Below are 143874 nucleotides of genomic sequence, written 5' to 3'. Positions count from 1 at the left end.
AGAGTCCCATGTTACGAGGAGCCTCTCGTGTAGAAAAAAACGGGGTCAGAACCTCCGTGTTAATGTTCATTTTTAAGACCAAATCCCTCTTTGTAGTTTCTAGTGTTTTATATATATATATATAAACTCTCAATTTTTGTCCACAAAAATGCTTTTAAAAATGAATAAAATGAGCGTTACACACTTGAAGCTGTGTGGTTTTAGCATGTGCTAGCTTTAGCGCTAAATAAATCAAGTAAGCACTGCTTTTCATGTCTTCGAAAGCTGGAGAGAAAAAAAAAAATTTGGTTCAAGTTCCAGTCGTGACAAAGCCCCGACCTCTGTGATCCTAAACTAGAACAACAGTGTCTGCTGCTGGATGAACTTGCGATAGTTCAAATAGTACAATCAACGCACAACAATATCAACAAGGAGGAAAACCATAGATAGAGATTTATATTTAAGTTTTTTTTAATAACAGAGCATTAGTTTAGTATTATATATATATATTTAGTCAAATTTAGTATGGTCGATTAAATGTAATATTCAGCAATCCTGCGTTCATTCATTTATTCAACTTTACATTTGCAGACAGTGTTTGCTGATGTTCTTATTCATGTTTTACTCCTTTGACTGATCAGATTCACTCAATGTGACTTTTATTGCTTTTAACCAAATATATTGTATCAAAGGTTTTTATTTGTGAATGAATGAAATACAATAAAAAATAAATAAGAGATGACTTTATATAAATTAACATATAAGTACATAATCAAACCCATTCCTTGTATAAGCAACCATTTATTTGTGTTGATTGTAACTTGTTTCAATCACATATTGAATAAAATAAAATTAAATGAGATAAAAAATAGATTAAAGATGATTGTGTTATAAATTAACAAGTATATTTTTATCAAACCCACTTCTTATCTTAGCTAAAAAAAACGTAAATATATTTCTTTAGGTTAATTTGTGCTTATTGACACTTGTGTCAATCGTATTCTTGAATAAAATAATAAGAAATTATATAAAATAAAATACATACGAGAAGACTATACATTACATTGAAATTCTACAACTATATCATCATAATCAGATATTTTTACTGTTTTTTGTGCTTATGGTCACTTGTTATAATCGCATTTTAAAATAAGATCTATTAAATTAACATCCAACAATAGTCTAATATAACAAACTCACTCCCTATTTTAGCTTAAAAGGATTTAAGCTTTAAAGAATAAACATATTTAACCATTAATTTTTGCTGATTGTCACTTGATTTAATCATATTTTTGAATAAAACACTTAAGATTAAATAAATGAGAAACGACTAACTAATCAAATAACATCAAGTATACACTCCTTATCTTAGCTGAAAAACATTTTATTATATTATTATTAATAAACGAATAAATATAGTTTATTTGTGCTTATTTCAATTTGTTAAAATCCTAATATTCGTACCTTCATTGTGTCTATTGTTATCTATATTTACTATTATTGTGTTTGATATAACGTTATTATTACAAATATTAACATTTCCCCCCTTGACACATACAGTCACCAGATGAAGTCACTAAATTAAGTTAATTATTTACCTTTCTAATGTTTAGGATGGTGTGAGCGAGGAAGTAAAGAGGAAGTTCATCCTTCACCGTGATTGACTTTTTTTAAATGAAGCTCTTCAATGAATGGAAGAAGGTGATAAAGTGTATAGTCGGTGGTTTGATGAGAATCAATCACCAGTAACTTCTGTCTGTCATCCACTGATAACGGCGCTCGCCTGAATCCACGTGAAGACGTCGATATCTTTACGGTATGCAGATTACGTGATGGCACTCCAGTGTCAACAATGAGACGGTTATCAGCCGGGAATCAATAATTAAAGGATGAGTTTGTGAAAGTATGTGGGCAAAGTCTGAGGGGAGATTCTCTGTGACACATTAACTCAAACTCTTCTTACCTATACAGTTCAGGCGGCAGAGAAAGTTGTATTAGATCAACAAAGTTGCTTCAGGTTGACTTGAAAAACAGCTTCTTTTGTCAGACATGTAGGATTTTTTTTGGAGCAAATGATCAAGTCTTTCCATGTTGCCTAATAAACCATCACATGGTTTTTATACATCCTGTAAGTATGTCGTCACTTTTCTCAATACAGTCCAATAAAACTGATAAAGAAAACCTTTGGAACCTACTATAGGTTTTTTAAAACATGTGGCAGAATTACATCTCAAAGTATAATATATGTATATTTAATGTAGATTATTTTAGAATATTGTTCGTGTCGTTAAATATTTCAGTTAAATTATCTGCATTATACTCAACACAGTTATGTCAGCATCACCTCTGCGTAGATGCAGAGCAAGGTTAACATTCCGAGCTGCTTAATCTGGTGAGAAGGAACAAAAGTGCATGTGGTCAGATTAGGGCCTTTTTCTCAGAAGAGTGTGGGAGACGAGGGTCAGATCTTCAGCTGCAGCTTCAAAGGTTTCTTTTCCTCATTAGAGATTTATTATTGTGAAAAAAAAAAAAAAGGTATGACAGGAAAGCCAATTATTATCTTTGAATTGTTGTTGAATCAACATAATCTAGTTGAATTTCTAAGTTAAATATACAGTTACAGTCATTGATATATATAAATAAAATAAAGAGGGCATGAATTCTGCTCACAATGATACAAACTATTCACAATGATTTAAAAACAATCAATAGTAGTCGGCGAAAATGATTAAAGCACATTTAATGCTCAGTTCAATCCAGATTAATTCAGTGTAGTTGGATTTAAATCGATCTTTTTTGTGGTTTCAATTCCCCTCCTGCTCTCCAACCACCAGCATCCTTGTGGGATCAGAGTACTCGTGGTGGGGCGTCAGGATGAAGACCAGCTTGACCGAAACCTGGAGGACTAATAAACTTCTGAACCAAGTAGGATGACTCAGGCCTTTTATACAAAGTACACAACAGGAAATACACGATAGATTTTATTTTAAAACTGTCAAGGTTGCTTTACAACTACCAAATAAAACAATAAAATTACAAAACAAAACACAGAATAAAAGACCCAACATTAAATCTACACAATAACTAAAACTAAAAAACTATCCTTTAAAATTCAGTATTTTCTTTATAAATGTTTGTATTTAATTGAAACAGTTTTAACTTAAAAATATTAAATTTTGGAATATATTTTGGAATGATTGAAAACACAATATCAAACTGTATTTCAAAAGACTGTTCAAAATATTTAAAAATACATTTTTAATGACAAATTTACAATATAGAAAGTATTACATTCATTTATAAAAAATAAATTAAAAACAACATTTTTGGTGGGTTGTGTTGACCCAGTAATCCTAGTTGTTCCTCTGGCAACAAATGAGTGATACGTGTCATATTCCAAACAATCTGTGTGTGTTCATGAGTTGTACTGTGTGTTGTACTAGTGTGTGTGTTTGTGTGTGTGTGTGTGTGTGTGTGTCCTCCAACCATCTGTCTCACTGGCTTTGTTCCTGGGATTTTCAACTTGCTGAGAGCAGTGGTAAGCACATGGGCACGGGGTCAAAGGTCATTCGCTAGTAAACGGATTCACCTTTGCCAGCATAGATAGAGGAGGGGGGGGGGGCACAAAGTCAAATGATTTTTTACAGAGTTTAGTTTTTTCTTAAATCTTTTTCCTCATCATAAAGCAATCTGATGGAATAAGTCGTCCATTATTTTCATTGCAAACCCGTGTAAACAAAAGAGTTTTCATGTGTTCCTGGGCAAGAGGCCTAACCCCGGATTGCTCCTGATGTGTCACAGCCTTCTGCCGTCTTCGAGTGACTGGAGTCGTTGACAGGCACGCGCTCGTGAGTCGCAGATAAAGCATCATTTGAATAAATGCTTAAGCTATCGTGAGTCAGCAGGAACTCTCCGGTCGGTTTAGCAAGAGTTCAGACGTCACACAGAGCAACATTCATCAAGCTGCAGCGTATATCCAGCGACGCGCTCGGCAACTTCCTGCGTCGGGTCAATAATCCCGGCCTACAGTGCAGACCCGCCGGAGACAAACGTTGACGAAGAGACGAGTAAACAAAAGGAGATTAAAGCCGAGTTTCAGGTCTTTAATCCCTTCCAAGTTAACAAGGGTTACAGACAGTTCAGAGTAAGTATGGAAGTTTCTCTGTGAGATTTCTCAATGGAGATCAATAAAGTATAGATTGATATTGATTGATTGATATCAGTGGCATTTGAATATTGAACGGGTTCATATTTTGAATCTTAGAATTTTGTTTGTTTTAAGAAAGCCAATCAAATTATTATTATGTTTTTAATTGAAAGGTAACATTTTGATTGAATTCAATAATTATTATTTGGAAATGTTGAATTATTATTATTATTTTGAACAATTAAATTAAGAAACGTCAATTTTCTTTTTAAATTAATGACTTTTTCTACATGTGAAGATGTAGATTTCAATTCAAACATATCCCAATTTAAATTTCTTTTCTGATTTGTAGCCTTTAAAATCAATATAAAACAGGTGCTTTAATAGTGACTCCCTGATTGGCTGGAAGTTCAATCAAGTAGTACTCTTTTGGTATATTACTATGGTACCTACATTTTGATATTGAATTCAAAATATATTTAATTTATTTTGGAATGATTCTAATTAGAATAGTAAACTATGTGTAAAAACATTCATTTTGAAAATATACTTAAAAAAAACAACTAAAAAACACATTTGAAATGTTAACTTCAATATTGGGATATTGTGTTATACTTCCATTGAAACATGTGATCATACATGAAGGTGTTCATCAAAGCAGGACCAGCAGCATGTGTTCCCCCTCAGGGGTAGACAGTCATTTGTTCAGTCAACAGTAGAACTGAGTCTATTTGAGCAGATCCATTTCACTAATACTCTTGTGAATGAGATGATCACTGTTTACCCTTTTGTTCAGGTTTGGTCGCGACAGAGACTTAATGTTTGTTGCTCAATAGCCTTGTTGGTGTGATTTATGATCATCGCTCGCAGGAGACTTGATGGAACGTCGTGAGGCTTTTATCGCGTGTGAACAAATGTCCGACATGTCTGTACTTGACTCGTAATCGCTCATAATTCATGTCATTAACATGATTGTTTATGCTATTAAGACACACACCTGCTGTATATCATAACTCCCGCCATCAATGGAACATTTTTACCACCGGCAGTGGTCAGTACCTATCGTTGGAAATTAAAGGTGCTGCTCAAGGTCGGAACAAGAAAGAATGGAAGCAGCAATTCCAATTGAATTTTTTTTTTTTAATGTTTACTTGCTTTTATAAAAGGGTGTGAAATTAGCTCCTTGGCAGAGATATGGGCTGTTTTGGTGATTTCATTTTAACCCAAATTCTGTAGTTAAAGTTGACGTTATTCTTTACCATCTACTCTTAAGACTTGTGTTACAACTCCGAGCTGAGTCTCATCCAGAAGCGAGGACGAGTACAGGAGTCTGATGCGTGACTTTGTGGACTGGAGCGAGAGGAACCCCTTGCAGCTGAAGACCTTAAAGACCAAGGAGCAGGTCTTGGACTTTGGGGGGTCAAGGACAAAGCCACGTCCAGTGTCAGAGGTGACAAGATGTCCATCTATTTTTCTGTGATATTCACTTTTTCAACCGTTGTTTACCTGAACCACATATATTTGAAAGTATTCTATTTCCAGTGTTTAATAGTTGAATTTCAATGTTTGAAACTTTTAATATTTTCAAGTAAATATATTTTTCTACTTTGAAAGGTTAATTTTCTATTGGTTTTATGGAATAATTCAAAATTAATTTGAATTTTGCTTCTAATATTTACAAAGTTATTAAATGTTGTTACACAGTTTAATATATGAAATCCAATAATTAAAAATAAAATGTCCTAAAGTAGTAAAGATAGTTTTGAATGAACAGCCTTTATAGTATATTACCACTTGACAATACAAGAGCTACTTCATCAAACTTTCAGCCAATCACAGAGACACAATTTTATGAGTATTTGGAAGTAGAATATTAATATAAACATTGTTGTTTTACTTGTTATTATTAACAAATATAAATAAAAATATACACATTATTTAATTAAATTAATGAAAAATAAAAATCAATGCTTAAAAAGAATTACATTTTAAAAACTTCCAACATTGTAGATGTTCAAACTGATGTTCTCTCCCTCTGGTGCATCTGAGTGAAGTGAAAATATAGAAGTATATATAAATATAAATATATAAATATAAGTGGACGATAGAAGATAGAACTCATAAATGAAATAAACCAATGGCCTGGTTTGTCATCAACTGTAGCAAACAGTTTATTTCACAATCGGACACATTGGACAGGGACATTTCAAATATCAAAACACATCAGCAGAAATGTAATATCTAAAAGAAAACAATAAAAAAAAACAACGTTTTTTTCTTTTAAATCCAGATATCACATTGAAATCAAGTCTCAAGCAGACGTGGAATAAAAGTGACTCTAGGTGCGCCAGAGACGTCCAGCACATGGATCTACATTGCATACAGTTAAACGTCAGGAGTGGAAATCTTCATCCTGAAGAGTGAGGGGGAATTATCACGAGTAAAAAGGCCACCTTATGGACTTCAAAATAAACCGCTCGACCGCCCCGAACCGCGGGCGGAGGAGAAACTTCTCGGACACCAGTGGGTTCTGGTGAAGCAGCAGCTGAAGCGCTCGAGTCAAGCTCCTGGTGATTTTTTTTGTTGAGAAAAGAACATTACTTTTTAAAAATGAGCAAAACCCCGGCTTCGATTTTGGTCATGCAAACGTCTCACTGTGCGGGCCGGTTTCCAGAGGTGCTGTACACATTCATGAGCTCTACTAGCTTGTTCCAGTTAGCGATTCACATTGACGACACTGATGCTAGACAGTGATTCTACAGCGACGCGCATTCCTGGTTCACGTCGCATCGGCGAGACTCCTGGTTAACACTCATGGTGCTGGAATACAGCAGGTTCATCTTCAAGAAGGCAGTGAGAGAGAGAGAGAGAGAGAGAGAGAGAGAGAGAGAGGAAAAGGCCAAGGAAGTACAGAAACCACCACAGCATAGACGATCTCGCCAACACAACCTTCGGATAATTGCAACGTTAAAAAAAAACAAAAAAACACATGCTCTACAAAGATCAGTTCTAATAACTTAAATACTTAAATTATGTCCCGTGTGGACACGTCAGAGGAGGTTACAGAACGTTAAGGTCCAAACGTTAGAATGACATGTGTTTTCTCAGGACACATCGGTCCTGCAGAGAGAGAAAGAGAAAGAGAAAGAGAGAGAGAGGGCTTTGGCACAGACTCTCCCGAGACTATGAGGAGAGGTCGGAGGACTTGCACCAACAACCTTCGAAAAAGGTTTTTGAAATAAACTGTGATCAATCATTTTTTACACACATCAACTGTCCACGAGTGGTTAAATGTGAAGGCAGACTCTGATGGAAGTCAGAATATTGAATTGAACATTTCAGATGTTAAAACATTGACAGTTTTTATTTCAAATGAAGTTGATTTTTTTTTTTAATGGTTTAACTAAAAAGTTATTATTTTAGAAAATGAATTATTCTCTTTATTAAAACTAAATCCAAATTCCTATAATTCAAAAACGGATGTATAAATAAGTGAATTCAATTTTTGAATGAAAAATGTCACTCACTTTTATACCAACATTCTTATATTGAATTTAAAAGGCTACAAATAAAATGACTTTATAACATTTTTGAATTATTGGAATTAGAACGTTAAAAAATATGAAAGATTTATTCATTTTGAAAACGTTCAAATAATTTTTTATTCAAAACTTTCAATAAAGAAATAATTAAATTAAAAAAAGTTCAACCTTCAATTAGACATTACTGAATTATTAAATAAACAAGTCAATGCTTTAAAGAACAGGTGAAATGGTCAATATTCTGGTGTCACTGTCACACATATGTACATGTATGTGATGTACTCACTACCTGCTTCAAAACTGCATTCTCAACCATTATTCTTAGTGAACGGGACTCGAACCCTCAACTCTACCTGAAACATCTCGAGCTTGGAAAACAGTAAATCGGGGTTTGAATCCAAGCCCTCCGTGACCAGAAGATGATGATTGCTTATTTGTGGGAATGGTGGAGACGTTTGCATCCTTCTGACACCAGCTATGGTTTCTGGAACACCCCCCGCCCCCTTCACAGAGATGACTCCGCCTCCCGGGCGATTTTGTCCTGAGCAGCCACAGCCAGGTTTGAAGGGTCCACCACCACCTCGAGAGCCGAGGCGACGCCGGGCCTGTAGTCGCCCTTCTTGTCGGGCTTGTCGCCGGTGCCGCAGCACTGCTTGGGAGCGCACTGTTCCTCGCAGGGGAGCTCGCACTGGGAGTCCCTGGACTCGGCGCTGAAGGTGACGAACTCCGGCTGGATGGTGGTGGCGTGGATGCCCTCGTTGTGGAAGAAGTCCTTGATGCGCTTGGCCACCTCCATGTAGGACGTGGGGTCTTGGCACTTGATGTGCGCCGTGGCGATGATGCGGCTGCCGGCCAGCTGCCACACGTGCAGCTCGTGGAGGGCCAGGACTCCATCCAGTTTCAGCAGCCGGTCGTTCAGCTGGTGGATGTTGATCTGCTTGGGCACGGTCTGCAGCAGGATGAGCGCCGACTCCTTGAGCAGGGGGAACGTGGTGTACAGCAGGATGCAGACCATGATGATGCACAGCGTGGGGTCCATGTAGAGGACCCAGCAGGGTCCCGCCATCCTGATGGGCAAGCTGGTGGGGCTGAAGGCGACGTCCACCAGGGTGTTGTTGACGTGATGGTGGTCGGTCTCGTGGGAGTCCACGCACGGGTTGATGCACAGCTCGTCGTCGTTGCACGGCTGCCACACGAAGATGAAGATGAGGGCGTTGATGACCACGATGACGGAGCCCAGGGCGTCGCCCAGCACGTGGAGGAAGACGCCGCGCATGTTGAGCTGGGACGAGGTGTCCAGCTCCTGCTCCTCGTACTGGAGGTTCCCGTTGGCCTGAACCACGACTCCTTTGTCTGGCGGAGGAGAGAGCGAAGGGTTAGTTCCTCTTCCTCACACAGTTTCAAACTCTACGATTCTTTTCTACTTTCTCCTCAGGACGGAGCAACTGTACTGTGTTTTCTCGATCACTCAGATAACTGAGGGGGACGAACCAAAGTGGTCAATGACAAGTGGATTTTAACTCCCCATCCTCATCGACAGTTGGTGCTAAACCGCAACTTCACTTTTTTCGCCTGCTTAAAGCAACAGGCATGACCGGTTGTGTGTAGTCTGTGTGTGAAGGGTTGTAACAAAATATCCATACAGTTGATCACCTCATTATCTTCTCTTCCATCACACATCAATATTTGATGGGTTTTTATTAAGTACTTTTTTTCAGATCTTTTAATCTTACTCCTTTCATGGTTTCCATTTCCGATTACGTGAGTAAATTACCTTATTTCTGTGAATTACTTTATGATGTTTTGGTTTCTACAGGCTCTTTATTTTGAGGACAAGGCCAGGCTGAGCCGCAACACCATTGATAACAAACATACATTGTTAAAGCATCCCCCGAAACTGGAACAAGGTCTGTATACGTTTGGTTTTTACGTGCTTCTAATTTACATTTTCAGTCATTCAAGTTGGAAGTCACTCTTACGGGTAAATCAAGTTTGTGTTTTTTGTGATTTTGACGTAGCAATTCAACATTCCTGCTGATCCAACTTGTTTGACCATCCGACAGTGGGATGACAACAAAAAAAATTATATTCATAATTAACATGTAAATGTGCATGGAGTTTGTTCATTTTTGTGCTATATTTAAACATCCAGTCATTAAATCATTCGCAGCTAAAGGAACAAAGTAATCCCGCAAATCATGACGGCAACTGAGGACAAGAGGATACAGTCGACTACAGCAACTTGTAAAGCTGATGTTCGGACATGTATTGGTTTTAAAATGATTTAAGCAGTTACGACTTCGTCAAGAGTCATGTGGTCTGTAAATTCTGCAACACCAGAGTCAAGTACTCGACAATACTACAAATATATCCTTTGTCCTACAGTATTACAATCGCACTGTATCATGATTAATATCGTTCCTGCCGGCTTCTTACCAACACACACTCCTTGTCTTGTACAGTAAATGTACATTCGGAGTCATTAACTTGCAATTATCACATGTCAGGGAGATAAAAAAGGGAGAGTTTTGCCGCCGGTGTCCTAACCTGGACCATCCATCAGGGTCTAATGGTGCAGTTGTGGTCGTCGCTTCCATGGTTACACTGATGTATGACCCACTGGCTGAGGCTACCGTATGGAGGAGGGGTGTGTGCAGACCGTTTATTGAAACTAGCAAAGCCTCGCGCTGTGGGGGAGAAACTGCCTGCTGTATGGCTTCAACCCTTCAGGGGAGGAGGGGAGGATGGGCCAGAATGGCCGAGGACACACCCAACGGAGGAAGTCATTGGGGTATGGGTCACATTTTTTTTTTCTTCCATTTTAGCCACATTAACAATGAAAGAAAATACATTTGCGATAGCATGGTTTCTCTTTTCCCATTTAAATTTGAGTTTAAAATAATTAACTCTAAAATTGAAGATTTTATTTAGAATGTAAAAACAGTTGTTGTCTGTGTAGAACTGGGAATTTCAAGGTTAATAAAGTTTGCTCTAACTGGTCATCTTTGTAACCCAACACACTGTAATGGCGATGAAAGCCGTTGACCATGTTGAAAACATATGGTTCTGGGACTTAAAGGAGTCAAAGGCTGTCTTGTTGACATCAAGAACTGAAAGTAATACCAGTGTACTTTCATATCTATGAACACGTTCGAACACGCAGACAAGATGATATGACTCAGCTTAGAGACGTCGAGGACTTTAATCAGACAGCTGTCTCACCGGCGGCACGAAAGCCGACCCCTTCTCGGGTTTGACGGACCAGCGACGGAGGATAGAGGGTCCCGGTATGTGGCACAGGGGGGCATTTTTGAGGGAACGCCAGCGTTCCAGGAGGAGGAAAGAAAAACACTGACCATTGTGCTATTATGCAACTCAGACCCGATGACAATGGAGTATAAATGTGTCAAGGGTTGACACATTTGACAAGTCACTGGGTGACAGTTGCAGAGAGGAGACCTCTGGACAAACTACTGTCCATCATGGACGACGACAGTCATCCTCTGAACACTGTCATTAATGAAAAGAGGGAGAGCGTGAATGCTCCTCCCATGATGCATCACTAATAGACTCACTATTAGACGGTTTCATTCTGAGTTTGGGGGCAGTAGTGGAAATGAAAGCTATCTATGATCCATGTTGATTATTTTGATCTATGTTCTTTATTTTTGATCCATGTTTTTTAAACTTACACTTAGTTCTTTGGTTTGCACTTTGTTCTCGTTCTGTTTTTTTTATGAAACTTGCAAACTAACTGTCCAACAGAAGAATCTCCAGAGGGATTCATAAAGTCCATCTATGGACTTAAAGGTTCAAATATTATGCTCAAGAAAGGCTGAATAAATATTTAACATTTCTTGCTTTAGTATGATTTTGGTCAAATGAATGTGTTTGTTTTTTCATTTTCACTCCAAGCTTTCAACTGTACGGTGGTAACAGTTCAAATGTAAAGGAATAGATTTGCTTCATGTAGGATTAGGAGTAAAGAAAGATCAACTCAAGGGACCAGATGAATGAAGGACTTCTTCATTCTGGCGAAGGAAAATCTGAGGACAGTCGTGACAATGTGGATTTGCTGTGGAATACTAGAGTGTCTTACTGTTAGATGAGTAGATGAAGATACTTTCTACTGGAGTGATAGAAACATTTAATGGAAATATCATGCATTTCATTGACATCAATACACATAAATAAAGACGGATCATTCGTTTACTTTACTTTTATCAGAGTCTGGTTCCTCCTTCAAGTCACTACATGTTCACTAGACCATTACACAGTTTCATTTCAAGGTATAGATTTGCTTCATGTAGGATTAGGAGTAAAGAAAGATCAACTCAAGGGACCAAATGAATGAAGGACTTATTCATTCTGGCGAAGGAACATCTGACAGTCGTGACAATGTGGATTTGCTATGAAATACCAGTGTCTTACTACTGTAAACCATTTCCCGAAGTAGACCTCCTGAGGGATCAATAAAGTTCTACCTTACCTTACCTTAGACGAGTAGATGAAGATGTTCATTATACTTTCTACTGGAGTATTAGAATATAATGTATTTCATAGACAACAATACACATAAATAAAGACGGATCAGACTTTTATCAGAGTCTGGTTCCTCCTTCAAGTCACTACATGTTCTCTACCTCATTGTTTGGGGAAGTGTGACTTGTTTCAAGGAGAAAAAACACTCACCATGTTTAGTGTCACCGTGGCTGCAGTGGTTCCCCACCAAATGGTTGAACTCATCTCCATTGGTTCCGTTCCCCGCCTTCTCGATGTCTTTGCTCTTCTTCCCGCCGTGGGAATGTCCGTGTCCACCGCCGGCGTGTCCGTGGAAGAGACAGAGTCCGAGCAGGTTGATGACCAGACCCGCGGCGCCCACCCCGACCAGCACCAGCGGCCGCTCGATCTCGTGGGCCACCGTGAAGCGCTCGATCGCCTCCAGCACGATGGTGAAGCACAGCGCCGTGAGGAACACGGCGTTGACCAGAGCCCCCATCACCTCCGCCCGGATCCATCCGAACGTGTTCTTGTTGGTGGCTTGGGTCTTCTCGGCGAACCGAACCGCCACCAGAGCCACGATCAGCGCGATGACGTCCGACAACATGTGGAAGGAGTCCGAGAGCATCGAGAGGGACGAGGTGATCCGGCTCACCACCACCTCCACGATGAAGAACCCGAACGTCAGCGACAGCATACATAGCAGCCGAGCTCGGTTGGGCTCACAAGCCATTTTTTTTTCTTCTTCCCCTTCGGATTCTCACGGGCGACGGAGCGACGAGCTAGCTTAGAGGCGAACGTATCCGAGCTAAACCAGCGGGTCCTGAAACTAAAACAAAACCCCCCAAAAAAACACCGTCTCTCTCTCCCTCTCTATCTCTTCGTCTAGTTACGTTTATAAAATAGAAAATAAAACATCCGAATTCCGAACAAAGACGTCACCGAGCATCCATTCCTCCGACGGTTTGCAGACGGCTGAAACTTTGCACCCGAGCCGGTAAACTTTCCACACGGAACACGACGACGAGAGCCACGCCCACACGGACGCGCGATTGGTCCGCGGGGCAATCGCCCACAGGTGATTGGTGGGATTGTAACGAAGGCGGAACTATTTCGCCAAGCGACGGTGGTTGCTACGCACGCTCATAACATGTGAAATCTCGCGATACTGTCGATGAAAGTTGAGCCGAGTCGGAGATTTTTCCTCGGATCCCTTATAATAACACCTTTACCTTTGTTCTACCAACTTTAATTTATTTTTCTTTTTGACGCGATGCAGCACAAAGAATGTCATTAAAAATAAAGCAAATCATAGCAAAGATAGCCTCCCTTTAGATTACATTAATGTTATCAAATTGATGATAGCGTTATGTTTTTATTGACCAGACGTGACAACAATTACTTTAATAGCCAATATAATGGTTTATATCCACAAGTTAAATGTCAAGATCATTAACCTTTATCGCGGTTGTAAAGTTATTCTTTCAAATACCAGCTCACTCGCGACCTCTAGTGGAGAAATAGATACAGCTCGAAAAATACAGCATTTTGGGTTTCGTTACAGATTGTGTCTCACATCTCATGTCTGGCCAAATGTTAAGCATAATAGAATTATTAAATACACGTCAGCTAGTGGACTGTGATCAGGCAACTGAAAATGAAAGAATTTCCTGTTTCGAGCTTCTTTTTCCACTTTAACATAAACAAAATATAAATCCTTTCTTGTTTTTTTAATTACAGGCACTACACATGATTTTTATGAATCAAACATCACAGCAGGGCCGTGTCTAGACAGGCATGTATGAGGCCAGGCCCCCTCTTGCCCCTGCCTAGACCCGGCCCTGGTTTGAGGGGGCACAACATTTATTTGAGGGGGCCAGGCCCCCTCTTGCCCCTGCCTAGACCCGGCCCTGCATCACAGTCTCTTCTGTATCAATAAAATCATAAGATATGATTTCAGTTAAAAAAAAACAACAACAAAAAAAAGCAAGGTTTGGGGTACAAACAAAAATTTTAACAAATTGTTGGTCATGTAACAGAAGCAAATAAGAAAAAAAAATTCTATGTATACATTTAGTTTATTATGAAACATTTATTTGGATGTATACATTTAATTTATTACTATACATTTATTCAGATGTATATGTCTATTCTACTATATATACTATATACTATATAATTTTAGACTTAGATTGTGTCATCTTGTTCTTTCTCTTTATGTTCTTCTTCTTATTTTATTTTTTATTTATTATTTTGTATTGTTTTTGAAAAATTGCGTGCTATTTGAAAAAAACAATTTCATCAATCATTCATAAATCAATAAAGTGTTACCTTACCTTACCTTACCTTATATACATTTAACTGGATGTATACATTTACTTTATTATTATACATGTATTTCTCCCCCGATGGAACACTAATAGACTCAGGGACTCATTCATTCCTCGTGTTATTAGGCTGTTTATTTCTGAGTTTGGGGCCAGGAGTGAAGTGAAAAGATGATATTCTATGTCAATCTTTGTATCCTTTTCTTCTGTATTTTTCTTCTTTGATCAATTTTCATTATATTAGAAAGTTTGTTTATCCTTTACTTCATCCCTTTACCTTAGAACCTTAGACCTTAGAAGTTAGGTGTCCGAGGCCTGTTATTTCAACCGATACTGCAGACAGTTTTTCTACTATGTTGGACCCTCTTTACTTCAGTGATTGATTAACTGTTTCACTAATCATTGTGTTAAAATACTGGATCCAGTGGCGCCTGTTAAATCTTGTTAAAACTTGACAATTCAGAAAAAAACGTTGCCCTTGAACAAACGAAGATCTCCTGAGTCTGAAGAGACTTTTTCAACTTTGCTTTTTCATGATTTTCTGGGACTCCTGTTTGTCTTATATGTCCTTTTAAATTATATGTATTTTAACTGTATTTTGCTGTTGATTGTTTAAGCGTTTGTGACCCTGGTCTAGAAAGACGCTTTACAAATAACCTTTACCTACTTACTTAAAATGTCCTTCTATTTTCATGCCATTTTCTCTGTTTAAATTGTTTACCTTGTCTCGTGGTACGTATGATTGTTGGACATAAAGTTTGTTACACATGTTACACATAGAGTTTGATATTGGAATTCTAGTAATTACGAAATAAATGTTCTGAATTATATATTTTTTATATTTGTAGCCTTTTGAATTAAACACAGAAATTTTGTACTTTTAAAAAAACATGTTTATATTCAATAATAAAGGATATAAATTAAATTATTACTTAAAAAAATTAAGTAATAAAAAGGAATTCTACTAATTACAAAATAAATGTTTAATTAATTATTACTTAAAAAAAACAAAAAACTTTGAATATACAAATAATTGAATCAGTTTATTAAAAACATATTCAAGACTTTAAAAAAAGCAACCTTCCGGTAAAAGAACAAAAGTTTCAACATGTAAAATGTTAAATTTAATCTTTCAATATTCTGTCGCCCTTTTAAGAGTCTCTGGATCCTTTTAAAACATCCCTTTGGTTTCCCTGATGTTAAGATTCAACTGAACTTTTAATGATATCTCAGGGTTTATTTGTGCATTAAAAGCACCACAACCTTTGAGAATCCTCCTCTCACTGAACCGTGCACATCAGTCTCTTGGCGTCTTTGGGGCACAGACACTGCTTGGCCCGGTAGTTCTGCAGGAACAGCAGCTGCCTGGAGCTGAAGGCTCCGCGCCGCCTCTGCCTGATGTGTTGGACCGCGTCCTCGTACTTCATCCCGCGCTCCATGAGGGCCAGGGCCACCATCACGGGGGCCCGGCCCAGTCCGGCCACGCAGTGGACGGCGACGCAACATCCCCCGCCGCGGACCTTCTCCTGCAGGAGGTCCAGCCAAGCGTTGACCACCTGGTCGGGGGGTGCGGCGCCGTCGTTGAAGGGCAGGTCCAGCACCGCGATGCCTTGGTCCTCCACGGGCTTCTTGTCGTAGGTGGCGGCGCACACCCTCACCAGGGTGGTGACGGCGGAACCCTTCAGGGCCTCTATGAAGTCGGGCAGCTGGGCCTTGCCGGGGTTGTGGGTGATGAGGAACTTCATGGACTTGTACGTGATCTCGACGGGCGCCGAGTGATTGGTTTTCATTTTGGGACTCTGGGTCTAGAGGGTTGGGTAGAAGGGAGGACTAGTGCAGGAATCTTGGTGGAAGACCAAAGTGCTTCCATGGACGACAGGATTGTTACCCCGTCTTCATGTGGAAGCGTGAGCGCCCCCCTCTGGCTGTTGTCTATCGCCGGCGAGCCTGTGCTGTGCTCGGCAGAACTCCCGCCTCACCCACACCAACGCCATACATGTGCCACTGAGACGAGAGCCGAGGCGGTTCATTGATGTCTGCGAGGAACGAACAGGAAGGGCTTCTCCGATGCGTACAATCTTTACGTTTTGAGTCGAAGGTGACGATTGGCCAGTGCAGGAGGAGAGTCCTAATAAATAAGAATCAACCGTCTCCAGTGTGTGACGCAACAAAGGTTGATAAAGGCCAAGAGTGTGTGATGTCATGAATTTGTGATGACAGTAGAGGAGCAGACGTTCTGCTCTGAGCCTCTCCTGGATGACCTCGCTTCTTTACCTCTATCTCTGCCTTCAGTCTTCACACTGATAAACTACATTTGATTCATTGATTCAAATACTGACACTATTATTGCTGTGTCTCAAATCGCATACTTCTCTTAGTGTACTAGAAGTTAGTATGCATCAGGATAGTGTACTAACTAGTACGCAAATTCTCAACAGATAGTTTGAGTACGCAAGTATGCATCTCAAATCGCATACTTGCTCAAAGTTAGTATTGTTAGTGCGTAAGTGCGTCTCAATTCTTAGTATGCGAAATTTAGTGCACCATGCACAGTAACTTTGGCGTACTAAAACGCCCAAAAAACTGAGTATGGTTCGATGGACCCTACCTACCCTAAACAACTCCATCTTAGTGACGTTTTAAAAGGAAGTTACGTTGTATATTTATATATGCATAATCTTCCAAGTGTACATACTAACTAGTACGCAAATTATCAAACACTGCTGCTACACACTAACCGGAAATCACATGACAGCTTCTTCTTCTACTACTATTTAACGATGATTCAACCAGCTGTTTGAACGCTATCGCCACCTGCTGGCAGCACGTTTTGCAAGTTTGGAAAAAGAAATTAAAAAAAAATATGAGAATTGAAATATTCACGAGATAGAAGTGTTTATCCTCCTACTGCTGCTGAAAATGCACCTGTAAGTATATGAATATATATGCATATATATGACGTAACTTCCGTTTAAAACGTCATTAAGATGGCGGCTGTTTAGTGTGTTTAGTGTCAATCGAACCATACTCAGTTTTGTGGGCGTGTTAGTACGCCAATTTAGTGTGCATGGCGCACTAAATTTCGCATAATAATAATTGAGACACACTAACGCACTTAAAATACTAACTTGTAGTACGCTAGTATGCGATTTGAGACACAGCATTAGTGTACTAGAAGTCAGTATGCATCAGGATAGTGTATGCACTTCCGCTTCCGGTGAGCCTTTGATCGGCTGCTTGAACTTAAGCTCCTGCAATAATTGCCAAAAACAGTCGTTTTAACGACTACTTGTCCGGATATTATGCTCATATCACTTAAGATATGTACCAAGCATCTATGATCTATGATCGTGATGCTCTTTTCAACATCAGAGAGTCGATGGAGGACTTCACTCGCGACAGTTACCAACGTCCGGTGAACGTGTTTCCGGCTCCGCTTCTCATCGACTCGGACTCTGTGGAATATCGTTTGATCTCTCGGGTACCGGGCGATTTCCACAAGCGATCGAGTCGGGCTGGAGTACAGGTCAGGATGAGACGCGCAGTCGCGATCGCTCGGAACAACTCTGACGTCATCGAACGTCATCGATGTTTGATCGACATTCCTCTCACTGAAGAGTATTGCGAAACATCAGCGCTGCCATCTGTCCAGACCTCAACGAAAGGTGGTAAGATTTTTTCATTTCCTCTCTTTAATTCGGCTTTTACTACGGAGCTGAACTTCAGTGACAGCTGGTACCCACGTGATCGCTGTTCGCTTCAAAAGATCCTGCTCTGCGCGCCTGTCAGTGACGAGGCGTCATCAGTGACGTCATCGGTGCTGAATGTGGGACTTCTTAATGTTCGCTCCATTACTAATAAATCCTTTATTCTTAATGATCTTTTCACAAGAGTTAATTTGGATTTATTATGTCTTTCTGAGACTTGGCAGAGAGAGGAAGAGTTTATTCATCTGAACGAACTCTGTCCAGAAGGGAGCGCTGTCCTGGGGAAGCCTCGCCTCTCTGGTCGTGGAGGAGGTCTTGCTATTGTTTTTAGGGAGAGTTTTTCTTGCAAAGTGATTCAGACACAGGAATTCACTTCTTTTGAGTCTCAGATGATGTTGGTTAGTTCTACAAGACCTTTCTATTGTGTGTCAATCTACTGCCCGCCTGGTCCTGCGGCGGTGTTCTTGAAAGACTTTAGTGACTTCTTATTTTCCATTATTCAAATGGAATCTGTTCTTATTCTTGGAGACTTCAATCTTCATGTTGATGACGTCACCTCTTGTTCTGCTAAAGAACTTTTAACTTTAACTGAAGCCTTTAATTTTGAGCAACATGTTTCTGAACCCACTCATCAAAAAGGCCACATTTTAGACTTAGTTTTTACTCTTGGCCTGAACATTTCTAATGTATCTGTACATGATGTCCATCTGAGTGATCATTCTCTTGTCTTGTTTAACCTGGACTTCATCCCTGAACCTAAGCCTTTGAAAGTTAGGTCTCAGAGGCGTGTCATCTCAGCCGATACTGCAGACAGTTTTTCTGCTATGTTTGACCGTCTTTCCTTTGATGACTGCCCAGACGTGGACAGTTTGATTCACTGTTTCACTGGTCATTGTGTTGAAATACTGGATCAAGTGGCACCTGTTAAATCGAACCTAAAAATTCAGAAAAAACGGTGCCCTTGGACAAATGAAGATCTCCTGAGTCTGAAGAGACTTTGTCAAAAGACTGAGCGTCTCTGGAAGTCTACTAAACTTGAGGTGCACAGACTTCACCTCAGGGATCTGTTGACTTCTTACAATGAGATGGTAGAAACTGCTAGATCTGATTACATCAGAAAACTGGTAGCAGCAAATAGGAAAAACCCCAAAGTTTTGTTTGACACGATTAATTCTCTCGTGTCTCCTGCTCCTCAAATCACGCCTGTCTTCTGTGAAGCTGACAACGATGCATTGTTGAGATTTTTCATTGACAAAATTAAATTGATCAAAGAGAAAATCTCTCCCCCTTTGTTTGGAACCCCTACTGTCTCTGAGCCCATCTCCTCCTCTTGGTCCTCCTTCACTGCTGTATCTTTGGGTGATATTTCAGCACTAGTGAACAAGATGAAACCCTCCTCTTGCTCAGATGACGTCCTTCCTTGTAGGCTTTTTATCAAAGTATTTGATGTAATTGGCCCCTGGGTTACCAGTATGGTGAACCTCTCCCTTTCCACAGGTGTTTTTCCCAATGCATTTAAACATGCCATTGTGGAGCCTCTGCTCAAAAAACCAGGCTTAGACCCAACTGACCTCAGTAATTTCAGGCCTATTTCTAAGCTCCCTTTCTTGTCCAAGATCTTGGAGAAGGTGGTGTCTGAGCAGCTGTCTTTGTTCCTGGATCAGAGCGACATCCATGAGAAGTTTCAGTCTGGCTTCCGTAAACATCACTCTACGGAGACAGCTTTATTGAAAGTGTCCAGTGACATCATGATGTCGGCTGACTCGGGTAAATTCACTGTTCTGGTTCTCTTGGATCTGTCCTCAGCCTTTGACACAGTTGATCACCAGATCCTGCTGAGAAGACTAAGGGATGAAGTGGGACTGTCTGGGTCTGTGTTCTCATCTTACCTTTCTGGGCGCAGTTTTAGTGTATCTGCCAATCAAATGAGGTCTGAATCGGCAGATCTGTTGTGTGGAGTCCCTCAAGGTTCTGTTCTGGGTCCTTTATTGTTTTTGCTGTACTTGATTCCCCTCGGTAAAATCATTCAGAGATTTCCAGATGTTTCTTATCACATTTTTGCTGATGACATCCAGCTCTACTGCTCTTTTGATCCAACTGAGCCCCAAAGGCTGAACAGCTTAGTCAATTGTTTGCTAGAAATCAAACAATGGCTGAGTGAAAACACTTTACAGCTAAATGTGGACAAAACTGAAACTCTGGTGATTGCTCCTGATGATAAGATTCCAGGGTTGAGTCAGTACTTGGGTGACTTAGGTCAGTCTGTCAAACTGAGCCTGAGAAACCTGGGTGTTGTATTTGATAAAGACATATCTCTTGTTCAACATTGCAGAAAACTGACCAGAAACTGTTTCCTTCAACTGAGAAAAATCTCTAAATTTAGGAAAATGTTGTCGGAACATGATCTGGAGCTTGTAATCCATGCGTTTGTTTCTTCTCGTCTGGACTATTGTAACAGTTTGTTTTCATGTCTTAACAAGAAGGATCTGTCTCGCCTCCAGTTGATTCAGAACTCTACAGCGAGAATTCTGACCCGTTCAAGTAGAAGATCTCACATTTCTCCGATCCTTAAAACTCTTCACTGGCTTCCAGTTTCTTTCAGGATCAACTTTAAAATTCTGGTTCTTACTTTCAGATCTATTCATGGTCAGGCTCCTCCCTACATCACTGATCTGATCCAGCCTTACACCCCAGCTCGGGCTCTGAGGTCTGTGGATCAGAATCTACTTATGGTTCCTCGCACACGGCTCAGGACCAGAGGAGAGAAATCTTTTCAGGCTGTTGCTCCTAAGCTTTGGAACGATCTTCCTCCCTCTTTGCGCTTGATGGATCTACTGACTCCTTTAAGAAGCATCTTAAGACGTTTCTATTTGTTCAGGCTTTTCCTTGAATTTCTCGAACTCCTGTGTTGTTCTCAGTATTATCTTGATCTTTAAAGTATGTACTTTTTTGAGTATTGTTTTGATTGTTTAAGCGCTTTGTGACCCTGGTTTTAGATTACTTACTTACTTACTTACTTACTAACTAGTACGCAAATTCTCAACAGATAGTATATTGCTGTGTCTCAAATCGCATACTTCTCTTAGTATACTAGAAGTTAGTATGCATCAGGATAGTGTACGTACTAACTAGTACGCAAATTCTCAACAGATAGTACGTCTCAAATCAAACACTGTCGCTACGCACTAACAGGAAATGATGCGACAGCTTCTTCTTCTACTACTATTTAACGATGCTTGCAACCAGCTGTTGGAACACTATCGCCACCTGCTGGCAGCACGTTTTGCTAGTTTGGAAAAAGAAATAAAGAAAAAATATGAGAATCGAAGTATTCGCGAGATATTTACGCCGGTATCAGCAGTGAAGACGTGTCATCCTTCTACTGCTGCTGAAAATGCACCTGTAAGTATATGAATATACATGACGTAACTTCCGTTTACAACGTCACTAAGATGGCGGCCGTTTAGGGTAGATAGTGTCCATCGAACCATACTCAGTGTTAGTACGCCAATTAAGTGTGCATGGCACATACTAAGAATTGCATTAAAAATACTAAATTTGAGTACGCAAGTATGCGATTTGAGACACAGCATTTATCTTGGGTTGTGTCGTCATTCGTCATATCCGGTCTGTCTGGGGGTCTCTCTTTTCTAAGAGCCCATCTGTGACGTCACATGTCTATAGCTCATACACAAATGCAAAAGCAATGTAGTATCTGAATATGACTTAGGGGCGTTTATTTGGAAGTTTAAGTACGCAAAGTTTCGTCGGTTCCCGTTTCGTACATTTTGATACGACCTGAAAATATATATATATAAAAATAAAAATAAAATCTGTGCAGTCCATTTTCGTGTGTGTTTGTGATAAATTTGGTAAAAAGTATCTCTGGTGTAGATGACAGATCAGGGGCTTATATATTTATATTTTTAAAAAACGATAGCTGCGCCCATCTTAGACAATTATAACTAAATGTCTTATTTTTGGCGAACGGTGCCATTTCTGTACACTTTACAAATGCATTAATTGTACATTTAACTATTTTCTAATACATTTATAAATAAATAATATATCGCCCTCAGACAGGTGGCTCTCACTACTAATCATAGATACATGACGCTACGTAGCGGCAGTTTTGAGAATACACTGAAACTGCGTCGACGATTTTCAATAGCGCCCTCTGCTGCATATGAGCTGCACTGCATCAATAACGTGGCCAGACAGGAGAGTTTGAATCTTTTATTTTAAAACTTGCATATCTGATCCCTAAGGGTTCACGACTAACATTTGCACATAAATAAAAGACACACAACCAAAGCTGCCATCAGGTCTACAATCGCTCTTAAATAGTCACAGTAGGTTCAGTCACAGGGGGGGCCGGGCAGGGTCAGCGGATCCCGAGCATCTGCCGGCTCTTCAGATGACACTCCTTCTCCAGCTTGCTCAGAGCTTGAGATCGTAGCTTGGCCTTCTCCAGCCTCCACTGGAGAGCCTGCTCTCGACCACGGGGTTGCAGGTTCTCCTTCGTCTCGCCGGCGAAGTGGACCTTCCTCTTACCGGGAGAGACATCTAGAACCAATGAGTGTCGTTTTTAACCCCCAGCTTGATAATAAATATCTTTATTGGTCATAAAAGGTTTATTTACACAGATTTATAAAAAATAAATAAATGAGGGGACAAGAGTGATCAGGTCACTGGTCGGCGTCTGATACCTTGCTCGTGGGCGTTCCTCTGGAGCTGGTTCAGATTCTTCAGCAGACTCTCGGCTCTGGAATGTGACAAGTTTTAGTCGGAGTTCTTTGGATATTTTTCAGGACGAGTAATGAGAGAACAAACCTTTCCAGCTTGTCCGTGGCGAGTCGCTCGCGCAGACACAGCTCGCGCTCTCGTTCTTAAAGAGAAAGAGAAAAAATATTAACGGTCTGTTGCACAAGACCAGGGTCACCATTTTCATCTTCTACAATTCCTCCAATACCTTTCCTATCCTGGAATCTAGAGCTGGAACTATCAATTTCTTTTTTTAATCATGTTATTTTACAGTTAAACCATTGGGTTGTGTATTATTGCAGCCTCTCTGGAAAAAGGAGATCTTAAAAGGGACTTTCCTTGTTAAATTAAAGAAAAACATTTTAAACATTTGAGCCTGAAGACCTGCCCTGCTTGGATAATATATCATTTCAATTTCAAAAGGATGCCTAGAGAAGAAATGAGGTCATATTTCCAGATCCTGCTCTACAACGAGTATCTACAGAATGTCTGCACATCAATCATCAGTTGGTGCTGCACAAAAGTCTCCCTAAAACAACGCTCCATGTCGTCACGAGTTTCCCTCTCTGTAGGCGAGGAAAGCTGGACTTCCTGCCGCACTCACGCTCCAGCCTCTCCTCGCGCTCCTTCAGGCTCCTCTCCCGGTCCTGCAGCAGCTGCTGTTTGAGCCGGAGCTCCGTGTCGGGCGGAGGCGACGGCTTGGTCTGCTTGTGGACCGGACATTCGGGTTCCGCCGAGCGCCGCCGCGCCTGATCCTGCTGCGCCTTCCTCTGCTCCTCGCCGACCGCCGCGGCCAGCAGGGCGCTCTGCAGGATGGAGTCCACCGAGGGGCGCATGTAGTCCTGAGGACACGTTTTTCAAAACTCTTATTTCCTCCCACAAGAGCTCAACTGGAAGTCATGCGTCGGTGTGTGGAGGTATGTCAGTGCCATCACATTTTTACACGACTTTAAAAGCATTTGATTATTATTATTAAAAAATGTAATGGGTTCAATTTGTTCTTTTTTTAAATAACTTATTTTAAACAGTTGAATAGTTAGTTTCATGATACATCATTGATAATAGTTTCAAGGACTCATTCATTCCTCGGGCTATTCAATTGTACAATTCTGAGTTCGGGGGCAGGAGTGGAGTAAAAGTATCTGGATGTTCTATTCTATGTTAGTCTTTGTATCCTTACTATTTTTTCTTTGATCTATGTTCTTTATCTTTATCTTTAGACTTAGATTGTATCATCTTGTTCTTTCTCTTTATTTCTCTTTGTTTTTATTTTATTTTTTTTTTATGAAAAATTGCTGTATTTACTGTGGCTATTGGAATTTTTTTTTTAGATCAATGAAGTTCTACCTTACCTTAGTTAAAATGTAATGTTATATACTAATAATAGAGTTTGATATTTTAATTCCAATTTAAATATTTTCTTTAATTTGTAGTAAAATAAACGAGTATAATAAGAATAGAATATATTTTAAGGGTGCCTTTCTCAACACTTAAGGTCATCGTAAACACCACAAGTAAAAAACCTTAGACAATAATAACAATAAAGAATTTTTAAAAATCATTAAAACAAGAATAGTGAATTACTTTGTTGAAATTTGATCATTCAACATGCAGATGACTGATCAAAAATACAAACATTATGAATTTGTTTTTTTTTAAATTAAATGATCCATAAAAACAAACAGAAAAATGCAATGTTAAAAAAACAACAACAAAAAAAACCCAATAAAAAATATATAATTTAATCAGTTTAAATGATAAATTCAACCATTCAATATTCTGACGGCACTGATACACTTCTATAATGTTGTGACTTTATAGATAACAAAACAATTCCTCACCTTCAAATGAAGCATTTTACTGAGCAGCTTGTTCAACTCCTCAGAGTATCTATACGGAATTCTCCGGAACTTGCCTTCTCGGATCTTCTCTGCCAGATCCCTCTGGTTGTTCGCCGTGAACGGAGGTCTGCACACAGAGACGAGTCAATAGCGATAAAATAAAACCTCTATGTGGAGTGAAAACAAACTTACGAGAGTGCACACAGTTCGTACAGCAAACAGCCCAGAGACCAGATGTCCGACTTTTCATTATAAGACAGTCTGTTGATTTGTTCCTGCAGGAGAGACACCTCACAATCAGTACCCGCGTATTCCTCCAGGGGGCGCCAAACTACAGTATACTTTTGCTGTCAGCCGCCAGGATGAGACTATAGTGACATCAGAATATTAAATCAATTTGAACATTTTAAATGTTGGAACTTTGATTTCTCCTTCTCGAAATTTCTTTTTTCAAGCAATTAATAATTCAAATTTAATTCAGTAATGTTTGTTTTTTTAATTCAATAATTATATACAAACCATTTAAAAAAAATAATAAATTAATGTTTTTTTTTTTTTTTTTTTTTTTTTACAAAGAGTTACATAGAGTTTGATATTGTAATTCTAATTATTTAAAAACAAATGTTCGGAATACTATACATTTAAATTTGTAGTCTTTTAAATTCAATATAAAAATCTGGAAGAGACAATTAAAAATATATATATAATTTAAAGCACTATCATGCTTTTTTTTAAATTAAAGTTTCAATATTTGAAATGTAAAATGAAACTGATACAAGACTTGCAGGGGTGATCAATAACACAAAAAATAAAATAAGACCCGTCAGATACTTCTAAACATTAAAACAAGTGCAGCGACTCACAGGTGACATGTAGTACGGTGTACCAACGAAGGTTTTGGCAAAACTGGTGTCGTGGTTCAGAATCCTGGCCAGACCGAAGTCTCCTAATTTAACGTTCTGCTTGCTGTCCAGGAAGATGTTTGCCGGTTTCAGGTCCCGGTGCAGCACCGTGGCCTGTCCGTCTCGCCGCCTGTGGCACTCGTTCAGGGCTAACGTGAGCTGAGCCATGACCCTGAGGATGAACTCCTCCCCTAAAAAACGCCTGGAAGGACAGGAAACAAAGTTGACGCGGTGGTGACGAGCAATGGTGGACATCAGCTCTGGAGAGAACGCCACCTCTCTTTGGTGCAGCGGGCGATGAGGCTGGACAGGTCTCCGCCCTCGCAATACTCCATGACGATGTACAAGGTGGAGTTGGAGCGGTCGATGATCCTGTCGTAGTACCGCACGATGTTGGGATGCTTGAGCTCTCGAAGGAGGTTGACCTCCGAGACCAGCATCTGCTTCTCACCCTCGCCCATCGTACTGTAGTCCAGCTCCTTCCACACCAGCGTCTAAACCAAGAGTTCACATGGGTGAGTGAAGCAAGTCCAGAATCACATCTTGGAATATCAGGAGAACATTTTAGACACATTTGCATTGAAGATAAAAGGAACACTTAAGACAAACTAACTTCAACTAATGGAAGCATATCAGAACATTTGTAATGTTGTCCCTTTTAAGCAGTTTAATGTTTATTTTTTTAATAAATAAATTAGATTTCTAATCATTTATATATATTGAAAGGTTGACTTTTTAGGAAAACCTAATTTGATATATATATATATATATATATATATATATATACACACTACCGTTCAAAAGTTTGGGGTCACCCAGAATATTTTGTGTTTTCCATGAAAAGTCACACTTATTTACCGCCATGAGTTGTAAAATGAATAGAAAATATAGTCAAGACATTGACAAGGTTAGAAATAATGATTTTTATTTGAAATAATATTTTTTTTCCTTCAAACTTTGCTTTCGTCAAAGAATCCTCCATTTGCAGCAATTACAGCATTGCAGACCTTGGGCATTCTAGCTGTTCATTTGTTGAGGTAATCAGGAGAAATTTCACCCCATGCTTCTAGAAGCCCCTCCCACAAGTTGGATTGGCTGGATGGGCACTTCTTGCGTACCATACGGTCAAGCTGCTCCCACAACAGCTCAATGGGGTTTAGATCTGGTGACTGCGCTGGTCACTCCATTACAGATAGAATACCAGCTGCCTGCTTCTTCTCTAAATAGTTCTTGCACAACTTGGAGGTGTGCTTTGGGTGATTGTCCTGTTGTAAGATGAAATTGGCTCCAATCAAGCGCTGTCCACGGGGTATGGCACGGCGTTGCAAAATGGAGTGATAGCCTTCCTTATTTAGAATCCCTTTAACCCTGAACAAATCTCCCACCTTACCAGCACCAAAGCAACCCCAGACCATCACGTTACCCCCACCATGCTTGACAGATGGCGTCAGGCACTCTTCCAGCACCTTTTCACACACCGTTGTAGGAAATCTTTAGTTTCTTGGCAATTTATCGCATGGAATAGCCTTCATTTCTAAGAACAAGAATAGACTGTCGAGTTTCACATAAAAGTTCTCTTTTTCTGGCCATTTTGAGCGTTTAATCGTCCCCAAAATGTGATGCTCCAGATACTCAACTAGCTCAAAGGAAGGTCAGTTGTATAGCTTCTCTAACCAGCTAAACTGTTTTCAGCTGTGCTAACATAATTGCACAAGGGTTTTCTAATCATCCATTAGCCTTCTGACCCAATGAGCAAACACATTGTACCATTAGAACACTGGAGTGATAGTTGCTGGAAATGGGCCTCTATACACCTATGTAGATATTGCACCAAAAAACAGACATTTGCAGCTAGAATAGTCATTTACCACATTAGCAATGTATAGATTAGTTTAAACTTAGATTCGTTTAAAAAAACAGTGCTTTTCTTTCAAAAATAAGGACATTTCTAAGTGACCCCAAACTTTTGAACGGTAGTGTATATATATATATATATATATATATATATATTTTAAAGAAATGAACCACTTTTAAACTCCCCAGAAACTTTGTACTTATTTAATATTATTTTAATGTTCACTAAATCAATAGATTTTTTAACAATGTCACTGTAGTCTGCAAAATAGTCTGCATGTTGAATGATTAGCTAAATGTTTGATCAAGTAGATCAGTAGACTTCTGGTATCGTCTGGTGTCAGTATTATACCAACATTTTATATTTAAGTTAAAAGGCTACACATTTTTAAAATGTTCTGTATAATTATTGGAATTCGAATATCGAACTGTATTTGTATAAAGAATATAGTTAATTAGATCTTAAATACGGTTGAATCTGTCTTTTTTTTTAATTTAAAATGTCAAACATTGATCAAAATGAATAAAAAAAACACATCTTTAGAGATATAATTCGACATTCGGCTTCCAATAGATCTCAATTAAATTTTCTTAATTACATATTTTTTAATAGGTAGCCTTTTTAAATGTAATAAAAAAAAAGGTTGGTTGACTCAGAATTTCAAAATGTCGAAAAGAAATATATATACGTTTGAATTATTGAATTGAACCATTATATAAACACAAATGAAACATTTCAATTGAAATAAATTCAAATATTCAACGTGAGAAATGAAACCATTCAATTCTCTGTTACGTGCATATCAACTGAACAAACACTTTATCTACAGTCGCCATGTTTCCAAGCTTTTGTTCTCGAGACATTAAAATCGACTCACTTTTCCATCAGTTCTCCTTCGAATCTTCTGACATCTTCCGTACGAACCTGATCCGATCGTGAGCAGAACCTCGTAGTCTTCTACTCTGGACGGCATCTTGACGAGTCAACTAACCTAAACCTAGTTACCCGACTGGTTAACGTTAGTGTGAGTCGCACAATTAAAATAAAATAAAAAAAACGTCAGATGAACTAAACCTCGACTGCTTTAGAAAGAAGGAGAATAAAGCGAGTTTTAACGTTTGCTGCTCGTCGTTCCGCGTGTGTTTGTCTCTGATAACAAAACAGGAAGTGTTGCGCTCGCATTTAAAATTGGTGCTACGGTGCTTGAACCGGATTGGTCCACTTCCTTCAAATAACGGCCTGTGATTGGCTTTAGTCAGGGGACGCTTAAGCACGTTGCCAGGAGCGAGTGACCGCGAGAACGAAGCGGGTAAAGCTCAAGCATTGCGCATGCGCTGTAGACAAACCGAAACAAAAGGGGAAATACTTTTTAGTGAAAGTGTATTTAAAAGAAACAAGTAAAAAAAAAAACACAATAATCTTTTATTTTAAATAAGATTGAGTTTTTAGTAAAATCAATATATAATTTCCAATATTTATTCAAGCATTACATTTATAGTTTTATATTAAAAGGTTGAATCCGTTTTTGTATTATTTAATAAGAAAATAAGAGAACATTTTCAAATTAATTATATTTTATTACATTTTTAGCTGGTTATTCTATTCCAATAATTTAAAAAAATAACCTTTTTTTATTTGTGTCATTTTAAATTCAATATAAAATGTATAATAGTTCCACCATGATCGGCTGTAAGTTTGATCAAGTAGGACGGTACTCTTTTAGTATTTAAAAAAACAAAACAAATTAAACTTTTCAATATAAATTTAATTTAGATAAATCTTGTATTCATTCTATTTAAAGAAAAAAAAAGAGTAAAGATTTGAAGCAAATAAACAAACAAATATAAAATAATTTAAATAACTGTGTGTTGAACTGCACGTGGTTTCAATGTTATTTGTTGAGATGGTCACAGTTTTCATCATGTCTCACACACCTCACGTGCTCTGCAGGGAAGTGTCAATCATCTATGAAGGTCACAGATTGAACATCAGTCTGGAACACTTGCGAGAGAAAAGAATAAAAATGATCAACTTCAAACAGACTGTTGGGTCTTTAAGGGATTTTATTCCAGCACAAGTTTTGTGTTGTAAAATGGCTGTGTAGCTAGGAATTAAAGGAGAAGTACAAAATGGAAAATAACAGACACGTCTATTTTCTCTGTTTCAACCCAACAATTGTTTTGTTTTTCTCCCAAAAACCACATTGTCTTTTCCTTTTCTCCTGGGGAGAATCCTTTAAAAAAAAAAAAAAAAACACGGGGAAGCTTTATTATAAAGTGAATCTCACTATGGAAGTGGACTCCAAAGAAATAAAACAGTGTCTTTGACTTCGTCAGGTTCTTTCACACACCACCGAGGGGAAGCCATTACCAGTGACACATAAAGCTGTCGAGCACACAACACAAGTAGAGATGATACATCTGCGATGTTAGTTAAAAAAAAACCACCTTATGTTGCGAAGATTGATCTTTGGCCCTCGATTAAACGTCAACGACGGTCTGAGCGCGAGAAAAGGGTTTCATCCACACTCCTGCACAGCTTCTACAACTTGCCAAAAATGTTGAAGAATAATAATACCAAACATTTATTATTGACTATTTTGGAGCAGTCGCTGGTCAAGCTGGTCATTGTTGTAGACAACATGACGCTGAAAATCACATTTTTTACACACACACACACACACACACACACACACACACACACACACACACACACACACACACACACACACACACACACACACACACACACACACACACACACACACACACACACACACACACACACACACACACACACACACACACACACACACACACACACACACACAACAAGTACAACAAGTACAACATGTGACTTAAATGTAAAAAGAAAAATGAAAATACAAATGTGTTTTCAACACCAGAATGTTACGATGATATTATACCATTATAGAAAATTATACAGAGATCTTCATCAAGTTTGGTTTTTATTTTTAAAATCAATGCTCCCTGAAAACAAACGACTGCAATCAGATAATCTTGTAAAAAAAAAAAAAAAAAAAAGCTTTCTACCCAATTTCAAAACATTTCAAAACAATAGCTTCTTAGGCTACAATGTGACGGAGACACAGGATGACAAAAAAATATATGAGGTCACACAGTACACTCTGTTTTTCTTTACAGTCGTCCAAAGTTTTTTGGGGGGAAATTTAAGCCGTTGGCTTAGTTGGTTTCTTTCTCGTATTCCGTTAATGCTCGATGAAATTATTCAAAACACATACGTAACACATTTGTATTAGAAAAGCAGAAGTCATTTAGAACACTTGAAATTGTACAGATAAAATACCAGCATAATTTATTAAACCTGTAAAACTACTTTTGTATTACCAAATAAAAACAACTCTATCGGCGCTTTTCAAGACACACGACCCGCACACATACACAGAGTGAGTTCCAACTGTGAATATGTCGACTATATTGCTGCTCTTCTGGGGGGGGGGGATCGTGACGTAGGATTCGGGCAGGTTTGGTGCTGCTCTAAAAAGTCTATCTCCATTTTTAATTAAAAAAAATGTCAGAAGCAAAATGATTGACATGGCCGTGGGATGAAATTGCTTCATTCAGTCGGCTGCTCCGAGACCTCATACGAAGTCGTCCCTCTAAATCAACACAATGGATTAAAAATAAAGAAATGTCTGACCCCCGTAATCTGAGGTGATACCTCATCTTTTTTTTTATGTACAGGATTGAACATGAAGACACTAGAGATTAAAAAAAGGGTGAGATCTGCTCCAACCACGGAGCAGCATGAGTGGATCGCAATTACAAAACTAAATGTGGGGGGCGGGGAGGGGGACAAAGACACACTCATGTAGGCAGGTTAGGCTGTAAAATTTACAGTAATGTAAGCCAAAGATCTCTATGTTGGAACATCGGGTCGCTTTATAAAAATCTGTTTCCTCCCGTCAGACAACACTAAGCATATGGCTTAAATATTTGTAAAACTAAGTCGACCAGAGAGGGACTGAGTCGCTGCGTGATGAATAAGAGGATGGAGTCTACCTCGCCCCCCCTACCCCACAGCAGTCACATGACCACAGTTCCTCAGTCCAGCGCCGCATCATCAATCCTGTCAGGCTCTCAGCAGGGCCGCCGCTGTAAACATGGTCCCTCTCTTTGGACGCCGACAAACATGGACGCAAGTGGTGAAAACTCAAATCTAAAAACTGTCCAGGAAGTTCTCCTGGGTGGAAACGAAGGAGGGAAAGAAGGGCAAAGGGGGGGGGCAGTTCATTAGTGCAATGAAGGTCCAGACGAGTGTCGGGGGAACTCCCTGGTCTGTGACGAGATGGCAGCTGATGCGGGCCCGGGGGGGGGGGGGGGCAGGGGTGGGGGGTCAACTGCTCTCAAACAAAAGTCAAGGTTTCGGCCAGACGTCAGAAAATCTGAGCAGCTCGTCAGGTGAGTCCGGTCCAGATCCTGAGCCTCCATCATCCCCGCGGACAGACATGAGCGTATGTGACTACGTGTAAACATCAACGAGTGACGAGTGCGAGGCCGAGTGTGTGATTCTTCTACGTGACCAGGTTTCTGCGTCGTTCAACAGAATTGTACATTCATTCCATCGGGGCGGGAGGTGGGTCGATCGGGGCTGGCTTGGACAGGACGCCGGGCCACAACAGATCCTGGCTTCTCTTTTTTTCTCCCCCCCCCCTTCAACTGGAAACCCCCGCCTGGTCAGTCACCTCAAAACAAGCAGCCGTAGAGATACTGGAAGAGGCTGAACCACATGCAGCCCGACACGAACGCAAACGACTGGATGAGGCAGAGCCACACGGGGTCAAGGGTCATCTGTCGAGAGGCCAGCGGCTCCTTGCCCTCTAGCGGAGGGAAGGATCCTGGGGGAGGGAGGAGAACGTTAGACGTCGAGGAACTGACAGAACACAAACAAACGGATGATTCTGTCGTGACCTGAAGTCTGAACGTGTGCTGGAGCATCAATACTGAATACAAGTGTTAGGGAAAGACCTTGAAAAGTTTGATCACATTTTAATACAATTTAAAATAAATTTAAATGTAAGGACAAGAATAAAATAAAGAGAAAACTTTACGAAGTAAAATGCTGCACACAGCCACAACTTTGACAATTATTATTATTGATAAAACACAGGAATTTCTGCTGCAAGCAACACAAATATTGAGTCATAAAGTTGACTGGTTGTCGTTGAGAAAAGATAAGTTATAGCCTTTTTTATTATTTTTATTATTGGGGACATTTCAGTTATCACAGAAGTTCATAAAAAAGACTAAATTCATTTAATTCAATTAAGAAACATATGTACAAAAACAATAATACATATATTAAATAGATTTAAAATACATACTATACAAATAATAATGAATAAAATAAACTACTAGATGAATTGTTCAGGATTGTTTCAAAACAATTAAGATTTTCAAGTATATACAGTGGTATGAAAAAGTTGGGGCACCCCATGCCTAATTTTGTTTAAATAATTCTTGCACACTTTCTTTAAATCATAAAAACTTTATTTCACTTCTCAAAAATCACTGTGTTTGTCTCATAAAAGATATATTTAACTGGAATTTTTATCCAAACAACTAATGATTTATTAAGGAAAATCATGAAAATGTACAGGGGTGCCCAAACTTTTTCATACCACTGTATTATTTAACACCTGCTCAGGTAAACATTCCACACTCGAGAGAGGGTTTCCCTGAACATGAAAATAAAATGCGTGTGTGTTAGCGTTCATTGGCAGCTGGTTGTTGACCATGACTGGACTGACCTGTGTTGTAGAAGTGGGCCAGAAGATCCTCCTTCTCCACAAACCTCTGGTACAGCCAGTCGGTGAGCAGCTCCGACTCCACGGGGACGTCTTTGATCGGGTACATCCTGCACCAAACACAGGAGACCATCACAAACTGGACTTGAAATGACAACGGTCTGCGTAATCGCAACAAAACTAACATCAAAACAGAGATAAACAAAAAGAAGGGGGGGAGTCGAATTGAAAACGCTTTGAGTGAAGTGCAATTCCAATTTTCTCCCGCAGGTGTCGCCACTCGGCCGCTGGTCACCTTCAGCTGGAAGGTCACAGTCTCCTCCAGCAGCTGCGTCTCCTCGATCCTCGAGGCCGCTCGATACAACCAACACTTCTGAAGTCCAGCTACAAGGGTCGCGAGTGGGTGAGGATTGAACGCAGGAATGATCGATGCTATTCAAAAAACAATCTGTGATGACGTAGATCGGATTTTCCTGACGTGAGGAAGACAGATGTGCACTGGGGGTGGTCACGTGACGCTACACCTAAAGCCCCACTCTGAGCGTAAATATTATATTGTTACACAATAGTTAATACACTTTGGCGTGTACAATTGTACTGTGTATGTCCAGGTAACGGGTGTACATTTTTAAGTGTAGCCATAGGTGTAGTGTTTTCTTTTTTTAGCTTTGACTTGTACGTTTGTCCAGATAAGAAAACAAGTTTGAAAGTTTTATTCGCGTTTGAGAACATCGAGTCCGAATCCTCGGTAAGTGTCTGTCACCCGAGTGGACCATCAGGGGTCACCTGATCGGACATCTCCTGCAGGTTCTGTGGCTCAAATGTCCCCTTGAGCAAGTTTCACTCAAGCAGCGGGAGAAAGTTTGGAAACACAATCGCACGTTACAAAAGTGTCCTTCACACTCGACATCCCAGATGGAGCTACACACAAACCTCACGATGCTATATTTCAACACACTTACTAAATAATTTTCGGAACAATTTCAGTGGAAACTGATATTTTTGTGACATCTTTTTAGTTAAATGAATAGAACTGAAAGCCAATAAAAAATGCCCGAATATTAGCTTTAAAAGCTGCTGGAACCGCCTGTATCCTCTCATCCTCAGTAATTCATTTTGGAGTGGGAAGATAATGTCTGTTGACTTCTAACGGCCAGATTTTAATTGCAACACAACAAGTAAAAATGTTAATATTTGTTTCGTTTTGTTGTCCTCTGCTTTTCGGGGTTCGGGTCGCAGGGGCAGCAGCTTAAGCGGGGAGGCCCAGACCCCAGCTACATCGTCCAGCTCTTCCCGTGGTCTCCTACCGGTGGGACATGCCCTGAACACCGTGAATATTCTCATCTCCAAGGATCCATCTAAACTTTTTTCAGCTAAACAATAATAAATAAATACAAAAGAAGCTCTACTACGAGTCTCAGATGAGGACAGAGCTGCATGTCCAAGTGCTTGCAGTACTTGGGATGAATTACTGATAATTCTTTCCAATCAATTCATTTAATTTTAGTATGTTTTTGTCATCAAACCCACACACAATTGATTGAAAATGTAAATACCAAATTATTGACTTTATAATGTAGCCATTTGCCCGACAATAAGGCAAATCTTTAAACCCCGGATTCCAGAAATTGATAACCGTAGTTTTTCTATTCGTTTGATGACTTTAACCAACTCTCGGGGTCGGCCCAGATGACATCACGAGCGATATTTCTTTCGATTCGACGTACGACATGTGGCGCGCACACATCGAGTAGCGCGACAATGACGGTGAAAGTCTGGCGTCCACAGCAGCCGCCCTCTCGTTTTCATTCTAACCCACTTGGCAGCCACTCGTCCAAGAACCCGACACCAGCCGGTCGGAAGAGCTGCAGTATCTCCTGTTGGCCGGGCTCGTATTTTATATCTTAGTTACACGACGACTCGGTCGGCGAAGGACGCTCCTGACGAATGATTTTAAACGAAGAAACTTCAGGATTATCGTGCGATTGCCTGTTTATTTGACAAAGAAAGCGAAAACAAAAAGCTGTTAATCTGCAGTAATGCTTTGTTAGAACCACTTAGCTCCTCCAGGTTTCTTATTCCCACTACAATGTTTCCGTCTTCGCTGATTTAATTTGGCTGGAGGAGTCGGTCCACTCAACAAGCCTCTTTTGGAGGGAGGCCAGCCATTGTTTAGGGGGGCTCGGCGCTACCGACGGAGTCGTTCCAGGGGGGGGGCTGTGGTCTCGTGGCAGAAGGTGAACGCTGAGATAAAGAGTCCAGAAGGACCCCATGGTCTGCCTCGGTCGTTTCCACACGGCAGATAAGACTCCTTGTTACTCCAATTAAGATCCGGGATCTACTTGTGAAGCCTCCCCGACGCCGAAGATTAAAAAGCACTTTTGAAAAACGGTGTGCCGGTTTAAATTAGTTTTACGCCGCTAATGGAGCTTCTTTTCTTAGTATGATTTTCCATCGATTGCGATTCGGATCTAAGTGAACCACACGCTCGGCCACATGACTCTGAAGGGATGCCAAGAAGTGCTTATCAACGGGAGTGAGGTTTAGAGATGCTACGAGGCTGCTGGTTAATTGCTCCATTTACTCTTTAATCTGCTTCCTCCCCGACTCCAGGCGCTCCCGGTTCCTGGAAATGGTTTTTCTACAGAACACTTTCGTACGTCGGGTCTTCAGTGAGACATCACAACCGGGGCCCCCGATCTCCAGAGTTTAACCGGAGCGTGAGATATCGATAGTGATTGATACTTAATAACGTCTGTGCGGCGTTCGCTCGCTGCCGTCATGAACGTCACAACAGTGCCATTTATCACCGTCGCCCTCTAATGAACGCCGGAGTTATTGCTCCATGCTAGCGTAGGAGACGACGGGTCACACATTTTTAATTATGTTTGATTACCAGGAACAACTCGTAACAATATCGGCTCCTGCTGGACATTTTATTATTAATGAATGTTGGTTCCAGCGGGGTTCAACGATTGGAATAATAAAACGACAAGATTACAAATTCTACAGACAGAAAAAAACGAGTTAACTGGAGAAACAATAATGAAAACTAAACAGTGAATCCTCTGCTGTAGAGGTGAATGTAATTTATGCTACAGCTAACCCCGGCTAAGATCTGATGTTATTGTTACTTTGAACTTGACTATCAAGCAAACACAACATCATCCATACTTTGGCTAACGCAAGATAGCATTGGCATGTTTTCGGATACGTTAAATAGACATTATGTTCTTAGCAAATTTGAACATGCTATAAATAAACCAATAGAAAATATGACCTCGGGGAGACAAGCAAATGATAAGTTTACGTATGATAAGTGTCAGTAGCAATTACGGTGTAAACTCTCCTCCACGCTTATTTCTCAACAATATAAACACGCTAGTTACGCGGAGCTGCTGTTAACCAATGAGGCGAGTGTGTTTTGGTCATGTGATACGAGACTATAGTTTTAATAAAGTTGAGACTCTGACAGCGACAACTCTTAAGCTTTTACGAACAGTTGTTAAAAGATGCGACTATTACAGGATTTATCGCAATAGCAGAGTAATACTATGAGAATAGCATATTAATACTACGTTGACTCATGGATTAATACTACAAGAATGGCAGAGTATTACTACGGTGACTCATGGAAAGATACTACGAGAATCGCAGAGTATTACTACGGTGACAACTTTTACGAACAGTTGTTAAAAGATGCAACTATTACAGGAATTATATTTATCGCAACAGCAGAGTAATACTACTAGAATCTCCAAGTAATACTACGGTGACTCTCAGAGTAATACTATGAGAATAGCATAATAATACCACTGTGACTCATGGAGTAATACCATAAGAATCGCAGAGTATAACAGTGACTCAAGGCATAATACCACGAGAATCGCCAAGTAATATTTCGGTGACTCACAGACTAATACTATGAAAATAGCATATTATTACAAAGGAGACTCATGGAGTAATACTTAAACAATCGCAGAGTATTACTACGGTTACTCTCGCAGTAACACCACGAGAATCGCTAAGTAATATTACAGCGACTCAGAGTAATACGATGAGAATAGCATATTAATATAACGGTGATTTGTGATTTATATTTAATCTTATTGTTAACCATTGGAAGGGCTTTGTTGTAATGGGATTAGTTTGGAGGTGTTTGAATGGAGACAAAACCCTCTAGTGGGTATATAGTGCAACTGATTTAGAAAGATGGCAAATCAGAGATATTGAGTGTTACCGGCTACATGACAGTTAGAAGCTTTGGTTACAAGTGGTTCTCTACAAGTACATGTAGAGCTTCCAACTACAATGACTACATTTAAGAAACACTATTGTTTCTTTGATTCAACTGGGCCTACAAAATACATTTTCTTGATCAAATAATTACTGTAAATAAACTTCTGACCCAAGTGACAGAAGTGTTGATGAAGGATTCGACCACTGGTTCATGACACCGCGCTGCTGAGGAGTGGAAATGGGTGGAAAGCCAGGGTTAATGGCAGCACGGCGAGGTGCATCGACCCCTTATCAGCTTAGAGTACAGAAGACTCATAAAACTGGTGGTCACGTAGATATGACAACGCCTTGCTCTTCATGCTTGTTAGACTTCTACTGTATCCAGGCTACACCCGGGGACAAACCCAACGCCGGCAGGAGGGAACAGACGGAGAATCCTGTCACCGTACTTTTAAAGCAAAACAAACCAGGCTTTAGGGAATGTCTGTGGCAGGACATTTTCACACTTTCTCATTTTCTCAACATTCCTGCGAGTATTCCTTGTCCCAGCAGGTGAAAGCATGTGATGATGACCACGCACCCACGCCTCATAAATCACGTCCGATGTGTTCAAACAGCACTTTTCGGAAAAAAGCTTACAGCGGCAACAACGAAATAGAGAAGTCTTCAACACCCACTGCTGCCACTGCCCGCCTCGCTCTCCCACATGCCAGTCACAGGCGGCTTATGAGGCCGCAATCTGGGAGGCTGAGATTATATTAGAGACTCAGAGGGACGGAGCCGTGGAGGGACGGAGCGGATGGTGGTTAGATTACATCAAAAATGTGGATTCTTTTAGAGCGACGCTCAGTATACCAGGTGGGACTTGTTTGTTTGTCTCGTCAAATCTCTTCATACCAATTTATCCTTTTGACCCGGCGACGATTACAGGGTTTATATTCCGGAGTGAAAGGAGCAGGAGATTAGACTGAAGTTCATGGGAGAGGTTAAAGGGGTGTTTTGCTCAATTGTGAAAAAAAAAAATCAAATAGCTTTTACAAAAAAGTCACTTTTTCTCAGACTTTTATTTTGAAAACCAGTGCTCGGAAACAGATAATCAGTGCAGGATTAGTCTTATTTCATAGAGACAAATAGGCCATTTCTCTACAACAAACTATGTCTGAGCTGTGGTCACTATATTGTCGAAGTATATCAGTGCCATCGGAATATTGAATGGTTGAATTAAACATTTTAAATTTGAAAATTTAAAGGAAATCACCCCATCAACATTTAAAAGCATTAAAATGCATCTTCAATAGTTTATTTTGAAAGATTATTTCTAGACTATTTTTTATTTTATTTTTACTCAGTGTTTGATATTCTAAATCCAACCATTAAAAAATAAATATATAGAATTTTTAAAATAGAAAAATGAATAGAATTTCCTTTTCTAATGCATAGCATTTTTTTAGTTAAATAATTTCCTATTTTGAAAGGTTGAATTGGATTTTTTATTTTCACACAGCAAGTTTGATATTCTTAAAAAAGAAAAAATTGTAAACTCAATATTTTACAATGTCTTGCCTTTTTAATTCAATATAAAAATGTTGGTTGAACCCTGTTTGTGGTATCCCTTGTGTCATCTCTGGGTCAAGGTGAACGACCTTGACACCAGACAATATTAAAAGAGTACCAAACTACTTCATACCAACCATTATATATTAACTAGAATTTTCTTTTTTTATGATTTGGAATAATAATATCGAACTCTATGTGTAAAAAAAAACAATATTAACCTAGAAAATAGTCAATGTTTTAAATTCAATAAAAAAGAAAAAAAGATGCAATTATGCAAAAGTTAAACAGTTCAAAATCTGAACCATTCAACCATTAAATACACACGGCTCTGATACACTTCCACACTAAACCAAACGACATAATGCAGGAGATGCTTCCGATTAGGATTTGGGGAAATCCAACTTATCGCCTTAAGCCTCATGACTGTTTAAAAATGAAGGGAAAAAAGGCAGACAGCAAAGATAGTGCTGATGTAACATGACAAAAAAAAAAAAAAAAAACAACCCCCATCGTCCGGGTAATCCTCTTGTTGGCTCGTCACCTGGACCGGCACGCGCCGCCGGACTCCGGGACCCGCCGTGGCCCCGTGATCAGCAGCAGCATCTGTGCTCCGGCTCGGCCCGTCTCAGCTGCTGACGGAGCAGGAGTCTGTGTCGATGCTTGATTAGAGTCCCAGAGGTGGGCCGGGACCGGAGCGTCCACTGCTCCGCTAATCTCACACTTAATGACTCCTTAGCTTTAAGCCCCGGCAAGAAGAGAACCACCCAGCCTCCATAAATCACATTGTGGAGCTGGGTGTGTGTGACAGGGACGTACCATGAGAAGGTCACTTGGAAATATTGAAGGTTAACGAGGCTCCTCCCTGATCGCTACTGCTGGAACATATACATCCCTCGTAACACCAGCATCGCTCGCTGGATCTTTGCAATAAATCTGAGGGAGACCCGCCGCCGTCGTCGCCTTAAGTAGACAGATTAACTACAGGACAAAGAGGTCGGATCTGCACCGAAGGACAAAAGTGAGCCGCGACGTTCTGAATGATTCTTCTGTTGCCGTTTTACTGCTTCTACTTCGACCCCCCCCCCCCCCCCCAGAGGTGACGCTGCAATATCACGCCGGCAGCTGCAAATCTGACACGTTCAGAGAGTGAGGAGACACCAGGACCTGCAGCGCCAGGAGTAAAGGAGTCTCGTAATGAACAATTAAAAATAAATAAAGGCTGGTTGTGTGGAAGCATTCCCTGACACAGACCTGAACCAAGTGCCTCCCTGGGAACCCATGGTGGACCTTTGACCTCAACTACCACTTAAAGGACCATAGCAGTCCCTCGTCATATCAGGTTCAATTCTCGCTGTCTCACCGATATTTATTTGCCGTATTTAAGGGCAACTGATGTGAAAATGTAACTTTCCTGATTTGCCTCATCATCACCATGTTTTTAAGTTATTACTTTATAAAGATCTTGGCGAACAAGTGGTTACGAGAGCAGAATCCATTATGACGTAATAATGGCTTCAATCACACCTGCTTTGTTTATACAATGAATCCCATGGAGATGAAGACTCCCGGGATTGATAACGTGCGGTGACAAACATTAATGTTTGACCGTTCACAGCAGAGTGGGTATTATTATTGTAAACAAGATTTCATCTCCAGAAATCTGTGTGAGAATGTGCAAAATGTTGATAAGAATTATGGAAGGACGGAGGAATTATGAGGCTTGAAAATATATTTAAATTGTGAAATAAACAGTCACTATTCTGATGAATACGTTGCATCACTCTTTGAGTTGTGTCTCCATCAAAGCATCCTTCAACCCATCCTTCTGTAGAGTTCAACCCGTTTCTTTAAAACGCTTTCTGGCACCAACCGGGCCACACTCGCACGCCCTAAGAAGCACCGCTGCTTAAATCATCACCATCTCCTCACCAACATCACAGAACTCAACCTCAGGTCCATTCCAGCAAACAGTGTAACACAAGACATCACTCACCCACTGAACCAATACATTATCCAGCTGCCCTCAGGGCGCAGGTATAGAGGCATTTAGATCAGGCATAGCTGCCCTCAACAAGGCCCTGTCCACCATCATGCAAGTATTGTGGTTATACAAATCATTTGCTGTCGACGTGTATGGAGTGGCCCTCAATGAAACCACAGCAACCCTGGGAGGAGAAGAAAGACTGTACCTGTAGTGAACATGCGTGACTGTGGGCGACCTGTAGCCAGAGATCCAGGTCTGGATGTCCATTGGTCGAGCTTTGGGATACGCTATGGTCACGTCTATTATCCACTGTAGGCCTTTACGTTTGCTGCCTGTCGGGAAGAAAACACAAAGATGGAGTTTAACCTTTGAACAATACTTACTGTATAATATTGATTTAATGTTATTTATTTTAATATTTCATTCAAAAGAGTGGATTATATTGTGTTGCTGCCTGCAGGTTTAAATGTTAAATTCCAGGTTCCTAAATCAATGCAAGAAGGACGGTCTGAGGTTACGACTCATTTAAAGAGGTCGCCAATTATGTGTCGACGTCTACACGTGTCGACGCTCAGACACGTGACAAATCATAACCATTTAGAAAAATCAATAAACATCTACATTTGTTTTCCTCCTCTTCGCATTCATTTATCAACGATATCACCAGGTGACGAGAACTGTGTGTTTGGATCATGTGACGAGGGACTCAATTGTTAAAAGATATGAAAAGTTGTATTCATTAATAAGTGTTTATAATACTACCTGCAGAGTAACAATATGGAGCCTTGCGGGGTTAATACGACAGAGCTACCTCGCGGTGGTTATACTACGGAGCATCTCGGGGTAATACTGTGGAGCATCTCGTGGTAATACTACGGAGCATCTCGTGGTTATACTACGGAGCATCTCGGGGTAATACTGTGGAGCATCTCGTGGTAATACTACGGAGCATCTCGTGGTTATACTACGGAGCATCTCATGGTAATACTACGGAGCATCTTGTGGTAATACTATGAAGCATCTCGTGGTAATACTATGGAGCATCTCGTGGTAATACTATGGAGCATCTTGTGGTAATACTACGGCGCATCTCGTGGTAATACTACGGAGCATCTCGGGGTAATACTGTGGAGCATCTCGTGGTAATACTACGGAGCATCTCGGGGTAATACTACGGAGCATCTCGGGGTAATACTACGGAGCATCTCGGGGTAATACTACGGAGCATCTCGGTGTAATACAACGGAGCATCTCGGGGTAATACTACGGACCATCTCGTGGTTATACTACGGAGCATCTCGTGGTAATACATCGGAGCATCTAGGGGTAATACTACGGACCATCTCGGGGTAATACTACGGACCATCTCGGGGTAATACTACGGACCATCTCGGGGTAATACTACGGACCATCTCGTGGTTATACTACGGAGCATCTTGTGGTAATACTACGGAGCATCTCGGGGTAATACTTCGGAGCATGTCGGGGTAATACTACCGTGACTCGTGGAGAAATAAGGAAAATTAAGTTATTTGATTTATCAGTTATGTTGGTTAACATGTAGTACCTATTTAAAGTGGGTCTCTGTGAATAAATCATTTTGTACAACTACTGGAAAGGCTTTGCTGTAATGGGATTAGAAGGTGTTTAAATGGAGACATGTGGTTATAAAGCGCAACTGCATGTAACCAGTTCCAACTATCGACTACACAAGTAGAAGAAATGTTAAACGTTGACACCCCCATCACAAATAATGCACCTTAAACACCTGTTCATATTCTCCCTTTGAACCCGTGTCTGTAAAAGCCGTGGTGTTGTGGATGTATTCATAGTCCAGCCCTGAGTCAACATACCAGCAAGAATAACTATGAACGCCCCACCTTTCGCCGAGCATTCGATTGGCTCTCTGGCCCAAGCTCCGCCCAAAACAAATCGCAATGATGTACTCGACTGTCAGCATTTTTTTTACTCGAAACACCTTATCTGCGGCCGTAAAGGAGATAACGTCCAGCCTGATGGTAAACGTGCAGGACTAACTGAGTCAGCAGGTTTAAGGAGAGGGCAGAAGTAGATCGAGGCGTTGGATCAGCCGCATACACTCATGGGAGACAGTGAGGGTCACAGCGCTCTACTAGGTTGGTTCCAAGAGGGTTTAATGCCATTAGCTGGTTTCAAGAGGAAGCACGAGTTCGCTGCAGCGGAGCAACCTTCTCCAGGAACAAGGACGGAGGCAGTGAGGAGCACATTTAGATGCAGGTGCCACGAGAAGGTTTTGCCTCTTCCCCGCCTCATACGTTTGAATTTTAAAGAGAAAATTAGGGTTTGAGCAGCATTGATGATAATGAAAAAAATAAAGAAGAAATGCAAAACTATGTTAGACGTAAGAGAAATTAAAGTATATATTGTAAAGTAAGTAACGTTGGCGGAAACAATTGGCCTTCAGAGTTCAATAAAATAAATGAAAATCAATCGCAAACTCAAAGCTTCAGGTGTCATAGACCTTTTGTCTGATAAGACGGAAATTACTATATTCCACAGACGGCTCTTTCGGTTAACTTCCTGCGCGTCGACTATTTTTAGAACGGAAAAAAATGAGTCTTGGAAATTGCCAGTGGACTTTTTAGACGAAAGGTGGTGCAATTTTCTTTCAATCTCACGTTTTTCCAACCTCACATCTTCACCTCGCCTCTCGATTCAGACGACGGACCGGCACTGAACTCGACAGAAGACGATTGTGATCGCAGCTCAGAGGATGTGGAGTGAAGGGAAACACAGCTTTTATTTGTTTCTTCTTAGACCCGATAACCTCAGTCCATAAAAAAAAAAAACCTCAAACTTGTAATCAACGCCAATAAATTATTCTACCGGAACCAGCGTGTCATTTTCAATTAAAGACAAAAAGGTGCTTTGTCTTAGATAGAAAAGGAATAAAACTGACGCTTGTGTCCATGTCTATTTTCCATTTCCACCATGCATATCTACAAGTTAAAGACTCAATTTAGTGAATTAAATTAAAGATAAACTCCACAACAAAATGGGATAGAAACACTAGATTCAGTCCATAGGTTTAGGGACAATTGTATGCTTATTTTAATGCCTATTTAACCTAAAATTAACATGAGTCTTAAGTGCACTAAATACTTTCATTAACAAACAATAAGAAAGCAAAACAAATTTAAACCCGAGCAACTTGACACGACTTAATAATGACTGGACAAACGTGATGTAAATGTCTTCTGTTCTCATAGGTCTGTAGCATGAGGTGAAAAGTCTTGACGTATAATTCCTACCCTTCTGATTGGACGTCCCGGTCTCGCTGCCGACGCTCCCGTTCTCCTGCTGTGCCGTCAGGGTCTTCAGGATGACCTGCGTGGCCCCCAGTCGCGGCAGGGTGACGTGGGTGAGGTGGGGCAGCGAGTGCTTCTTGGCGAACGTCTGGCTGGTTTCCCTCCTCTTGCGCAGGAAGCCGCCCTCCGGAAACAGCACGACCCACTTCCTGTCCCGGCTGTGATAATATTTGTCTAGATGATCCTTCAGGTAGACCAGCTGCTTGTCTCTGTGAGCTTTACCCTGCGACAACAACGCAAACAAGGCGTCAGCACGGAGGTATTGATGGACTGGTTTCACATCCGGGATGAGACGTCGACACGGATCAAATCTTTGACGACGCAGTTTAACCATTAATCCATGATCCAGTCTCGATTGAGAGGCTTTGACATGCACAAGGCAATGTTTTTCCTGGAAGAGTCTCAAGAAAACAAGTTCACCAAGTGAGAGAAACAAAAAGCATTGTTGGAAAACTAACTTGGAGCCGTTTAAAACGTGTTTACGAAGCTAAAAATGGGGTTGGAATATGCAGGTTTATCAGTGCCATCAGAACATTGAATGGTTGGGTTTATTGTTTTAAATATTGCCACCAGGCAAGAGATGTCTTTATATAAATCAAATTCACAACAATTCCAATCTTATATTTAACCATTCAATATTGGCAATGATATACTTCCATACATATCCTGCACCATTCAACATTACAATATAGACACACACAACTCAAACATGATGTGTGATTGTCCTGCCACAGGAGACTCAGGAATATTGACTCAAAAAAGCCGTCCATCCAAGAGGAGGACGCGGGGAAAGTATCCGGGGTAATTAATGAGCTGTCAGGAGGGGATCTCCGTGGATACAGCACAGTATATATTTAGAGCAGTTCACTGGGGAAAACACAAAGTTTACCGTCCCCTGGTCGCTGACACAAGGTCGCGGTTTAGAGATAACCACAACACCGGTTCGAGCTGGCATACAAAAACCCTGTGATCCATTTAAAACTTTTGAGTGAAAAAAAACCCACATTCCAGTAGAATTCCATTATCAGCGCGCACTGTTCTGTGGAGCATCAACACAGATAACGTAGTCACGTACAGTGAAACGCTTCCATGTTCCAGGAACTCCTTGACCGGTCGTTGCCCCGCGGCCCGTGCGTGTCAAAGCGATCCCTGCTCTGATGCGGCTGCCTTGAATACAGAGGGTCAGTGTGACCTCGCGGGGTTGGCCGGCCTCCCGCGCCAGCGTGCCCTGATGCTAGCCTTCTGCTCCAGGAAGCTTGTGCGAGCACCTTACAGCTGGGACGGGCAGATGGGAAGCCACGCATTTTTCATGATAAATGGTGTCGAGAGAAAAGAAAACTACTTTGTACCAGCACTGCGGGGTGAGTGGATGGGACCGAAAGGGGTCGCTTGTGAAAAAGAAAAAACGCCTCCAAAAACTGTCATTAAGAGGTTTAGTGACTCATATTCATGGCAAGAACACAAGCTGGTACTCAGTCTCTCACCTGTCTGATGAAGAAGTCCCCGTGGATGAGGGACACCAGGCCAAAGTTGGTGTACTTGAACACGTGGTCCATTAACCACATCATTTTCCGTACCACCTGAGAAACAAACAAGGAGTGTTACCCTTCAAAACACCACTTTGACAAATACTTACTATAATAAAGAAGAAGAAACAACACCTCGCCACCACAAGACATGTTAAGAGCAAGTCATTTTTTACGAACGAAAAGATCACATTCATCTTCATCTGTCTGGAACCATTTCGTCTTTTTGAACCGTTTAAATGAAAATCTCTCAAAGTACAAACATTGTTTTTTTGCCTCAACCCCACTGGAAAAAATAAATGATGATAAAAAAAAAAAAAAGGGTAATGTAACAAATGTAAAAAGATTATTGAAAGTTTTAATAATTACAACCAATATGTTCAATATAAATATATGGACCAAATACGACAAAGCGAGCAACTTACCTAAATAATTTATGAGCATTTATTTCTTTATACACTTGTTTGTAACGTGGCAAAACTGCACAATTAAACCATAACAATTAAACACATTTTTTGAGATTACAAAGAAAATAACTCCTGTTATGATCATCTTATTGTTTTCATCTGTATTTATTTTATGGCTAATTTAATCCAGATGGAGCATTTTGCCGACCACACAACAGTGCGCCTCAACAATATTAGCTCAATCGATGACCTGGCACTTTGCACCGTCACAATCAATATCACAAGATACCGTGATGACCTCTCTTTGTATCCCATAGAGAGAAGAAAGAATGATTTCAGTTTGGTAAAGCAAGATAACATGTGTCATGGTGAGGTTCTTGTGGAGTCGACCTGGCATGTTCCAATTACTCAAGTAGCACCAAACATGTTGTGCTAGCTTGTCGCCTAACCCAGACATGAAGAAAACAAAAGATCTATGTGGGAATTTGCAACACTGTAACCTTAAGGTTTTTATACTTAAAAAAAAAAACTTTTTTGAACCGCGGACAGGTTTCATGTCAGCATTATTTCAAAAGCCTCCAGATTAAAACAGCAAAAATAAAATGGAACGACCTGCAAAAAAAAATCAAAGTTACATCTATAAAAATACATCCGTGAGCATACTAGTTTCTCTTCTAGATAGACAGACGGATAAACTTTATTAATCCCTCTGGAGATCGCCTTCATATAAGGTTTGTTTTTAACTCTCGTCATGTCACGTTTACATAAGTTAAGTAGTGAAAGAGTGACATGCTAATGTGACTGAAGAAAATAATGTTTTCCCTTCAAAATGAAACATCTTTCAGCCAGAAATAATCAAAGCAGAAGAAATCAAGTTTTTCCTTTCTGTCCAAACCGGCATCAAATGCCTTGTGACCTCGTACCGATCCCCGGCCCAGTGGTTGGGAACAAGTGTTAATTGATAAATGTCTTGTAAGGTTTAGGGTTGTTAAAAGTATCTCAAAAATGTATTGATAGTAAAAAGTATCTTGAAAGGACTTTTTCTTTGTCGGAGCTGAAACTTTGTATCATATTTGCATTTTTTATCATAAAATTTCAACCTGTGGTTCTGTTAATTCTTAAGTGGTTATTTTATCATCTTTCTTGTTGATACAAATACTTTATTTATACATAGGGGTCTCTTTTTTTAATAACGTTGTGCTATCAAAAATGGTATCGGAATCAAGTTGAACATTTTAGTATTGTGACAGCGCTGGTTAGGGTCGCAACGTTCACTTATGTTTGGGGGCAAATCATGTTGGACTTTTGTCAATTGTATGTCAACAAGCCTCATGATACGGCAGCGACATCCCCAAGTACTGAGAGGACCACACAGTCTTTCCTCAGAGCAATCCTGTACCACGAGGAAAGCCAAACCAAAGATTGACAGAGCCCTTGTCTTCACAGTCGGTTATTGCAAGATCACGTGACCATGAAGTTCCAAAGAAAGAAAGCTCTCATGAAAAAAACCACAGTTACAGTGTCATCAAAAGTACAACAATACAGATGGGTGATTTTTATGGTTCAAGTTTTGCTTCATATCTTTCATAGCCTGTCGAGTCATTTACTTCCTGTTGAGGGCAATGATTAACCGCGTGAGAGGCGACGAGAGGTTTAGTGACTTCAGAGCAGTTGCAAGGCTTTTATCAAATAATGCAAAGCTCTTTGAATATTTGCATGTTCTCTTCTGCTTTTTTTGCTGCTCGTGAAGTTCACTGCTCTCACACTGATGGGTCATTTCAAATTAGTTTGGTAAATATACAGCAGAGATCTATTTATAACTGAAAACACAGACGCGGCAGAGGCACACATCTGAACCCTGTGCGACCCATGCAAGAAGACGCTTTTTCCGCCACCAAAATAAAATGTTTGATGTAACGCGACGAGCGCTTCTTACCGTGCCCTTGTCCTGCAGGCACATCATGAGCGTGCACACGTCTCCTGTGGACTGGTGGTTGACAAGGACCATGGCTTCCTCCTCTGAGATGGGCCGCACGTCATCACCCCACTCGGTGACTGCAGAGAGACAACAAATGCTTCAGGAAAAAGGACGAAAATACAAATGTTACACATGTCTACACCGTGGCCCTACACAATATTACACACAGAATACACATGGAAATAAAATTGATACACATACAAATAAATAATACATTATTAAATAAATTAAACGTTTAAATTGATCACAAGCAAAAAAACATTAATTCACGATGCCACTGACTCACATGACTTCACTTGTGAAAATATAAATGAAAACTAAATAAATAAAAAAAGTTCAAATCATTTTCAGTGAGGAGACCGTAGTGATCAACTTAACAGCCTATTATTTGATGAAAATAATATTATGAAGTAATAAATTATTACAATTTTGTAACAGCCTTTAAGTTAATAACTTTTTAACATAGTTCTTATATTTATTTATTATTATTTATATAATTATAAGGTAAGAAAGACACAACAATATGTAATTACTAAATCCTAGAAAAATACGTACATTTCCAAGGAATGTTCTAATTTTTTTTTAAACAAAGAATGTCAAATTAAAACCATAGGCCTGGTTCATTTAAAGTCTAATCTTATGAAGAGTATATTAAAGACATGAATATATTGACAAATAACAAATAAAGAAATGCGGTGCTAAAAAGCTAAACGCATTAATATGAGTAACATCAACAAAAAAGTAAGGCTATACCCATCAGGAAAAATCAGATTTCAGAATATAAAATGTCTTTCCTAAACTAACCTCAGTGTACAAAGTCAAAAGTTGTAGCACAAAAATGATCAGTTAAACTCCTCCAGAAGTAAAACATGGATTTCAGCACATCTGTACTTGTGTTTATCAAACAAATTTGTGAAGTTAATTCTGTGATATTTTAGTATTTTAACCTCCAAAAGAATATGTAGGACACGAGTTAATTCCCCGTCAAATGGCTTGTGCGAATGTATACCAGACCATGTACTGAGATAATGTCTATGATGTAACTCTGGATTACATTTCTCTTTTCCTCTATTGGATTAATTCTCCGCCGCAGCAAGCATGATGAAATGCAGGTTCTACGCTTGTTTGGCAACAGGAAGTACGAGTGGATGTCGAACAATGGAGCCTTCATGGATGAGTAGAAAAACGCATCAATAGAAAATCTCACATGATTAATACAGATCGCTGTATTTATTTTGGTGAGCAAACATGTGCGATTGGTTAATTCAAGCGGTGAGTAGGTAGAACACACACTGCTGATCAAATATATTTGTGTGAGAACAGAGGTGAGGCGTTGACTGTCGAACACCCAACCTGAGAACAGGAAGTGAAAAAGTGGTTTGCACTGGTAGAAAAAAGACATCTTTAGCGGATGTTTTATCACCTCAGATTGTAGTATCTCGCAAGGGTCTCTTACCGACCTTTGATCGAGCACTAGGGTCATTTTCCAGTAACTGATGGTTGTCATTTGTAAATACAATTCACAATGCTTTCCAGGAGTGACGCATTCTATTGTCACATTATGAGAACACATGTTTGGCAGGATGGGTCAATCTAGGCGCAATTTAGAAAAGTGAAGCCAATGCAGAAGTGCAACATCACCCACACACTGAGGCAAAAAAAACAACACTTTAATGCATTAAAAACACATTTACAGCATGGTTAGGATTGGGTCACACTAATTCAACTCTTAGCTTACGTTTGCTTTTTCCCCCCACACTTTTAATCATAATTTCATTTACTACTTACTACTGTAAATTTGCATTAAAATAAAACAGATTTTTGGGCCACTTTACACAGAAATCACAAGTACAAGAAGACAATACGAGTTTAAACAGGTGGACTTTGAGGATTATAAGGCAAGAGATGAATGCAGTTGCCTCAGCCAAACATAATTCCACCAAAAAAATGAAATGCTGCATAAAAAGACTAAAAATATACGGAGGTCAAAACCCTCCCTACGTCGGAGAACGATACATACAGTGGTAGAGTTCTGAAATCCCCCCACATTAAGTGGAATAAGTAATGAGCACTATTTAAATACATGTTAAGGCCTCATAATCCCTTCTTTTCTCAAACTGTCAACATTTTCCACATTCTCAAAAAAGTCATAAACCGGCACTATTTTACTAACATCAACTTCTTAATAACAACCATTTAAATTAAATTGACCAATTTTTTTGTGTTTTCTTTTCTTTTTTTTGTTACACATTTGACCAAAAATGGACCCGAATGTATTTTTTCGCACATATGGCGAGAGACCACTCTATATCTAGGGAACAAAGTCACTATCAAATCTCTTTATAATCTTGGAAGCTAAGCTTTTATAAGAAAAAACTCTTATAAGAGCCTCCCGTTCACAAACACTTGACAGGTAAAGAAGGCATCAGCCCGCCGTATTGAATACACACGACAATAAATGATAATAAAGCAGCGCCTCGGCTGTACCATTATTCATCTGGATAAGCAGTTGGCTGGGTTTACGTCCCGCTGAAACAAGAGATCAAACTCATTTGCATGTCTACGCTCCATAAATAATGCTTCCCTCGTCGCTGGAACCTCACTTGGGCGTAATACAGAGCTCAATACATCTGGCAGCAAAGGGTCTCGGAGATATTGACGGGGGAAATGGATACAAATGAAGAAAACAAAATGTCTAATTGAAGGAACACATTATTGATTCTGCAGCTACAGATGCAAATCTCTCATGACGACGATGGTTGGTCGTCTACCACATCTGCATGAGTGAACCTCACTTATTTACATGAACCTTTCAAAGAGGATCTGCTCATCGTATGGAGATGTTGATACAGGGGACGCCGAGACAATGGCCGAGGTGACAACCACAGACCTCCCCCTGGGAGCTCCCTTTGCAATTTAAAACTGCACTACAACAACAACAGCTCCCTTAACCACGCCGCCTTCGGGGTAGTGAAGAATGAACACCCGTCTTGCTGGAATCCCAACCATTCTGGGTGAGTCACATTAGCTTTGAGTTTGTGTGATGCTAATGTTTAGATCATCAGTCGCCTACCTTTTTAGGAACCACCTCTGCGACAACATCTGCCTACTGATGTTAAAATATCAGAATATTGAATAACTATTCAATAATCTTTACTTATTATACTTTTATTTAATTTTTTAAAGGAATATTTTTAATGCTTTCCTTTTGTAAACATTTAAACATTTTATTAACAACTCTGAATTTCACTTTTAATAGAGTAGAAAAAAACATCTAAATGTATTATTAGGTTTTATGTTTACACATACTGTAGATAGCCAAATTCCAAGAACCCGAAAACCAAAATGTGAAGCCTTTTTAAAGATTAACCGGCGCCCATCTCCCGGGCACACGGGCAACGGGCGCCCCGCTCCCGGGCAACTGGCGCCCCGCTCCCGGGCAACAGGCGCCCAGCTCCCAGGCACGTGGGCAACCGGCGCCCAGATCCCAGGCACGCGGGCAACCGGTGCCCAGCTCCCGGGCACGCGGGCAACCGGCGCCCAGCTCCCGGGCAACAGGCGCCCAGCTCCCGGGCACGTGGGCAACCAGCGCCCAGCTCCCGGGCAACATGCGCCCAGCTCCCGGGCAACATGCGCCCAGCTCCCGGGCAACATGCGCCCAGCTCCCGGGCACGCGGGCAACCGGCGCCCAGCTCCCAGGATGCGAGCAACCGGCAACCAGCTCCCGGGACCCGAGAAACCGGCAACAGGCGCGCGAGCAACCGGCGCTCTGCAAGCCTAGCTGTCCACCATTCTGTGACTAAGCAGTAACGTCAACAACAAACTAGTTGAACCAGGACAATAGCCTCACTTAAAAGGGACAAACTAAACAAGTAATTTGAATACCAACAGCAGGAGACTTATCACCTCCTGGATCAAGACTAGATCAATTCATGCTCCTTTGTGTTCCACAAGCTATAGGAGGAATGTAACATCACTAGCTGACCTCATGATTCACTGCTCACAGGCTCAGATAAGCTAATAGGAAGATGTTACATTTTCTGAGTAAGAGTCAGACCGAGACGGCTATAAAATAGTGTCTCGCTTTTCATGACAATCACCAGGTTTGTCCTCAGAGTAAGAAGAAGTTGTCATTGTGGAAGCATCATTTTACAATACGGTGACACAACTAGTTGGGCAACGTGTATCCATGTTACCAGGAAGGCCAATGTCATTTCCCCCCCAAGAAGCACATCTTCCTGCAACAATGGCGAGCAGGAACGATATCACAGAGATGGGTCATCCGTCAGATAGAATACATTAGGGAAATTGTCTTTGAGAGATGACACAGTTAGTGTAGCAGGATGAAAACCCTGCTCCGAGCACAGAGGCTAATCCGCTGGTGGTGGTCAGATAAACTGACCGTTAACTCCATTACCCGACAAACGCCCGTCAAAATTAAACCTGCCGAATCTCCCGCGGTTGTCTGCTTAATTGATCTGATAAGAGAAAACCACTTCCATTTGAAAACCTAATGCTAACATGTTTAAATGTTCACAAGAAAAAAGGCAGATTCCTTTTTCCCCGAAGCTCAGATGTTCCAGTGAGGAATGAAGGTCTTGAAACCAACAGAACCACAATCTGAGGCCAGAAAATTGGAAATCCTCTCCACGGATAATATAGGTTGACGTCACACAAAGTTGCATCGTTTTGGTTCAAATCTGCATTAACTATGAGCTTCAGATTCACTCATTTTCACATTAAAACCTAATGCTACATAAGCAAATGTACAACCAAATGAAACTTGACAATTCCAAACTTCATTTTGTATATACTTTTAAACAACAAACAAACATTTGTTTAAGGACTAGTTCAACCTCAATTTCCACTCACCCTCATGTGGACTAAAGGGTTGAGATTATTTTCAGAGATCAAGACAAAAATGTATGTTCATTTTAATGTAGCGACTGAAGACCAGTCGTCTTCACCTTCGTCCAAAAAGACACTTCAAACATCCAAATACGTCCATACAACTCGTCTGTAACATCCATCTTCAAGCCTCGAAAAAAAGTCTATACAACAGTGGTCACTCGTTTATTACATTAAACAAAATAAGAAATGTATTTTTCATTTTCTAATATTCAAATACATGTTGAGGCCTCATAATCTCTCCTTGCAGCCTTTATAAACCTTTTTTACAGCTCCCATAATGCTTTGCCGCCCAGCTGCCGATCACTTTAGACAGAGCAACATGGACATGGAATTGAAATGCAGTATTTTAGCGTCACTAGATAGAAGAATATTTGGAAAGGTATCCAGGGGATTTCACGTAAGATTGGTGAAGTGATTAGTACCTCTTAGCAATGTCTATGGTTATGTTAGTGTATCTGTTGTTAATAAAATCACCTGCTTGTACTAGTATCAAATTAAATAAATAAATATCTACAGGTGAACCGGGTTATGGCGACGGACCACTGTACTATTGATGTTTAAAGATCGTCTTGAAATTATACACGTTAAAGTTGATGCATACCAACATAACTTTTAGTTTGCTGCTGTAACAGTTGATTAACTCAGTCAGTGGGCTAAAGGTCACGAAACACAGTGGCTGGTTTAAAACCTGCGAAAGTGTTGGCTGTGATCACTAACCGAAGGAGTGTCAGCGATTAAGTACGGTAGATAGGAATTAAAGTTAAATTGGGTTCATTCCCAATCCCATCTACCTTCAGGTGAAATGAAGCTATACAAACGATGTTCCTCTTTACAGTGTGTGGAGTGTTTAGCTGCAGGTAATTCCAGTCTTGTAGGTTATACTCTTCATATACTTTTCTGACAATACTTCTGACCCCACTGTCATGCATTTCCCTCCACACTTATTGGTGGAAAATACCATGCAAATATAATCCTCATTCACCCCTTTTTAAAAGTTTGAAAATTGAAATTATGTTTCAATGAGCACCAGAAAAGTCGGTGATTAACTTTGACCAGAGTTTCTCCAACACCCTCGATCAGATTAGGAAATATGACTCGAGATAAAACCGTCTACGGCTTTTAAAAAAAGGGGCTGCAAACGTTTGCAAAAAAAAAAACCTGATCACAGATTAACAGAATTAAGTGGACAGCTGAGGAGGACTGATGAGTGGAGAAGCAAGTTTCCACAGACGTGATTGTGACGGAGCATCTCGGAGCCTGGACTGGTCCAAGAGCCCACCCACCCACACATCACCACACAATGAAACCTAATTCCTGCAGGCTTTGGTGCACCTGTCGGAGCAGAACTTGTGTGAGACTTTGACTGCTATGACAACAGCACAAGAGGCATATTGTCCTCGCATCAGAATAAAGGAAGCAAAAATAAATTCACCAGGACTTTTTTTTTGGGTAAACCATCAGTCGTCAGTTAATTCAGGAAATGTTGATAATGAATATCCAACACCATTGCATTCTTTTTTCTTTTTGGCTTTTAAATAACACTTTGTATTTTGGTTTACATTTCAATTGAGTGTATTTTTTTAAGTTTACAATTTACATAGAAATATTCATGGTGTTTATTCATTTTTGTGTTGCAATTAAACTTCCTGACATAGTCATCACATCCTCCACAGCTGGGAACATGAGGAATCCTGCAAGATCCCAGTGACGACTGAGGACGAGAGGATACAGTCGACTCCAGCAGCTTTTAAAGTTGGTATTTGACATATTTTGGTTTCAAAATAAATGAAAGCAGTTATGACTTTGTCAAGAGTCATGTGGTCTGTACATTATGAAACACAAGAGTCAAGTATTCAACAATACTACAAATATTTGTAATAATGTTCTTTATCTTTATACTTAGATTGTATCATCTTGTTCATTCTGTTAATTTCTCCTTGTTCTTGTTCTTATTTTCATTTATTTTTTATGAAAAATTGCTGTACTGCTGTGGCTAATTGGAAAAAACAATTTCTCGAAGGAGACCTCCTGAGGGATCAATAAAGTTCTACCTACACCTAAATATGTCCTTGTTACTACAGTATCACAAAATATCTCAATGTACAGCATATCTAGTAGTTACAGGTTTTTGCACCAGGGTTGATTCTTTATTAATGTGTCATATGGATGCTACCACTTGCTACTTGTGACTATGGGTAACAAAATGCGGTGTTACTTTGAATCCCAAGATATACTTGTGGCCCCATCCTAACTATCCGGTGGCATTGTGGTTAGGAAACACCTCGGTAGCGAAAGTTGGATTTAAGTTTCAGCGGTGAGTCAACAGAACACCCGAATTCTTGATTTGACAGTATGCTGCGTTTAAGAAAAAGTAAAATATAAGGCATTGGTGGAGGTATGAGCCATTTTAGTGCTTTTATAATCTTGACTTGCAATTGCGAGTTGAAGTCAACGCGCTTTTGAGATCACAAGGGATGCACCAAGGCACTTTACTCCCAACACTCAAAAATCTAAAAAATAAAAAACAAGACATGAACTCTAAAGTTAAATGTCTACTATGGTTACTTTGAAAGGTTTGAAACTGTGCACGTTTGTCAGTGATGGAGGCGGCTCGGCTCAGGAGCAGGTGTTGAATAGGCGGAGAGGAGCTGCATTATTAACCACAGAGTCCTGTTGCTCCGTCATGCTCACCGTTTAGCCGTTTGAAAGCGTTTTGCTCACAGTGATGCAACCCAACACCGGGCGAGTGACATAACCACTTGAGGCTGCAATCTCAGAGACCACATGATACTTGAGAACGCTTTCATTTCAGCCCGTGTGCCAATCATCAACTAGACAAAGGTTGAAATAATGCACACGTCACAATGTGCTCGAGCAAAACGTGCGCTTGATGCGAAGATAGCACGGCCGAGCTCCGCCAACAGAGCCGAGATGAAGATTAAAACAGCATTTGTGTTTTTTTTATGTTATTTCTTCATTTTAAATTTCCTGTGTCTGGGACATCCTTTATCGAAAAAGATAATCACCTTCACACGTGTTACAGTGGAACCTGCAGACTCACCATCGCATATGAGGTTTTCCTCTCAACAACCCTCTCAGTAACAGGCCTGAAAAGCTCCCATAATGCTTTGCCGCCCAGTCAACCAATCACAGCTGCCGATCACTTTTTATATGCGACATAATTGACATACAGACCAATACGTCACTAAATAGAGAGAGGTGTAGAAAGGCATCATGTGAGTACAACTTTAAAACTAGTTTAAAATAATCAAGAGAAACACAAGTACAGATCGCTCACTACCTTAAAAATAAAAATCTATAAATACAAAGCCTTTAGTATTTCATTTTTTTTAGACTGATGGCCCGTGTTGAGAGGGAATACGCCGGCCTCTAAAACAATATTGAAAAAGTATTTCTCTGCCAGACAGATGTTTTCCTGAGGGGGCTACAGAGCAAACAAACAGATGAAAACTTTGGCTGTCGTTTGATGTCCAATAAAATCTACGGACGTGTCATTTGCAAAACAACATTAGATTGTATTGTATGACGGTTGGGAATACTTTTGTTTACTTTCATCACAACACAACATGTCTGGAGATTCAGTCGATCCTCTGACCAGCAGTCACTTAATATAATAGAAATATAGGAACTCGTTTACAACAACCATTGTTTATGTATATTGTATGGTATATCTAGTATAATATTTTTTTCTTATCGACACAAATGAATGTCATACATTATTTAAAGAAATTAATATTTAATATTAACTCAATATTTACTTCACTTTAAACCATTTAATTAATTAAATACATGTTGCAGTGCTAAATAATTAACATAATCTTTTTATATTCAGGACTTTGTGGGAGTTTTTTCTTCTGTAATCCAACATATTTTTGACTTGGTAGTTTTTTGTGTCAGTACAGTATAAGATGAAAAAACAATAGCAACATTACCTTCTCATCACAGCAACTATTTAGGAAAAAAGTCAATACATTGAATAACTTTGTGCATCATGTTGGCTACATTTTTAGAATTATTACACGTTGTTATTACATGAATAAATTAATGATCAAATTAAGTAAGATTACCCTTTAAGGGCAACTCATGTTAAAACTGTCTTGACTTGCTCTCATGATGAGTAAAATAGGTCGAAAATCTATTTAAAAAAAAGGTTAAATCAACACATAAGTTGAACTTTAAATTACAATTATAACATTAACTGCAGTCAGGGACCACTTTATTTACCTAACATAATTCATCAACTTTGTGAATTCTGTCTTGAACAAAATGTTTGCATAAACATAAACTGTGTGTATCTTTTTGCTCAAGTCGTCTGTCGTTTGCTCTTCTATTTACTCATTTCAAACACGACTGCAGATTACCAAGGATTGGAGGTTGCAGTGTTGCGTTCACAAGACATTTTATCATTCAAAAATCAAGTGCCATGGTCTAACGTCATCACCCAAATAAAAGCAGGAGCACAGAAGCGAAGGAGGCTCTCGTCTTACCCGTGTATCCCGCGATCCAGCCCCATGACGACACCATGGCCAGCAGCCACTTGAACATCACTCCCTCCACGTGCCAGAACGCAGAACTGTCCCATATTCTGAGCGGCTGCAGCAGGATCAGGTACAGGCAGTAGGACGGGATGGCCACGCAATTGTTGAGGAACATAAAGACGAAGCGGGTCACGGCCCTGAGCACCACCCAGCTCAGTGTGCCGGCCCCGTCCAGGAGCTGCGCCATCGTTGAACGACACCACCTGTACGACAGAGAACACAAGGGTCAAGATCCGAAAGGGATCCGTCGTCATGGGTCCTGTGTGAAGTAAGTAAGTAAGTAATTTTTATTTGTATAGTGCTTTTCCAGACCAGGGTCACAAAGCGCTTAAACAATCAAAACAATATTCAATAAAGTAAATACTTTAAAAGGTCAAGATAAAACTGATAACACAACAGGAGTTTCAGAAAATCAAGGAAAAGCCTGAACAAATAAAAACGTCTTAAGATGTTTCTTAAAGGAGTCAGTAGATCCATCAAGCGCAAAGAGAGAGGAAGATCGTTCCTAAGCTTAGGAGCAACATCCTGGAAGGATTTCTCTCCTCTGGTCCTGAACCGTGTTCAGGAACCATCAGTAGATTCTGATCCACAGACCTCAGAGCCCGAGCTGGGGTGTAAGGTTGGATCATCAGATCACAGATGTAAGGAGGAGTCTGACCATAAATAGTTCTAAAAGTAAGAACCAGAATTTTAAAGTTGAGCTTGAAAGAAACTGGCAGCCAGTGAAGAGTTTTAAGGATCTGAGAAATGTGAGTTCTTCTACTAGAGCAGGTCAGAATTCTCGCTGCTAGTTTTGTATTCATTGCAGGCGAGACAGATCCTTCTTGTTTAGACATGAAAATAAACTGTAACAATAGTCTAAACGAGAATCTGATTTTTCCTATTCTGCAAAGTACGTCCGCGAAGACCAGAAAGTGCTAACTATCCCCTTAAAGTGATAGTTAAACCAAATATAAAATGTCTTATTTTATACTCACCCTTATGTCGACTAAGGGTTGGGATTGTTTTCAGTCTAATCTGTTCGTTTTTAATAGTTCTAGACAAAAAATCCAGTTCATTTTAATGTAGCGACTGATGCTTGGTGGACATTTTTTTTGTTTTATCTTTGTCACAAAAGACAAACTTAAAAACATCCAAATACCTCCATACAGTTTTAAGGATCTGGGAAATGTGAGTTATTCTACTAGAGCAGGTCAGAATTCTCACTGCAGAGTTTTGGTATTCATTGAAGGCGAGACAGATCCTTCTTGTTTAGAAAATAAACTGTTACAATAGACTAAACGAGAAGAAAAAAACACATGGATTATAAGGTCTAGATCATGCTGTGATACCATTTTCCTAAGTTTAGAGATTTTTCCTCTAAGGAGCGCAAATTAAATACATGTCACAAACAAAACAAATCCACAACAACAAGCCTAATGTTTTAAAAGTTGATCTGAGAACTATTACTTGTAAAGAGACCCCGGGAAGCCTCAGTTTGTCCCTGAATTTTACAAACAAAAACTATGAAAGTAAAGTGAAGTAATATCCCTTACATGCAGAAGTTTAACAACTTCTTCATTTTAAAGTCAATAGTAGGATCTTACTTGTTGCAGGATCCCAGGCTTTCCTTTTTCCAATACAGAAGTAGCAGAGACTGTAAACACACCTCTGGTGAGCAAAGAATCCGCTAACTGTGGTGGGAGTGTTGCTGCTAACCTGGGCGAGGAGGGTGAGGCCGGACTATAGTTGCAACACTCTCCCGGGTGACGTCCCCCTTTTTGGGGTTATTTACAAAGCGTGTTTGCCTTTCCCTCTCCTAGCTATAGCACGGCTAACATCACACTGTATCAGACAGGAAAAGAACGCGGCCATAATAAAAAAGGAGGAGACATGCTACAGCTAGCATGGGTTAGCATAACGGGTCCAGAAGAAAAAAAATGTAATGTACAGTAACCGGCGTGACAGCCGGTGGAGCTGGAAGTAGCTTTGGAACTATTTTTAGAAGCTAACTATGGATCCTGTATCGAGATCCGTCCGCTGAGATGGTTACTCACCGAACCCTCACAGCATCCGAAGATGAAGCCGAAAAAAAAAAGTGGAGATAAATGTTGGAATCACGTGCGGCGGGTTAAGTTTGCGATTTCCTGCTTTTCGTCGCCATAGTGGAGTCTCGAGGGCGGCCGAGGCGCGGACAGGCGCGGGGACGGAAAGGCGACGCTAGTGCGGCGGAAGCATCCATTCAGCAAGACCCGTCGATCCCCCCACGGTGGTGGTTCGATGGGGGTTTGTTAGCTGGCTAGCATGCTAGCAGGGCTTCCAAGTGGCTGGGCTGCATCTCAGTCGTAGACGCCGGGATAAACCCAGCGATGCTTCATCGTCATCATCATCATCTTCATCATCATCGTCACGTTAAACCAGCATTTGTAGCTACGATGGACGAGGCGGATCCGAAAGGGGGGTTCGATGCGGTGCTGCGAACCCGAATCTTGGTAGACACCAGAGGACGAGGAGCGGACACCCAGGAGCGATGTTTTTGTCGGGTGTTTTTTTTAGGAACCGCTATCCGCTTCCAGACCCGGATCCACAATGTTTCAATGGACACGGGGAAAGCGGAAAGAGACATTTACTTTCAGAATAAAAGCCGGTGCTTTTCAACCGATTACGTTTTGGGTTGATTTATTTTACTTTTAATCGTATTAAAACTTTTAAAAATCCTTCTTCATTATTCCCCAAAATTATATTACAATTATATAATAGTTCACCATACAACATTAATATAAATAGGTTAAAAACAAATTATGTTTATTTATTTTAATAAACACATGATCTGGATTAAGTTTAAATCAAACTTCCTTCCAAGATTTACAACGAATAAACTTTTTTTTAAAACCACTTTTTCCATGAAAAGAAAAGCGGAAACGATTTTTTTTTCAGCTTCTCTACACTAACCACTGATGACTTCATCGTCCTTTTTTTTAAGACCAACTTTCACTTTTTCTACGAATTGTTTGCTCATTTTACTTAACGGTGACCGAGAAGTTGGGAAAAAACCCGCAATTTTCCGATTTATTGTTGTGATTCATTGTTTTTGAATATATTATATTCTTCTGTCTTTTAATATCAAATTGACACATCTGTATGTAATAAGTAGTCATTGTGCTCGAGTTTTCACTACTAGATGTTTAAAAGAAAGCAAGTCTGAAATTAACATATTTTTAAGGAAATCCGTTAACACTCATTAATTTCATAAGTTCTATTTTTCCTTGATCATTATTTACTATTCAGTTGAAGGTAATGATTTCTGGCTTTTTTATATCTTTATATTAAAGGAAGAGGCATAATTGTGTGTTAAAAAAGTTATTATTATTATTTTGCAGAAGAGGGATTTTAGCTACACTTTTGCCGCCCCCTATCGACCGTGTTTATACTTGCATTCATAATTCAATTTGCGCAGTTTAGAATGTGGTATAAGAAATACTTTATTAAAAAACCAAGAGGAATTCCAAGGATTAAAAAAATCCAATCTTTTAATCATCAAGGAGATTGAGGAGCAGACACTGCAGCTAGAAGCGACTGTAAGCTGCTCTCTGAGGAGCAGGCGGAGCTGCCGCTTGTTGCAGCTGGTGCCGGAGCTGCTGGGAAAACGGATCCTCCATGGACTTCACCGACACTGTCGTCTTAGGCCCGGTCTTCCACTCGGCGCCGCTCTCATCCACCACCGAGGCCTCCACGGTGACGGTGTGTGTGCCCAGAATGGAGAAGTTGAGCAGGAATTGAGTGCTGAAATAATCATTGTGTGGTTCCACTCGCTGCTCTATCTCGTTGGTCTTGGAGTCAAGAGGAATCTAAAAGATTAAATAAAAAAAGATGAGTTCCGAGAGAGCTAGAATCAAAGGATGAGCAAGAGTGGCAATGACCTTCGAGTCCGGTCCGGTCTTGCTCTGCAGAGTGGAGGTGACGTTCAGACAAACTGACTGGATCTTTCTGAAGAGCCCCGGAGTGGATCCGTGCTGCACCACCCCCTCCACCTTCAGGGTCAGCTGCTGCGTGTTCTGCACCGGGATGGGTTCAGTTGGCGTTCGTGGTGATGGAGAAAGGGCGAGCTGAGTAGACAAGGGTCACGTAAATGGAAGTTCATGGTTAGCATTTGTTAGAAAACAAGCATTATGGTATCTCGCAAAGGTCTATTAAACCATTTAAATATAATTATCTTATTATAAACAGCAGTTGGGCAGGACATTTTTTTTAAGCAGTTTTAAATAACTTCCAGAAAATCAAGGAAGGATTTGAAAAGGGTCGTGTTTATACATCTAACTTTGCAAAGTTTAGGAGATTTTTTTCCATAACTCTTATAGTGTAAATTTCCATTTTCTTTTTGTGGTATTATTTAATTCATTTGATTAATTAATTAATTTTATTGCCTTTGTTTTGTAAGATGTTAATGTGAATTTCATTGGTTTTGATGTGCGAGTTTTTGCATCATTTGTAAAAAATGTAAAACCAAGATAAAGTGCGTCAGTCAATATAAACTTAATACAGTTGTGTGTCAAAAAAGATGTAGCATTTGGTGCTGTGGTGATGGTGTAGAGGGTCCCAAGGGAAATTTAAACTGCAGTGGTTCAAATCTACCCATAAAGGCCAATAACATTTAAAACACGATCCAAGTTCAACTACAAACAGAACGAGCCATTGAATTATCCGAGAGTAGTTTTGGTATAAAGTTTCTTAGTCGACAAATAATAATAAAAAAACAACCGATTCTGCCTCATAACAAGATACAAACACTGTAGGAACCTTGATGCTGGTCGACTGGAGCTTCTGGAAGAAATATCTCTGGAACGACAGAGGGACCTTCAGCAGAGCGATGACGGCGTCACACAGACACCCCGTGTGCTGCAACACACCATGAAGGACGATGGTTATTATGCGACGATGACGATCAACGCAGATGGTGTGTTTACCAGGTAGGACACGGGGGGATGTTTGTTGTTGAGACCCTCGACCTCCTCAAGCACTCGATTGAAGACGGAAATCATCCGACGCTCGTATTCGCTCTCGGTCTGGACCGACCCGACCGTCCCGAACTCTTGGAAGCTGTCGACAAATGTTTAAAAAAAAAAACATGTTTATTTCAAGACCTGTGCCATCATGGTACTACTTTTTTTTTAAACATGTACTTTCTGGTGTTGCTTTTCAGGTCAAGTCAACAGAGAACAAGTGGATCATTGTTTACCTGGCAGCCTGTGGGTTGACGATCAGAGCCTCGATCACATGTGACACCAACAAACAGCTCTGTTGCTGCCTGGACGCTTTGGTTAAAGTCCCAACACACGCATGATGAAACAATGTTGGTTTGAATCTTTGAACATGACGCTACCGTATAGAAGTTAATTGTGATTAATGCTATTTTCAGTTATTATAATTTAATTTAAAAAAGAAAATCGTTAAAATGTATGACTTTGCTTTTACACAAAGAGTGTGATATTTTAATTCCAATTTAAAAAATAAAAAATTAAGAGCCTTTTTGAATAAAAAATAAAAATGTTGATAAAATAGTGCCATCTTACCAGAATAATCCAATCAAACATCGAGCCGATCGCTCATCATAGGATTTGTCTGTTGTACAAGTTTAAAAATAGTTTTTAATAAGTAAAACGTCAAACTTTACTCTATAAATTAAATATTCTTTAAATTGAATACAATTTTAATAAAATTGTATTAAATAATAATTCATTTGTTATTTATTTAATAACAATATTAAATATATATATCAAAGTAATGATAGCACTGAAATTATGAGCCTTGCATAACACGCCTGCACATCACACACAGCAGCTGCCATGAGAAAAAAGAACGACAGAATCCTTTAAATGACAGTTAAAGATCATCCAGAACACAACCCAAATGTAATCATCCTACTATCAACCTTTCCTGAAATTTGTATCTGTTATCTTATATTTCTTTTTCTATTTTTAAGTTATTTTGCAGACGAATGGAGGGAATTTTTAGAAACAACTCTTTCAATTGAAAAAAACAAACGTTTTTGAGAAACTTAAAATAAACAAATCTTCAACATTTCTGTGTGTTCCCATGGTCCACTGGGACATGAACCTTTTTTTGTCAGTATTTAGAAACTTTAATTTCTGGGCAAAAAAAGTGTTTCTTTTACCTTCTAGTTTTTTTAGAATTCAGTAGATCACAATTTCAAAGTCTGAGTTACACCTGAAGGCATCGTCATACATGTTTGCTGCTACATGTAGATGTTATAATGCAAATGTATACAAAGTTATACGACATCCTCACGTGAGTCACAATCAAAGGATACAGCTCCACATTCCTCAAAGTGGCGTAGTCGGCGTCGAACGACGACTGATGGAGGTCAGCGTAGCGAGAGGCCAGACCTCTGAAGTCGTCCATGCAGACCTTCATCTGAGGAGACGCCCGGAGGTAAAATCATTGATATTCAAGGACGTGGTCATGTGATCAAGCTCTCACCTGCAGGGAGATGCGCCCGCACTTCTCCAGCTCGTTCCCGGAGGTCATGGCGATGGTGGTGGCGATGGCGGGGGGCGGGCTGGTTTTCAGGCTGTTGCAGGTGCAGATGAGCTGCGACAGCGCCTGCAGGGTGTCGATCCGAAGCTTCATGAACTCGCACTGGAACGTGAGAGGACTGAGCGGCGTGCTGGCGGCCTGCCAGGATTGAGAGGATCATTAGAAGTGCGAAGCGATCTGCCGACACGACAGCGAGCAACACTGACGGTGAGAGAAGTGATGCCCTTCTGGTAGGAGCGCAGGGCCTCGGCGATGGCGCTCATGGCACCACTGTAGTCGCCGTCCTCCACCAGACTCAAGCACTGCTCCGCCTGGGAGAATTCTTTCAGGCTGTTCAGCCAAAAGTAAAAGTGCTCCGACGCCACCCGGGTCCGCAGGCTCTGGTACAGCTCGCTGGAGAACTCATGACAGCCCTGCAGAGCCAGGAAAAAAACATTATTATTTTGCATGTAAAACTTAGATCAGAGATTCAGGCTTTATTTGTATGTTAGAATATTGAACGGTTGAATTTTACATTTTGAATTTTGAAACTCTCACATGAATTCTTTAAATTGCATTTTTTTAAATCATTTTTTAAATTATTTAATTCAATAATTGAAAGGTTGAGTTTTTTTGTTTTTTTAAATTAAATAAATATATTGGAATATTTTGAAAATTATTGATCCAAGTTTGATATTCAAAAATAAGTCTGAGGCAATATTTTATTTATTTTAAGTTTTTTTAAATTCAATTTAAAAATGTTTGTATAATCGTGGAACCATAATTGGCTGAAACTATCACATGATCAAGTAGCCTGGTACTCTATTGGTCATGTCTGAGGACAGTATTATACCAACACTTTTACATTGATCGTGATTAATAAATGTACTTTTGAATTAAATTATATTATACCACAATGAAATTGTTAAAACTAAAAAAAAAAAACATTTAATATTGAATTTAAAAGGCAATTAATAAAAAATAAATGTTTGAATAAATTGAATTAGAATATCATGGTCTATGGTAAAAAATATTTATATTAAGAAAATATTGGAATATGTTAATCAATTTGTAAATTAAACAAATTGTACCTTTCAATGTACAAATGATTGAATTCAATTATTCAGTAAAAACTAATTTAATTCTTAAAAATAAAATTTAAACGAAGATTTTAATGTTGAAAAGTTATTCTGATGATCTACATCAATTAAGTTTTCTTCAATGTTTGATGTTGAGACGTTGAACTACCATGCGCGACGCCTGCCGTGCGATGCGGTAAACCGTCCAGCCGTTGGCGATGCGGTCGAGTTGTTGCTTGATGACCGTCTTCACCTCGGACGACAGAGACGCCTGGCTGGCGACGAAGGTCACGGTTGCCAGGGAAACCTGCAGTAGTCAGCAGTAAAGTTGTCGGGGTGCGTCGTGATGAGAACGTCACTCGCGGGACCTCACCAGAAGCTCCTGCTGCTGCTCGTTGGACGAATGACCGGCCACCCTGTAGAGGTCGACCAAATCTCCCAGCATGCCGTCGCCCAGCACGGGCAGGTGGCTGGCGATGGCCGCCAGGGCGTGGCACAGCAGAACGCGGGAGGAGTCGCAGGACAAGTGGAGCTGGCCGAGCAGAAACTCTACGGCCGATTGGCTGAGGTGAGGCCGACTTTTGAGCAGCTTCACCAAAGAGGTCAAGGACAGCTATGAAGCAACAACAATGAGTGAAGAATTACTAGCAAGACCAGAAAAGTTAAGAACAATTAAACAACTTTTTAAAATCACTTCCATTCTTTAAGTTTTTGCCCCTTACTTTGAGAGTGGCCTGAGAACTTGGGCTTTCATCCTGGCTGCAGAGCATCAGAAGAGACTGCACCCCCAAAACCGTGTCCTGCTCCAGATGAAGGATATCTGAAGAAATAAATCGGTAAAATAAAGTCTCCAAAAATCAGGGTACGATCCAGTGACCCGACGAGCTGACCTTTGTCCGGACAGGAAACGGCAATGTTGGTGAGCACCCGGACACCGTGTGCCGCCACGGCTAGGTTGCTATGGTAACAGCATTCTTGCGCCAATTTGACCAGATCTGTGATTTTTGGTGGAGAGGAGGAGCCGCCTGACAGGGAAAGGTGTGTCGAGTTATAAAAAAGAAAACGATGTCTACACAGAAGCTCCGACGGAAATATACCTGCCACGTTATAAAAGTACTGCTTGATGGCGATGGTTTCCGAGAGGGTGGAGAGGACCGCCAACATCCCCAGCTTCAGACCGTCATACGGGCTGCTGAGCGCACACTCGCACAGCGTCTGCAGTGAGGACACGAGGTTGTGTCTAAAAATACTGAAGGTCAGAGTTGAACACTTGTACCTGCGTGTTTTCTCTGTTCCACAGATGAGGAGCCTTTTTAGCCAGAAGCTTGAGGTCACTAATGGCCAACCTCTTCACCGCTCTCCTGGGGTCACACTTCAGGTACTGGAGAAGGAGCTGCAGCTACCAAATCAAAATGGAACGTGTACAGAAAATAAATATTTGATCCCACAAAAAAACACACATAAGATCAATAACATTCCTTATAAGTAGGGGTGTGTATTACGAGACAAATATCACAATACAGGGGCAACAATATGATACATTGTGATAGTGTAGTAACAGGGATATATTTGTAGTATTGTCCGAGTACTTGACTCTGGTGTTTCAGAATTTACAGACCACACGACTCTTGACAGTCATGACTGCTTTAATTCGTTTTGAAAAACAAATATCATCTTTAAAATCTGCTGGAGTCGTCTGTATCCTCTCGTCCTCAGTGATCGCGGGCATCTTGCAGGATTGAATTGTTCCTTTAATTGGGGACAATTTATGACAAATGCCATCTTGTGGCTGGAAGTTTAATTGCAACAATTAAAAAATTTGATACAATACCATCGATAGAAAAATATTGCAATATTTAAGTGCATCAAGATTTACTTCTTAAGCAATCAATTTCTCACTTTCTTCTACGTAGCAAAGATCCTTATCTTCTGACCCACACACTGCTGGATCATTGGTTCCCCGACAACATCTCGTTTACCTTCAGCATTTAATGAGTCAAAACGTCGGAGGTCAAACAGAGGTCATACCTGTTTGGGAATATCAATGAGGGAGGAGGCAGCTAGCTGGGTGAAGGTGTGCAGCGTCACAATGACCATCGGAGTCGAGGGGTAGGAGTCGACGAGATGCTGCAGAAGTTCTCTGCTGCTGGACGCCAAACTGGCGTCGTGATGCATGTGCTGCAGCATGGGGATCAACTTGAGCTTCAGCTCCACGGGGGTGTCTAAAGCTGGAGGATAGATTGCATCGAGAAAACTGCTTGAAATTAATGAACGTTTAAAGAAATGTATATTTACCTTGAATCATTTCGCTCACTTTGTTGCAAATCCCAGCAGCAAAGTCTCTGAAAAAACAAATGTAAACAAGTTCATTAACAGTTATTGACCAATATTACACACGTCCATGTTCTCATCCTTACTTGGACTGTGCTGAGAAGCTCGCAGCAGCAAATATTGCAGCCTCCACTTCCACGTTGTCATGAGAGTCCAGACTCTGACGTATGCTGTGGTGTGCGTTCTTCCTGTCGGGGATGATGGATGCCAAACTACCCAGCATCCTGGAAACGACAGTTGAAAACATGATAGCTTTAGCGCTTTAACATTCTTTTGCCTCTGATTTCCAGTCCAAATCCTGACCTGAGAGTGATGGCTCTGGCCACGGGGTCGTTACTGTGGATGACCGAAAACACCCTTTTTAAGAATTCATCCACATTGAGGATCTTTTCCAGATGTTTCTCACTCTGTTGTGTGACTTTCAGCACACACAGACGGAGGAAGTTATTCCTGTGAAAGGAAATAAACTCAGCTGTAAAAACACAACATTGACATATTTATTTCTGATCTTTTTATAGTCACTCGCAATGTCAACTTCAGTATCTTCTTTTTAAACCTTTGAGTGTGGTGAGCAATTCAATTTCCTTAGAGACTTTTACAGTGACTGTAGTAAGGGCCCTGAAGCAAAAAATAAATGATCAAAAAGTCTAAATATAATAAGGGAAAGGGGTATTAAATGAAAAAAATCTAATAAAACCAATAGTTGGAAATGTATGCTCAGTACTAGCCATGTTGGGTTTTTTGGGGTTTTGGTTCACTTTTATATTTGTTTTTGATTTAATTTAAATTCAGATCGTGCTGTGCACCTAAAGAAAAGGTTAGAATAAAAAATTACAACAAAATAAAAATCTAAATAATGCTTAAATTACAATTTTATATATATATAAATAAAAAGAAATCTCATATAAGAGCAATTCCTCTTTTTACATTTTTTAGATTTAATCTTTTCAAAGCACAATAAATGACCAAAGTGGAAGATAAAATTCCCAAAACGAAAATATCATTGACATATTTAGAGTTAAACTAGTTATAGTAATACCTGGTCTAGAAAGGCGCTATATAAATAGAGATTATTATTATTATTAAATAAATACATTTGTTGGTTTCTACTTGATCCGCCTGATGACTTTTCCTTTGACCTCATGGGGGCCACATACATACAACAGAAGGGGCCCCTGGTCCAGGTTTACTATAACATTACATCATGGCAGCTCTCACTGTTCCTGCTTCTCGTCTGTAATGACTGTAAAAATGCGATGTAAACATAGTTTCATCTGCAGCATCCATACCCAAGTCTGAAGACATCTGCCAGCTTCAGAAAAGCTGAGTTGATGAGGATCGGGAAGGGATACTTTTGGAACAGCTTCGGGAAAAGCACGACAGCCTCACACTGTTCTCCGAGCTTCCCAGATCGAAGTCCTGAAAAACCAACCACACGTCAAGTTAGACTCTGACATCTTGCTAAACACATGCTAGCTCGTTAGCATCTTAGCTTCCGCTACCTTTGTCCAGCTCCATGAGAGCGGAGTTAGCGTCGAGCTCTTGTTCGCCATAACAGGCTTCAGACAAAAACGAACGAGCGATCGAAAGCGACATTTTAGCTGTTTTTTTTCAGCCTTTTAAACCCCACTGGACTGCATCAATGGACATGATAGTGTCAAGTACACACACTTGGACAAATCGGCTTTTGTTATTGTTGTACATGTTCCGGTATGCTTTCAGAATAAAACAAACTACTTTTTTTTTGTTTTAATCAATTATTCTTCCAATAGGATATTTGCTATAAGATACGGATCTAGGATTGTGTCTGTTCGTGTATCAACCTGAACTCTCAACTCCAACTTAATATCATCACCAACTTTATTTTTTAAATTAGGTTTTAAGCGGATATAGCTCCAGTGGGATTGAATGCGCATGCGTTAACAAAAAAGCGGTTCTGGAGCGGAAGTTGTTGTTTTGACCAGTTAGATTGCGTGACGTCATATTAGCGGGAGTTTTGGTGTGTGAGATCGAGATCAGTTCGCGGGAAGATTCAACAGGAGCACACGGTGTTGCGAGCTCATTGTTTCGTTAACTTGTGGAGCAGGGGGACGCGTTTATTGTTACACCGGCGCAGGGATGCTTTTTCGCTCTATTGTTGACAGAAGTCTGGGAAGACGGAGACAAAATGGTGAGTTTTTCGGTTAAATCTCATTCTGTCGTTACTTTTAGCTCATGCAATACTTTGCATTCCGTTGATTTATGTATGGATTACGAGTTAGTAGATAAACTAAAGCATCGATTCATCAGGTCTGTAGTTTCACATAAAAAAAAACCACGTTATTATTAGTTAAATTATTTAATCTAAGATACTTCCGGTATCGATTTACAGCCCGTGGTTCAATAGTGAGAACATTCATAATAATATAATGATGGCATTATTTGTTGTTCTCCATCGACTATAAGTATCGTTTTTTATTTAAATTAAAATAACTACAATTAAATGGTAAATCTAAGCACATTGTTATTTTGAATACACAATACGACTTGTAATTTTGTAGCATCGTTGAATTTAAATCTTTTGAAATGTTTTCAAGGGCTTTGGCTATGATAGGTTTGACCAAATGTGTGTTTTTTATCTGTAGTCCTTCCTGCAGATCCATGGCCGAAATACCCTCTGGGATCTCTACTGGGAGGCTACAAGTGTGTTCGTCATGATGAGCACATCTCTTACGGAAACCTTGGAATTCCTGTGCCTCCCTTTGGCTTGTCCTTCTCTTCTGGTAGCTCTCTGCCTTTTTTTAAATAAACGTTTTGTCTTCATGAATCGTGGCCATTTGACCAACTCTGTCCTCTGCAGTCGGGGCGATGAAGGATATCATCGCAGTGGCAAACGAGGAGGGCACAGTTATGATCTACAACACGGAGAGATGCAAAACTCCACTTTTAAAAGGTTGGTTTAAAGCCAATATTTTTCACCATCCTTTAAAAATGTAAATAAGAAAAAGATTGGTTGATAATATTTGTTTACAATTTCAGAATGGTCTGCACATGAGAATGCTGTATTTGACATTGCGTGGGTACCTGGAGAGCCTCAATTGGTGAGATGATGTCATGAAACCGTAAATGTGTCTTATTACAAATATAACTATAGCAGTTCATTATACTGATAAGCTGTTTTAATTTTCGAGTTGTCTTTAAAAAAATAACTTTGTGTATTTATTTACTTATCTCAATGAATTTTGGTTAAACGTGATGATTCTCTTAAAGGTGACCGCCGCAGGAGATCAGATGGCTCACCTGTGGGACGTAAAGTCGGGGGAGATGTTGGGCAGGTTCAAAGGTCACCTCTGCAGCCTCAAGACGGTCGCGTTCAGTCCAGAAGAGAAATGTATGAGAAAAAAACCTTTTAAAATGTTTATTTATATTGCTATCATTGAGCAACTATGTGTACATCATCACCTAGGAAGTGTTAACTTTTGTTTTTGTGGTAAATTCAGTTTGTGATTGTTCTGTATCCTCAGCTGTGTTCTGCACTGGTGCTCGAGATGGCAATATTATGGTCTGGGACACCCGGTGCAGCAAAAAAGGTACTGAGATGATGCAGGTTGAAGCTAAAAAACGATGATTTTTGATCGAATATTAACAAATCTGCTCAAATTGTTCTCCTGTCAGATGGATTCTACAGACAAGTGAAGCAGATCAGTGGCGCCCACAACAAGGCAGAGACGCACCAGGCGTCTAAAATTAAGAAGCGTCGCACCAGCATGCGTGGGATGGCCCCCAGTGTGGTAAGCAAACTATAATTTAACCATTTAAGCAATGACCCTAAAAGCTGATGCTGAAGTAAACGACTGTCTTCCAGGACTCGCAACAGAGCGTCACTGTGGTTTTGTTCCGAGATGAACACACTCTCATCTCAGCCGGAGCCGTCGATGGGTAAAAAGCATGATTCCTTAACGGACAAGTTGTCGGTTTTTATTTTTGCATTTTAATTTTTTTTTAATGGATATTTGTTCAGAGTAATCAAGTTGTGGGATCTGAGGAAGAACTACACGGCACACAACCACGATCCTGTAGCTCTGCAGACTTTCCCGTATCCCGGCTCCTCCATGCGCACCAGACTTGGTGAGTGGAGATAAAAATCCCATCATTAGTTTTCACAAGGATTGTATTCTAATATATTTTCCACGCGACAGGTTATTCTGGATTAGTTCTGGACTCCACCCGGTCCAACGTCATGTGCAACTGCACTGATGACAACATCTATATGTTTAATGTCAGCGGAATCAAAACGACGCCAGGTAACTTCTTTTTCAAGTCATTGATGTTGCAACTTGATTTCTATCAGTTCTTTGACTAAATCATACCAAAAACTGTTCTTTTAATTAGTTAAGCTAGTTATTTGTACTTTCATCAGACTCTTAAATTAGCAATAATTTCAGAAAATAAATATCTAAACATTGTTCTATCATTTTTATGAGAAGATAAAATCATCTGTAATGGATTAGATGACATCATTCTTTCATTTATTTGAACCATTCAGTTTTGTCAAGTGATTCAAACTTGTTGCTTCTTTCTCTAGTGTGGTGGTTTATATAATTAGGATTATATTAAGTAAGTAATTTGTCTTCAAACTATACATACTGTATAAAAAGACAGAAGTGTTAACAACAAGCTAAGCTAGCAAATATACCATTTAGTTTAAATTTTGCTTCACGTTACATTTATTTAGTCTCTGCAAATATTAAACTAGACGTTTTTTACCCAACTACAGAAAACAGTAATAAACTGTAGATTATATGCAATACTCCTGATGGTCACTAGGGGGAAGTGCAGGTAACATGACAGGACATCGTGACGGTGATATTTTAGGAAATGCTGGTTATTATTAGACGCACGGAGATGACCAGGCAGGTGAGCATTGTTTTTAAGAATCTGTGGGTTTTTTTTAAGATCTAGGCCTGATGTAGAGAGGCACTGCTCATAAAAACATTTTCAAACGGCTGTGAATATAGGTCGGTGGTTCTGATCACTTAAGTAAACTGAATACACAAAGCTATTATTAAATCCGGCTAAAAATTATTTCACAGAGGCGGTTTTCAGTGGCCACCAGAACTCGTCGTTCTACATCAAGTCCAGCATCAGCCCGGACGACCAGTTCCTGGCCAGCGGCTCCAGTGACAACAACACGTACATCTGGAAGGTACAAACTTTCTTCCAGACAAAATGGTCCATTTCCTGGGTCTGAGGTCTCATATCTGCCATGTCTCCCCACGTACAGATCTCTGACCCGGAACAACCTCCTATGACTCTTCAAGGTCACAGTGAAGAGGTGACGTGTGTGGCGTGGTGTCCGACGGATTTCACGAAGGTAGGGGCGACAAATTTAGTACTTTTAGGATGTTTTCTCCTGAAGCATTGATTCACATTTAGCTTGACACACCATCTTTTCATGTTCTTATTTCCTCTCCATGCATTTGTCTCGTTCATATATAATGCATGTGTCAAAGTTAAGACTTTAAATCCCATGATACTTTAGTGTTCTACTGCCAAACTCTCCTGCATGATTGACGCCTCCATGCTTTTTATTTTCATTTTCTATTTGCTTGTATATTGTGTGCGAGTAAATTTTAATTTAGACTTGTGCGTTTCTTCAGATCGCCTCCTGTTCTGACGATCAAACTGTCCGGATCTGGAGGCTTCATCGTGACATGGAGGGAAGCGAGACTTCAATAGGCGACGCTAATCTTGTCGGCTGGGCTCGGCCCGTATCTTTCCCAAGTAAGTACACACGATCTGCTTTTTCTGGATGTTTCAAAATGTATTATTTGGTCCAAGTTTTTATTTTATTTTAATTATTATAGAATTTACATAAAAGATGTTTTTCATTAAATACAAAGTGAATTTTTCCAAGAGGGAAACGGAACAAAAAAATCAACTGCACCACAAAAAAACTTTGAAAAGAACTAAATGATAATTCAATTAAAAAAAATAAAAACAAGTAGCCCAAATACAATCAGAACATTTAATTGAAAACAGTAATGATGTAAGCATTATGTAACGATAATTATAGTGATATTGAGATGTTATTTCTTGTTCTTTCCTGACAAAATATTACAGGACGTCGTATTTCTTAAAAAATATGCTTGCGTTTCCTCTTAATAATAATCAATTAATCAAGGTAGAAGTGTGATTGGATCTTTAACCACTGTGTAAAAGATGCGTGAAGATTTACATTAAAATAATAATTTGTTTAGATGAAGGTCTTGTTCAACAGAATAGAAAGTTTAACCTTGACTGTTTTTGTTTAGAGGCGTCCAGTAAGGTGGAGAAGACGCCTCCTAAAGAGAGAAGGGCCGGCGTCCTGAGAGGACCGGCGTCCCCGCGGGTAGCAGTGTGTGCCCCCAGTGGCGCCGCCCTGCCTCTCCCCTCCTCTACTCTTTCACCTTCGACCTCCAGAGATGCCATAGCAGCTTCTGTGCGCCAGAGAACGCCATGTTCCATAAAAACCTGGTTGTCGCCAAGCCATGGTTCTCCAAGCCGGCTCAGCCCGCCTCTGAGGAAAGTCCTGAGTCCATGTCCTCAGAGTCCGGTGAGGGTCGCCCCGAATACAGAAAGACGGGTGAAGCGCAGGCTGGAAACGGACAGCGGTCCAGTGACGCATTGCGAAGGCGCAGAGAAGTGCGAGTGCGTTCAGGAGCTCGACCCGGTGTCCAAAAAGAGCAGAGGGCTCCCCAGTGTCTGCTGCCACTCCCAGGGGAGTCTGGGCGAGAGCACGCAGGACTCCTCAAGTCAGTCCAGCAAAGAAAACTGCTCCCCCGGAGTCACAGACTGGCTGTCGGTGTTGGGGCGAAAGATGAAAGTGACGGGTCACCCCAGAAGCCCAAAGGCGTCCAAGAAACCAGATGGGAAGACGCCAGCATCACCAGTAAGTCGTGTCACTGTTATGTCATCATTAAAGCCCAGCGTGACCAAGTAAATTGAAAAAAACCTGAACTTAACAATCGGGGTAGAACGAAAATATAGATGCATTTAAATATTGTAATATTTGTTTCCCACGGTCCGTAATTAACAAGACTGTAGCAATTACCTTTTTACGTTGCTTTTAAATCAAATTTTATTTTTATCATAGTTCTCTTGTGGTTTATACGTTCTTCTCAACTAAATGAACAATGTCATTCTGCAAGATCCAGGCAAGGGCTGAGGATGAGAGGATGCGGTCAACTCCAGCAGCTTTGAATGACCTATTTTGGTTTCAAAACAAAAGTCAAGGACTCGACAATACTACAAATTTATTCTATTTCCTACTAGGGCTGCACGATATTGGAAATAAGTGCGATATACGATATTGGTGTCTGGAATTGCGATATTAATGCCTTTTTTTTTCTCTCTTTCACATAAAATGTAGTGACTCGGATAGACAATGAATACACAAATCAAACGGAGAAATTTCCAAATATTAACACTAAAAGTTGCCTTTTACATTATTCTGCAAAGAGAATTACTCGAATTTCAAATATTGCATTTATTTGCATTGTATACATTAACATGTTGAAAAGAAATCTTGCCTTTACAGTCTTCACACAATTTCATAAGTCTCTTAAAAGATCCAATAATCCATCGTTACATACTGAATTGACTGAAAGAGTGCATTTTGCGTTATAACGTGTAGTGGCTGCAGTTTTTCGCTTTGAATTTCATTTATACGGAGCGACCAAAGCGGCATCTAATCACACGAAGAAGAAACGCTTGATGTACATATACAATAAAATTAATCTTTGATCATTTAATTGATTACATTATCGTGCATGTTTTCGATATGCATATCGCAAATGCCAATATCACGATATCTGTATTTTTTTTTTTAAAGATATATCGTGCAGCCCTAGTTCCTACACTATACAAATACAACATATTGTATCGTTGCCCCTGTATCGTGATACAAGTCCGACATTCTGGCCAATAGTTTAACTCAATTTGTTGCAAGCCTTGTTTATTGTTCTCTCATTAACTAGTGCTCGTGTCAAGAGGGAGGAGTCTGTCTGATGCGTGTCAAAGGTTGCATTTTTCCGAATTCCCTTGGAACTTGATTGTCAAAACTCGTAATGGCTGCTCCACCTTGAGAACCTATTTAGAGACAAAAAGACAAATACTGTTAATTTATGGAATGATTTCCAAATAACTTCACAGATCATGAACATTGGTTAAGAAGATGAATATCAAAATCCCCAAAAATCCCCCAAGACAATTTCCCTGTTTGGGGGGGCAGCATGTGATTTGTTTTTAAAAACGGGACATCACATGTATCCCATTAGGTTTTAGGGCTACACTTTTTTTCCCCTGTAGCGGGTCAGCTGCTCTTATCTGCTATTTATTTATACAATTTAAAAATACAAGATTTACTTTCACAACACTTCTGGCGATATCGTCTTCAGGCGGAGTCGAATAATGATCTGAAGAAAAAAAAGCAAGAGGTGATCAAACAAACACATCGACTCCTGTTTAGAATGTTGTGCGTCTGGATATTCCAGCTCACACATGTGCACAAGGAAGAATTTTGCTTTCTGTTTCATGTTTCCATTCTGCTAAAAAACTTTTTTTGTTGTCTCGTTGCAGACCATACGATCGCCACAAAACATGAAGAAGATTTCCACATATTTCGTCAGAAGTCCTGCAAAGTGAACAAACTCTACGGCAGTTGGCTTTGGAAATTATTTGTGCCATGATCGGGTTCAACACATTGTATTTTTTTCTGTTGCTGGAGACTGTTCAGATCGAGAGTTTAATCAAATGTGTTTTCTAAAGAATGCATGGTTAACTAAATATATATATATCGACACTTTTACTGTTGATTTCGTTAAACCTCTTTAGACGAACTTGTTGAAATGTAAAAAGTAAAAATGTGGAGCTTTGTAGAGGATTCTACATCTATATATTTCTCTTTATAACTTGTTCATATGTACAAAAAACACTGACTTTCTTTGTTTGACGATAAAAGAATGTACTTTTTATTAAACCAAATTGATAATGGTTTTGTTTTCTCATTTCCAAACCTCTTTTGTGGGTGTTTTTACTGATGAAACGAGGGATGGACGTTGAAGTGACCTGCGTGCTACTCAAGTACTCTCTTTAATCAATCATTTAAGAGGTTCTGATAATGTTCTACTGGACAGTAGATCTCTTTATCGGCAATAATCTATGATACGTGCAACTATATATTTGTAGTAATGCTCTGGTGTTGCATAATTTATCGACCACTCAACCCTTGACTGTTTGAAATGAGATTAGAAGGACTATTAATCCATCTGGATATCTCCTTTGGGAAATTGGATCGTTTTGACTGCTTACATGTGTTTTAAAAGACAAACATCGGCTTTAAAAGCTTTTGGAGTCAACTGTATCCTCTCGTCCTCAGTCATCGAAGGTATCTTGCAGGATGACAGAATGAATGCTGCCATCTAGATGCTCACTATGAAAAATAAGAATTGACATAAATTGGACTGTTAAAGCATAAAAACTATGGTAACACACATAATTTGCAAGGAAAAACTGAAACGTAGTAACATTTTAGTAATCGATACAACGCTTGTCGAATATCATGTTAAAGAACATTGCAATATATCGCCATATCGATATTTTCGTTATACCTACTAAAAGTTCCTTCATTTATTTCATTCCAATTGCTAATTTTATTGAATATCATGAGACAGGAGTTGGGAGTAAGTGACGTTTTTATTTGTTTAGGCTTTTCCTTGATTTTCTGGAACTCCTGTTGTGTTATCAGTTTTTATCTTGATCTTTAAAGTATATACTTTTTTGAATATTGTTTAGATTGTTTAAGCGCTTTGTGACCCTGGTCTGGAAAAGCGCTATACAAATACAAATTACTTACTTACTTACAAATTCTTATCTGTCTTTTGCATGTTTTGGACTCTCGGAGGAAACTGAAGGAAGCAGGGATTAAAATTCATGTTAAAACCAGAGGTGCCTCATGCTAGTGGACGCAGTGACGCTACAACCGTCACAATAAGTAAAAATAGAAATGTAAGGATGAATTTATTAAAGTTTTTATTGTGTTCTTGTCTTTTTATTTTTCAATATGCTTTATTTATATATCATAAATTGATGTATATGTTTTATAAATAACTCCATTAATAACTAGATTTGATCGTTTATGAACATTTGCAGTTGGAACCAAAGTCTGCAACGTCACGCATTTGTTTTTACATGTCACATGGTCAGGCACATCAGCCGTGACCGACGATTGGTCGAAAAAGTTTTTCACTTCCTACATCTCCGCGCTGCGATTGGCTGCTCCAGCCGTCAATCAGTGACGCACAGCTGTCAGGCTCAGTACTGTGGCGTCGAGCCGAGCCGAGCGCACAACGACGGGACGACTGGACTGGTGTTGCTGCTGCTACTGCTTCGTTTTCCGTCGGAGATAAAAAAAAAAAAACAACACCTTAAAACGAAATCCATCCTCGAAAACGATCGAGCGTGAACGAGAGGAGTGAGAGGGGCGAGGCAGGTGGATCGGAACACTTGCACGGTGGAAACGTTTCACTCCGAACTTAAGTCGAACCTGAACTCGAGTGGAAATACACGAACAAGAAGACGGCGAAAAGGGCGACACACTGGACGTGTTCGCTCGCAGCGACACGGAATTCAAAAGCCCAGGGTTGTGTAGTTTCGTCTCGAGCGACGCTGGAAATGGTTTAAAACGACACATTTCTTCGAGAGCTCATTTTTTTTTGTGTCAAGCTAAGCTACTAGCTAACGTTAGCACTTCGCTACGACCTACAACTTTGTTTTGATGATGCCCGGAACATGATCAGCAACAGGTCGCTCTTTTTAACGTCATAAAATCGCGACAAGCACGTAGGAAAAATAGTAACTAGTTTGTTTATTTGATCACTGTTTTTTTTTTAGTTGTATCTATTTTCCCTTCCAATGGTGTCGTCTGTGGATTTAGATTTTTCCCAAAACCCACCGAGGATGTTGGAAAATGAGGAATAGAAGATTTGGACCAGAGAAGAACCGAGTCCGGTATTTTCATTCTGATGTGAACGCGCGAGGAAAACCTGTCACAACGAGAGCTTTGATTTGATACGAGTGTGAAAAAAAAAAAGTCTCCACGGGGTTCATGCATCAAAATGTCGGCCATCTACGAATCTGAGAAAGTGGACGGGTTCACGAGAAAGTCCGTGAGGAAGGCCCAGAAGCAGAGGAAGCCTCAGGGATCATCCCAGTTTCGCACCCAGAGCGCCCCAGTGGAGCTGTCGCCGCTGCCGCAGCTCAAAGGTAAGAGGATGACCATGACTGAAATAGTCTGACCTTCATGGCCTACCTGTAGGAGTGCATGGAGACACATTCTCTTGCGTACATTTAATCTGGAAGCGGCGTGGGAAACCTTCAACAAGACACCTATAGGACAATTACATAATGTAGGACATAAATAAAAATAATAAAAACATTTCACCACCTCAAGTATAATGAAGGTGTCATTTGGTGTAAATCACCAAATAAAATTGAATTTTCATTCAGGATTAAAATGTGCCCAATTCACTATTAGACATAATTTTTATTATTCAATTGGAGATTTATAGAATGTAAAATATAAAAAAATATCTTGATCTACAAATTGTTACGGGATGGTACGTTTCTCCCCCGGGACTAACTATATTAATAAACTGTTCAGTTTAAATTTCCTACTATTTACATCACAGTATAGAACGCATGTATAGTATAGATGTTATTTCTATCTATATCTAGCCATCAGTGAGACTATTTGGCAAGAACAAACTTGTCATTTTTCAGCAGAAGCATGTACTGATGTCTGATTTATCACGTACCACATAGAGGTGTTTAAAAAATATCAATATGGCGATATATCGCGATATTGTATCCATATTCAACAGCACTGTATTGATTCCCCCTCCCCCATTTATTTTATGATTTATAGTTCAATTAAGTGTGTTTACGATAAACATTTGTTAATTTACAATTAACATCTTAATAGAACATCTAAATTAAACTTTCGTTACTAGAGGGCAGCAGTCAGCACGTTCCTCTGCAGCTAAAGGAACATTGAAATCCCAGAAAATTGACTGAGGACAAGAGGATACAGTTGACTCCGTCAGATTTTATAGATGATATTGTGGTTTCAAAACAAATGGAAGCAGTTAAGACTAAGTCAAGTGTCATGTGGTCTGTAAATCCTGCAACACCAGAGTCTATTTCTTGACAATACTACAAATATATACTTGTTACTACAGTATTGCAATATATCTTATTGTTGCCTCTGTATCGCGATATGTTTCGCCATATCCTCGCCATATCCTCGCCAATACACACCCCTAGTATCGTGTATATATTCTGTCCAATATAACTGAAAGATTGAAATAATTTAAAAGTGTTTGGTACATGAAAAGTAACAAATAAAGTATATGGTTCTGTGCAGACTGGCAGATGTTATTAAATATCCTGGTTGACCAATAACTATGACAGCTGTTTGTCCAGCCACTGTCACCTGCCACTTTCAGAATCTAAAACTTTATTGCCACTGTTGAAAACACAACATTTTTTTTGTGGTGTCGGTACAGAATAAAAGAATGAAATAAGATAAAACGCAAAATAATCAATAGGAGAAAAAGAACAAGCACCAAGGCAGTCATTTACTTTCAGTCAGCTGATTCAGAAATCAAATCCTTTTCTGCACATGCTACCTTGTGACAGGCCTATGCCACTTTTCGGTCCCAGTGTAATGATGTGTGAGCCGTCATTTTTCACGAGTGACTCGTGAAGACCAGTGACAACCTTAAGAAGCAGAAGTTAGTGATCAGGTGTTAAAATGTTCCGCCCTTCTCTATGCATGAAGATTGTATTAGTTTGTGCCAGTGGACTTCCTAAATTTTAACTTCACTTATCACCAATTCAAAATAGATGTTTTTACTTTCAGTAGTTGGTTTGTTTTAACAAAGCTTTGGCGATTGAAAGGTCAGCAAGTTTTCATCAGATAAATGTCAGTTTGTGGCAAAACATGGGTGACCAGCATTGAAACCTGTCCAGTCAGGTGGTGTTGATGGTGTCGTACATGAGGGGCAGAGAAAAGTCGTGCCTTGATAAGGATATTTAAAACATTGTCTTGGATATCGTTCAAAATGATCTTCGTAAGATCGACATAATTATTTTCTGAAAAGAAGGCTTTTCAGTTTTTGTGTAGGTTCATTTTTTCAAGTTGTGAGAAGTGAAAAAAACAACAATCTACTCTTTAATGTCCTGTAACTTATTAATAGTGTGATAAGATAAATATCACAGAAATACTGACACTAAATAAAATGTAAGGCTCAGTCGTCAGAAATACTTGACTTTCTTGTTTCAAAGTAAACCAGATTTGATCAAAGAAAGTAAAGCAAATTTAAAATATTTTAACATTATTGTTTTTCCTTGAAACTGCCTGTGATTATGTTGCAGTTCATTAACACTTGTACTTCGGACTTGTTCTCTTTTTAAAAAAAAAACCTTCTCTGAGTAACTCGGTAACTGTTAATGTCACAGTCATAAAATGCGTCATACTCGGATTGATCTCATTCTACGGCCTGCTTTTTGAAATATCAGCAACTTTTGTTTCCTGTTTGCCATTTTTCATGTCAGTCATTAAAATGGTTTTCATTCAGTTCAGATGTCCAAAAACCAGAGCAGAAAAACCAATTTTCTCTTTGAATTAGGCTTGGATTTAAAACCTTAAAAGTGTTGGTTTACCGCTGAATAGAAGCACACAACCTTCCTACTCTAAAGATGGTATCATCTTTGTGAGTAACTATCACAATACAACCAGTATACTATATTCTCAGTGTCTTAGTAGTTCCTCACTTTAACAAAGATGGGAACAAATTATGAACAATGTTGTCACTGTAACATTCCAAATAATGAACTACTGTTCTCAAGTCAGATTTCTTATTTGTACTCGTCAAGCTGAAAATCATTTTTAGTATCTAAAGCTCAGTGACTTGTAATGAAACGCAACCATTCTTTCTGTTATATTGTTCTCACAAGTTTTGTTGACTTAATAAACAACGTTATGCTATGAGTTTTTTTTATTTGTGCGACTGAAAAATGTTCTGGCGTGTCTAAACTAGTTTTGCTCAGCAAGTCTTCTGAAATGTCAATCCCTTCACAGTAACTGATGCGTTTAGAGGTAAAATTGCTATCCTAACGGCAAATATACAAGCAATGGAAAATACAAATAAGACACACTTCTTCAATATGTGACAAATTTAGATATCTATTAAAAAAAAAACGATCATAAAGTAAGCAACATCAGACGAATGATAAGAAAACAACTCAAGGGTTGCCTTTATTTCTAGACAAAGGACTCTTATGCAGACATCAGCCGACACATCATCCGACTATTTTCACAGATGAATTGAGTTCTTTCATCCTTGAAACACCACCTGGGTTGCTGCTAGTAAAGTTTCTTAACCTTATAAAAGAAGTATTAGGAGCTTAACACGGAATTTAAGTATTTGCACTTTTCACTATCAAAGGATTGTGTATGGAATGAGGATGGGAATTTAAAAAAAACAACTGTGATTCTATACTGTTTGTTTTAGGGTTTTTTGAGTTTTGCCATGCAATAGTTTAGTAGTATTGACAAAAAGGACAAGTGCCTACAATAAGGTTAGTGATTCACTGCATTCTTCTTCACACTGAAACATACGTGCGAGGTAATAACAGACAGTCCATAGGTGTGAATGCAGTTTTTCTAGACTTGTTGTCGCCAATAGTACAGGTGACTGCTGTGTCACACCCAAAACCAATGTCCACCGGTATCGACTCCTATCATGGCATGGTTGAACGTTATTAGCAGGTAGTGATATGAATTCAGGATTATTTTGTACATTTAAATGTGTGAGCAACTAATGGCCACAAATAAATTTAGAAAATATTTGCTCTTTTTATGATTAATTGATGACTCTATGTGATAAACATTTACTCTGAATCTTAAACTAATGTTTCACAATGACATTTTATCTTTAGCATTCTACACAAGGAATTAGAAATATTCAACCAGAAAACCCAAGGTACATTTTTGTCAAATTTTGCCAAGAAGCTTCAAGATTTCAAAAACTGGGTCAGACCTTGAGAAAAGCTTGGACCGTGTCACATGTGGTACATTGGCAGTTACCAAGTCATAAACATCTTAATAATGTTTAGTCATTGAAGTTATATTTGTTTAAATAAGTCATCCATTTTTTGTCTCTTAAAAGAAATGGTAATAAATACTTATATCGTCTGTACATATTTTGCTTGTGGTCCCAAGAGACTCACCAGTTATAAAATCTGAATATTAAAATAAAATGATATGAAATAAATCATTTTCTTTTATAATTTATATATATTTTTTAAATGTCATGACTTGGTTATGCTAACTGATGTGTATATATTGCTTTCTATTTTATCTTCTATTTATTCATTCCATGTGTCTTTTGGCTTGATGGACCATCACCATAGCCACGATTTAAAATGTAGACCCTTTGGAAATATTATTGCCGGCTCAGAGTCGGGGTCTAGGGACTTAACTTATGGAGGCACCACCATCCATATAGTAAATGAAATATAGCTGAGGGGTCATCGTATACTTGTATAGGGGAATTAAACGGACAATGCAGGACCGAGGTTTCACGTGTGGAGGAACCTTAACCGTCGTTGCGTTTTAAACTTCATGGCCTGCTGGAAAGTACAAGGTCTCTCTGTATGGCGCAAGTTTAAGGTCACAAAAGACGGACTAAAGATGCTTCGTCCCTCCCGCCGTGGAGAGGTTGCGGCATTGATATCTCCTGGTGTGTGATAGACACTGAGGAGATGAGTCACTTGGAGACCAACATTGTTGCCATAGCAGCCAGAAGCCTTGAGAACAAGTCGGGGAAAATGGTTTACTTTCCAAATAGAGACGGCTTTCTATAGAGATATTTCTGTACCGAGAGTACAATTTTCAGCCCAGCCTCGATTTCCTTTTACATTTGCTCTTATACCTGCTGAGCAGTCGCATTGTGTTTGCGGCACAATCCTTTTGAAGACTGGGAGGTAAACTGTAGTTTAGTTGGGGGTGAAAGGGGGGGGGGGCATTTGTGGTTGAATTCAAGAAAATCCAGAATCTCCAGAAGTCTATTGTTGCACTTGTAAACAATACGGATAATTGCACATTGAGTTCTGTTCGTATAAAACGCTCGCCCAGCTACTCTATTGATGAATAAGTGCACACTGGGTTTTTTCCGTCTGGTCTGCCAACAGATGGCCAGTCGATATCTTCCTCAGTAGTTTAAATGTCTTTCGCTGGGATGTTTGTCAAGGTCATTTTTAAGTGTCTTTTCTATGGTTAAAATGGTCTTTTCTGTAGTTAGTATTGTGGCTAAAGATGAGGGTCAGCATCCGAGAATAATGTTTAAATTAAGTCAAACCCAGATTAAAGATCATTTTAGGTGGATTTATAAACAAATAAATCCATTGTCTTGATTTAAAAAATGCTTTAATTTTTATTATGAATTCTACCTTAATGACATTGAAGGTTTAATTTCCCTGTAGAACGTTGCATAGTTCTTTCCATTGTTATGTGTTGTGAACCTATTCTTGGAATGTGCACTCAAAACAAACGTGCCCTGAACACAAAACCACGCTTCCTTTGTGACCCTGCCCAACCAGTTCAGCTGCTGGAGAAGCACGCCAAAACTCTTTATCTTTTATTTCAAACTTGCGTACGCCTTTCGTCTCACCGATAATCTCGTAAATGGCTGCAGGAAGTAGTCTTCCTCAGGGGTCACCTGACCTGCATGCTGAGGTTTTGTGTCTTTCTGCTTGACTTTGCTTCTGGGAAGTGTTGTTGTATCTTTAACTGTGTACATAAAAACCATCATGATGGTAGAAACAAGATTGCTCTTTCAATGTCCACAATACAAACGTGTTCTTTAACGCTCACGTGTCTGGCCCAGACATTGTTGTGACGGATCCTCTTTTATCGGTTGTTTTTAATTCCTGTTAAAAAAAAAAAAAGGTTTGGTAAATTTAAATCGCTCTTTAAGTATTGACTTTTGGATTGATGTTCCCGTTTGCCGCAGGATAATGGATCAGTGTAGCTTTGGTTGCTAAAATGGAATATGTTGTGTAACTTCATACTGTTATTATCTCCTGCATTCTCTTTGTATTTGCCAAGTTCCAACAAGCATGTTTACTTTCTCTTTTGGCCACGCTCAAGACAGTTTCTACTACAGGTGTTGCTACCTTTTTATTTGTTTGTTTATTAAGTTGTTTATTTCCTGATAACTATTTTCTAAATCAGTCTCTTAATTTAGTTTAATGTATTTATTATTGTATTAATCATCATATTATTACATTTTTATGTTCTGTAAGACCACCACAGGAAACTCCTGTGTCGTGGTTACAACGCTGGCAATACATATTTTCTTATTATGATATGCGGTATATGCCAATTATTTAACTCTTAAACTACTAAACCATTAAATTATGTTATAATTATTGATGCTGTTAAATAGTTAGCGTAAATGCAACACTATTTTTCTCACTCTTTGTCCATGTTATCAGATCTTACGTTTTTTTACCAGTGGATTTCACTTTAATAGTTAACGTGTCATCACTTTATGAACTAGTTTCCGACTTGTATCTGCAGTTTAACCACCACTACCACTTTTATTCTATTTAAATGTATTACATTTGTATTATTATAAAGTATGTCCACTTGAATGCACAAGTCTCTTGTTTTATTTTTTTCATCCAATTTTATTTTATTTATAATTGTTTATTTTTACTGTCAGCACCACAACAAATACCTGTGTTTAAAATGCAGGTAAAGAACGTATTCTGATTCTGAAATAGTGACTCTTGGTAGAATTATATTGGTTCCGTCTGTGACTTCAGACATTAGACGAGACATTTGGAGAAACTCGTCAACTGGCGGTCCAGCGACGCGTCAACAGGTGGTGTAGAGTGGCATCTATATTTGCATAACCCCTATAACCTGGAGGTATCCTTTTCTCTGAGGGTTGTAAATCAGACGTGCACTCCTCTGGGCAACAAGCCTGTGCACAGCAGGTACAGAAAGTCACTGCACCGTGTCAATGCTATTTTGAAGCGCTGCCAGAGGCTGCTGATGCACTCGCAGGGGTCAAGTCTGACGGCTCTAATAACCCTGAATGCGCTCACCATCTAATCCATGAATAGCTTTATAATCAAAGCTGAAAGTGACTGGGTTTGTCTTTGTGTGCCAGAACACAAATGTGTGCTGTTGTCGTCTACGTGCCATGCATTGCTTCTGTTTAGTTATCACAGGTCAATGAAAATGCTGCATAGTTTATCAATATATTATTTAGGGACATAAGTGAATTTTGTCATTTTTGTCCAGCTCTTTCCTTTAATATATCCAAACAATTTGTTATTAGCAGATACATTTTACAAAACCAGTGCAATTTCTACCTGGCCCATTCTTTTAATATAAAAATCATCAAAGTAAGTTTTTAGGATATTCACCTTTTTTTTTTAGATGCATATGGCCTATATGTGTTGGCCTATAAATATTTAAACACTTAAAAAATCCCTATTAATGTTTAATAATATTTTTCTCGTGGGACAGGTTTAATTTATTTTGGTAAAAAATATTTGTTTGCCAAGCTAGCATGTTTGTCATTCAGTTTAAACAAAACTACAGTACAGGTGAAAAATAATTGATTCCAACAGTTCTTACGTCTATTGTGTGTATACGGCTGGTAAGATTATTTTAACTGACTCTATATTACTACTAAAAAGAGCTAACCATTCTTATTAAATTATGTTGGATCAAATGTCATCACCTTTAAAGAAGCAGTGTCTTTGCAATAGCCGGAACGCATGTGTTATAAAGTGGTATTCTCAACTACATGACAGGCATATATGTGGATTTTTAAATTTTAAAATATCTCTTTGTTACTATTAAATATAAATATATTAATATTCATAATAGAATTTAAAATATGTATTTAATACTATCAAGGGCATTATTTTATAGTGGAATTTAAAGGGGAAAAAAAAGTGAATGTTAAGTGTGCATTTGTTCAAGATTGCGAAAGACAGTTTAGTAATGGCTTCTATCTGAACGTTGGTAAATTATCCATGTTTTTAGTAAAACTGACTAAAGATTGTTGGATAAATGACATTGAAACATTATATAAAATGTTGTATTTGGCATCAAGTACTTCAAATGCTGCTTCAAACAAGAGGATCATTTTACGTGTATATTCTATTTTATAGTAGAACTTAAAATCGCTTAAAAATCTGTTTACTAACTGCGTGTTGTGTTTTGCGTGATTCCAGATGCGTCATCTACTGAGCAGCAGGAACTGTTCTCGCAGAAGCTCCAGCAGTGCTGCATGCTGTTTGATTTCGTGGACTCGGTCACAGACTTGAGGAGCAAGGAGATCAAGAGGGCCACCCTCAACGAACTGGTGGAATACGTGTCCACCAACAGAGGCGTCCTGGTGGAACCCACGTACCCAGAGATCACCAACATGGTGAGGATGCTCTCGCAGTCTTTGAAACTTTAATAACACTTGTCACTTTCAGACTTTTAGTTGACGGTTGTATTATTTCCATAGTGTCGCAGAGACTAATCAAAACATCACACAATATAAAACTCTACATTGTCTCCATTGTTTTTATTTTTGTAACAGATCAAAATGGCAATATTTGATCCAGGCAACAGTATTATACGACTGACTGATCGTTTATAACGGTGTGTATTATTTATTTCTAAATCAAATCTTCCAGTCATTATAACAAAGGTTCATTTTGGACGTATCAGAATAGTTGAGAGCTTTTATTGGAGCAAAGACTTATTTTAACTAAGCAAGTTTCAGAGTTTTCTTTTAGGTAGTCTGTGTTGCACATAATTTAGAATTATTATAGATATTTGCATCTAATAATATCAAACTTTATCTTCTATACTAGTATTGTCATAAATGATGGTTAGGTATTGACAACCACAAACATTTAGATCTTTTTTCATACAGCAGAGGGAAGTTTAGTGTTTTCTAAGTGCTGCTTTATTTGTTCTCACTATTTTTATACACCATTGATACGATTTAGATGTAAATAACTATTATATAAATCTATTCTGATAACAAATGCATGATGTTCACTGTGATAAAATTGTCATTGAATTAACGAGAAGGCAAATTAATAATAAGCATATTTTGTGTTTTGGTAAGTAAAGGTGAAATTTGTAGAAGCAGAACATATTAATTTAAATAACGTATTAATTTTAAGAAGCATACAGCATTCACCTGTTGCTTCGTTAACAAAAGAGGATCTGAAGGAAAACAAAAAAAATAAATTGATGATCAGACACTAAAAACTCCATACGGTGAACATTGATAGTTTCACTGAATTTCATAGAGATTATTTAAAAAAGGAGATTACAGTGTCTCCCACAATATAAAGCACATGACGGAAGTAAACGTAGGACTCGCATTGTCTCTGACTTTAAATGTGTCAAGAGTTAGGCACCTTCTAGATACTTAGCTTGTGTCATAAGTCGCTTTAAAGGATTGTCCAATGTTAATGTCCATGCATTGTACAGTGAAAGGTCAAATGATCAGCTAGTTCGTGGGGGTGAAAGCTGCGCTTGGCCCTTGACGGGTTACTGTATGTTTCTTAATGGTCCTTAGGATGTCAGTGTTAGTCAGCTGAACTTAACAGTTAATTCATCATATTACATCTTAATGTTTCTGGTCTATTTATGTTGAAAGGGTCAGTTGCCACACACTTACTGGAATCAGTTTCGCCAGAATATGATGTAGATCATCTCATTCTGAACAGCTGTGTTACAGATATGTACCCGAAGTCATCGTTTCCATCTCATTTTCCAGAAGCAGGGATTTTTATGAATTCTTAACAAATATCCGATTAGAACGTGTTGTATATCACCATTTGGTTGTAATACTTTACCAAAATATTTTGACTTAAGATGTTGCAATTTGTCGTCTCGGTTGAGTTTTGACCAAAGGTTGTGTCCATCTGCTACAGCTGGTCATATGCAAGTGGACAATTGAATTTCTTTCACAACGTCCTGTCAGTCGTAGATCACAATTAGTGTGTTTTCTCACCAGCTGAAGCAAATGCTGCTTATTTATAGCTGTTGTTTACATGCGAGAACGTCTCTTGCCACTCAGAACGGCAAAAGATCTGAGGAGAAGCGGAGTGTTCGTTGTCCTTGGAACTAAATCCAATTGCTTATTTTAAAGCCTTTAACGTGTGTTTACCTGAGATACCCTGGACTCGTGGACTCGAGAGGCGTAAAGAAGAAGAAGAAAAGACTATCTAATAAGAAATAATAACCGTCTACTACAGCTTAGTAGTACAGAATGTATACAAAGAAGGTTCTGTTCTTCTTAATCAAGTCCTTAAGCAAATTCCCAGCAGGCCTTGGGTCTCATCAACAGATCTGGAAATAAATGGATGTGCATGTGTGCAGAAACACAGAGCAGGAAGCTCTGCTAATTAAAGGTCGTCGTGTAGGAATTAACACTTCGGTTTCTACGGAACTGAACGCGGACATCTTTTAGAAGCCAAACCAACCCCCGGCAAATGTTCATCAGATAACGTACTGTAGATCTGGGTTGATGACTCCCACTGTACGATAGTGAGTCACGTCCAGAGTGAATCAATCCACGCTGGAGATTATTGTGACGAGATCCTCTGCTGCTGAGTCAGAGCTTTTGACCGATCGACGTCTGTGTAGGCAATAATCTATACCAGTATTTGATACTTTCTGCTCTAGAAACGACACGGTCATGAACTTTACCTGTGCCCCGTTAAAGTGGGGATCATTGTGAGGCCGTTTGTCGTCTTTAAATTATCATAATTGGTTGTAAATTTATATAGATTCTCCTTCTCCTGGAAAACTTCTACACAAGTCTAATTGCAACCTTTCTTCTCCCAGTATTCCAATTCAGTTTTTATCTTGTCTATTATCTATTTGTTGTGTTTTTTTCCCACTCTATGATATTCCTCCATATAAGTACATCGTGTCCAGTCTGAATCTGAGATCGTCTTGTGAGGTCTGATCTGATTTTCTCCCGAACATTTGTACTGTGGTGCAGTCGCACATAATCTTATACACCAGAGAATCTCATTTCACTCTCTACATTCCAACAGGGAAGTTATTATAAATGGTCTAAAAAACACCTTTCCAGCCAAACTCTTCAAGTTTATGAACGTGTTGTAAACAATTTACACTCCCAACACGATTGTATTTTAATTAAGTTGTTTATTTTTTCCTGTATTGCACTTTTCTTTCACGTTTATATATTAAATTGCTTTCTCTTTCTCCTTTTAATCTAAAGGCATGCATGAATTTTCATAATTGTATGCATATGATTTTCATGACGTGTATTTTATTATTAAAGATGGAGTTACTGTTTTCATGTTACGCTTTTTCCTCGTTTAATTATTTTACAATTTGATCTTAAATGAGTCTGAATAATTAAAAAAACAAAAAAAACAATTATGGCTTAACATATCACTTGCTGATTTAATTACACAAAAGCAGAAGCGTTTTTTTGTGACTCAGGGCTAGAAAGTGCCACAATTTTACTTTCACTCGAAAAATAACTTCCTTCTTCTACCAAATGAAGAAGATTCATACGTTTTCTGTCCGCCCACATTGTTTTCCCTTTTTTTTTTTCCGTGTGGAGGTACTTTCACCGGGTTGAAGTCTAAAATGGATTGAATTAAGTGGCCAAACGGCTGACTGGTTAATTGTGCGACAAAAACTGATGTGTCAGGACAACACAAGTCCACAGTGTGAGTGCTAAGGTGGATTAATGTTAAGTGGACTGTAATGAGAAAGTGCTGTGTTCCCATATGTATTTGAGTAATACGTGTTGGTCCATTATCTTGATCGTCCCTCACTTACAGAAACACTGTTGTGGAACAATAAAATGTTTGGTCCTAGGAATGTTTCTCAAATTTTAGAGCTTTTTTGTAGTAGTATTTGTGTTTTGTTTTTTTGTCTGCTCCAATGAAGGGGTCTTGTTGTCTAAGAGTGAGTGCATACCAGAAAAGGGCATATGTACTTTTTTACGGCAACGATTGGATATATCAAGAATGAAATGAGCGAACAAATGAGCGTGAACTTCGCCAACATGGAAGTGGAGTGAATTAGTGGTGTTGTTGAGAAGTGCACATCAGAGACACATTGACATTGATGAGAAATGTATAATCCCACGTGTCTGCTTTTAAATGAGTGGATATTAAAGTATTCACAAATGTATACCTTTGTTTCTAATTCCCCACGGTGATGATCTTTGTTGATAAAGATCACATTATGGTTTTCTACCACCTGTTTTAAAGAGTATTCAATGATAAAGAAAATATTTTTTTATTGACTTGGTTTTTATAATGTAATGAAAGAAATTCATCCACGTCTGATCGCTTTAACTACCAGAGTGACGGATGTTTTTGAGCCTGTCACGAAAACATGTCCCTCATCTGCCGAATATACAAAATCAATCTACTACTGCAGGGGTGCTCACACTTTTTCGGTTCGCGAGCTACTTTTATAATGATCAAGCTCAAAAGATCTACCTTCATCAAATTTGCCCAACATAAGTAATTACATACTTCACTCGGATGATAGCACTGAAAGAAGTGAATGATAATCAGTCATGATTGAAGGATGAGTGGATTTAATCATCTTCATAGAAATGCTGACTTACATAAATAACTAGATTCAAATAGTTCAGTCCGTGAGGAGCAGATTTCCTCATAAGAAGATACTTTTCCTCTGAGAGTAACTTCCAAAGATGTCCATGAGATCCATGAGACCTGGTCTTAAGCTCAGTGTCAGCCTGTCGTGTTAAATCTCATCCTCCACTGCAGACAAGTTCAGACTCATATGTACTGCATTGATTTCCTACTAAAAATGGTCATTTATTTGAACCCAAATGGTGTGTGTAAGAATCTGTGCTTGACACGAATTCAAGTCCTTTTCCTTTGTTCATCAAAATCAACAAAGAATTCAGACGGGTTCATCCCTTTCCATGCCTCCATTTCAATATGTCCATCATGTTTAAATGAAGCACAAGACTTACATTTCTCCATTTCTGTGATCATGAAAAAACAAAAACAAATGAAAACATGAATTCAAACTCACAGATTATATTTGTTAATTTTAAACATGTCTGATATGAATCACACAAGTGGATTATTTAAATTTTAAAACATCTTCAGATGAAGTTTAACGAGAATAAAACTGTTAACCAGTAACTTCACATCATCATCGCTTTGTCTGATCGTGTCTGACGTCATTAGAATGCGTTTCTCACCTGCACCTGTTTAACGTGTTTGTGTTTGAGCGTATTCTTATTATATTCGTGAGATAAAGGCAATTTACAAATAGTCATCATGTGATGGTTTATTAATACAAGTGTGTTTTAAGGACGTGATCTTTTTTTGTTCGATATATAATTTTTTTTAAACAAGCCTATAATTCTATATCGTTTTTTCTGAATTGCGTAAAATGACTGTCTCACGTTTTGCTCTTTTTATTCTCGATTCATATGAACTTTGCCGTGCGTTCAGTGGAAGAGATCGGGAGCTCCTGATTGGCTGCTGTGCATGTCAATCAAATTGTCAACCAATCGGCGCAATAGTCATTTGATTGACATGCACAGCAGCCAATCTGAGCTCTCTTTACTATTTTCTTATATCATATTTGATTAAATCACGCGATCTACTCGCGATCGACACATTGCCCACCCCTGTACTACTGCAATTCATTCAGGCTTGTCATCGATTGAAAAGTTGTATCCGGAAACTTTTTCAAATTAATAAAATAAAATAATGTATTTGGAAATTTCATTAAGGCGTTTGTTCATTTTTGTGTTTCAATTAAACTTTCAGCTGGTAAATCCAGGTCATTACGTCCTCTGTAGCTAAAGGAACAGCGACATATTGCGTGATCCCAGCCGTGACTGAGCACAAGAGGATACATTTATCTCCAGCAGCTTTTACAGCTTATATTTGGACATATTTTGGTTTCAAAACAAATTACGACTCTGTTAAGAGTCATGTGGTTTGTAAATTCTGCAACACGAGAGTCACGTAATCCACAATACTACAAATATATCCGCAGTATAATCTATCTTTTCCCCTGTTTTGTGATGCATGTTATAGATAGATGGATAGATAAAACTTTATTGATCCCTCTGGAGGTCTCCTTTGGGAAAATGCTTGTCCTGCCAATACAGTAAGTCATTTTTTAAAGTTAGAAACTCTAAATTCAGGTCAAATACTTTTTTTCAGGGAGGGGTTGTTGGTAAACATCTGCACTCAATCCCACATTGATTGTTATGGATAAAAGAAAATCTGATGGGATTGACGTGCACGCACAGATTCATACAGCTTAATATTTTTGTGCTTGCCATTTTTATTGTTCTTATTTATCCTCTACCACACTGTTGAGTTTTCAGAAACACTTTTTTTTTTCTAGTCCTCGGAAGTGTCTCTCTCTCTCACTACTTACAGTTTGATCCCCAGCTGTTAAATCACACTTCACAGCTCGCAGTTCATTCATGCCTTCATGCTGACGGGTGATTAGGTTTGTTCCTCAGGCCGACAGTGACTGTAACTGACAACCATCCAATCATAATAATGCAGTTCCTTTCTCCAGCTCGTGTCACTCATCTATTAACGCTAAAAATATCCGCAGTGACTCTGACCTGTTGTGTGCCCTCACTGTCTCCGACACAAGGTTGGAACAGTTTGTTTCATCGTCGTCATTTATTTGATTTACACGTCCAAAAAAAAGACATTACACATGGTAGAAATCAAACTCATAATGTTCTTTAGGTTAGGTTAATTTCCATTACAAGCAGTTTTCTTGAGAGAAAAAGATTTCTAGTGGGAAACACTTGCTGACAAGCAACAAATGAATTGGATTTTCACTCCCTTTGTCACTTATTAGATTTTCTTCAGAAAAACTTGCACATAATTAAGTTTGGATCACACATAGTTAGTGAAACTTGACGCTGTATAACCGAAGCATGTTTCGATACTTATCTTCCAAAGCATTTCAGTCGGTGCCACACAAGAGCTGAAGCTGAATTTATGCTGCATACTTTTTACATGGATGTTTACTTTATGATTTTCCCTTTTTCTGTTTCAATATTTTGAAAAATAACTTGTTTTTGTCATTTAGAATTGCAGTTTTCAATGTCCTTAAATAATTTGTATAAAATCCTCTCTTCAATGGCTGACTCGACAACTTTTATTTTATTTTATAGATCAGCACCAACATATTCCGAACACTTTCTCCAAGTGAAAACCCAGACTTCGACCCGGAGGAGGACGAGCCCACGCTGGAGGCTTCATGGCCGCACATGCAGGTACTGAGATCCATCTTAAAGCCGCACTATGTAACAATTTGACGTCGGTTTAATGTTTTGACACAGTAGAACTCTCTAGCAACAGTCTTGTTGTTATGTTAATGACACGTCAGACTGTCTAGCGAGCAGTCGGTCAGAAATGGTGTTTTCATATGAAGTACCGAGAAAGCTTTTGAAGTTACCAGGAAGAGAAAAAACAGAAACTGACTCAACAAGAGCCTCTTGTTTCAACACCAACGACTACCACATTCTGGAAATGAAGGCTTCGCAGATTATAGATTTTAAATCTCGTTTCTCAACGTGTTGAACAATGACAATAAAGTTTTCTGATTCTGTTCCGACACTAAGAAAAGCCAATATAACGAGAACTACTTGATCCACCCTACAGTCCAACACTGACACATTAAGTTACTTCTGGTCTGGTTCTTTTCTTTTCTAGCTGGTGTACGAGTTCCTTCTGCGCTTTCTGGAGAATCCTGACTTCCAGCCAAGCATCGCCAAGCATCACATCAATCAGAAATTTGTTCTGCAGGTCAGTCCTTTAAAGAGACTTTAATACACGGTGTATATATAAAAGCATAAACCATGAGCGTGTTGACATCAGTTTCCTGTGTTGCACCACAAGTTTGCACCAAAGTAGATGAAGGAAGTGCAAGAAAAGGTGAAACCTAAGCTTGATTATTAAGGTAGAGAGAATATTAGCAGTTATAAGAGTTAAATGTGTCAAAACATCAGCATTTAGTTGTCGTTTTCGTTATGTAACTATACTTGTAATGTGGATTTCTTAACAATTGTCTCAGTCAATCTAAAAAGTCTACATATTACTTACAAACCTGCAGCCCACAGGCTATTTGGGCCGTGACTTGAGATTCTGCTGCCTTGCATTTATTGTGCAGGCAAAGCAAGAGACTTTGTTTTTGTTCAACATCGGATGGTTGAGGAATAAAGATCATCGCATCAAATGTTATCGTTTATATTTCTCTTAGTATACTGTTTGAGATGGAACAGATTTCTGAACACTAACAATACAATAACACGTAAAATCAGACCCACCCTGAAAACACATGATATCCATTAATTATTGGACAAATATTATAAATTAAAGATGTTCAGACAAAACTGGTGAAAGACCCTCCAGCCAGAGGCACAGTCCCGACAAGAGTTGACCTATGATGGCACCGGCAAGTTGAGTACGAGACCCCTGATTTAAATGGAAATAAGAGTTAAAACACAGCGCCGTGAAATAATGATGTCACTATTTAGTATTTGGAAATGTAAAAAAAAAAACACATTTATAATTCATAGATACAATATCCTTGTAAAATAACTGCACGTTGATTTACAACCGTCTTACAAAAAAGGTTATTGTAATATTTCGTTATATGACTATTTTTGTAAAATATTTATGAAGTATTTGTTATACGTAAATATAAATATATGCATTTTACACAAGTAACGAGTTACACAGTGCACATCATTATCATATTTAATAAGTGAAAATAATAAGTGTGTAAAACTCCAACACAAAACATGTATTAATATTATGAATAAAGAGCCCATTATTAACGTTTAATGAACAAAGTCATTTCTATGTAAGGCTTGTTAACGACTCATTTAATTATTAATATATATATATATTATTGGATGTAGGAGAACCTTGGAATTGTGCGATCATGCTGCGTACATTGACTTCATTTACGTCTGGTTGAATGTTTTCTTACAAGAAGATCATTCAAGCTTCTTCAAGGATATGTTCTCTTGCTCTCTTGGAAGCATCAGACCTGACCTGCACCGTGTGCTGGGAGCTCTCGAATGATCGGTGAAGCCACTGAGCTAACAACTACCAGCGGTTCTGGAATGTTGGCTCGGCCACATCCGAGCACCGGACCGACTTTTCCATGATGCGAGCATGTCGTAGAGGAGCTTTAAATAGGGCCTGTTGTTTACTCCTCGGCAGCAGCAGACGCGAGGGATGTGGTGGGAGCGGAGGGGGAGGCTCGGCGGGCAATTACTGCGGAGAAAGTGGGCCTGTGATTTGCTTGTCAAAATAGTGGGTTTGTCTTCAGAGTGAGTTCACACACTCGCTTGGAAGCAAAAGCAACATTTCATGTTAGAACTGACCAATATTAAGACATCCAAATGTACATTTAGGATCTATTCTCATGTATTCCTGCTGGTCTGCTTTGCGTCGACTGACCTTCCATGAGAAAGCGATCGTAAGTGGGCCTGAAACACATGTTGTTAGTGCGCCATAGTGTCGCTGAAGGACTCCAGCATCTGTTCTTTTCCAGCAGCTGGTTTGAATCTGCATCACACCTCCGTCACACCAGGGCGCCTCGTTCGGCTAAACATGTTTGAGTCGTGCTATGGTGACAATCTTGTAGCGTGTTTTCATTATCTGCACATGGCCACACGCAATGTATGATGACCTCATTTGAGATTTAGAAAGGCAAAAAGATATGGCAATATATCATCAGAATATTGAAAAGTTTAAACTTTGAGGATTTTTATTACAATTTCTATATTAAAAGGTTGACTTTGTTCATTGAATTCAATCATTTGTATTTATTTGTTATTGTTTTTTAAATAGTTACATACAAAAAATACACTTAGGGTTTGATATTCTAATTCCAATCATTCAAAAAATAAATGTTTTTATTTATAATAAATTATCTTTATGTTTATAATACAAAATTATATATATACTGTATATATATATATTTTTAGCCTTTTATAAGTCAATATACTTCCGTTGGTAAAATGGTGTCACCAGATAATACCAAAAGACTACAGAGCTACTTGTTCAAACGTTCAGTCAATAACGGTGGCACTATAATAAAAATGTTATAGTAAATTTTAAAACCTATCCATTCAAAATGTATCCGCCTACAAATCATTGTATTAAATTTTTTGATTTAAAAAAATTTAACATTTCAATATAGAAATTATGGAGTTAAATTATGTAAAAAATAAAATGACACTTCAAAATTCAATGTTTACCATTCAATATTATGATGGCGCTGATATACTTTCATGCACAGTACTTTTTTAAGAAAATAGTATAAATAAAACTACTTTTGATTCCGATCTTCAGGGTTTTAGTTTAGAAACATATTCTACTTCCTGTTAAATGGAAAACATGTGTGATTATATTCTGTAGTTTGCTTCTCAAATTGCTTGTCTATTATTATTATTGTCTAGAGACACTTACAGACTGCATGTCTTACAGCATGTCTTTAGTTTAATTGGATCTTAAATCCCTTTAATCTTGTTTAGTCTTACCTGTTAATCTCTTCTAATATGTAACAGACCTTCACGGTTCAATGTCCTGCATATACTTAACATATATTCAAGAATTGATTTAACCTTAAATTAAAGATTTAATGAAAGCTAGTTTGCTAAGGTTCCATTTTAAAAGAATAGAAAAAGATTCAATAACACAAATGCGAGGTTTGCCATGTGAGTGCCACCTAGTGGTCCAGCACACGATTTACTTAAGAAAACCTAGATTTTTTTTAATGAGTCTGGTTTTTGGACCCAAACCAAGAAAAATACACTTCATGCAAATATGATTAAAGCAAAACAAACGGGAAAAGACTCTCGAAAAAAATTGCAACATAGCCAAAAAAATTTTATTTTAATGCCAGCTTGTATGTTATTAATTATTAATTTATTGGATTTGAACCATGAGGATGAGGATAGAACTTCAGTTCCATTTCCTTCCTACACTTACTTTCTATGGTTCTGTATTGGCAAGAATCTGGTGATTTGATACGTATCACGATACAGGGGCAACGATACCATATATTTCAATACTTTAGTAACGATTATATTTGTAGTATTGTCAAGTACTTGACTCTGGTGTTGCAGAACTTACAGACCACAGACTTATTAACTGCTTTCATTTGTTTTGACACTGAAATATGTCAGTAAAATCGACTTTAAAAGCTGCTGTAGGCGGCTGTATCCTCTCGTCCTCAGTAATCACAGAGACTTTTGCGGGATTTCTTTATTCCTTTAACTAGGGAGGACTGCTGTCATCTAGCAGCCTTTATCAACAAATCACTAGTATATTAGGAAGGGAACATTATTCCTACAAGTATTTTTTACTGAAATACAAAAACAAATGGCAGCACAGTGAAGATTAAGGCCTTTTTTTACGTTGTGCAAACATGAATTAAGACGGGATAAAGCGGAGTGTTAACGTGTCGGTGTTGACACAGTTGTTCTTTAGCACACAAGGTTGTTTTATTATTTGTTTGTAGCTAGAGTGTAGTGGATTCACAGTGGAACGCCTCAAGCATAACATGGTGTCTGCCTCTTAAATCAACATGGAAACCTGATTGAAAAATGTGATCTAAATGTAACAAAACATTCGGTTTCCCAGCCTTTCCTAGGTACCCGGTTTATCACAGTTAAAATAGCATTTCTACATGCGTGTGTGTTGCTTTCAAAATAGCCTTCAGCCCTATGACTACAACACCAAAACTAGAATAAATGTCTCTAAATAATCTAAATGACTCATCACATGTTGCTGAAACTGTTTTGTGTTGAAATGCGAAAGTATTTTTGATGCTGTGAGTTCACACATTTGTATGTTATATAAGGCGTGAGTAGGCAGTGTGCTTTGGCCTGATTTTATATGTATACACACATATAAATATATATATTTATATATACACACATAGGTATATGTGATTATTATATGTGTATATAGCAAAATAAAATTCTACATATAAGGAATATAAATATTTGTGGAATAAACCTATATTAAACCTTTAAATTTACTTGAAACCCATGATAATCTGTTCTGTATATATGCAGTAATACTTAAAAAAAAAAAAGTTTTCGCACTAGTCAAGTGTTAAATATTGATGTCATATAATTAAAAGACTTTCTTTTTTAGTTTATTTGGATGTTTTTATTTCCTCTCACGAAAAAGCTTTTGGAAATGTTAATAAGTTTGCATATAAAATAAATGATGTAAGTAAGTAGACAATTTTTATTTGTATAGCGCTTTTCCAGACCAGGGTCATGTAGCCTTTTAAGAGCAGAATCCTTCTGCAGGGCCTTGTAGATGAAAAAAAAATCCAATCTTCTTCACACAAATTCACTGCAAATGCTTCAAAGGTTATTGTAAAATAATGCTTGGAGTCAAAAAGACCAAATGTTTTTATAAAAATTGAATTAGTTTTCTTTAGGAAATGTTTGTAATGGAACAAGAAACAGATCGAGGATCAAAAAAGGCTTGAACGGAGTCAGTTTTCACTTGTATGGCCTCTCTACGCTTCTGTGCAAATGCTGTTGTCCATTCAGACTGTGGTTGACAATGATGTTATCGGTCATTTAAAAATACAGCAAAGATAACGTCCCCTGGTGGTTCAGTGATATATTCCTAATCCATTAATGAAACCTTTGCTTTGACCGTACAAATTGTTGAATCATGGAAGTTAGACTTGGACTTAGACTTCGACTGCACTTTATTGATCCCTTTGAGTTGATTTCATCGTTAAGTGTCGATAAGTAAAGTAAGATTTTGATGAGACGTATGAAGAAGCAGGTGTGACTTGAGAATGAGAGTGAGAACGTGTTTGACCTTTCAGCTCCTGGAGCTGTTTGACAGCGAAGATCCAAGAGAGAGGGACTTCCTGAAGACCATCCTGCACAGGATTTATGGAAAGTTCCTGGGACTCAGGGCTTTTATCCGGAAGCAGATCAACAACATTTTTCTACGGTGAGTTTAAGCAGATGTGATCGTGGACACGCAGCGAATCACACTTCTTTTTTTTTTACACTAAATGCTGGATTAATATAATTTGAAGTAACTTTATATGGAAGTATATCAGTAACATCAGAATATTGTATAGTCAAATCATTATTTAAAGATTGAATTTTTATATTAAATAATTCAATTAAAAATATATAATATAATGTATAAAATTAGTTTCTGTTGAATACTTGATATAAATATTGTGTTTATTGAATGGTTGAATTTGCTTTTATTGAATAATTAAGTCTAAAAAAATCGAATAATTTCATTAATTGTTGCATAAAGTTTGATATTGTAATTCTAATAATTAAAAAATATATCATATATAGTTAATATTTTCAACTCAATATAGAAATGTCAGCATTTTATTACTGACAAAATCTTTAATGTTGAATTTAAAAGACTAATTACCAATATTTAATTCGGGAATTTCTTTTTTTTTAATGGTCCGAATAAGTGTCATACTTTTTGTGTGAAATAAAATGTATAAATTCATTTAAATACTGAGTAATTATTAAAAGAAATCGTTTTTTAACTTTTCAAGATAGTACTTATTAAGTTATTCAAAAAAATTAATTCATGCTTAAATAAAAAACATTTTTAACATTTGAAAAGTTGGATTTTATCACTTAATATTCCGATGTCACTTAATATACTTTCATATTCTACGGCCAACACAGGATGTATCTTTTTAAATACACTTTTAAATCACTACTCAAAAACCCACCTGTTTAAGAATGCTTACTGGTGATCGTCTTTTCTGTGCTTTTTACCCTTTTCCTGCATGTTTTCATCCTTTGTTTTGAAGCGCATTTGCATGTACCAAAAGCGCTAAATAAATACCATGTATTATTACTATTACTGGGTGTAACTAGGTGTTCTGAAACATGCTGCAACATTTTTTAGCTAATGTTCTTCGGGTTTTGCACTAATATCTCTCGGTTTCTTGGAATTGGAGATTTATTATTATTATGTTTCTTTCATGTAGAGTAAAAACTGTTGAGCGTCGCTGACCTGTTGCTACGTGACAAAGGGATGTGGAAGACTGAAAGTAGCAACACTTAATGTTAGGGTCAGGGTGGCAAATTGATGCGCCCCCCTTTGACCATCTGCCGCCACGGATAAAAACAGTGCTAACGTTGTCAGGCTCTATACAAACATGCCAAAGGTGCAACGAATGGTCACCTTAGCAAAGCAGCTTTGACGAGAAAGATCCCAACGGTGCTTCTATTATCAGTGAAATGTGCTTTTCTCCCTCGTCAGGTTTGTCTATGAGAATGACCACTTCAATGGAGTCGCAGAACTTTTGGAAATACTTGGAAGGTCAGCAAGAACGTTGCACTATTCATGCTTCTGTTCAGCGAAAGATGTTACGTCAAATGTCGTGACCGCTGACGTGTGTCGTGTCGTCTCAACTGCAGCATCATCAACGGCTTCGCGCTGCCTCTGAAGGCTGAGCACAAACAGTTCCTGATGAAGGTTCTAATCCCGTTACACACAGCCAAAGGATTGGCGCTTTTCCATGCTCAGGTGTGTGAGCTTTACTTTGTTTTACTTCCTTGAATTTTTGTATTGTTAGTTTCCATTAGAAAAACAATGGATGTCTCTTACATTTTTCTAGAAATATATCAATTCTTTATGCTGTTTTTATTTTTACGTTTTTTACATTAATATTTTTCTTCTTTTTTTCAAACTTTTTTTTGGTACATTTTTAACCATTTATTAGGAGTTATGCTCTTTTCCACATTTATGAATTAAAAATGTATTAATCAAAACCTGACATCATCCCCTTATTTGTTTGCATTGTTTCTATAAGCAACGCAGATTATTCTAATAAAAAATGAAAATTTAAAATGCTTAAACAAACCCCAGAAGATGTTTTTTAATATACATATTAAATTATATTATATTCAATATTTGCATTTTTCAGCAAATTGTCATAGTTTTTAATTAAACCTATTCTGTCAAAGTCGACATTTATATTGTTCTACACTTGGGAGAATAAATGATTTCTGCCCTACTGCGTTGTCTTTTATAGAGAAGATGAATAGTATAAAACCAGTCTTTTCAAACACAGTATTCTAACTCCTCCTAGCGGCGTTCACGTGAAACTGCACTCAACCTAGGCTCGTTCCCACCTCCACATTTATTTACAATCGAAATTGCAAAAATGATCTGTTCCCCAAACTGATCATCTCTGTGTCACCCAGCTGGCCTATTGTGTGGTGCAGTTCTTGGAAAAGGATCCAACACTCACCGAACCGGTACGTTAAAGGCAACGACAACAACAAAATCTGTTCTGTGGAAAGAATGTTCACTGACAACATGTTTATGTTTGCAGGTGATTCGTGGTCTGCTGAAGTTTTGGCCTAAAACCTGCAGTCAAAAAGAGGTAGGACTCGTTAAAAATAAATCTCTTTATGCCGATAATGTATTGTTCATACTTTTTTATATTATAAAGCTGATTAATTAATATTTAAAACATTATTTTAAACTCCACCACAGTTAATTATACACATGTGTCACACCCTCCTTTAATAAAATGTAAACAAGATAATATCTAGTATACAACATTTGAGTGTAATAGTTGTGAATAAATTGCATCCTTTAAAAATACGGCCATATGAAAAGTGCCTTAAATTTAACATGGCTGATATAATATTTATCCATAATAAACTTTCTTCAATCACAACTTGACAGTATGTATTTGAACTTTGTATTGTTTTTGATTGTTCAGGCGCTTTGTGACCCTGGTCTGAGAAAGGTGCTTTAGAAATAACTGTTTAAACTTTCCCCTGCAGTTCCCGTGCTACTCCACTAGATGGCCCTCTCAAGACACGCTGACCAAAAGTGGTCGCTTTACAGTGATGTACAGTGAGGTTCATGGCTGGTGAAGCAGGAAGTCAGAGTTACAATTGTAATCAGTGGAAATGGCTTCTTATTTCACTATTAATCCAACAGCCTGAAACTGATTCATATCAGCATTCCTCTTCATCGACACCAAAACAAACGTCCTACAAAGATTGTTTCTTATATAGAGCACTCTTCTTGTGTCTCATTCATATTTACTGTAAACAAATGAAAGTATAGAGATGTCAGTTATTTTTCAAACTTTAAATTAGGGTGCTTCAATCATTTTTTTTCTATAAATATCATCAATCAGTATGACGAAAAAAAAAACTCAGTTTACTTAAACCCTCCTTTTTTGTCTTGATGACAGTGAGGCACCTCGATTCAATTCAAGAAAACATAGATTTATATTATAAGAAAAATGTAAAAGATTCCCATGAAACCCCAACCAGGATGTACTAGTTGTTTGTTCTTTAAATTTATAAAGGATGCAAGAGAATCTTCCAATTTAAGTTGCCTGATGAGGTCAAAAACGTTTTACTTCTCATTTTGGTCCACATAGAAAAGCCTTTATAAAATAATTCACATCGTTTAGTTTCTTGGTTTTTGTTTTAACTCGTTGAGTTTTGACGGATGACATCAAGTTGTGTCTTCATTTAAACATATTGTTTATAGATTATTGCTCTATAACGAACACAAATTATGTTCACAATTATTTTCAGCCTGCCTAGTGTTCCACAGCGCCACCTGCTGGGGGCGCGGCCCCACCCGCCCCTAATATAGAGACGCAACAGGAAACGAGTGAAAAAAAAACAAACAGATAAAAGTGTTGAACAGTTAAAAGCTTGGATTGTGTGACGTCATAATGTAAAATTTTAACATGGTGGTCTTGATGTCAGACTTGATGTGACCCCATGACTCTCTGGATCTCCTCAGGTGATGTTCTTGGGTGAAATTGAAGAGATTCTGGACGTGATTGAGCCGACCCAGTTCAAGAAGGTTGAGGAGCCGTTGTTCAAGCGGATCTCCAAGTGTGTGTCAAACCCCCACTTCCAGGTGAGTGCTGACCTCCCCCCACTTTAACTGAGCCTTTTCATTTATCGTATTTTCCGGACTATAAGTCGCTCCGGAAAAAAGTCATAAAATGCATAATAAAGAAGGAAAAAACATATATGAGTCGAAATGTATTTGATAAAAATTTAACACCCAGAACAGACATGTCATCTTGAAAGGCAATTTAAAATAAAAATAGAATGGAGGCAACAACAGGCTGAATAATTGTACGGTATGCTTACGTTACATGACACAACTGAGAACGTGCCTGGTATGTTAACATAACATATTAAGAGTTATTCAGATAACTATAGCATAAATAACTAAGAAGTTTACCAAACCATCCGTGTAACTCCAAATAACTGAAATCCAATGAAATCTTCATCCTCGGTGTCACTTTTAAACAACTAACTAACTCCGGAGGTAGAAGATGCGGCGCTTCCTCTTCTACGTCGAAATTATCAACACAGGCCTAGAGCGCCCTCTTGTGGTTTAGTGTGAAAATAACATGTGAAATGATATACCGGTAATAATGTGTTAATAATTTCACAAATAAGTCGCTCCAGAGTATAAGTCGCACCCCCGGCCAAACTATGAAAAAAAAACTTATAGTCCGGAAAATACGGTATTTACTTTTCTCCAATATGCTTGGTTGTTCTGTAGCCACACTTTCACGCTTTACATTATTGCACGAGCAGCAAAGTTTTGTTGTAAAGACCACACGACTACTTGGCTTCATGATAAAAGGAACACTGTGTGTCCACATCTCAGGTAGCCGAGCGAGCGCTCTACTTCTGGAACAACGAGTACATCCTGAGCCTCATCGAGGAGAACCTCGACAAGATCCTTCCCATCGTCTTCAGTAGCCTGTACAGGATCTCCAAAGAACACTGGAACCCGTATGTACCCGACAAGAGTGATGGGGATGGTTGACTGTGTTGCATGAGTAACTCAACGAAGACGCACCTTGAAGCGGAAAAAAAAAATCCATGATAATGTTGTTCAGTGGTCCCTCGCCACTAATTGCCGCACACACTCCACTTGTCCATCAAAACGGTGAACTCCCATGGTGCCTTTCTGCTCTATTCATTGACGGCCAATTGGTCGCTACGCACGACAATACTGACTTGTACTCCCACATCCATGTTGCCAGAAACAAGGGGTGACAACTTGATTATGGATTATTTTTAACCTTGTTATTCACACAGAATGGAAGTACAGTTCAGCATTGGGAACAAGACAACATTAAAGGCAAACTTTGCACAGAAGACATGAGGGCTAGTGAAGCTAGTGAAGCTAAATGCTAACCAGGTTATTATTATTATTATTATTTATTTTTTTTTAGAATCCCTTATTAGTCCCGCGAGGGGAAATTCTGGTTCAAACGACAACATGATGATTTCCGTTTCTTGTTGCGCTGCTGTCATTCCAAGACTTCCGAAACCGATCCAGCTCCTTTTCATACTGAATACATTGACCGCAGAAGGCCTTGAATACTTCCCCCTGCCACTGCCTGATGACCTTCTTGCCTCCGCAGGACAATTGTGGCGCTGGTCTACAATGTGCTGAAGACCCTGATGGAGATGAACAGCGCTCTCTTCGACGAACTCACCTCTTCCTATAAAGCTGATAAGCAAAGGTCAGTGTTACATTCAGAGATGGATGGATTTGTTCCATTGATGTCCAGTTGGGTCCAGGGAAAGGGGAAAAAAAAAAACTTTTAATCCAGTTAAATAACACTATACTATACGACAAGCACCTGGCATTTGAATGACAAATTCTCATTTTTAAACAAATAATCATTTACTTGTTTTGTAAAAAATGATGTTGTGATCATTTTATAAATAATTATTTTTAAATTGCACCTGATAACATAAAAAAAAAAAAAATTGAAACTTGCATTTTCTTGTTTAGACTTTTGTTTGTGTTCTCCTTTTGTTGGCTGTTTTTTGGCGTTTTCCCATTACTCTGTCCTTCAAGCACAATACAGTGAAGTAAAAGCCAGAACAAACACTAAACACAAAAAACAAACAAGACAAAGTCCGTCGGAAGGAAGCCGTTGTTTCTTCACCACTCAAATAATTACAGACAATCATTTTACGTCTTTGTCAAACTGAACTCGCCATTATCACGTTCGCTCTAAAACCTCACTTATTGTACACAGTACAGTATAAGCGAAACACGGTACAATTTGCAAAATGCACAAACCCTACAAAAAAAAACAAAAAAAAACACATAGAAATAATTGCCACCAATAGTGGGTCAGAGTGTTCCTCTTCCACGTCACGGTACATTTTTTGGCTTGTGAAATACACGGGTCTATAAAAACAATTTCATTCTTTTTGTAGTTGTGGTTTTCTGGATACATAACAAGTTTACATAATGAAGGGTTGAATTTCGCATTTTAAATTCGATTTTATTTATTATTATTATTTTTAATTAATTAATTAATTTAAAAAAAAAGTTGCGATCAATTATTTGTATTAAATCATTAAATTAATTTTTTTTTTTTTATTAAAAAGTTTAATTTGTTGTTTTTATTTTAAAAATTTAAACAATTTGAATATTTTCCAAATTAATTATTTCTTCTCATTTTGGAATCGTTAAATATGAATGTGTATCTTTAGTAGTTTTTTTTTATTTTTTTAAATTCAATATAGAAATGATTGAATTCAAGTATACAATCAAACCAATCCAATCCTTGAACAACATTTCAAAACATTCAAACATTTAAAATATTAAATCCTACCTTAATAATATTCTGATGGCACAAAATATAGTTTCATACATACTCCTTGTTTAATTTGGTTCCAGATATCTTCTGTTGTTTAAAAAAAATAAAAAAAAAGGTATTATGTCCAGCTGTTACTGCTGGGCTGTAGCCCTTTGAAAACACTTGGTATCATCCGCGAAGATGTTAATTTTTGGTTGAGCATGCCCAATATTAACTGTATATAATCAATAAAGGAGAGGCCCGAGCTCCTGCCTTGAGGAACGCCACTACGCCGAGCTCAATCCACCTTTTCTTTTTCGCGCAGGGAGAAGAAAAAGGAGCAGGAGCGCGAGGAGCTGTGGAGGAAGCTGGATGAGCTGCGGCTCAACAACACCACCCTGGTGGTCAACAACAGCCATGCCCTGCAACACAACAACAATAACAACAACAGTAATAATAATCACAATAATGACAGCTGCGCTAACGAGTCTTCGGCCACGGAAGAAGAGGCGGATATCGCCATGGCGACGGATGCCGAGACGAGTGCCAAATGACATTGGTTGTTCCATGTTAGCAAAACAAATCCCACCTCAGCAGTATGTTAAGATAGATTGAAAACTTAAATATATATATATATATTTTCTGGATGTTACAGTTGATTTGTCTCTCGTATTACGACACACAGGAAGGAGAGGACCGTTGACTTGAATTTAATGTTTCCAACTGCGCTGCACATGGATGTAGTTCATTTTTACTCTCATCGTCATCGCTCAGGTGAAAGCATGATTTCCAGACAGGCAGGAATTTAGGGAGATGTTCCAGAGGAGTTCGTAGACTCAAGGGCTTATCGTGAGCAGCTACTTGAGAGCACGTGGCCAAACTACCGTTCGACAATCGATTAAAAAGAGGCGTTGATCATTTGGTTTTTACTCTCCCTCTGATGCAGGTGTGGGTTATTCTGTTTCATCACGGTTCAACCGCCATCCTCGGCTACTCCGGCTTTTATGGCAAAGACGATAATGAGATTTTTTTTCCCGGCTTCTTCAGACGACGTCGAGTCGAAACAATATTTATTCAGTTGTTGCTACCGTTAGCAGCTTTAGCTTAGCATTCTAAGGTAAGGTAAGGTAAAACTTTATTGATTCCTCAGGAGGTCTCCTTTGTGAAATTGTTTAAATAGTCATTCTGACTCCAAACAGGAATTTACTGCCAAACTGATTGAAACTTTCAAAAGAGTTTTTTCGCTAACCTGCTAACTTTAGCGCTCTCCAATCAAGACAAGTACTCACAGGAACTATAGCGGGAGTATTTTTTTTTTTCATCGTAACAAGCTTTTTCTGGAAAGTAGGCCGACGAAAACGACAGTATTTTTTCAGAGTGAAAAAGAAAATATTTTCTTACGTGTTTTTTTTTTTCAGATGGAATTCCAGGTAGCGAGGGTTTGATTGTATATTTTGTCAGGGGAATTTTATCCGTACAGTGTGGAGAATACTTCAAGGGAAAACACCACTCGCACTGCCAACCGTCTGAATCGAGAAAAAGGAAAAAAAAAAAAAAAAAAAGGTCTGTCGTCACGGCGTGAGAATCGGGGGCTTCTTACTTCCATCTTCTGGTCCACTCTCGTCCGTGAAGTTTGTAACCGTCTCTCTTGATGCCTTTTTCTTCTTCCAACAGCATTCCAATCTATTTGCGTGGGTTTTTGTAATCGCAGTCCCTTCTTTGATCATGAAATAAAAAAATTTGCTTTATCTTCCGACTGAGTCACAGGAGCCGTTATTTCAAGTGCAAATGACTGGCAATGTGTTTAAAAATGTGGAAAAGGAAATTTTTGCCACTAATCTACCATATATATACCATATGAACATACACTTCTGTGTCATGAAGTATAGAAAAACCTGTCATGGTTCAGAAGAACGGTGTACTTTGAAGTAGTTAACCACAGGGAGGGAAATGATTATAGAAAATAAAAGGCTTAAAAAATCTCCCAATGCTTGAAATTGGAAAGCAGAGAGACGTGGAAGAAAAGCCAGCTTGTCTAATTGGCTCCAGCGAGAACAAAGACGCTGAGAACCATTATGACTCTTTGAATCCAAAGTCTCTGGTAAGAGAAACCTCGAGCAGAACCAGACTCGATGTGAACAGCCTCCTGCATTGGGAGAAGAAATGAGCTTCAAATGGACATTCCTTGATATAAAGTGTGTGTTAAATGACCACAAAAACACACCCAGATCTGTACAGTGCTAGCAGCACAGTAGTAGTTTTGTCTAAATTCAGTAAAAGGAAATTTTGGTTTATTAAAGACTTAAATTGTAACTGTTCGCTGATTAAGTTTATCTGGTTCTGTTGACAAACAATAAACAAACAATTGGGTGTCATCAGCATAACAGTCAACAGGTAAACGGTTTCTGATCCAATGGCCTAATGGAAAGTATCAATTCATATCGAATTAAATATAGATTGTGAATATGATCAGTCCAAGAAAAGAACCTTGAGGGACACCATAGCTAAACTTGGTGTGTGTGAATAAAAGGAATGGAAGCACATCCATGCAAAAAAATAAATATTTACTTTTACCATTTCAAATGTTGAAATTTGTTTATATATTTTGAGATTTAATTTGTTTTTATTGAATGATTTAATTCTATATGTTGCACACATAGGCCTTCAGTGGTGCACGTTTGAATGAATCCACCTCTCAATAACTTCTTTAAGGTTCTTTATACAGCACAGGGATCTGACCGTGAACTGTTATAGGTCAATACGACGTTTATCATCAAACGAACATCAGTGCATTATATCATAACATGGTTTCCATGGCCACGACACACACTACGCGCTTCAGCGACAAACACACACACACCAAAGCGACACACACACACACACAAGTACCACTTTTGATCTCAAAGCGCAACATTATTTAGAAAAAAATGAATTTACGTAATTCATGGAGGAAATAAATGAATCCTTTGAAACTCGTGAAAGATTTGTCTCGGAGTTAGCATAACTTTCTTAACAACATCCAGCTTTTATTGAAAAGTCCTTCTTGAAAATGGCTTATATATAAGTATATCCGCGACCATATCAAGCTCTTCAGCCATTGTGTTGGAAAAACAAACGGTTCAATTAACTCAAATCATCGTTTCAGCTCCATGTGACTTGTCTCAGTGCTATCCAATCAGAGGACATGAAAGTGTCACATGTTCAACGTGTCCAGGGTCTTGGAACTTAGCTGCGAGAAGAGTAGCTGCCGAAACGCTGACGTTGATGTGGCCAGCTAGAATCTGATTGGTTAACACAATTCTTTGGCTGCCTTTGATTAGAATGGACAAGAGCCTCTTCTGAAACAACTGAAGGCCTCGGGTAGATTTCCTCTGGCAACACGTGACAGCTCAATATGCAAGCAAGAGGTAAGAAATGAAGAGAAAAGACTTTGAGGAATAATTTAATACATATTTATGAAAAATAAACAATACGAAAAAAAAAATTAAAACTGTATTTTTATTTTTATTTTTTTATTTAAAAAATACATTTATTTTCTGATTAAAGCCTTGCCTGCCCTGACGGCCCGCCACTGCTATATTGGGATCGCAGGGCTTTAGCCGATTTGAATAATTGAATATTACGTTTTTTGAGTAGTTGATTTTTTTTTTTTTTAATCAAATATTTTAATTGTAGAGTTTGATATTCTTATTCCAAAATTTCCCAAAATTATTTTTGGAGCATTTTAAATTCACTATTTACTGGCACTATTATACCGACCTTTAATGTTGAATTTGAAAGGCTGAGACATTCTATTATTTGATTTTGATACAAATTATTAAATTTAATTATCTAATAAACACAATTTGAACATTTCAAAACAGAAATCAAAGTATATAAATTCTTTTTTTTCCCCCTTCAATATTCTAGAGTTTTCTGCCAGCACTGATGATGTTGACGTTGACTTCACCGTTAACCTCAGCCTCTGTGGTTTCCATGGCGACCACATGATTCTGTATAAAGATCGCAAACGGAGGGAGCGAGAGGGAGCAGAAGAACTCGAGCACAACCAATGAAGGTGACCAGCTTGGCGTTCACTTCCAAACTTTCTCCTGCTGCTGACATATGTGTGGCACTGGCCATCCTGTCTGTGGGTGAGTGGAAACATTTTTACAGATGTTTTTAACTTCATGGAGAGCGAAGAGTTAACCAAATGCAGTTAGTAAACACTGCCTACAAAGATACTTTTGTTGATGAAATAAAAAAAAAAATATTGAGATCTTTGCTGCAGCCAAAGCAAGTAATGTTTTTCTCCTTTGTCTTAAAAAAAAGCAGATTTAAATTATATTGTAACTTTGACAAAGAAACAGATGATTTCTATCATTAATAACCATTTGTTTGTTCAGAAAAATAATAATTAATAGAATCTGTGAAATGTCAATAACTAGAATTTTATATTGAGGGTTAAAAAAAAGTCTATTGATGTATAGAAATAAGAAGGTTGGATGTTCAGTTGATAATTATTGTTTCATTAACATTTGTTCTCGTATTTATTTTCTTTTTAAATCTTGCACTGCCACAGTTAAATCTGAATCCATACGGTTTACTTGATGTGAATGTTGGCTCCAGATGTGAGAATCATTTCTTTCTTTAAAAAAATGAAAAAATAAATAATAATGTCTATTTTTACAGCGCCTTGTAAAGCGCTTTGACTGTCACTCATTCCTTCATCCACACACTCACACATCACACACTGATGTGAAGAGGCGGCAGCACAGGAGCAATCAGGGACACCACAAACTAGTTTTTGCAGTACTACTTATATTGTCATACTGTAACAATCAGTAGTAAAATGCAAAGTACATCAGAAATGTTTTTTTTTTCGTTTTTTTATGAAGTGACTCACTAGTGAATGACGGATGAGGACTTTAAACATATTTTTCTGAGGAGTATGCTAAAGGCCAGCAGAGAATCCCTTACGGTGGGCCCCTGAAGCTAGGATGATGGGAGGAGGGCAGATCCTCAGAACTCCTCAGAATAGGAAGAACTCCTCAGAATAGGAATCAGACACAAATGTGTGGGACAAGTCGGTCTGGAGTTCAGGTCAGGATGAGATGTGCAGTCGCGATCGCTCGGAACAACTCTGACGTCATCGGACGTCATCGATGTTTGATCGACATTCCTCTAGCTGCAGAGCATGACGACACATCAGCGCTGCCGTCTGTCCAGACCTCAACGAAAGGTGGTAAGATTTTTTCATTTCCTCTCTTTAATTCGGCTTTTACAACCGAGTTTAACTTCAGTGACAGCTGGTACCCACGTGACCACTGTTCGCTTCAAAAGATCCTGCTCTGCGCGCCTGTCAGTGACGCGGCGTCGTCAGTGACGTCATCGGTGCTGAATGTGGGACTTCTTAATGTTCGCTCCATTACTAATAAATCCTTTATTCTTAATGATCTTTTCACAAGAGTTAATTTGGATTTATTATGTCTTTCTGAGACTTGGCAGAGAGAGGAAGAGTTTATTCATCTGAACGAACTCTGTCCAGTAGGGAGCGCTGTCCTGGGGAAGCCTCGCCTCTCTGGTCGTGGAGGAGGTCTTGCTACTGTTTTTAGGGAGAGTTGTTCTTGCAAAGTGATTCAGACACAGGAATTCACTTCTTTTGAGTCTCAGATGATGTTGGTTGGTTCTACAAGACCTTTCTATTGTGTGTCAATCTACCGCCCGCCTGGTCCTGCGGCGGTGTTCTTGAAAGACTTTAGTGACTTCTTATCTTCCATTATTCAAATGGAATCTGTCCTTATTCTTGGAGACTTTAATCTTCATGTTGATGACGTCACATCTTGTTCTGCTAAAGAACTTTTAACTTTAACTGAAGCCTTTAATTTTGAGCAACATGTTTCTGAACCCACTCATCAAAAAGGCCACATTTTAGACTTAGTTTTTACTCTTGGCCTGAACATTTCTAATGTATCTGTACATGATGTCCATCTGGTGATTGCTCCTGATGATAAGGTTCCAGGGTTGAGTCAGTACTTGGGTGACTTAGGTCAGTCTGTCAAACTGAGCCTGAGAAACCTGGGTGTTGTATTTGATAAAGACATGTCTCTTGTTCGACACTGCAGAAAACTGACCAGAAACTGTTTCCTTCAACTGAGAAAAATCTCTAAACTGGAGCTTATAATCCATGCGTTTGTTTCTTCTCGTCTGGACTATTGTAACAGTTTGTTTTCATGTCTTAACAAGAAGGATCTGTCTCGCCTGCAGTTGATTCAGAACTCTGCAGCGAGAATTCTGACCCGCTCTAGTAGAAGAACTCACATTTCTCCGGTCCTTAAAACTCTTCAAACTGGCTTCCAGTTTCTTTCAGGATCAACTTTAAAATTCTGGTTCTTACTTTCAGAGCTATTCATGGTCAGGCTCCTCCTTACATCACTGATCTGATCCAGCCTTACACCCCAGCTCGGGCTCTGAGGTCTGTGGATCAGAATCTACTTATGGTTCCACGCACACGGCTCAGGACCAGAGGAGAGAAATCTTTTCAGGCTGTTGCTCCTAAGCTTTGGAACAATCTTCCTCTCTCTTTGCGCTTGATGGATCTACTGACTCCTTTAAGAAACATCTTAAGACGTTTCTATTTGTTCAGGCTTTTCCTTGAATTTCTGGAACTCCTGTGTTGTTCTCAGTATTATCTTGATCTTTAAAGTATGTACTTTTTTGAGTATTGTTTTGATTGTGTAAGCGCTTTGTGACCCTGGTCTCGAAAAGCGCTATACAAATAAATATTACTTACTTACTTACTTACTTACTTACTTACAAGTAGACGAAATATAGGAATATATATAGGAATAGGAAGGAAACTATTCACAGGGCTCTGAGTGGAGGGGGCAGAAGAGGGTAGATCTGGGGTCTCTGATGATGCTCCCTGTTCTGGTCCTGATCTTGGTTCCTGGTTTGAGGTTCGCGAAGACGATCCTGGTGCAAAGTTGACCGTATCACCCACTGACCTGTTGGCACAATCGGGGAACTGCAGGTGGTCCGGTCCTCTTGTGGTCCTCAGGTGGTTTAATACCAGTCTTTTCGAAGGACTTCATGAGTACAGCCTCAGGTCTGCAGTCGGTCCTGTGTCGTAGGGTTTATCTCGAGTACTTGTACAGTACAGTTTATAGATGGAGGGGACTTGACTCCTGAAGGATGTGAACCATGGTTTGTTGTTGATAAACGTTCAATACCAGCCAATCAATGGTTGCTCTTCTCTATCCTCCAGTGCTGCTCTCGGTCCTGGGCAATGGCCTGGTCCTGGTGGTCTCCTACCGCAGGAGGAAGAAGATGGTGGGCTCTGAGCTGCTGTGCGTCAACCTGGTGGTGGTGGACTTCCTGTGCTGTATCTGCTTCTACCCGTTCTCCATCGTGTCCTCGTTCCACCACGGCTGGCTGGGAGGGAAGACCACGTGCATCTACTATGGTCTAGGCTGCTACATATTCGGGCTCTGTGGCATGTTCACCATCGCCGCCATCAGCTTCATCCGCTACCTGAAGACCTGCTACGGTCTGATCTATGGTGGGTCTTTAAAATTCAAAACATCATCTGCATATAAAAACATAAAAAGAGACATTAAGGCCATTTTCAGGCTGATAGTTATTTTACATTCCAGCGTCTTTCTACGAATACATTTAAAAAATGTTCTTCTTTGAGCGTTGGTTTGGAAGTATGGAAGTATATTAGTGCCTTCGGAATATTAAGTGGTTGAATCTAGTGTTTAAAATGTTGATCTTTTTTAATTTTTTAAAATTAAAATGTTGTTGTTTTTCAAGCATTGAATTCTTTTTTGAAATAATACATTTAAATGACCCATTAGTGGAAGAAAATTAATTTATTTCTAAATTGAAAGGTTAAATACGTTTTTTTTTTTTTTTTTATAAAACAATTGAATTAAAAATAATCTATTAATTTTAAATTGAATTAAAAATTTCGTACATTTGGATTTTTACATCCCAATTCCAATAATTGAAGAATATATGTTAAATAAAAATTAAATAAATGTAAATTCAATGTATCTTAATATATATATATATATATATATATATATATATATATATATATATATATATATATATATATATATATATATATTCTTCACCCTTTTAAATGAAAAACAAATAAAAAATGTTATAATAGTGCCACTATCATTGGCAATTTGTATATGGAATTTAGAATGTTAGTTTATTTTATTGATGTAATACGAATTTCAAACCGTATCAAAATCCATACCTTTTTGAAAATAAAGGTAATTATGAAAGAATAACAATTCAACCTCTCAGCATAGCAATAACTAAATCCATCTTTATTAAAATATGAAATGCTTGGGGAAGAAAAACTCAATAACCAACCATTCAATATAGAAATATCAAGAGACTATTCAAAAGGTAAATGAGGTTTTCTGTGATGAAGGTTGTGGAACAAAACTTATTCTGTGAGCCGTTTAACCAGTCCTTGGAAAGACAACATGTGCATTTGCACAAGGTTCTCTCTCATTCTTGTCCTTTCACATGATAGATCTTTATTGATCCCCTGATGTAGGAGGTCACTCAAGCGACCTCCTTCTCAGTTCCCTGATCTAGACCATGTTCCTCTCACAGCCACGTGGCTCGAGAAGGCCAACATCCGGCTCCTGTGCTGCCTCATCTGGCTGGTGGCTACGGTCTGGTCCAGCTTGCCTCTCTTCGGCTGGGGCCGCTACGTCCCTGAACCCTACGGCCTGTCCTGCACCGTGGCCTGGACGGGCTTCCACACCTCCTCCAAGGACGCCTTCTACGTCATCTGCTCGTTCGCCGTCTTCACTCTGCTGCCCGTGCTCCTGATCCTGGTGTCGCAGTGTCAGATCCTGTCCAGGGTGTCCCGCTTCTCACACTCGCTGTCGGCCAAAGGGATCCGGAACAACCTGCGACACACAGAGAGGCAACTGTCAAAGGTGAGACCCCTTTAGATTGTCTACAGGTCAGAGATTTGCATAAAATAGTTTCAGTCCGGGAACGAGGTACTGCCAGAGCAGCTACTCAAAAGTATATCATGATGTTTTGGTACAACTTTGGTCAGCTAAAAACCACTCCGTAATATACATTTCCGAGGCATCGTAATATTACTCTCCTTAGTATTAATCCTGAATGCTACATGGTTGTACTCCACGAGGCTCCCCATTATAACTAAACAGGTATCCCTAGTATTACTACATGTGGTTCCATGGTATTACTCCGCGAGGCTCCTTATTATTACTTCAAAGGTATCCCTAATATTACTCCACTTGGCTGCGTGGTATTACTCCGCGAGGCTCCTTATTGTTACTTCACAGCTATCCCTAGTATTACTCCACGTGACTCCGTGGTATTACTCCGCGATGCCCCTCATTATTACTTCACGGGTATCCCTGGTAGTACTCCATGTGGCTCCGTGGTATTACTCCGCGAGGCTCCTTATTGTTACTTCACAGGTATCCCTAGTATTACTCCATGTGGCTCCGTGGTATTACTCCGCCAGGCTCCTTATTGTTACTTCACAGCTATCCCTAGTATTACTCCATTTGGCTCCGTTGTATTACTCCACGAGGCTCCTTATTGTTACTTCACAGCTATCCCTAGTATTACTCCATTTGGCTCCGTTGTATTACTCCACGAGGCTCCTTATTGTTACTTCACAGCTATCCCTAGTATTACTCCATTTGGCTCCGTTGTATTACTCCACAAGGCTCCTTATTGTTACTTCACAGCTATCCCTAGTATTACTCCATTTGGCTCCGTTGTATTACTCCACGAGGCTCCTTATTGTAACTTCACAGGTATCCCTAGTATTACTCCACGTGGCTCCGTGGTATTAATCCGCGAGGCTCCTTATTGTTACTTCACAGGTATCCCTAGTATTACTCCACGTGGTTCCGTGGTATTAATCCGCGAGGCTCCTTATTGTTACTTCACAGGTATCCCTAGTATTACTCCACGTGGCTCCGTGGTATTAATCCGCGAGGCTCCTTATTGTTACTTCACAGGTATCCCTAGTATTACTCCACGTGGTTCCGTGGTTTTAATCCGTGTGGCCCCTCAATATTACTTCACAGGTATCCCTAGTGTTACTCCACGTGGCTCCGTGGTATTAATCCGTGTGGCCCCACAATATTACTTCACATGTATCCCTAGTAGTACTCCACATGGCTACGTATTATTACTCCGTGAGGCCCCTCATTATTACTTCACAGCTATCCCTAGTATTACCCCGTGTGGCTCCTTGTTATTTCTTCACAGGTATCCCTAGTATTACTCCACATGGATCTGTAAAATGCGTTGTAGACCACACAAAACATAATGAGCTTTATATTCCGTTGCACCATTAGTCCGAACAAAAGGGTAACTTCAAAAATTCTACAGTAATAAAAAACATTCAAGCCTTTATTCAACTAATCAAATAATATATTTCCAGATGTTTTTCTGCGTCAGCATGGGTTTCGTGATCGCCTGGGCGCCGTACGCCGTCGTGTCCTTCCTCTACATCTTCTACAAGGAGAAGCACTACATGGCGCCCGAGGGCTTCGTTTTTCCAGCCCTTTTCGCCAAGAGCTCCCACATCTACAACCCCGTCATCTACTTCTACTTCAACAAGAATTTCCAGCGCGAGTTTCGACAGCTGCTCGTGGCGGTCTCCAATCATTTCCGGGGAAACCGCGTCGGCGTTCATTCGGACCTATGCGTTCCAGCTCCACATCCCATTCAGATCCAGCTGCAGGAACTGAACCAGCGTCACCAGCGGAAGATCGATTCCACCACTGATAAAACCAGCACCAAAAACAAAGCCAGAGAAATCCCCATCATTGGTTTGGTCAACTGTCTGGCGTCCGCACCAAAGAAGGTTTCGGTCATTTTGAACAGCAACAAGTCTGCCAACGACATGGCGCCCGTGTCCATATGATCGTCTGCTCATCATCGTTGACGGAAACTTGTTCGAGGAGAAACATCCTTAGACACAGAGTTCACTGTTGGGAGGAAACTTGAGTGTTCGCACCAAACTGTAAAGACAAGACAAACCATTGGAAATGATGATGTAGTTACTATGTCATGCCTGTAGGTGGCTCATGCAACAGTTTTAAACACTCAAATATTAAAGTGCTAGGAATCTGTTCATTTTTAAGGTCATAGGCAAAAATGTATGATCATATGATGGTCGCGAATGGAGATCTATCTATCTATCTATCTATCTATCTATCTATCTATCTATCTATCTATCTATCGATCTATCGATCTATCGATCTATCGATCTATCTATCTATCTATCTATCTATCTATCTATCTATCTATCTATCTATCTATCTATCTATCTATATATCTATCTATCTATCTATCTATCTATCTATCTATCTATCTATCTATCTATCTATCTATCTATCTATCTATCTATCTATCTATCTATCTATCCATCCATCTATCATTTGGAGGAAGAAAATGGAGCTCCATTTAATACAGTATTATGAACATACATTTCTGACTGTAATTTCAAAAATGAAATTGCTCCGAAAATAACCCAAAGTGGACATGATTCTGAGAGTAAAATGAGTTTTAATATCACTTCAGCCTGAACTCGGCAGGAAGATGTGGTTCCTGATGACGAGGTAAGGCTGTTATTTCAAGTTGGATTTAACTACAAATTGAAAAGTGATGGACTCAGGATTAAGCTCCATAGAAGGAATCATCTGTACAGGCTTGAATTATATTTTTCTTTCATCAAGAGTTAAAAATAAAATGTTTCCAAAAATGAAGATTGTGTTTGTGATTCAATTATATTGAAGTGCCAATTAATTTACACCTTATAGGAGAAGACAAATACTGGATCCCAGCGAGTCACGAGCATCGAGCTTTGGAGACATTGTTAAGAGAGAACGTCCTTTCAATAGGCAGAAATCTCAAGCAGAACCAGACTTAAAAAGTGAACCCAATGCAAAACTGTAAAATGTTGCAGTTATTTCAGTGGGCTTATCTATGTCTAACTATAACAGAGCATCACGTAACTAAAACGTTGAATTAAACACAAAGATAAAACCTTCTTTTTTTTCTTTTTTTTTATTAAAATGTAATTATTTTCTCAAATAATTGAATTCAATAACGTCTCTTTTTCTCTTTTTTAAATAATTCACTTAAGAGAACTGAATATTTTCTAAATTATTATTATTTTCTTTACACATTGTTTGATATTCCAAATGCTAGTAGTAGTAAAATTCAACATTTTTCATTCATAGCCATTTAAATTTAATATAAAAATGTACAATAATAATAGTATAACAGTAACACCACACAACACCAAACGGGTTCCGAGCTACTTGAACAAACTCTCAACCACTAATACTGACACTATTATACCAATTATTATACCAACATTATTAAATTGAATTTAAAAGGCTACAAATTAAACAATGTTGAATTAAGAAATTTTATTTTTGAAATAATGGAATTAGAATGTCATACTCTATGTGTAAAAAAAATATATACATTCAATATTCGACTTTTGTTAATATAAGCCTTTTAATATAGAATCTATTTAATTAAATAAAAAATGAAAGTGCTTAAAAACCACAACTTGACCCAAGTATAAAGATGATCCTGTTAAATGTTTGCGACATGTATTTATAATTTCATAGAATAATGTCACTGTCTTCTATCAAATTGTTAAATATATAAAGTATATATCACTATAACGCTGAATCAGCAGGAGCCTGTGTCTTGTCAAACATATATTCACATATAGAGTTTGTGTTTTACTCATTTGTCATCAGTTCACGCCTCAAGAATTAAAGGCTAATTTGTATTTTAGAGAAAACCAAGATTTTTTTCCAAATAAAAAACCCTTTCAGAAAGAAATATTAGATACAACAGAAATGTTATTTTTTTAAAAAGTTTTCTATCTGTTCCGCCCGGGAGCACACGTCTTACTGACGGGCACTGGGCCCCAGCCTGGTGGTTTGGGGGCGCCTCATTGGAGCAGAACGGGACAGTCCGGGGAGGGAGGATGGTAGGGATGAAGGGGAAGTGGGTGGACAGTCGTATTTTCATTCGAGGGTAGTTATTGTTCTGATCCACATTAGCAGCAGTGAGAACAGCATGTTCCCCTGAGGGCGACTGGGAAGCCAACAAAACATTTTGAAGAAGACAAACGACTGGTTGTCAGGTGGAGGTTCCAGCATGGACTCTCAGGATTCCAGGATCTCTGCACGGAGGAGAGGAAGTTATGATGCCAGTGCGACATCCGTGCGCCCTGTGAGTACCAATCGCACCTGTGAGGACTGAATTGCATTCAAAAATAATTGCTGTCGTGTTACTCTTGTACTATAATAAGAACTCATAAATAATGAATCAGAGAACATCCTGGAATATCTTTTGATAAAAACCTGCAGCAGGTCATTGCATAATATACAACACAACCTGTTACGCAATCAACACACCAATAAAACAAATACATAAAGGCATGATAATAAACAAATAAACCTCTATTACTTTTTCAACCAGAAATCTATTTTTTTATTTATTGTCTAGTTCAGTACAAAGATAATTTACAGCACCTAGGGGTGTAATTCCAATATAACAATGTATCAACCTCATATTGAAAAGAAAAAAACACAATACACACAATTAAACAGAATAATTTTACTGTTAAATATTAAAATTCGAATCACTTCAATAAACCAGTAATAAATAAAAGCAGCGTTTCCGTTATTTAAACAGTTATTTTGGAACAAAATCCATAGTCATTCTTACTTGGATGCTCTTTAATGATCTAAATCAAATTCCTTTCCATTAGTTTTACTTGAACCAAATAAATAAATGGACTTGGTGGGCCTTGAGTTTGATACATCTGAAAGGGGATATTTGAATAAAGTTATTATTATTATGTGCTGTGGAAACAGATTAGTGAGATTTGTAAGAAAGAAGGCACGAAAAATAGATATTTAGTATTAGACGTGGTTATAAAGACCAACTGTCTGATCCCATAATATAGGTTTGTATTGGTTTTAATAAACTCTTGCATTATGGGTAATGCATGCACTGCAGGTTCTCAACACACTAATCTAGTCTTTCTTTGAAATGCTTCGGAGATAACAAGTAAGAAGAAGATGTAGACCACAGGTAAGTGTATGGAAATGCTTAACAATAAGTCAAATGTAGTCTATGTCTGTGTTTGTTCACTCTTGTGACATATCTATAAGTTAGCTCCGAAGCTAACGTTTTAGCTCAGGAATCAGCCTAAGCTATGCTAGCAGCTAGGCTAACTACCTAGCTTGCAATGCTAGCAATGACGTTGTTGATTCTTACTATTTGAACATTGATTTAAATTTAAAAGCGATTAGTTTTTCACGATGTAAATACTTCTGATAAAAAAAAAAATCTATAATATGTTAATGAAATGTATTTATGTCAGTAATTTACAACAGTGTAATATATTAACAATATACTAAGTGAATTATATTATTGTTGAGTAATGTGTGTTAATAATCTGAAATGTGATTTAAAATCACACAATAGATAATACAATATTATATAGATTTATGTTCAATTATTTTGGGTTTTCATTCTTCTTTTACGAATTTGTGACACAATTCCAATCCAACATATCATATATTTTCCAAATGTAATATATATTAATTTTATCATAAACATAATTCTAATTTGAATTAATTGCTCCTTGATTGTATGAAGTTCAAATAATTTAGTCCATTTCTTTTTCTGTTTTTTTTCCCACTTCTAAGGAGATGACAAATGGGAGTAATAATGAAAATTGAATATATTGTTAAAAGGCTAAAAAACAAAAACAAAAAAGTCACAGACAGGAAAAAGGGTTACTTTATGAAATACGAGAAATCAAATAATATGAAGATTTATGTCAATTTACTTTACATACAACTGCAATGAAGAAAGACATTTTGCATTAAAATAATGTCACTTTGAAATGTAATTTTTTAACAACAAAAATATGTAATAACTTCCCAACTATATTGGTTAACACTTAAATATGTGCATTATATAGGTGCATATTATTGTTGTTGTTTATCTGGGAAGAGGTCATCCGTGCAAGACTGAGGTATTGATTAAACTATAGTCCCTTTATGAACAAACAGAAGAGGCCATTGACAATAGAGAGAGGTTCTTTATGTGACCAGGTCCTTTGTGTTGTGTCCGTCACGTGTCTGTGAGCTTGTTTACTCAGAGCCAATCCAGGACCTCGGCATTTGTTAATGTTGTTTGTTGGTTCGACAAAGCCTGGTTTCTTAGAGGTGCTGAAACAATTAAGACCACATCTTGATATGCAATACATTCTGCCAACTATGAAGAAAGTGATGATATAAAATAAAATACTGACAGATTGTTATTTATCTTTATCTTTAGACTTAGATTGTATCATCTTGTTCTTTCTCTTTATTTCTCTTTGTTCTTGTTTTTATTTTATTTTGATTATTTTTTTGTGAAAAATTGCTATATTTGCTGTGGATAATTGGAAAAAACAATTTCCAGAAGGAGACCTCCTGAGGGATCAATAAAGTTCTACCTAACCTAACCTAACCTAATGGACTCCACTCTCATAACCTTTTTTTCGCCGAGATTTCAGACGAGGGAGAACTTTATAAAGTCATAAGTTCAAAACATGCTCATGATGAGGGACTAACTGCATCTTCATCATTTGAAACATGTTCCCACGCTTCTAACAAAATAACAAAACAAAAAACACATAAACAAGGTTTAAAAAAAAAAAAAATTACTTCACATTGATACCTCTGATGACATTTGACACAAAGAAACTGAAAAGACTTTTCAACATCTGAATCTCTGTGTCCCTGCAGCACTTCAAAATTCTGGCTCAAAGACGAAGATCCGCTCCGTCTCTTGTCTTCGGAAAATCTCTCCCGTGGTCCCCTATCAGGTGGGTCAAGCAATTCAAAGACTGACCGGATGATCTTTTCCTAATCAATAGGGTCAGAGGTTCTACTTGAGAATTTAAGACTAGCAAACTGGTGTTGACGTCACACCCGGCAGTTTTGATCTGATTTTTAAGCAAGGTTTTAATGAGAAAATAAAATTGTAATATAAGGGTTTAAGGTGACATTTACTTGTTCAGTCCTGTTATCAATAGCTTCATAAAAAACAACAATCTATTTCTATGCCAAAGCTGCACTGGATTATGAGGCGCATGTTGTTATTGAGTGACTGGGCTTTGTGTTTTGAAATCCTTAACTTAGCAAAGTCGAAACAAAAAAATGTTGACAGGTTTTTCGTGTGCTGTAAACCTCAATAAATCAATAATGCATTGTATTGTAAGGCTCACTGTTGATCTCTAAGAATATTAAAGGATTTTAAGTGTGGTTTGTAGTCAGACAAAAATATGGTATTTTATGACTTCAGGATGTAATGTCATCATGTAGCCAAACCAGCAATAAACTAGACATTTTGTTCTTACACAATTCCCCAAAATGTGTTCAAATAATGGATAACACTATCTTTAATTAAGCAGAATTTATTTTGCAAAAGTAAATACACAATATTGTAAAGTTTTACTCAGCATAAATGTTATACAAATTATTTAGATGTTGACGTTTAACATATATTTTTTTCATTATTTAATCAGTTACTGCTGATGACTTCCCCCTCCGTAGTGAATGTTCAGGGCAAGTCAGCCGCAGATGTCAACAGCTGTACACAAAACCACGTCACCTGTTGTTGTGTTATTCTAAAAAAAAGGCTTCACGTGAACGGTGAAACATATTGAATATACTGTTGCTCTTGATTAAGATTCACATCATAGAAAGAGCAACACATTATTATCCTTCTGCTGTTTAATATGGAATTAAAAAAAAAAGATTGAATACTTCCAGGTGGTTGTGTTTAACATCAGTCACTGAAGTTGCAGATGTTTATACCTAATTTTGGTTTGTTTCTTCTGCCCTACATCACACGTTTGACCTTTTGGCTCTTTCCAAAGTGGGCAAGAACGTCATAGTTGCAGTATATGTCAAACGTATTCTCTTGCTTTCATACGCTCACACAACACATTTAATGAGTTTCCTTGAGTGGGTCATAGACCACTACTTTCACTATTGTGGGCGATGTGATCGAGACATAAACTCTTTCTAGATCATCTTCAGCTAAAGTAACTAAAAGGTGAATTATTCTATAAAAGCAGACAACATAAGAATACTTTTCTATAACTGGTTTCTAGAATTAACTTTGTGGCTTTTCAACCAAAAAATGTGCATTTAAACAAACAAATGTCATTGTTATTCTTATGAATAAAGACAACTATTCAGCATAAGTAATATAAATGCTCCATTGAGAGCTTGTAAATAAAAGCAATCCTAGTCTGAACCAAGGTTCATAAAATGGCTGAAAGTGAAAAAAACATTTGCGATACGTAATGGGTTATTTCATGACCAAGTGCTAGTCATTATCCACCACAAAGAAAAACACCTGACAGAAGAAAGGAAGACTGCTTTTTGAATGTGAAATTATCAATTTGTGATGATTTGAGATTTAACTCCCACCAAAACTGGGCTTTTTTCTGTAATATTTGTTCTACCAGTGAGAGTCTGTGTTGATTAGTGTCTGAAGAGTTGGAATACTACATTTCCTATTAGTGACTAAAGTACTGCTGCTGTGGATGGAATCTGCCACTTGGCTTTAATGTGTTATTATCAGGCTGAATACTGTCGACCTATAATTGTGTAATTGACCTAATTTGTCCTGAGATAATAGACGCATTTGGATTCTGTGTATGCGTCCAGAGTCAAAGCTACGTCAATGAATAACAAGATATTTCCAAACAGTCTGCAGTCGTCCTTTACTTATATATCTATTATGGACTGTACATACAGGGTGACTTTATATACAGTGTATAAACACTTTAGGTTAGGTCAGGTAGAACTTTATTGATCCCTCAGGAGGTCTCCTTTGGGAAATTGTTTTTTTTTCAATTAGACACAGCAATACAGCAATTATTCATAAAAATGAAAATAAAAATAAGAACAAGAACAAAGAGAAAGAACAAGATGATACAATCTCATTTTAATGATAAAGAACATAGATCAAAGAAAAATAACAAAGACAAAGGATACAAAGACTATAATAGAATAGAACATCATGATACCTTCGCTCCACTTCTGCCCCCGAACTCAGAATTGTACAATCTAATAGACTGAGGAATGAATGAGTCCTTGAATCTATTAGTTTTGCATTTGGGAAGGAGCATTTTACCTTACACCCATATACTTTATTCATGAGAATACATGAAACACAAAGTATACACCATGGGACCTGCTATAGTCCCTTAAATGGGATCAGAAATTGAATCTGAATGCATGTGAATACCAAGAGAATTGTTTAGTGATGTGTGTAATGCAGTCAGTGTAAAAAGAGACAAATTAATACAATAATGTTTGTGAATTCTATTAAATAGTTTACACTAAATTAGTTTTAATACACAGCTAATTTATAATTTTAAAAGTCGGAATATGTTTTTGGGACAACCTGTTTACGTACTTGGCTATTATTAGTGCGTAACTACCTGAATACATAAAGATGAATTCCATCAACCAAATGTTTATTTCATTTGACAAAGGTTCACCCAAAGTTCAAACTCATTTCCTACTCACCCTCATGTCGACTAAGGGTTGGGATTATTTTCAGATTAATTTGTTCCTTTTTCAGAGTTATGGTCAAAAATATACATCCTTTTTAATAAGAGACTGGAGCTCAGTGGACAAACTTCCTACAAAAAGATGCTTAAAAACATCCTTATGCCTCCATACTGCTCGTCTGTAACGTCCATCTTGTGTTGAAGCCACGGCAGAAGAATTGTTCCGGAAACACATTTTAAAAGCCAACAGTCTACTGTCTACAGTGGAAGCTATTAATGTTATATTTATCCGGAGAACCTCCGGTTTTTATTAAATTTCATTGGAGTCTCAATGATTCATAACTTGGCACTTACACCATCTATTGCCAGTCTGGGATTTTTGCTGTACGGATAAACAATTATCGAATTGTGTGTGTCAATGTGTATGCTGTGTTTTTGTAAAAGTCCTGTGAAATTATCTCCTTGATGTTGGTATGTGAGTGCTTTTCTAGTATTACTGTCACAACATTATTCCTACTGGCTCAAGTGAGCTCAGTTCTTTTGAAGAAAAAAAAAATCAAATCAAAAGAGCAATGTAGCACTTAAATCACAAAGCCATCAAGTCCTGACTGTGTTTCACTTCTGTAGTGAGGAGACTCCCTGCCGGGTGTCAGCGGAACAGAGCCCGTTTGTTCACGGCCTCACCAGTGAGAATGGACCGCTGCTGCTGGATGAATGCGTCCAGGTGACTGAGGGAATAAAGACCCGGGAGAGACATCTGTTCCTCTTTTGTGATGTCGTCATCTTTGCAAAACTCAGGTAATATTCTGAACATCACACCCTGCTCGGGATACAATGAAAGAACGAGGAACTATGATTAGTAATTGTCTCTCTGGTGTTGACGGGAAATCCCATCATAACAGGAACAGAAACAGTCTTGTAAAATCACTATGGAACGTGTGATTTCACATGAATGCAAAAATTCTTACGGTATGAAGGCCTTACAGCAGTCGATAGCTTTGTGATGCAAGAGCTGGGAATCTGTGATATTTCTGCCATTAGAATTGGACCGAGGGGGGGGGGGGGGGGCGCTAGTGAGCACGCAATGGCGTAAGGTGGGTATATTTGAGCTACCACCGACTATTATTTGAAGGTATGTTTTTTTGTCATCTGACATCGACAAAGGAGCTGTGAAACGCAAATATAAGTTCGTCATTGATCCAGTTCTGGTCATATCGCTATATTATTCTTCACGATGGTGAACTATTTGAAAAGATGCAGATTCCCCGGAGGAACCGCCACACTCCTCGTAAGTCCTCGCCCTCAGAATATATATAATATCAGAAATGGAGCATTGTCTCCCAACTTGGAGGAGTGGAGAAGGAGATCAGATTTTTAACCAAAAAATGGAAAGACTAATGAGTCACTGCAGCATCCATATTGTAAACATTTCAGGAGTCCCCCGGATCTAGCTCACCCGTAGCCGTAATATAACGTCTGAAAGAAGTTTTCAACACATATAACGAGTTTCTGGTGGACAGATCACACAGAGGAACGAAACCGAGGGCGAACTTGAAGCCCGGTGTCATCGTGGCCAAAGTGCACTATTATCAAGATTGTGTTGACATCTTTCGCGTGCGAGGGAATTCGATCCTCTCAACTATCGAGGAAATACTGTTTCCATCTTCCCGGACTATCATCAGAGTGTGGCAGCAGCTCTGTGGACGGGAAGGATTTCGCTACGGAGAATTGGACCGAGAATCGTCACATTACTGTCAGATTCAGTCTTGACATACCTTTCCAAAAAAAATCATTATTCGCATCACATAGCAGTTGACTTTTTTGACAGAAAAAAACAGCGTACTGATACCTTCTAGAATTCTATAGTTTCTGTAACGATCAGCTTCTTTAGAGGGTCGCTAAACAATGAGCCAAGCTCAAAACATTGTAAACTTGCCCAGGCTTCTAAGATTACGAAAATGTACAGGAGTGTTTCCAAAAATCCGGGATATCTGCCCATTTGATCACCGTTTTCCAAAAAATTACCACAGTTTTTCAAACCATTTAATTTGTCATTAGTGAGTGTTTTTTTGCAGAGTCGTCAATCAGCCATCTTTCTATTACTTACTAATGGGGGCCAGTAGAGAACAGCTAGTTTAGCGAGCTTTATTTTGATGCCATTCTAACTGTAGAAAAGGGATTATGTCCCAATAAACATCGCCTTATTAGCTTTTCTAAAATCACTATTGTTCTGGATTTAACTCAGTGCCTGAGTGAAATTGATTTTTTGGTCACTCAAACGTGCTGCTGTTTTACCTCGTGGGAATCTTAAGGGACAATCTTTGCACTTGAGTTCTAAAGTCTCTTGCTCCTTGAAAATCTTTTACATGTTGCTGAGAGTGTGTTGCGTAAGAGTATTTCAACAAATAACAAGCACGAACCACTGACCTGAATAATAAGGTCACAATAGCTTTAGAAAACGCTTCACATAGTATGGATCTAACCCGCTTGGGTCTCTGGGCAGGTCACCTTACAGCTACCGTCTGAAGCACAGAGTGGATCTGAGCGACATGTATCTTCAGGGCTTAGAGGAGGATTTCGATGATGAGGAGCTACCGTGGGGTGACGTTGACACCCAGGTCACCCTCATCATGGCCTGGCCTTTCACCTTTTGTTTGGTGTGTTTTAGGTAAGTTGATTTATCGTTTTAATTTAAAATGTAGTTGTAAATTGTAATGTTTGTGTAAAACGTCATAATGTTGATTCACCGTCAATAAGGGTGTATCGATTATTCATCAAAAAAGTTTTAATCATAGTTCTTTAATGGTTTATATTTCGGTAAAGTGTGTACAAAAACAATAATGATTTATTGACAACTAACAAGAAGATATTTGTTAATTTTGGTGTTGCTATTTAACTTCCGGCCACTAGATGGCCACAGTCATTACTTCCTCTGCAGCTATGGCAACAGAGATCTGAGCGATGACTGAGGACAAGAGGATACAGTCGACTCCAGCAGCGTTAAAAGCTGATGTTTGGACATATTCTGGCTGTCAGTTCTATTAATTAAACCAAAAGATAGTTAGATAGATAAACTTTATTGATCCCTCTCGAGGTCTCCTTCTGGAAATTGTTTGAAGAGAGAGGAAAAATAACAATATTGCAATAAAATCCCCCCTGAAAATAATGCAAGTGTATCGAAATATATCACATCGGAGTAGTATCGTCAGATCAATGTATTACTAGAGCCCTAACAGTCAACGGTCCATTTGAAGAGCAAAACAGTATTCATCGTACCCATATGGTGATTATCAGATTATGGATGTCATTTTTTTTTAAAGATACTTAAAAAAACATTAAAAATAAGGAAAATAATTCAATGGGAATTTAGACTTTCTTTTATTGTCATTGCACAGAAAAAACAGAAGTGAAACTGGCAATGAAATGTTGTTGCTTGGCAACCGTTAAAAAACACAGAAGAGTAAGTTAAAAATAGTGCACAATTCACAAAATAATCGAATGGATTCAGCCGGCGTCCAATACTCCTAAAAGATTCTAGGTCGAGAAACCATGTGACATTTGATCATCTCTATAAAAGGAAGTATAAGAAGAAAAGTGAATTCCCCCTAAAGTCACAAGACAATAAAGGAAGTGTTGAGTTGTGTAGGGATTTATCAACAACTTGTTCTGAAAACCACTGACCTTTACAGCAAAAAATACCAGATGCTAATGGTTCTTTGCGAAAGCCTTTTATTGACTGTGCATGAGGAAGGAAAATGAATGCATTGCATTAGTAATACATGGTTTATTCCCATGTTTAAAATGTTTGGAATACCTTTCAAGTGCTGTAAGGGCAGTTCTGGACATTTTTTGTTGTTGTTGTGGGAATTAGCTATTTTCTATCTCAATGTGAATCCAAACACTCTTTTGTGTTTCCTTTCTCTGCTGTCATACATAAAATCAAAAATGTGATTGGCCTACAAAAGTCTGTGAAATGACCTTTTTGGAAATAAACTTGAGAGGTTCAATCTCTGAAGGTGTAAACGTAAGCAAAAGTTTTTGTTTGCATTTCCACTGATGATGTACCCGACCTCAGCGCAGCGTCGTCGAAGGGGAAGTGGAAGGTGTCTGGTTGGGGGAGGCCGTGACGCCTCTTCCTGTCCCCATGACTGCACCAGACTTTCCAACTCATGTGTTTAGAGCGAAAGTGATTTCATTTGTTTGACTATTGTAGTAGTAACTTACCAGGTGGATGTTTCACCCGCAGCTCACCTGAGGTGAAAGAACGCTGGTTTGAAACTCTCAGCAGGTAAGAAATAATATTTCATTTAAATGATTTTCCACAACTCTGCTTTATCCATCATTTTTATTTATCCAGATTATAATATAAAGTACATTATTCATCTTCATTCTTTTTGTTCATCTTAAAGCAAAATTAATCTTGCCAAGACACGTGTGGGTAGTTCGATACCACCAGCTGTCCTCATGAAGGTGTTGAGCAGCAGCTTAATAGTGAGTCAGACATCATTTTTGGTGAGAGAAAGTTCACAGAATTTAAATCTGTTATTTTCGCTGTTTCAGAATAAAGAGGAGTCAGGAGGAGGAATGGAACAATTCATCCAATCTGCAATTGAAGTGAGGGTTCTTTCAATATTCTTTTGCTGAAGTGAAAATGGTGGATCAAGTTAACTTGACATTTTCACAGGTTTCTTGATTTGATTTGACCTTCTTAGGAAACATTAGCATTTATTCGTGTTCACTCTAAAATATTTCGTTTTTCTTATTGTTTACCTAATTTGTATTACTATTACTGAGGTTGATTTAAGTAGCTTTTGTTAATTCTCTTTTTTTCCCTTTATCCAAAGTTATATTTTCAATTATCAATACATTTGTGATATAATATATAAGTTCAAATTACTTTATTATGATTTAAATAGTGTTATTTTTTAACATTTAAATCTGATATTACTAATTTTACTGTTTATTTTTGGTGTTCAGTGCTTAGTATGATAATAATAAAGAACATTTATTTTCATTTAACACTTGAAAATTGTAGTCATGTGATTATATTTCTGCATTTTTCTATTTTGGTCTTTGTATTGATTATATTTATCCATCTTTTTTCTCTATTTCTTAGTTAAGTATTATAAATAGGTCAATTATGTATATGTTAAAAATGTTTTTTCATGTTTTTTTTCTGAAGAAAGTTTTATAATTAATGTAAATGTGCAACATGTAACAGCAGTTAAACATGAATGAAACCACTTCTGAATTTCTGACCATTATTTCCTACTTCATGTGGCCCTCATTATGTATCGTTTGTTTCTTCCTAACTTCCTCTGGAACACTCTGCTTCCTCTTATCGGGCCAACACTGCATCTGTTTCTGTTTTTTTGTTTCCAGTGCGATGCAAAGATGCCGCCACTGTCAAAGCACAACCAAGAAGACAAACCGGCTCAAATGATTGGTGAGTTTTGAATCGTTTTTGCTGAGATAAAGGGGCGGAGCTTGTGTAAGGAAAAGATCAACCGCAGAGTGAGAAAAAAGGAAATCTGATAGCAGCAAATATAGAAAAGGTTTGATCGCGGGCGGACAACAGTTGTTGATGTTGTGGTGTTGGAAAAATGGACCAACTTTTTTGGTTTCCAACAGAAAACAAGTGGAACCTGGTACGGAGGCTGAGGAAAGGGGCCAGTTTCGCTAGCAGAGCAGGGTCGACCGACCGCAAGACGCACCTGTTCGGTCTTCCCCTTCACAAGATCTGTCCCGGCGACTGCTCCCCCCCCAAACCAGTGACCGTGAGTTTGTAAATGATTCCGTTTATGCGTGTGTGTGAGTGGCTGTCTGTTTATACATGTTTTGTGATGGATAACTACCCATGTTGTCGCACACCTCAAAGTAGCTAGGAGAGAGGCCTGGACTCCATTTTAAAGGGGGAAAAAAAAGGAAAATTAAAACATTTTTATAACATCTATCTTTATATCTTCAGGGGCTAAAACTGTTTTTCTGTCTAGCGAGAAACTTATTGACACTTTTGTTGTTATCAACCTTTTTTCTGCTTCCTTTTAAACAAATAAAAACATGAGTGACACCTCAAAATATCATACTTGCTGTGTTGTTAATGTGACAACTCTTTCTCAGGAGATGCTGTTGCTGCTGAGGAAAAGGGGTCCAGCGACCGAAGGGGTCTTCAGAAAGCCTTGCAACAGCAAGAACATGCGAGACATCAGAGAGAAACTGAACAGTGGCCAGGAGGTGGACCTGGAGGCTCAGCCTGTGGTCCTGCTGGTCGGCCTGCTCAAAGTAAGTCAACGATTCACTGTTAATAATGAATCATAATCAAGCGAACTCAGCTGACCTGAAACCAAATGACCTCTGAAACACAGAACTAGATGATATCTGAGTCCTGCACTTATGTAACTCACTTCCTGTTTTCATCTAGTGGACATAGAAGAAAAACGCTTTAAAATTCAAGAATATTTGTTATTATTACGTTTCTGATGAGATTTTGGTTGTCAAAACATACATTTGTATTCTTTATTTTTTAATATTTAATAGTTTTGATCCCTAAAACAAGAAATAATGTTTTAGAACATTTTTAATATTTAGCTGTTTAGTTTGTTTTAATGAATTATATTTGCCTTTTTTAACTGTCCTTGTATATCCTTCATTTGATCTATTTTGTTATATTAGCCAATAAAACTCTTTATATCTTTATATCTTCTTGTTATACGCTAGAGAACTTAATGAAAGCCACTTTCTTTGAATCCATCTCATTGTGGCTCTTGTAATTGCAGAGTTTTCTGAAGGAACTTCCTGGTAGCCTGTTGGTTTCTGAGCTCTATAATGAGTGGATTATTACTCTGGACATTGAAGACATTCAGCAGAAGGCTGTGGCCTTGAAACTGTGAGTTATGGCACCATTAATTCAGCAGTTTAAAAATCTGATCTCATCTTAAATCATCTTTCATGTCACAATCTTTACATGAATATTAATGAAATTGATTTGCTAGGAAGATTAAAATATCACATTAGGAAAATATATACTACTCTTAAGAAAGGCGGGGAGTCTGATCCTTCTTTGTACCCTGCAGGCTGGTGGAGCGGCTTCCGTCGTGCAACAAAGTCCTGCTGCAGCACCTGCTCTGCCTCCTCCACCACATCCTGGAGAACGCGGACCTCAACAAGATGGATGCCGTCAACCTGGCGATCTGCATCGGACCCACGCTGTTGCAACTCAACGACACGCCGCTGGAGGAGCAGAAGGAAAAGATGGGAAAGGTGCACAGTCGATCACGCTTTCTCTGACTTTTTAGATGGATGGATGGAATAAAATACATTTGTCGGGATGAAGTAGAATAATAAAAAACAAATCATTGACGTTGCCATTCACGTTTAGTCTCCCTTGGAGATGCAACTGTCCACCACACATGGTTTTGGTCGGACCTTTTATTTATTTCACCTGAAGGCGTCACATACAACAACTTTGTTCTTCCTTACCCGCTCTAGTAGAAGAACTCACATTTCTCCGATCCTTAAAACTCTTCACTGGCTTCCAGTTTCTTTCAGGATCAACTTTAAAATTCTGGTTCTTACTTTTAGATCTATTCATGGTCAGGCTCCTCCTTACATCAGTGATCCTATCCAGCCTTAGACCCCAGCTCGGGTTCTGAGGTCTGTGGATCAGAATCTACTGATGGTTCCTCACACACGGTTCAGGACCAGAGGAGAGAAATCCTTCCAGGATGTTGCTCCTAAGCTTTGGAACGATCTTCCTCTCTCTTTGCGCTTGATGGATCTACTGACTCCTTTAAGAAACATCTTAAGACGTTTTTATTTGTTCAGGCTTTTCCTTGATTTTCTGGAACACCCGTTGTGTTATCATTTTTATCTTGACCTTTAAAGTATATACTTTATTGAATATTCTTTTGATTGTTTAAGCGCGTTGTGACCCTGGTCTGGAAAAGCGCTATACAAATAAAAATTACTTACTTACTTACTTACTTACTTACATTGGTTGTTGAGTTAAGATTCTGATGGACTGTAATTACTATAATTCCAGGTCACAGAACTGACTCAGTTCCTGATCGAACACGTTGAGATGCTCGGTGAGAATATTCTGAATCTTCTGGACACAGATGAAGGTACGTCAATCCTCCGACGGCTAAACAATTTTGTCTCTGTGTGTGATTGAGTTTGACTCCTCCGCTCTACCTGCTTGCACATTAGTAATATTTGGTCATTTTCACGACAGACTCGCTGTGCTCCCAGCATCCCGACTCTGCGTACGACAGCACCGACCCAGACGGGGAGGCGGGTGAGAGTTCGTCGCACGACGGCAGCAGCTCGTCGCCGTCGTTCAGGCCTGACCCCAGCACGCGCGACTCCTGGCCCTCGGACACCGTCTTCGACCCGAAGCCCATTTTCGCCCGTCGGTGCTCGGAGCCCATCATCGCTCATCTGGCCTTCGGCGAGAGCCTGAGCAGGAGTCACGACGACTTCTCGGTGGAAAGACAACACGAGAAACCGCTGACCAAACCCGTTTCTGACGACTCACTTCTGGTCACGCGTCGGTCGGATCAAGCGCTTCCTTTCACGACCTCCGGCCGCCTGGTCAGTGCTGAGATTAGAGACTGTTCCTGCTCCTCTCTCGAGAGCGCCGTGTCCAACCAGTCGGAGGAGTCCGTCTTCACCAGCTCGCCGGCGGGTTCTCCCACCTGCACCAAGAGGAAGACTTTGTCAGAACACTTTCCCAAAATCAACCAAGACGCCAAGATAAGCTCACAGTCCGTGAGCACCGTGACCAAGGTGCTGATGAGAACCAGAAGTCTGGGTCGCTTCAGCAGAAACAGCCTGAGGAAAGAACCACAGAACTCCTTCCCTTGTGAAACCCTGCAGGAGGACTCCCAGTGTGAGGTGGAACCCGCAGTCGAGCAAAGACTCCGCCCACTCTCCGCCATCACGGTGTTCCGACAGGTGGACAGCCAACTGGCCTGCAGCCCCCCCTCATATCAACAAGCGGTCCATAACGTCCCGCCGCAGTATGGATCCATGACAGTTCACGAGGCCATCAAGCTGGAGAGAAGGTCTCGCCCATCCTCTTTGAACTTCCCCTCCACCTGCGTGACCCCGTGTGACCCACAAGTGGTCGTTGGGGGACAAGCTTTCCGCCAGAGAGCCATGTCCGAGTCCGTCTCTGCAAACCACCACGAGACTGTGACCCGGAGATGCAGTCAGCCGGTCTTTGAGGAGTTTTCTTACGCCAAGGAGTCTTACGTCTGACTGGACAAGTACTTTTTGAGAGGCAGAAACCAGTCAGTTCTCCTACGATAACAAATAATAATAAGAATTGATAGTATTTGTGTCTTATCAAGATTAGGAAAACTGCTGGAAACTTCTGGTTCGCTCCGGTAGACTTTTAACCTTTATTTTCACAGTCCTGTTCTTTTTTTTTTCTTCTTGATGTTGATTCCTCAGCAACACTTTGAAAGTAGTACTATTTAGAGTACACATTGTAAATGTTGTCCGATGGATATTTAGTCTATCAAAAGTTAAGCTATAGAAATATCTCTGAATGTTGACAAAACAAATCTCTGGCAAATCACTAAAGCACTTTCTCAGTTTTTATTTGTACTATGAGCATCTTTATTGAGTAATAAAGTCATAGCATTGAAAGCTTTGTGGCATTTTTATCGCTATGGTTACTGAGATAAGTGGTCATTAGTATATGAACGTGAAATAATACTACACACATGAGTTAACCAATCAGGTGTTGGCTTAAACAAGCAACACCTGACTGACAATTAATTGATTACTGTCTTCAGGCGCCTGATTGGTTCAACTATATGTGCTTGACTGGTTGGAACAAAAACCTACACCACCCTGGCCCTTTACTGGACCGGTTTGACACCTGTGCTATACAATAACATCTGATTGATTTTGCTTTGTGCTTAGAACCTTTGACATGTTCACTGTCACTCAAATGTAAAATAGTTTCATTAGAGTGCAGCTCGTTGGATATCACTTTGGAGTGTTGCGTAACCTTCAACGAGCCTTACCAACAGAACAAAATGTTCAGCGAGTTCGTTGAAAGAAAGAGGAAACCAGACTTGATCACATGATTTGTTTTTTTTTCTCTTCTCTGAATTTCTGCCGCCTGATGCCACATTATTTTTTCCCCTTTTTTTTACATCACATCAGTAGCAGCAGGTTCATAACACTTCCCAACCCAGCGATGCTGCCGGTGATTTGCAAGTTGAAGCGGGAAGCTTGCAGCACCTAAGTTAGCATCCGCAGATTCTTAGAATTCTCCAAAGAAACGTTTGACGTCGCATGATCTTCTTGAAATCTTATCGCCTTCCTGAGCCTAGAGGTGTGAGGTGACACTTTTGAAGAAGTGCTAGAAAGCAATAACGATTATGTTAAGCGAAAGACTTTCAGTTATATAATAGCTGTAAGGTGACACTTCTTAACCCTCTCGCTCGGGCCCTTGAGTCAATGTATTCTGAGGGGACACCCCGTGCTGTGGTGTTGCGCAACACTGAGAATGGACGCTAACAAGGAGCGGTCCCGTTTGAGGTCGTGAAATGAGTCACGACGGTTTAAATGAGGACATTTGAATCTGTGATGCAACTCAAAAGGGGCGACAATGGATAGAGAAACCATGAGGCCTCGGGAGGGGCGACGACAACAAGCAACTGTCCAACATTTTCACAGAGAATTTTTGGAGAAAAAGGGGAAAATATAATACTTTAAAATGGATATTGAAGAATAAAAGATTTGTTGAAAAATCTGCAGGTGAGTCGTGCAAATAAGAAACTTCAGAAGATAGATAGATAGATAGATAGATAGATAGATAGATAGATAGATAGATAGATAGATAGATAGATAGATAGATAGATAGATAGATAGATAGATAGATAGATGGATGGATGGATAGATGGATGGATGGAGGGAGGGAGGGAGGGAGGGAGGGAGGGAGGGAGGGAGAGAGAGAGAGAGAGCGAGAGATAGATAGATAGATAGATAGATAGATAGATAGATAGATAGATAGATAGATAGATAGATAGATAGATAGATAGATGGATAGATAGATAGATAGATAGATAGATAGATAGATAGATAGATAGATAGATAGATAGATAGATAGATAGATAGATAGATAGATAGATAGATAGATAGATAGATAGATAGATAGATAGATAGATAGATAGATAGATAGATAGATAGATAGATAGATAGATAGATAGATAGATAGATAGATAGATGGATGGATGGAGGGAAGGAGAGAGAGAGACAGACAGAGACAGACAGACAGACAGACAGACAGACAGACAGACAGATAGATAGATAGATAGATAGATAGATAGATAGATAGATAGATAGATAGATAGATAGATAGATAGATAGATAGATAGATAGATAGATAGATAGATAGATAGATAGATAGATAGATAGATAGATAGAAGACTTTTTAGCAGTGAGTAACAAAGATAAACTTACATTAGGTTCCCCAACACTTTTACACAAAGAAAATAGGTAATTAAGAGCGTAATACTCCTGAATCATGCTTTTTATTTATTATTTTATTAAAGTAAACAATGTAGTCAAATACTAAAATCATAAAAAATAAATAGGTTAGGAAATAGTGAATAAGTAAACAATAACATACTAAGAAGTATAGTGCAAAGGTGCTTCTAAGTGTTTTTGAAATAAGTAAATTGAATCAAAAGCATAAATAATCGACGACCCCCGTCCTCCCGGAAGTGACGCCGCACTCCACTTCCTGGATACTGTTGCTACCACAGCTCCTCTCGTGAACTGCTCAACAGGCAGCAGAAGACGACACACATACTTTTCCATCATTTGTGTAAAAATGTCGTTTGAAATATACAACCAGACACGTCCAGACGGACTGTATTATTTCACCAGTCATCCCAGACCCGCGGAGAAAAGGCCCAAATATCGAAAGGACCCGCCGACGTCGTGAGTTTATTATCTTTGTGTCAAAACCATCGACACGGATGTGACGTATTTTTAAACTATTTTTTATGTATATAAGTTCGGTTTCAATCGTTTTAACAAGACTATGAAAACTTAAAGAAGGCGAAGAGAAAAATAATAGCTATAGGTCCTTTACGTGTTTCCGTAGGTCAAGCGATTAAAGTCATTCTTCTGAATTTTATGTCATTAGTATAAAGTTATGTTTATATTATTTTTATTTCCTCTATATTTCTGATAAACTAATTAAACATATTTTAGGGATAATCTTCAGTGCTTTAGGGTAGATAATTAAAAAATGTAACTAAAATAATAATAGTTTAAAAAACACATGTTTCAAATATGTTAATGTTAAGAAAAAAACGATTGACTATTAATTTTTTTGTCTATCTACCTGATATGTGTGTTGATTTAACATATTTTAAGTTACTAGTCAATGATATATTTTATATTATTCCAATTATTTTTACGTCCAGAACATGGGGGTTGTCAGCAGGTTTTTCTAGTCCCTGGCGACACCATTTGCAACATGAATATTGTCATGAGAGTTCACACATGCACATCACACATCACACTGTAGTAGTGGAGCATCAGGGCTGAATACTGATGTGCAGATCACATTTTTCTCTTTGCACCTCAGATCACACAACAAATATGGAAAGGTCACCAATGATCGTCGCTCTGCCAGAGGGAGCGTGTTCGACCGACACGCATCGACCGTGAGTCTGATTTCCTCTTCTTCAAGTTCTTCCTGGTCATTACTAGGCAATATTATATAAGATGCTTAAGGATTTTACTATGGCAATAAAAAACAGCTGGCAGAAATACAAAGCCTGATGGAGAGCAGGAGGATTGCAGCCACCAGCATATATGACAGAGAGCAGTTGAGGTCCAGATCTCCTGAGCCTGTGCGGGGCAGGAAGAACATGGACGTTCAAACAGGTGAGATCTTCCGTACGAAAACTGAAATAATGATCTCTTGAAAATGTCCAATTTGCCGAAAAGTAAAAAAGATCAATACAATTCACTTTAAACACTATTCTATGTTATTTTTCTTTGATCTATGTTCTTTATCTTTAGACTTAGATTGTATAATCTTGTTCTTTCTCTCTATTTCTCTTTGTTTTTGTTCTTATATTATTTGTATTTATTTTTTATGAAAAATTGCTGTATTTTCTGTGGCTATTGGAAAAAACAATTTTTTCAACAATCAATAAAGTTTTACCTTACCTTACCTTATTCATTTCTACCAATAACAAGACCAAGATAGCTAGGAAAAGCCACTCATATAATTACAGTTGTACCTAAATGATTAACTTCAATTGAATTAATGAATTAACCTCAAACATGTGTTTTCCAAATTACCACTCATTTGATTATTTAAATATATGTAAAATACCCAATTGCATTCATTTTCTACGGTTTATTCTTTCATTGGGATCTATTTATTTTGGACTGTGAGAAAAATGAGTTTATGAGTAACCCTACACAGAATTCCACATAGGACAATATAAAAGTGGTGTGTATTAGCGAGAATCTGGCCATTCGCATCACGATCCACGGACAATAATACGATATATCGCGATAGTCTAGGAACAAGGATTTATTTGTAGTATTGTTGAGTACTTGACTCTGGTGTTGCGGGATTTGTTTTGAAATCAAAATATGCCCGAACATCAGCTTTAAAAGCTGCTGGAGCCGACTGTATCCTCTCGTCCTCAGCCATGCTGATGAATTCTGCCATCTGGTTGCACAGACGTTTAATTGCTACACAAAAATGAAAAAAGGTGTGAATATTTGCATGTCAATTGTAAACATAAAACAAAACAAATGACTTTGTTTTAAACACACTTGATTGAACTGTAAACCATTAAAGAATTTGAAGATTATTATAAAGTATTGATATTTTCTCACACCCCTAATAATTTCAAACCACAGCTTAACATGCTTACCAGGAAATGGGTACATGTTCTGGCTATTTCAAAGACATGGTTTCTTTTAGATGCTATACAAATGGCATCATGCGGGCAAGTTGACAATTGAGTTAAAAATATTTATTTGCCCTTTTTGGTAGTTTGATAAGTTCATTTTAAGCTAAACCTTATTAAAACTATCTAAAAAAAGATGTTTATTTTCATTTTAATCTAAAAAAACGTTATTTTCCGCTGGATAATTCACCGACCAGCTGAACAACAGGACAACTAGCTGCATCCTAAGATCACATTAACCCCCATGTAACTCTTTCTATCACTCTCTACTTTTAAAAGTATAAATCATGTTATAGTGAAATTACATAAAGAACCTATCATTTGTAATATGTGTCCAACATAATATAAAAAACGTCTTCATCTGGTGATTCTGCTGAAATGATCTTGACACTGAAACCCTCCAGAGCTCTACTTGGAAGAACTGAGCGACATCATCGAGACTGCAGACACTTGTTGCCAGACGGACAGTTTCCTGGAACGTCCGGCGACTCCACTCTTCATCCCGGCCAAGACGGGGAAGGATGTGGCGACGCAGATAGAAGATGGAGAAGTATTGTCTTCGCGATGAATTGAAACTTCTTTTTTCTTTTTTTTTACGGCGTCGTGATGGATTTATTTTCTCTCCTTCTTCGCAGTTGTTCGACTTTGACCTGGAGGTGCAGCAGCTGCTGGAGGTTCTGGTGGGGAAGACGCTGGAGCAGGCCCTGCAGGAGCTGATGGAGGAGCAGGAGCTGGCGTCGCTGAAGGCCCAGCAGAAGTACTACGAGGAGCTGAGGCTCGCCGAGCTGGTGGAGGTGCAGCGACTCCGCGAGCAGGAGATGCGACGCATCGCAGAGAAAGTAAGACTTCAAGTTAACTTCACCCTGAATTTCACTCATTTTCTGCTCACCCTCATGTCAACTAGGGGTTGGGATTATTTAGAGTAATTTTTCTTTTTAGAGTTATAGACAAAAATGTTTGTTCATTTTAATGTAGCAACTGATTCTTCGTTTTCTTTACCTTCATCTAAAAAGACACTTAAAAACATCCAAATACCTTCAAACTGCTCGTCTGTCACGTCCATCTTGGATTGAAGCCTTGACATGAGAAATTGTTCCAGAAAAAAAAGTCTTTATTTTTAACTTTTTGTAGCAGAAGCTAACAAGGCTAACATGCTACACAGACAGGAAGTACTCCGGGTAAATATCGCTTCCAGTGCAGACTGTAGACTTTAATAATAAGTTTACAATAATAACAACTCTTACCGAATACATCCAACTCTGGTCTGGTGGTACGTCATTTAAAACAGTATCGCTCCAGGGTCCGATACTGGTACATGGGCTTTTGCCACAGATAGAAAAATAAAATCAAAATACTATAACTCTCGGAAAATCTGTTCTGTTTAAACAAAAAAAATGGTATTTTCTGTGAAGCAACAACATGTAACTCAATAAGCTAGTTTTAGTCAAGTTTACTCCAAAAATAAACCTGTAAACTAGTGAAAACTAGTTAAAACACAAACTATTTATGATTTTTTGTACTGTTTTTCTCTGGAGGTTGGTACATGAATATAATGCCGACATTAAACCAGTCCATAGTGACAGAAAAGTTTGAAGTTGCTTTGTTCGTATTACACCAAAAGTTATTCGGCACCATAAGGTAAACAATGCTGTAATTTGCTGCAGATATTTGATAAATAATGTTTTTAAACATCAATCACATTAACATTTACAGCAGATCTCTTACGAGAAAATATTCTTATATTTCTGCCTCGAGGCTCTTTCAGTTCAGCTTTGAATCCTGACACGTTTGTAAGCCTTAAACCTCGTTTATTATTATCAGACTGTGACACTGCCTGACATTTAATATCGCTCTTCCTGGATATTACATTTGTCGACCGCGCTTCATCTGTCCATCACAGGAGCGCAGAGTGATGGAGCAGAAGGAGGTGCTGGAGAAGGAGAAGGAGTTGGCGAAGAAGATTGCCGCCCAGGCTTTTGCCCGCCGGTACCTGGAAGGAGTGGAACCCTCGGTCCTCGGCTCACTGAGGAAGCAGGGCTGCTTCTTTGACCCGCTGAAGCGAGGTTAGAGATTGTGATGAGTTTTTTTTTTTTTTAATTAAGTTCCAGCTTTATTTCACATATTGTGTTTGCTTTTTTTTCCAGAGATCCAGACCAACTTCATGCCATGTCTGATGTCGGAGACGATGAAGAGGCTGCAGCAGAGGGAGGCAGTGAGACAAGTGATGGACAGTAAGAGATGTTTATCGGTTCTTTATTTACATTACAGAGTGATTCATTTCTTACTTGCATACATGTGAGGAAACAAAGTTCTTATTTAATAACTGTCGCTCTAAAAAAAAAAAAAAAAAAGCATCTTTGTATGGGGTCAACAGTTACTCCTCTGGCGCCCCCTTGTGGCGGTTACAAACACGACAGCTGGTTGATATTTTCCTTTCTCGTTGCAGCGATCATTTATGAAGTTGCCCAAAAGAGTCTCGCGATCGACCGGCGGAGACCAGTGTGACTAGACCCACGTCATTTTTAATAAAACTTGAATCAGATGATTTTTTCTATATGTGTTTTTTCCCTTGTTCTTCAACGTTGAATAAACTTGAAAAATCGACGTGTTTGCCTCATCTTTTGAGATCCATTTTAACTTAACTTTGAATTTACAACGCGAGGTCACTGAAGTGTTTTTATGAGTGTTGACTTGTGTGAGTGATAAGTTAGTGTCAATGTCGCACAGTGTTGGTATTTCTTCTTCTCAATTGTGTGCATTTGTTCTATTGTTTGTGTGAAAGTAAGTTCGACAGTTCACTCGTGTGTTTGTGTTGATTTAAGAATAATATCTTTAGAATAATTGTTCTTTAAAGGTGGATCTTTGGAACTAAACTGTCAGCTTTTAGCTAATAAATGTATATCTAGATGGATACATTTTATGGATCCCTCTGGAGATCTCCTTCAGGAAATTGTTTTTCCAGCACACAGCAATAAAACAAAGTGCAAATCTAAAGATAAAGAACATAGATCAAAGAAAAATAACAAAGAAAAAGGATGAACAAGATGGAATTTCATCTTTTCCATCATCAATGATGGACAGTAGTTTGTCGAGTGATCTCCTCTGTGCAACTGTCACCATGGTTTTTAGTGTGAAATTTGTGCTTGACATTTAACTTTTTTTTTTCTTTACACATTTAAAAAAGAAAGAAATATATATATATATATATAGTATTAACATATATATATATACCTCTTCTTTTTTTTTACAATAATATACATATTTATTTGTGTTTAAATGTATATTCATCCATGAATAAGTTTGTTATATTATTTAAGTAGTTGTTTTGTTTGCTTAGAAATGTTTGTGGATATGATTAATTTGAGTGTAGGTGTATATTCTGATTCTTCAGTTATTATATTCACAAGATTCTTTTTTTTTCCTGGACTTTATCGTGAAAGTCAAAAGTAGCCACTTGTGACACAAACTAGTGTGAACGCTCCCCTTGTGACTAACACATTGTTACTTATTGTGTACTAAATGTTTTACCTTTATCTGGTGATGAATGAAGTGAAACACATGAGAGTGTTCTTATACTCCGGTGACTAATGTCTTCAACTCCGACTATATACCGGCTCTATTTTTAATCCTGCCCTGTGATTGGTCCAGCTCCTCTCCTGGCCCCGCCCCCCAGCACATGACAGAAACATCCTCCTTCAAAATACTTGAACACTTGAATTAAAAGGTACCTGCCGTGACGTCACTGCCACACTAATTTCCACTGTTTGTTCCTCACCAATAATAACCAGATAATTACTATTAAAAATCATAATGAGTTCAAAGATGGTATTGTTTGAAATTCCTTTGGTGTAAAAACTGACAAAACTAAACAAACTTTACAGAATGTTTCATCAGTCGTGGGCTGAACAAAATGTATATTAATAACCGGAAGTAGGAGTCTGGGTTTGATTTATATTTAGATTCTATATTCTTTAAAGTAGTACTAGGAGGAGGTTTTTTCCATTTCCACTACCATCCTGGCCCCCTTTGTAGCGCCCCCCTGATGAGTCCCTGGTTTCCGTATCTCCGCCAGTGCGTCTCGCCTCTCTGGCGGGATGAGCGCCATCTTGTGGCGGGATGAGCGCCATCTTGTGGCGGGATGAGCGCCATCTTGCGCCGGACTGATCGCGTGTAATCTGGAGCGTCTGGACACCGCGCCGAGAAGGTTCTTCATATCACCAGGTAAACTTGACAAACACGCCTTTAAAAACTTCCTTTTACAAGCGGACTGTCGAGTGAAACACACTTTTACGGACATTAGTGGGGTTTTTTTTTATCCCTGCAGCGAATGCATAAAGAAATGTGACAACAGGTGTCTGCGGGATTAACTGACTCACACAAGGAGGAAAACAAAATCTCTACACAGGAAAAAAAACACTATTAAATACGTGGTTCTGTTTTTAAAACTTGATCACGAATGTGTTTTTATACTCGGATATATATTGTGTTTATTCATGGCATCAATGTGAGGCATTCATAACATTGACGTGAACCACTCGTCGACACGCCCCGACTTTTAGTTTTTTATATTATTTCAAACCTACCTTTATTTAATCACTACAATTAAAGTGTTTTGTTTTTGTTTGCACTTATCCAATGGTTTGTTTGTACAATACGTGTTTCAAGTGTTGTCGTTCGAGGTGTGGCTAATTTG

At 38.7% G+C, this 143874-nt stretch overlaps 9 protein-coding genes and 1 pseudogene across 13 annotated transcripts; 5 read left to right on the top strand and 5 right to left on the bottom strand.

Moving 5' to 3' along the window:
• Nucleotides 1–6272: 6272 nt before the first annotated feature.
• Nucleotides 6273–13156, bottom strand: slc30a1a (solute carrier family 30 member 1a). The gene is made up of 2 exons (XM_087806013.1): nucleotides 12361–13156; nucleotides 6273–9021 (listed from the first exon to the last, which is right to left on the bottom strand). The coding sequence occupies exons 1-2, from the start codon at nucleotides 12899–12901 to the stop codon at nucleotides 8174–8176; spliced, it is 1389 nt and encodes a 462-aa protein (XP_087662139.1). The 5' UTR covers nucleotides 12902–13156; the 3' UTR covers nucleotides 6273–8173.
• A 2373-nt stretch (nucleotides 13157–15529) lies between these two features.
• On the bottom strand, nucleotides 15530–16571 carry LOC148067338 (protein tyrosine phosphatase type IVA 2 pseudogene; annotated as a pseudogene).
• A 5853-nt stretch (nucleotides 16572–22424) lies between these two features.
• On the bottom strand, nucleotides 22425–28681 carry nek2 (NIMA-related kinase 2). The gene is made up of 9 exons (XM_087804942.1): nucleotides 28442–28681; nucleotides 25986–26203; nucleotides 25671–25911; nucleotides 25000–25082; nucleotides 24808–24934; nucleotides 23571–23808; nucleotides 23036–23090; nucleotides 22912–22967; nucleotides 22425–22768 (listed from the first exon to the last, which is right to left on the bottom strand). The coding sequence occupies exons 1-9, from the start codon at nucleotides 28535–28537 to the stop codon at nucleotides 22587–22589; spliced, it is 1296 nt and encodes a 431-aa protein (XP_087661068.1). The 5' UTR covers nucleotides 28538–28681; the 3' UTR covers nucleotides 22425–22586.
• A 928-nt stretch (nucleotides 28682–29609) lies between these two features.
• lpgat1 (lysophosphatidylglycerol acyltransferase 1) lies at nucleotides 29610–60409 on the bottom strand. Its single transcript, XM_087805939.1, has 8 exons — nucleotides 59897–60409; nucleotides 57810–58063; nucleotides 48349–48467; nucleotides 45964–46059; nucleotides 44423–44702; nucleotides 41338–41464; nucleotides 33356–33462; nucleotides 29610–32443 (listed from the first exon to the last, which is right to left on the bottom strand). Exons 2-8 carry the CDS (start codon nucleotides 58045–58047, stop codon nucleotides 32292–32294), a joined length of 1119 nt encoding a protein of 372 aa, XP_087662065.1. The 5' UTR covers nucleotides 58048–58063; nucleotides 59897–60409; the 3' UTR covers nucleotides 29610–32291.
• Nucleotides 60410–61303: 894 nt separating this feature from the next.
• On the bottom strand, nucleotides 61304–69467 carry ints7 (integrator complex subunit 7). The gene is made up of 20 exons (XM_087806109.1): nucleotides 69286–69467; nucleotides 69073–69202; nucleotides 68087–68233; nucleotides 67870–68007; nucleotides 67748–67794; nucleotides 67481–67680; nucleotides 66729–66851; nucleotides 66550–66667; nucleotides 66343–66477; nucleotides 66175–66272; nucleotides 65826–66065; nucleotides 65622–65759; nucleotides 64601–64807; nucleotides 64338–64532; nucleotides 64168–64271; nucleotides 63076–63144; nucleotides 62804–62936; nucleotides 62637–62735; nucleotides 61760–61945; nucleotides 61304–61687 (listed from the first exon to the last, which is right to left on the bottom strand). Exons 1-20 carry the CDS (start codon nucleotides 69377–69379, stop codon nucleotides 61406–61408), a joined length of 2883 nt encoding a protein of 960 aa, XP_087662235.1. The 5' UTR covers nucleotides 69380–69467; the 3' UTR covers nucleotides 61304–61405.
• Nucleotides 69468–69779: 312 nt separating this feature from the next.
• dtl (denticleless E3 ubiquitin protein ligase adapter) lies at nucleotides 69780–76817 on the top strand. Of its 2 annotated transcripts, none has more exons than XM_087805711.1 (15): nucleotides 69780–69953; nucleotides 70420–70545; nucleotides 70623–70715; nucleotides 70802–70863; nucleotides 71033–71153; nucleotides 71287–71352; nucleotides 71438–71553; nucleotides 71628–71701; nucleotides 71784–71890; nucleotides 71962–72066; nucleotides 72856–72968; nucleotides 73047–73136; nucleotides 73423–73546; nucleotides 74077–74693; nucleotides 76382–76817. In XM_087805711.1, the coding sequence occupies exons 1-15, from the start codon at nucleotides 69902–69904 to the stop codon at nucleotides 76445–76447; spliced, it is 1932 nt and encodes a 643-aa protein (XP_087661837.1). In that variant the 5' UTR covers nucleotides 69780–69901; the 3' UTR covers nucleotides 76448–76817. The 2 variants fall into 2 exon arrangements, with proteins under 2 accessions (XP_087661837.1, XP_087661836.1); XM_087805710.1 differs by having other exon boundaries at nucleotides 70408–70545.
• A 1323-nt stretch (nucleotides 76818–78140) lies between these two features.
• ppp2r5a (protein phosphatase 2, regulatory subunit B', alpha isoform) lies at nucleotides 78141–108336 on the top strand. Of its 2 annotated transcripts, none has more exons than XM_087804940.1 (13): nucleotides 78141–79066; nucleotides 87125–87321; nucleotides 94096–94197; nucleotides 94637–94729; nucleotides 99801–99931; nucleotides 101231–101290; nucleotides 101389–101497; nucleotides 102178–102231; nucleotides 102309–102359; nucleotides 103754–103873; nucleotides 104642–104769; nucleotides 105408–105509; nucleotides 106909–108336. In XM_087804940.1, exons 1-13 carry the CDS (start codon nucleotides 78919–78921, stop codon nucleotides 107135–107137), a joined length of 1524 nt encoding a protein of 507 aa, XP_087661066.1. In that variant the 5' UTR covers nucleotides 78141–78918; the 3' UTR covers nucleotides 107138–108336. The 2 variants fall into 2 exon arrangements, with proteins under 2 accessions (XP_087661066.1, XP_087661067.1); XM_087804941.1 differs by having other exon boundaries at nucleotides 103754–103877; nucleotides 104646–104769.
• Nucleotides 108337–110634: 2298 nt separating this feature from the next.
• On the top strand, nucleotides 110635–117516 carry opn8c (opsin 8, group member c). Its single transcript, XM_087806371.1, has 4 exons — nucleotides 110635–110716; nucleotides 113830–114123; nucleotides 115203–115534; nucleotides 117031–117516. Exons 1-4 carry the CDS (start codon nucleotides 110635–110637, stop codon nucleotides 117514–117516), a joined length of 1194 nt encoding a protein of 397 aa, XP_087662497.1.
• Nucleotides 117517–119724: 2208 nt separating this feature from the next.
• Nucleotides 119725–134862, top strand: tagapb (T cell activation RhoGTPase activating protein b). 3 transcript variants are annotated; one of them, XM_087806104.1, is made up of 14 exons: nucleotides 119725–119852; nucleotides 122429–122508; nucleotides 125842–126012; nucleotides 127718–127882; nucleotides 129461–129502; nucleotides 129624–129705; nucleotides 129775–129828; nucleotides 130597–130660; nucleotides 130846–130991; nucleotides 131335–131496; nucleotides 131991–132100; nucleotides 132288–132474; nucleotides 133256–133337; nucleotides 133448–134862. In XM_087806104.1, exons 1-14 carry the CDS (start codon nucleotides 119778–119780, stop codon nucleotides 134473–134475), a joined length of 2448 nt encoding a protein of 815 aa, XP_087662230.1. In that variant the 5' UTR covers nucleotides 119725–119777; the 3' UTR covers nucleotides 134476–134862. The 3 variants fall into 3 exon arrangements, with proteins under 3 accessions (XP_087662230.1, XP_087662232.1, XP_087662233.1); XM_087806106.1 differs by lacking the exons at nucleotides 119725–119852; nucleotides 122429–122508 and adding an exon at nucleotides 124895–124938; XM_087806107.1 differs by lacking the exons at nucleotides 119725–119852; nucleotides 122429–122508 and having other exon boundaries at nucleotides 125941–126012; nucleotides 127718–127871.
• A 2114-nt stretch (nucleotides 134863–136976) lies between these two features.
• On the top strand, nucleotides 136977–141785 carry rsph3 (radial spoke head 3). The gene is made up of 8 exons (XM_087805025.1): nucleotides 136977–137178; nucleotides 137834–137912; nucleotides 138009–138135; nucleotides 139586–139731; nucleotides 139817–140020; nucleotides 141082–141244; nucleotides 141326–141412; nucleotides 141628–141785. Exons 1-8 carry the CDS (start codon nucleotides 137069–137071, stop codon nucleotides 141684–141686), a joined length of 975 nt encoding a protein of 324 aa, XP_087661151.1. The 5' UTR covers nucleotides 136977–137068; the 3' UTR covers nucleotides 141687–141785.
• Nucleotides 141786–143874: the final 2089 nt, after the last annotated feature.

Source organism: Callionymus lyra, chromosome 13, assembly GCF_982586985.1.
Source record: "Callionymus lyra chromosome 13, fCalLyr1.hap1.1, whole genome shotgun sequence".
NCBI lineage: Eukaryota > Metazoa > Chordata > Actinopteri > Syngnathiformes > Callionymidae > Callionymus > Callionymus lyra.
Note: the sequence above shows the minus strand (reverse complement) of the source record. Positions and strands in the feature narration are given on the sequence as shown.

Coding starts and splice junctions, on each gene's coding strand:
- slc30a1a (XM_087806013.1), bottom strand. CDS start 12,901: ATGGCTTGTGAGCCCAACCGAGCTCGGCTGCTATGTATGCTGTCGCTG. Junction 9,022..12,360: donor CCACGGTGACACTAAACATG/GTGAGTGTTTTT, acceptor CTCCTCCGCCAG/ACAAAGGAGTCGTGGTTCAG.
- nek2 (XM_087804942.1), bottom strand. CDS start 28,537: ATGCCGTCCAGAGTAGAAGACTACGAGGTTCTGCTCACGATCGGATCA. Junction 23,091..23,570: donor GCGCGAGGAGAGGCTGGAGC/GTGAGTGCGGCA, acceptor TTTCTCTTTAAG/AACGAGAGCGCGAGCTGTGT. Junction 22,769..22,911: donor GAGGAACGCCCACGAGCAAG/GTATCAGACGCC, acceptor CATTGGTTCTAG/ATGTCTCTCCCGGTAAGAGG.
- lpgat1 (XM_087805939.1), bottom strand. CDS start 58,047: ATGGCGCAGCTCCTGGACGGGGCCGGCACACTGAGCTGGGTGGTGCTC. Junction 48,468..57,809: donor CTGGATCGCGGGATACACGG/GTAAGACGAGAG, acceptor GTCTCTCTGCAG/TCACCGAGTGGGGTGATGAC. Junction 41,465..44,422: donor CGGGACGTCCAATCAGAAGG/GTAGGAATTATA, acceptor TCTTCCCGACAG/GCAGCAAACGTAAAGGCCTA.
- ints7 (XM_087806109.1), bottom strand. CDS start 69,379: ATGTCGCTTTCGATCGCTCGTTCGTTTTTGTCTGAAGCCTGTTATGGC. Junction 67,795..67,869: donor AGCTTCTCAGCACAGTCCAA/GTAAGGATGAGA, acceptor TTGTTTTTTCAG/AGACTTTGCTGCTGGGATTT. Junction 66,273..66,342: donor CGTTTCCTGTCCGGACAAAG/GTCAGCTCGTCG, acceptor TTATTTCTTCAG/ATATCCTTCATCTGGAGCAG.
- dtl (XM_087805710.1), top strand. CDS start 69,902: ATGCTTTTTCGCTCTATTGTTGACAGAAGTCTGGGAAGACGGAGACAA. Junction 71,154..71,286: donor GTTCAGTCCAGAAGAGAAAT/GTATGAGAAAAA, acceptor CTGTATCCTCAG/CTGTGTTCTGCACTGGTGCT. Junction 71,702..71,783: donor TCAGCCGGAGCCGTCGATGG/GTAAAAAGCATG, acceptor ATATTTGTTCAG/AGTAATCAAGTTGTGGGATC.
- ppp2r5a (XM_087804940.1), top strand. CDS start 78,919: ATGTCGGCCATCTACGAATCTGAGAAAGTGGACGGGTTCACGAGAAAG. Junction 87,322..94,095: donor ACCCAGAGATCACCAACATG/GTGAGGATGCTC, acceptor TTTATTTTATAG/ATCAGCACCAACATATTCCG. Junction 94,198..94,636: donor CTTCATGGCCGCACATGCAG/GTACTGAGATCC, acceptor TTTCTTTTCTAG/CTGGTGTACGAGTTCCTTCT.
- opn8c (XM_087806371.1), top strand. CDS start 110,635: ATGAAGGTGACCAGCTTGGCGTTCACTTCCAAACTTTCTCCTGCTGCT. Junction 110,717..113,829: donor ACTGGCCATCCTGTCTGTGG/GTGAGTGGAAAC, acceptor TCTATCCTCCAG/TGCTGCTCTCGGTCCTGGGC. Junction 114,124..115,202: donor CTGCTACGGTCTGATCTATG/GTGGGTCTTTAA, acceptor TTCCTCTCACAG/CCACGTGGCTCGAGAAGGCC.
- tagapb (XM_087806104.1), top strand. CDS start 119,778: ATGGACTCTCAGGATTCCAGGATCTCTGCACGGAGGAGAGGAAGTTAT. Junction 129,503..129,623: donor TGGTTTGAAACTCTCAGCAG/GTAAGAAATAAT, acceptor TTCATCTTAAAG/CAAAATTAATCTTGCCAAGA. Junction 131,497..131,990: donor TGCTGGTCGGCCTGCTCAAA/GTAAGTCAACGA, acceptor TTGTAATTGCAG/AGTTTTCTGAAGGAACTTCC.
- rsph3 (XM_087805025.1), top strand. CDS start 137,069: ATGTCGTTTGAAATATACAACCAGACACGTCCAGACGGACTGTATTAT. Junction 141,245..141,325: donor CTTTGACCCGCTGAAGCGAG/GTTAGAGATTGT, acceptor TTTTTTTTCCAG/AGATCCAGACCAACTTCATG. Junction 141,413..141,627: donor AGTGAGACAAGTGATGGACA/GTAAGAGATGTT, acceptor TTCTCGTTGCAG/CGATCATTTATGAAGTTGCC.